Below are 117,874 nucleotides of genomic sequence, written 5' to 3'. Positions count from 1 at the left end.
GTGAAAGGAGGAAGATCGTAATGGAAATAATAATGTAACAAGGATAGGTTGCTGGATGGGAGACTCTGCTCAGACAAACGTACGGCCACTACTTCCTTCACGGTTCATCGAGATTTTTCGATTTCGCCGCATCACGACAAATTTACGAAGCGCACTTTCAGCCGGAAGAGACTGCGGCAAAAAGACCTCCCTCCGCGTGCAATTGCTTGTCTTCATCCATCTTTTAGCCGACTGCTACTACCTATAAAAGCTCGTTCCTCACGGTTCCTTTTTGCAACCAAGCCCTGCGGTATCAGCCCCGAAGAGAAGCGCCGCGCCACTAATTAAAGAAGCCGCTGTTATCGTCTGCCAGCTTGAGACCAGTCGTCGTTTTGTCAGCTAGAAGAACGCTGCTCCGATTGATATAGTTGGTCTTTGCGAGCCCTCAAATTCATGTAATTTTTTCGCAGCTGTTGCACGCTGTAAAAGCCAACGACGATGAAGAATGATCGAACGAAACAGGCAAAGATTATACATGTCTAGAGCGGTGGTGTATGATTGCATCTCGCGGTCAATAATAATCGAGACTTGGAGCAACTTCTCGGATCTTATTCATCCTCTGACGCATAATGTCAAGCTATTACTCGAAAGAACCACAAAACCACAGACGCTCTATCCACCCTTGAAGCGCAGCTCTTACCCTTAAACGTACCGTAAACTATCAAACGTCTTTAATGGGAAACCGACGTGCTCGAATATACCAATTCCGATAAAATCGAAATGCGCGTGTAATTATAGAAAAAAACTGAACATCCAATGTACCTTCGTATTGCGCATACCTAATATGTAACGCGGTGCAACATTCTGCCTTCGCTAACCGATTATCAAACTCCATTTCGATATTTTTCAATGGCGGGCAAATTACCTCATACATGAGATGTATCGCTGCAATCGAACTGCGCCAACTTCCTATGTGTACATACGAGGAAATGCGAAGGCGAAGGTCTAGCTGTGATGAATCAGGCCCATTCACCTGCCCGTCTTCGATGCATCCGCGTCTACCGGTTGACCATAGAAAGCCAGGGTAACCAGTTTCGTGACGCGGCCGCACGAATTTTTTGGCATACTTGCTGCTTTCGATATCCGCGCTCGTGCTTTTCCGAACTTTCGACAAAAAGTCAGCGAGCCGATGTGCAAATAGCCATAACGATTTATCGATGAATAGAAACTGCTTGCTGTCTGGTTGTTCGTTTCTCTTATTTCGCCTTTTTTCTTTTTTATCTCTCTCTCTCTCTCTCTCTTTTTGTTTTTAATCCACGAGTTGCGCGATTCATCATCGGTCGATATCCGACAAATCGATGCTTCAACCGAGTATTTAAAAGATAACCCGCTTTCCGCTCTTGTTTTTCGCTTACTATTTTTTATTCCTCTGTTTCCCATCCTGTGTCGTCTCTAACGCAGAAGTTGCGATTTGGAGAAGCATTAGGCCACATTACGTCGCATCGATCGTGTGCGATCGTCGGCGAAAAAGTAATGGAAACGACGTTACACGCCGCGAAGTTTCGCGGTGGTGCTGCAACAAGATAAACTGAACAGGTTATCGGCTGCGGTTACCTGCGGTTGCTGTACGCGCATATGGCGCGCACCGGTCGATTAATGTCGCGGCCACGGCCGCTATACGATTTCCGTGCGCTTCAACGATTCCACCGATCCAGCAGTAGTTTCTCCAGCGAGGTATTTTGCTGGAATTACGTCTAAGCTATGATGTATGTATTTCGATCTCAAACGAATGGAGAACAGAGCGTAATTGTATCGTAATGCCAGTTGATTCATGCAATTGATACGTACAATTGTTAGAATAGTCGCAATAGCCAATAGCAATTATTTATGTAGCTTTGCAGTGGCTCGCGAAAGTATTCGAAATTTTTCGTTATACGAGACATTTTGAAATTTCATTAATGTTGTAATTAGCGTCGACTGTCACTAAAGTAACCAAGCAATTCGCGCTGTAAACTACTTTCTTATTGAATTTTCGCTGTATCTTGTAACATCTACGTAGATTTTCAGATTGCTTTCAAATTTGATCGATATAATCGTAACAGCCGTGCGCGTGTGACATTACATGCTAATGGAATTTCAAAATGTTTCGTGTAACACGCACAATTTGCACGCAAAAGTTTCCTATCGTAAGTGTTCAAATACCTTCACGAGCAACTGTATGTTACGGCAGAGAATGATTTCCGTACTCGGTTAATTAAGAAAGAGAATAAATACATTTACGAGTCGAACGATTATTATCAAACGTGTCTCAGACGAGGAGTTAACGTATACGTTAAGACGTATACATAGCATACCATACTATACTATCGTTCACATAAATACGATTACCACAATTTCATATTAATAAGCATACGAGTCTTAGCCGGAAAGAAGCTGCAATTTTCCATACGGCTGAGATCGGTTGCGCGGGATCGTCTGCGGCGGCAGAAGCGGCTCGTTTCATGGCCTAATTTAATGTTTCACCAATAATCGAATCGGTCGATAATAAATTTTAATACGAGCCACGGCCTATGATGCGCCTGATACAGTCATGTATAGTAATCAAGGTTTTCCTTCCCTATGGAAAGATCGATCGACATCCGATCCTATCGTGAACCCCGGTAATCGTGCGATTCGTTCATCGTGTATCCGTAATTACGTTCTATCGTGAGCGAGATTAAGGAATAATACGTTGTCGTTACTTAACCGATCCCTCGAGCTGGTGCGTTCGAGCCTGGCTCGAGGCTGTGTTTACTCGAGAGGCGTCGCCGTCGTGGCCATGCCCGAAGCAGAATCAGCCAGCCCGGATTTCCATGCAATTACAGGAACAGGGCTGTCAAGGTTGAGGATCGCTGAGGGTCTGCATCCATGGAGATGAAAGGGGGCCGACCGAGTCGAGACGCGGCATCCCCATGCAGCGCCTCTTATTTCGTTCGTTCGTTCGTCGTTGCTTTCTATTAGCTCCGATTTGAAATTCTCTTCAGCGATATTGCTGCCGTCCGGTGACCGGCGTTCTCGCGTTTTGTACCTCTTTCTCGCGTCACCGTCTTCTTATTCTTGCTTCTCGTGAGACTTCCTCCCACCCTCGTCACGACTACCGCTCCACCGATGTGACTCGAGTTGTTAAATAAAAGATTCTACGGTAGACACCGACTGCTCCCTGGACGCTCGTTTTTTCCGCGCTCGTAATCTCTTCCCTCCGTGATTATCGCAGCGAAATTGGAGCCAGCGTTCACCGACAGGTTGCTACGTTCTCGCGGACGACACCGTGCGGCAAACTTGTCTACGACCGGAAACTCACCGGCAACTTTGCAAGTTTCGGCGTTATCGAATCTTTGTGCGTTCGACGGCGAAACGTTGGATCGCGATCGTTTTAACCGCGCAACTCGCTTGTCCCGCTGGAAAAAGGAAAACGCGGAATAAATCTTGGGATCTCGAAGCAACGAGTTTCGAAATGCTCGAGATTGGAAATATTTTATCGTTCGTAGAGATCACGGGCGAGTCGAACGTGGCTCGCGTAAAGAAGACACGCTCGCTAACGAATTATACGGCAAATATCGCTTCTATCGAGACAGTCGCTCGAACGAAATCAATATTCCGGCGCAACTTCCGTGCAAACGTCGTGTTCCGCCGGCTGAAATATCAGAGAAAATCAACCGTAATCTAACGCGTTTGCCTTCGCGATCAGCTTTATTAAAAGAGACACGATTTTCCGTGGGATATCAACGAGACGACGAGGTAATGACACCGAGGAGGATCCGGCGATCGATGTCCGTTATCGGGGCTATGATCGATACCTAAAATTAACTTAATTCTAACGAGGCAATTAGACGGCCGAGTATGTAATAAAACTTAATAAGGAGATTAACTGGCAGATGAATCTTACAAGGCGACACGGTGCTTCGTTTAACTGCGATTAAACGTCAACCATATATCGATATGTCGGTTATATTTGTTCGTTTTCTCGTTTCTGGATATTTACGTATAGCCGAGCTACTCGTTTCCACGAACAGGCTCGATATCTTCTGTTATTTTTCTACTATTCCTTTTTCGTTAATATTCCGCACGCAATATAATGAATCATCTATCCTGCTACGTTCACGCTTGTCTTCGCTTCCCTGGCATTTTCTACATCACACGGATGCCCACGTGGCCCCAACGCCTACTTCGTGTTCTTCCACTCGATCCGTCCGCAAGATTTTCCCTCCTCGATGTTAATATCCGTTTTTAAAAATCCTCGCATAAAATTCCTTCCGATATATACGTTAGCCATCCTACGATCTCGCATAAATGTAAAATGTTACGTTCCATAAATTGAATGGAGTAACAATTGCATATCTACAAACGCTTAGTGTAACAAAGTAAGTGTACACGGTATTTCTTGCTATTTCTATGCTATCGATCAAAGCATAATCAAGTTTAATAAACGTAAAAAATGCTGAATCACTTTCTTAATCACTTTGACTGTTTTATTACTAGTTTGTGGACGTTTGTATACACTTATAAGGATAAAGAAGCCAAAGTACATAGAATATACACTATACTTTTATTTTTTTTCAAGACGTAAACAAAGATCAATGATTTCTTTTGCAAAAAAAAAAAGATATTTAATCAATGTTATTCTATCCGAGTACATTGCATATATTATATCTACCTTTCAGGTATGAGTCAACGACTTAGTTATGAGACAAGATACCTAGATATTTTCGGGTTAATCGACCATCCGATTCATCCGGACAATGGTTCGGTTCCGCAAGGACTGGTTAAGGATGAGTCCATCACGTTACTATAAAAAATCTTCTCATACTTTCTACAACGATATTCTTCCTGTTTTGCAACGTGCGCAAAAATGCAGCGTCGACAGACAACTTTATCAACACCTTCGACCTTTCTCCCCGCGAAAACCGCGTCGTTCGTTTCGCAATCGGCTTCGTCGGCTAGAAAAGATAAAAGTGGGCATGGCCGATGTTCGATCGCGATGCTACAGCGGGTGTGCAATTCCAAACTGTTGCGTTTGGTTAACGCGAAGCATCGGCCGGCGCGATACGGCGCTACACAGGTTATTAAAGACAATCGATCTAATTTTAATCTCATCTCTCGCCCACGCTGCCGCGTTCTCTGGGGGAAAGCGAGGCGTCTGGTCGCGCGACCTCGCAGGGGACACTGCTCCTGCTGTGCCTCCATTGGCTCGTCGCCGACGGCGCTAACGGAAAGTATCCTCGTCCGTCTCTATTCCGCACGGTCGTCGCTGTCTCTCCCCACTTTCAAATCGCCAGACGTACTGGTGGGGAACGCTGGACGACGAGTCGATGGAGGGGGAAGTTGGTTTGGCGAGAGAAAGACAGACATATGCGCGATACAGGCGAAAGGGAGATGCTCGATACTCTTGGTGCTGGGTGAAACGAAGGTGCAGCGTGATGAAGATTCTTGGTTGAAGAAGGATGAACTCCTGAAGAGAAAAGGAGAGAATCCTGGCCAACAGCGGAGAAATAGAGAAAGAGCAGTTTAGCGGTGCGTCGAGAGAGACGAGCGATAGAGTGCACTAGATTGACGCGAGAGAAAGAGAGAGAGAGAAAAAGAGAGAGGCTTAGGAGCGAGCGATGGGTTCGAGGAACGTCGAATTGGGTTCAACGTATGACAAGGGTTTAGACTCATTTGGAAAGAAATCGAAGGTAAAAGAGCGTCGAAGTATGATGATTTTATAGTATCTGATTCTGTATAAAAGTTTGCAAACCTAACGCGGTAAAGTTATTTAAAATAACACGGACGTTAATCGACGAACCTCGTAGATACCACCGATCATTTTTTAATCCGTTAAGAACTGGATCGAACCCTCCATAAAATTGTGCCATTGGAAAATTTACGACAGAGGTATTCAAATGCCCATCACTAGGGGTAACGTGGTGGGCGCATGCCGCGCGACAGAGTCGGACGATCCATAACCTATTCGCGTATGGGAGTGAGACAGAGATAAAAGGAGAGAAGGCATGTAGCTGGATTATGGTGGGAGGGAGACGGAGGCGCGTGGAAGGGGACAAAGAGGAGCGAGCGCGCAGCAGGAAAGCTGCCGGGCGCCATACTGCTTTCGTTGGTTCGGCACAGTACGCGCCCAGCGCCTACGCGGATCGTCGCGGTGCTCGTCGTCCTCGTTTGTCGTCGCTGGTGGTGTAGTTCTCTTTACATTTTTTCCGCTCTATTTTCTCCTCTGTAACGAATATTTCTGGTAACGGCGTGCGTGTCCGCGACAAGGCCGGTCGAACGGGACAGTCGAAAGTCAGAGAGAGAGAGAAAAAGGGAGCGTGGTTTCAGTTCGGCCGCAGCCGCCGCTGCTGTCGCTGTTCTTTTCTCGACCGGCTCGCGAGGAGCGTGCGTCTTTCTCGTCGGTGCGAATAGACACAGTGGTGGAAGAAGAAGCACACGGGGATTTTACACGCTCGCGAAGACTGGACGCTGCACGTCTCCCCGTCTGGCTTCCGGAGTTCTGGCCGGCCCTACGCGTCCCGCTAGGTGAGTGAGAACACTCAGAGAGAACAAAAACCGCGCGATAGGTTAAGGTTAGGCGACACGTTAGACGACTCTTTCGTACTTCTATTTCCGCGACCATAGGTAACCGTGATCTGGCCGCTGTGTGGACACGTAAAGATAGATTCCTATGTATAACCAACGCGATTGTAGCCGTGATCCGTCGCGCCGATACCGGTTACGGTTACACGCTTTTACTTTCGACCGAGGCCAACTCGGCCTCGAAACCAGTCCGCACTTTCGGAACAGCTGCTCGCCGCCCGGACCGCAGTATCCACCGACCGGACGAAGGTTAACGATGCACCTTCTGTTTCTTTGCTACCACCATTGTGTCTGGGTAGCGTTTTCTTTCCTTCTATGGGAATCCCTACTCCAATCGCTTACGCGGCTCTTTGTATTGGAAATTATTGGTTATCGCGTTTTTTGTACACACAGGAAGTTTAAGTTTTACAGCTACATATGATGTAACTGTCTGTCGTGATTACATATCAACATATGTTAACATACTCGTGTCTAATGATATTATTAGCTTAGCTTCGGCTATTCGTTATTGCAGCACCGTGTCGCATACAAAGTATCGAAACACGTTATATTACATGACGTGTAGCTTGTATTTGTTTTTAGTCGCACCTCCGTTTTTTCGAACGTTACGTTAATGCGGTTAAGGTACACGAACTCGAACTCTAAGGTCAATAATCTTGCGTCGACAACAGAAGCTTGGGTTATGTATTACAGCGGAATATCACGATTCGCAGTTGACGATCGTTTGCAATTTTGTCACCGCGTGTCGAGAGGCTATCGGTGACAATAAAACAAGACATCGACTGCCCCGAATCTACCGTTAACCGATTGATTCATACCCATCGATAGGGCAATAGCCGATCATTCGAAAGACTGCAGTTTATCATTTCGAACGGGACACGCTCGACTATATTTCACGGGTTCAACAAACATACGCCTCGTTATATATGTTTTTTCATTCTTTCTACGTGTTTCTTCCATGCATATCTTTTTCCACTTTTGCTTTCCTTCTTGTCGTATAAACGTACGTGAACTTGGTAAACAGATGGAGGAGCGGAACTGCATTGTACTGGAAATGATATCGAATCGTTCATTCAAGCGAAATTGCCGATATTTCAAAGGCTATCGATAGCGTGTATATGTATATTGTATATATAGAACTGCCATTCACTGAAAACCGGTACCTATTAAAGTATAGCTAGAGTTCCTTCAACTCGTACTTGGCAGATGAAGTATACTAATTAGTTCGATAACTACGGACAAGCCGATTCCATTCAGCTTTCAAACTTGTGAGAAAATTTACGATATTTTTATGGCCAATAAATATCGATCCTGCGTACAAGTCTTTCAGAAGCCAGAACGATCAACTCCGCTTCTCGTAAATTTTTTTAATTCCACTACCTAGCTACGTGACTGGTATTGATATTAAAAAAAAAAAAAAAAAAAAAAGACGAGAAATTGGATAATATAAGTCATCGTAAATTTCATAATAAATGTTAACAAGTATTTGTAACGTCATTGCGTTACCTTATTTTTTGCCTGATGAAATCGATCGGTTTGGCTTTTAAAATCTCATTGATTTTTAGAGAAACTTATTGTTACAAAACACGTAGCTTTTTCTTATTTCGTTAACCTTATTATAAAACTGTGTGGAAATTTATACCGAATATTATTGCTCGGGAAAATAATAGTTCCATTTATACATTTGCGATAAGAGGCCAAATATAAAATCCAGCTAAGTAAGATTACAGTGGTGAACGTTAAGAGCTTTTTTTATCGTCCAACTAATATTTGTCTTTCACGAAAAATACATGGAACGTTTCGAAGATGATTCTCAATGGAATTTCCTTATGAAACAGAGTCTGTTTTATGGTAACTCGTTATTCCGTCTGCGATGCGTCTCTTCACCCCTCTGTCACGGTCGTTACAGAACTTCCTGTTTACTTGGCACGAGTTTTTCTCTTCTCCGCGATGTTGCATCGATCTCGTTGCCACCGAAAGTGAAATCCGCCAGTGGCCCAGGCTTGCAAATCTGTTTTCGCCTCCACTCGTCCAACCCTCTTCGCTGCTGCTTCACTGTGATTTGCATTCTATGGCAGCTTTCTTGCAATTCTCAGCGTCTACAAGCTAACACGCTTGCTGAATTCCGTGGGAAATAATTACTCAGCAAATGAATCAAGCTACCTACGGTCGTTCATTAAGAAACACTGCAAAGGCAAGTGTCTATTTTATCGATTTTAAAATTAAAATTAACTTAAATAAAGAATAAAGTTCGGTAAAAGGCTGTATAATTACAATTTTTCTAAAAATTAGATCCATATTTATCTGAATTTTAGAGAAGTATTGGCTTGGCAACTAAGTGATTGCGGATTTTGTCAACACCACCTAATGGCAAAATCCGCAATCACCTAGTTGCCAAGCCAATACGTATAAAAATGTAAGTATTTTAACACGTGGAAGCATACGGGTTATAAGAAGCACGACGAAGTTAAAATTCTGACCACGTTGATTTTCAACTCTCCCTACAAATATATAATTACCAAGACAGAATTACGAATTAAGACAACACAGAATTAAGAGAATAATTATCGAATAATAATCGTAACAATAGTAGAATCGTTCCCAACACCCACGTTCCATTGTATTTCATTTTTCCCTACGTCTTGTACGTTTATCGCGGAAGAACGATGACGTTTATTGAAGATCGAGCTGCACACGGTCCGTGAAGCGTTAATCGTTTTTTAAAGTGACCGTGCAGCGAGTAGAAGGCCGGTCGGGATCCCTGAAAGTGTAGAAGCTGGTTCTCTCTATTCTTCGTTCGGTTACACGGCATACCTACCACGCCGGTGGCAGATGTTTCTTGCGAACAGAAGACACGAATCCTCCGCCATGAGTCCTCGTAACAACGGGCTTCTCGTCCTCGAAACATAAATTCCGAGTTCTAGGGCTGTGCATTATGCATGCAGCGCGATGTACGAAATATTACCATAAGTGGCGTTCTTGGTGTGCACCAAGACGAATAGCTTTTCGCCAGTTCAAACCGCACTTTGCTACTCTTCTTGGTCGACGTAGGCAACGTCGTAGACTCTAGTTTCTCAATTTCTGGACACGCGACGTTCTTCTGACATCAGTCGTTACACTGGTTAACAACGTTCTTTATGCAATTTCTCTTTGCTACCAGAATATGCGATTAGGTCTTCGTAACGCCAGATAACTATGCTTCTTAAATTTTAGCTCGTATCCGCTTGTCACTGGATTATTGTGTTTTATTGTCGTTTCATGGCAATTATTAGATACGAGTTTTCTGATTAAGCTTCTGGACCGTAACGAATTCTACTCTTTCTCGTACACAAGCGAGCAAAATTGTAATTTTAAGGGGTTCCTAGGTGTAATTTCGCAGAAGTAATCGTTTCGTTTGTTTATCGCCGGGTTATTGCGTTTTACTGATGCTCGCTTAATAGCAATTATAAGTTTCTAATCTAATTTACAGACGAAACCGAAAGTCTGGTGGAGTACGATAAGTTGATCAAATTCTAATTATAAAAGATTAGTGTTGAATTCATCTAACATAACAGGATGAACTTTCATAAAGTTAAAAAGACGATGTAAATTCTCTGTCTACAAGCGACATAAACTTTTCTTTCTATCGTAAAGAAATGAGCTAAAAGTCTGACGGATTGTGTATCTCTCTATTCCTCTCACTAGCTTCGACGTTCGCATAACCGAGGATGGGTCGATCCTTCGTAGTATCCAATTCTCTTGGATGTTGTTTGAATTGAAATTTTACCGTTGAAAAAATTTTTCATCCAGCATCTCGTCGCAATTTTCACCTTCGCGTGGATTTCGTCGAGTCTCTAGCGACAGCCGAGAATTTCATATATTCGCAACGTTGCGATGCAAGGCAATTCATTCGCGGTGTCTATACTTTCTCGCATTCGTTTTGCGTGGGTTTGGTAGGTGTGCGATCGTTAGCCGTGTGTTGGTTGCTGGCGAAAACGTGCAGGAGGTTCCCAGAAGTAGCAAACGGACAAGAAGAAGGTTGAATTTCGTAGAAGCTGGCTCGCGTAGCAAGAAAGGGGCGAAGAAGAAACGGGGGTTACGATGGTACGAAAGGGATCGCTGCCAAGCAGCTGATGTAATTTTCTTTTTCCTCGTCCCTCTTCTTCTTCTTCTTCTTTAAGTTGAGTCGGCTTCCTCCCTCTCCGCTTTCATCGCCTTTCCAGTTAGCCAGATCGAATGAAATCGAACTCTTTGTTTGACCGAGGAGAAAAATCCTTGGTCGCTTGTCAAACTTCCTTTAAATCGGATGGCTCGTGTCTGAGTGTCGACCTGTGGTGCCGATTCGCACGACGCAAGGGGATGGAAGAGAAAGAGCGAGCAAAGGGTCGTCGTGTTGCCATGGCGAATTTCGCGTGTCAATGGGATCCCTCGAACCGTGTTAACGAGAAAATGCCGGAAGCTGGTGAGATGGCTGCCACCCTTTTCTTTTCGTACAATTACTTTGACTTCTATCTGTTTTCAACCGTTTTCGTTTTCCAAAAGGACAATTTTGTGTAATGTCGTAGTGCACGTTGCATAGACAGGTCTATTTAGTCAGTTTTATCCCATTGTTGATCATCAACCATATTAAAGAAGAAAAAGTTTGCTATAAATCACGTGTTACGTATTATACACGTAAGAAAATTTGCAACACGTTAAATCTCGTTATCGAGCTTAGGAATAATGGAAATATCATGTTCTTATGACTCTAAATTCGAGAAGTTAAAGACAATCTTCGAACGTAATAAGCTATTTGATAAGAAACCGATAGAACTTAAATACATTCGTGGGAACTTGTACTGTGTAATAAATATCGCAAACAGTACGTCATTCTGAATATTTTACACATTTTTGCAAGTTGGAATTTTCCGCAAATATCAGTAATCAGCTGTCGTAATTATTTTGGCCTTCGAACGATTCCGATAACCTCATTTTTCCCTACTGCCCGTTTGTCCCATTAATCACGAAACTTTCGACGATAGATACGCCAAGAGAATGCAATTTATCTTCGTACTCTATCAAAAAAAAAAAAAAAAAAAGGCACTCGCACGCGAGTTGCAACCAGGCGCAAAAGGGTTTATGTCATCTCTTTCTTTCTCGAGAGAGCAAAAGCAATTACATTTTTTCGTAGAACGTCCAGTGTCGAGGGACTCGACTCACGGTAGACCAGATATTCAGCACTTCACTGATGTAATTAGGTTACGTGCAAGTTGTACCTCTAGTTAGACGACGAACTTACGTCTAACGAGCCGCCACTCCGACAGTATAACGTTTTAAAAGGTCCGACATTCCGTCAGACAATAAACTTTACATTTCATCCTTCTGTTGAATAAAATGTCTAGAACTTAGTATCTCTCCGATTAAGACCAGTCTTTGCTCGAAGGTTTCATCGTACGATAGAAACTCGCCATAAAATCGAACTTTCCCAACTACACGATAGTTACGTATCTATCCATCTGGATGGATATTCAGCGATCCTAACAGTTTACGTATAACCGAAACTAAGTTATATTACGAGAATCGGTGTCTTAGTTCAAGCGATTTCGCTCAGGAATAACCATTATAAATGAGAAACCAGTTTCTTTGTTACCGGTAACCATTGTTAACACTTTACCGACCGATAACCGATTAATCGGTTTTTGTCGCCGACGATCTTTCTCATTATCTAAGCAGTAATTTGTTATTTAGTACTAAAATACCTTGCTCAGTTGCGTCAATTGCGTTGCTTTGTAAGTTCCCATAGTTTTATACCAATTTGAAAAGAATGGTATTAGAGTCTAAACCGAAACAAAACCGGCGCCAAGGAGAATCTTCGCCTGAGCAGCCGGTTGGACGTGCGTATGCTGTTGAATCGGTTGGTAAAGTAAAGTTAACACTTTGACTGCCACGTCGAAATCACACGTTTCGCTCAGGACACCACGGGAGTATTTTTATTATTCAAAGTATATAATGGCAAAATGATAATAAATTGATAATGTAAGACAACATTCTTCCCCAATGGAACGTTTATCTTATTGGTGGTCACCGGTGACCACAGTTGCGCCTTGGTAACAGTTGATAGCGACGTATTATAACAAGGCTTCGTTTATTTCAACGAACCATTCGCATTCGTTATTTCGTCGAAAGCAAAACGTGCAGAATATATTGTTGAAGCGTGTAGAAGATATTAGTAAACGGTATTTGCTCATTCTAAATATAACAGTAAGGTATGTTCTCACTTCTAACTACAATTATACGATTATAAAGCAGCATTTACGATTATTTTCTAAGATGTGTTTATAATAATATTCGTAGATTAGCCCTCAAAGATGTGGATGCAAACACAGTGCACCGTTAGATGCAAGATTTGTTCTCATTTTTTTTTTTTTTTTATTGATGTTCTAATAGAAATGTTTAATCGTTCAATGGGGCACTTTTTATTTCAAAGTATCTTCTATTTATCGGATATATTCAAAATGCCCTAACTGTCAATTTTCATTCAATTATTACAATTGTAAGAAGTTCAAGTGCTCCGATCACCAATGACCAACGTGACAGTCAAAGTGTTAGAACTGCGTAAGAAATGGGTAAAGGAGCCTTCGATTTGGTCTCAAATACAGTGATTATCGCTTTATTCTCGATGTCCGGGATTCTTGTTTTCCATTAGAGCAACTTTATCGAGAACTTCATCGCGAGTCGACCGTACGTACAATTTTTACAATTGTGAAAAGTTCAAGCGTTCACAGGAGAAACTGTGGCTGGTCATCAATGACCAACGTAGCAATCAAAGTGTTAAATAGATGAAACAGAGACGAAGGATCCATTCTTAGCCTGCTATTTAAGAATTGGAAGATGTCTGACGACCATTGCATCGTCGGTGCCCTTTCAAATTTCACAAGAAACAAGAACCCTTCGACGAACCGCGTGTTCAGAGTGCCCTTATCTATCGCGGAATTAACATGGACGCCGTGGAGGGCATCGTGGCGTCGTCGTACGCTCTCACGCCCGTTCATTAAGACTCATTAGCAGCGCGGTGACCTCCGCAGATCCTCCGATTACACGGCGCGTATACGTCAAGTCCTCTGAACGCGCAGATGCTTCAGTCTGACACGTCCGCCGATATATCATTTCGTATATCGGAGGGTGAAACCCCTCTGGAGCATCGACAACCTCCTCTAATCACGATCTCTCGTGGTCAACATCGCTCTTTGTGAGCGTGACTCTCTCTCTCTTTCTCTCTCTCACTCTGCCCCTAGCTTCTGCTCTTTCGTTTGTTCGTGTCTCTCGATGTGTACATAAGTACACGTGTCGAAACGGTCTAGCAAGAGTCGTATGTGAATCCCGCGGGCCAATTAGCAATGAACGAGACTCGAGTCATTTCTATTCGACGTCCGTGCTATTCGATCAATGACGTTGTAGACAGAGCTTAGAATTCGAAGATAAACGATTTGCGGGTATTAGAAACGTTGTTTTTTTTTTTCGACGTTTTAGCGAGGATTTCAGCGTAGGAAAGGAAAAAGAAGGTGAAATTTCTCGAAGATTTTGATACATCGATATCTATATTTTAGTCATCGTGAAAGTTTAAATTTTGGAATATTCGAAAATAGTCCGAAAAAGCGATACGACGACGAGATATGATTCAGAGTTTGGACTACATTCTTTCTTCCGGGTGTGATGAAGAGCGAAGAATTTGAGGTAAGAATTGTGAAAGTATTTTAATGCAAAAGTATGTTTACGTGGAAAGTCTTCGAAGAGAATACAAACGCAAGATAACAACATCGACGAGGAAAGAATATTCTACGAAACGAAGTCGACAAATAGCAGCGACTCGAACAACGATACTTGGAGTTTTCCTTATAGATACCACGTATCTAGCCGGAAAGTTGGCGCCGCCTAGATTGTACCTCGTCGTTTTACGATGCCAACCTGTCGTAACAAGAGACTATTTGCCTAGGTCGACCGTACTCTTCGTCGCATTTTACGCGGCAATTTTAACGAAGTATCGTTTGATTAAGTGTCCTGTAACTTATGACCTACTCCGTACAATTCCAAGATATCTGCATTTCCAAAGCAATTATCCGCCATCCTAATCTGTTTAACTTCCACGCAGCTCTGATATCTCACTTCTGTTATATCACCTTCTATTACAAATTAAACCACACCTCCTGCACTAAAAGTCAAAGCTACACGGTAAAAGGTATCTTTCTTAAAAGCAAAAATCCAAGTCACGTTGTTGCACGAAACACCACACGACACGTAAGACGGGAGAGTAACAGCGACGGTGGTCTGTTTCTCGAGAAGCGTCGCGCCTGTAACGCCGGTTGTAACATAGCAACCTATCAAGGTGTATTAGAGCAGACAGGTTTTTTTCGAGACAGTAGGTCGACCGTTTAGACTTTTAGACGGCATCCACTTCAATTTTAACTTACACCGTGGCATCGTAAAAGCAGTCCCCTCGGCATACACCGAAGCTTTTATATACCGCGAGTTGCAGAAATGCTCCGGTGCTTTCGATGCGTCTTTGCGAGGACGATGGTACGCGGATTTGCGGGAGGTGGAACCGACCAGCGATGCGAAAGCTTCTGGTCGTGTCTGTAGCCAACACGATCCTTTGTATACCGCACCCTGCTACTACATATCTGGACGTGTACGTCGTCTACACGCGTTGCAATTAGCCGGCCAACATGGCTCGTGTGCTGGCACGCATGAACATCGCGATATTATGGTCACGTAATGGCGATGACAATGGAATTTGTCAGGAGTCCATGACGAATCGTCGATACGGATGGCATCCTGTTTCGAACGTGCCTTCGGGTTTGTATTTTAGTCGTCTTGTTAATTAAATCCAGCAACATTCCTTCCAATTTTCCTCGATCGTTCCCTCCGCCATTCCTATATTTATATCGTAATTTCCTATTTATATATTCTGCTTTTAAACTTGTCTATTTTATTCCATATGTATCTTTCTATTATTTTTATCTGTTCTATTATTATACAGTTCATCTTTAAATAGCGTTGATCTTATAGAATCTTATGGAAGACATTTCCTTATTTATAAAAGATTTATTTGTGATATTCCACTTTTTAAGTGAATTTATTTTCCCACCTGTGATCTTCAGTCTGCATCAACTTGATTAAACTCTAATTTTACCGGCTGGATTAAACATTCTTTTAATTAAAACCGGCTTTCAGGATTAATTAAATTTCGTTTGTTTATTGGCGGAAGGGTTCTGTTGTTCTTCTTTCATTTTGCTTACACGTACGTTTCTACGATTCTCAGCGTGTTTGTTGCTCCTGTAGCACACGGTTTTTCTTTGCTGGCAATAACTTGCAGCTCGAGGCAGTCGGTACGCGCATTGTCGTGGATCCGTCCAGCGTGCACGTCCCTGGTAAATGGACACAGGGGTCCGGGGCTTTGTCTCTGTCGCGCCACGTGTGTCAATGTAATTTACTGCCTTCAGCCTGTGTCCGCAAACATCCTCCACGCATATGCGTTCATCGGCGAAGAAACGTCGCCGCCCTTTAACCACCCCTGATTTACGCTCGAGAGGAGGCGAGTTCGCGACGGAAGCTCGCAATCTGCCGGGAAAACGACTTCCAACGAACACGTGTAATGTGCTTTCTTAATTTTCTCTTTCCTTTCCTACCAAGCTATTCCAATCGTTTTACCGAGATTTACGATCTATTTTCTGTTTCTTCTTTGCCCTACGTACACCAATTTTAAATATTCCTAAAACATTACGTTAGAGACATAAATACGCTTTTTGTACACACGTGTATATAGTATTAGGTTGTCCGAAAAGTTCCTTTCGTTTTATAAGAAAATAATACAGGCACTATGTTTTTGGTTTTATATTAGTCTATTGAATTATACACGAACATAATGATAGAAATAGAACGAAATGGATCATAGCTAATTCAATAAAATAATATAAAACAAATTGTTGTTCATCTATTATCACCTTATGAAACGAAAGAAACTTTTCGGACAACCGAATAGAATTTATCTGAATTTGATATCTTAAAACAGAAGTTTTATTCCTTACACGTTCGATACTGTGTATATGCAACGTTGTACTTGTAAATTGTTATTTAATTTAACGATATATGTATTTATTCGTAGTAAAATTGCCCCAGATTTTTGCACGTTAAGAAATTGTCCAGGAAAATGATCGACGAAAAGCAATTTTTACTCTCACAGGCTAAAAGGATCCGGTTTTGAAAGGCTTAGCAGCCGATTAAACGGACGTCTTCTATTGTCAATTCCATTTGTCAATACCACCTAATGACAAAATCCGCAAGTCACTTAGTTGCCAACTCATAGTAGAAAAATCACAGGTAGCTAGATATTTAGTGAATTTAATATGGCAGATGTACGTCAGCCGATAGATTTGCCCAAGTAGAATTCGACTGTGGTAGTCAGACGTTCCTTCGTTATATTGCACGCTTGAAAAAAGTGTGGTAACACGTAATGTTTGTTCAAGGGTACTTTTGTTGGAAATTGCTGCAAATACTGGAAACCGAAAGTTGAAAAGAAACGGGTTATCTTTATAAGCTTAGGAATTTATGACAAAATCCTTTGCACAATATTATCTGCAGCTGTACCACGTTTCAGGATAATTTTTTTTGCCGCAAGATAACTATAATATGGATCAAGGACCACGCGTAGAAAAGGAATCGAAGGCATTAGCGATTATTCGCATTTATTCAGCGGGCTCCACGAGAGCTAGAAAGTGCTCTTAAGCTAAGTTTCGCAATTAAAGCGTCCCCCGTGGACGTTTCTTTTCGAATTTATACAGCGCCGAGTCCTGCTCGGAAAACGAGTTCTTTTTTGTTTCTCGTCGTACTAATTACAGTACCGTCTACCACTCGCTATAATCTCAAACCGTTTCTGCTACCAGCAAGGATACATACTCGCGACATACTGAAATTGTTGCTTTCGTGTCATAAATATGCATCGTGTGTGATTCGATCTTGCGCGATTTTCAGATTCGTGATATTAACTTAAAAAAAAAGAAACAAAAAAATAAAAGAGCGCAGGAAGATTAGATTCCAACGTGAACATTATATGTTACTCGTTCGAAACGTAATATATGTAGTTTATTCGTGGAAGCTAATTCGTACGTCTGTAATACGTTAATGCAATCTTTGCTTCAATTACGAACGACTTTCAAACGCGTCGAATATTGCACGTTGCATCGACGATTCTTACGATAATCGTTACGATCGAAGACTACGGGACAAGATAAATACTTTTCACGAGAATGCAATTTTGTGCAAAATTCAGTATCACCAAAAGCGTTTTCCCGTTGTATACCGTGAAATAAATTTTATGCCAGTTGCCACACGTTTCTACAAAACGTACTAAATCAAATAAAATGAAAAACGTCGATCCGTGTCAGCCGTCAATCTCGCGTTAAAATCACGTATTTGTTAAATACATTTTTCTCCTGCGATTTATGATCATTTTGAAGCGTTGTAAAAGGTTAAGAAAGGTCGCGAATATATCGGATTTTCTTCAAAAAACTACGCTACGTGCCGATGAAAAAAGTAAATACGACTTGAAAGAAACTTGCAAATATAAAATCGGTTTCTTATCCCCTGCGGCAATCGACCGTCTGGGGAATTGTTGGCAGGAAACGCGCGAACGTTTGTGCAACGGCGTAAAAAGGCCAGGGGATCTCGGTTGAGCAGATTTATGCGGTTGAATCGCAGTTACGCGGACGCGCAAGAAGCGCACACTAGTTTCGCACAAGCGAGAGTAGCAGCGAATCGTAGGAATTAAGCGTTAGAACAAATCAACGCGTCCTCTGTGCACGTCCCTTGGAAATTCGTTGTATAAATATCATTTATACAGTCGTGCTCGTTCACGATCATATACGTCGTGCTTCTTGCACGAAATTGTCGGTTTAATTGCCATTTGTGGCTTAATACCGTGCTTACGTATATTTAGCAAAGTTGGTTAGAGATGAACTTCCATCTCACTTTACTCCACTGTCGTTATCTTTCAGTAAAGTAAACCATTTTGAACCGCGATGGTTCGTAAAGGGAATTTAGTAGCTCGATAGCTTAGAAAACGGAACTTAACGTTCGAAAATTTAGGTTTATTACCCTACGGAGCTCTCGCAGTTATTTTCCGTGGATTTTCCATAATTTGTTACAGCATCTATACACGCGAGAAACTTCAAACGAAGTAAAACAGGAGAAAAAGAAAGGTCAGGTAGAATTAATAACGCGAGTTAACACGACGTTTAATACGAAGTTTGAACAGCTCGGATCAAAAAGCTTGCCATTGGTTTGCGCGCTGCAACGAGATACGAGTCGCTTTAGCTCTTTTATTTCTCTTGTTTTATCTCAGTCGGACTTTTTGTCCCTGGCCGAGGTGAAATTAAGCGTTGAACGCGAAGACGAACGGTTACACAGGGCTCTGGACGGACATAGCGGGTTCATATTAAAAGGTAGAAAAATTGAAACTGTCTCGAGCAAAGATTACGCATCCTGGTGCGCCTTGTTGGACACGATTTCATGGGGCAGACACATTGTCGGCCAGGCTCACGGTGTAATTTCAGTTAAAAAGAGAGGGGACGGACCATTTAACGGTGTCGAGCGCACTGTCTCCTCCTCTGTTGCAGTGAGCGCGGCATTAAAAAGTTTCCACGGCGAGCAGCACACCGCCTCAGGTAAATCGTGGCTCGTTCGAGCTCCGCTGGCTTTGCCTGGGCTAGCTCCCAGCTCCGAACTTTCGATGGCTGTTCGCGTTAATGGTATTTTCGTGGCATTTTAACCCGGAACCGAGCGTGTTGCTCGACCAACGCCCGCCCTGGGGAACAGGCGCGGATTTATCTTCCTTCTGTTGACCCTTTTTCCTGGCGTTCTTATTGGTACGCTCTCGGATTTTTATGCATCCCTGGGAAATTTATTGCTGGTACTAGCGGCGCGGTTAAAGCGGTCTATTCATATTTTTTCACAGAAACTTTATGAATTTACATCGGCTGCGTTGTTGGACATCTGCATTTTTGGTCGATCCTTCCTTGAAAGCTTCGCGTTACGCGTATCTTTTCTATTTTCTTCTTTTTTTCTTTTTCCAGATAACTTTCGTTTCGATTTCTCTGGTATAGATCTTACATTTTAACCACTTGCGCTACCAATAAACTCACGGTTACGCGTGCCGTGCGCTACAATATAACACGTTGATAATGTCATACGCTCAAGAAGATCACCCGTTCAGAAACATCCTGCATACAACAGCCATCGAAACAATAACCAAATAGTAACGAAATAGGCGCCTCTGAAATGACACCAGGCGACAAACCCTCCAGAGTGACTGAAACCGCAGTATAAAAACCCTCTAAAATAAGCGGTCGGATCAGTCTCTTAAAACATTTTGACCCAGTCTCTTGTAACACTTCGAACCGTCACTCTGTTGAATTTGCATAATAAATTCTATTATCATATATAAAGTTCAATTTCTTCACCTTATTCGTGAAACGTTCGAACTGCGACGCGAGGAAATCACCGGATTTATTGTGTCCCCGACGTGACAGTAGCTCAGCGCGTTGGTAGAGTCTTTTTTTTATTTATTTATAAATAAAATTTATTAATAATCTACTACTGTATGGTAGATTATTACAAACGAAAGATCTGACTGCTGCCATTTTTATTTCTGCCACAAATTCCTATCGACGTCGCTGGCGATTTTGCAACAAAAGTACGTCTTTCTACCACAAGTGGTTAATAGTTTAGGTGTACGTAGAAATGTACGTACGCAATACTATTCTTCAGATATATTATACGCAATGGTAAAAGTATAATACCACGGTAGAACTCCATTTATTGGAACGAAATTTTAATTAGTATCTGATTAAATGAACTACCGGTTCAATCCACTTAATTCCTGTTATTCGAATGAGAAGCAAAGGTAGCCGGCATACTTGGTAAACTTTAATTACATAAACTTGTTGTTCCGTGAAAAGTTGATATATAATCGGAATTCTATCGTAGTTGTAATATGTAGAGGTCGATAGTCTCTTCTGCGATCCAGTTTCATCCTGAATCTGCATAAACACCCATAGTCTACTTATTAGATTGCCGACATCTCTCAATGAACGATTACGATGACTGGTCCTTTCTTTGCTTTTCCTCTTCCACTTTTTCTTTGATAAGATAGCAATGCTACTACCTTCATCGAACAGAATTTGCATTCATTCGAAGATGATATTTAGGGACGAAGCGAGGGATTGAAGTTCTCTCGAGGCTGTTCGTTTGATATTGAAATAAGGACGATGGAAGGATAAGACTTCGCTTTGGACAATTCCATCAGGAATTGTATGAATTGATATGCAGTCGAGGTCCCGTACACTTGCCTTTCAAATTTTCAACACACACGCGACCGTTCGAGATAAAAAAGTTGGCTGGAATATGCACGTTCCACTTTCGCGATACGATATAAAATCGAAGTGCAGGAAACACCTGTTGGGATACTTCGGTGCAGAAGCGAAGTTTCGCGTAACACTCGTCGGATATGGGGACCGTGTTGGGGGTCGGAGATGTTGTATTACTTCGGCACGAACACACGCCACTTTCCATCTTGTCTTTCGTCGTCTTTCATCAAAACTATCTCGACTGTTACACGAGCGACGACTGTCGTCCAGGACCAGCTATCGTTCGCTTAGATTTAACTTCATTCACAACTGCGAATAACTGTAGAGAATTTTACCTATCGATACGTTCTCTGATGATCAATTACTCTTCTTTACTTGTAGGTTCCCATGTTTTAATATAATAAAATTAATATTAACATTTTAAACATTTAACATAATTTTAATTTCGGTGTTCGTCATGCGTATGGACAATTGAAAATATGTTTTCATTCCTAGAATTTCTGTTCTTCTTAAACCTTCTATTTCTTTTTAAATAATTTTAAATACATTTACAATATAGACACCAGGTATGTAATATATCACACACGCTATATTTATTCGTAAGGGACGCTGAGAAAAGAATTTACGAAGAAGAATTGATTTTTTGCTAAATTCTCTTCTTTACATTTTCAGCTACTTGCAGGTTTCTTTTTTTTAATAATAATAAAATGAACATTAACATTTTAAACATTTAACATAATACAAACAAACAAATTTAACATAATAAAATATTAATTTCGGTGTTCGTCATGCGTATGGACAATTGGAAATATGTTTTCATTCCTAGAATTTCTGTTCTTCTTAAACCTTCTGTTCCTTTTTAAATAATTTCTTTACATACCTTAGCTTAATAATACATTTGCAATATAGACACCAGGTGTGTAATATATCACACACGCTGCGAAAAGAATTTACGAAGAAGAATTGATTTTCTGCTAAGTTAAACATTCGTCGAAAAACTAGAAACCATTCTATTATTTAACATTCTGTCTGATAAAATTGTCTCTGTGAAAGGGTTCAAACTTGCACCAACTTGTTCCTAATATTTTCTCATAGACGACACATTCTTCTTACAGCAATGGAAAACGTTTAGTTGCGTTTGCTTTTAATCACTGTGTACGGTATTGCCGCATTTTTAATCTTTTCAAACGACTTTATGAAAGGAATGGAACGCAAGAAGAGGCCGCAGGGGGAAAAAGAGCAAGGGGAGGGAGAGATATTTTTCGCACGATGCGCCACCCGCATCCCGGTCACGATTAATTAACCAGCAACCGAGCGTGTCCTATTTACGAAGTTAAATGGAAAATAGAACGGCGAGGATTGAACGGTGCCAGCAGGAAGGGACGAAAGTCGATGGCTCCTTCCGGTGAGTTCGCACGATCACGCGGAAAAAAGTGTCGATCGGACGTGCGGAAACTGGCGACGCGGCTCGACACCTTTTCGTCGAAAATTGCTTTTCCATGCTATTCCCTGACGTTCGTGTCGTTGATTTTACTATTTGCCGCGACTGGGTTATGAATTTTCCAACGGTTCGTAAAGATGGATAGATAGGTGTTCTCGCCGAGGTGCGCAAAAGTAATAAATATTTCAAAGCTTAGCTCGTTGCAGCTGCTAGCATACGTATCGCATTTTAATACACGTTATATTTAACCGTTTGCTGCCGTGAAACGCCTTAACGATTCTTTTTATCCGCTTAAACGAATCAACGTTTTTCCCACAACATCAACTAATTCAATCAATTCGAAGGTGTGAAATAAGCGAACAAGCAACCTGTTGAAGCGAACAAAACAAATAAATCAGCAGACGGTTATTAGCTAACACGGTGATAGCAAATGAACTTTTAAGAAACGTTATAATTAATCGCAAAGTAAAACTAGTGTCTGGCTTTGAAATAAACGTTAAAAGTTCACTGAAAATATCATTTTTGCAACAACGATTAATATTACCTCGACTTTAAAGATAACACGTTTTAAACGGTTTATCGTCGCTCGACTTCGTTTGTACGAGATTAGATTCGCCGAAATTCATCGAAGCAAAGTCGAAGGCCGAGTTTGAACGAAGAACGATAACAATTTAGCAAAGTAGAAGTGTTGGTTGGCTTGCAATAATCCATAGTAGCGTACTATGTTCAGTGTACGTCCTCCATCGCGAAGATAGGACGATGCCTCGAAAGGAAGCGGCTTTATGCTCCTTTCAACTTCCGGTCACACAAAGCGGACCTTGTCTTTCTTTCTCTCGAGCGGCCATCTCTCGACGAGCTGTGGAGAGATATTAAAAAAAAAAAAAAAAAAAAAAAAAGGAAAAAATGCACTCGCCCTTATAGTCGAGCGGAAAGTTCGAACCCCGCCTGCTTCATTCAAAGGGGACTTTGTCGAAAATTAAAAGCTGCCCGTTTCCGTTGATTCTCTCGCGTGGAACTCAAGCGAGCTACTGTTTGACCCGAACGGACTTAGTTTCTCACAGCAGTGGAAACTCAGCCTCGAAGCTTTTCGAAAATTTCGTGAAATGCTCTTGCTTCTGTTCATCATCGTAGTAAAGCTTCGGAGGTTTATTTTTTCGGAGCCTTGGAAATTTCTAAATACTTCTGCTTGTTTCCAATACGAACCTGCCTAGATGAAAGTTATGGATTTCGATTTGTCGTTCTCTATACTTCAAAGTTGTTAGAAAATATCGAGATATGGAAAGAACGCGTGACAAGATGAGTAAATTCAAATTCTCCGTCTTGTTCGCGTTTCAACGAGCAAATATAGCGACAAGAAAAATCGCCGTAAGATTAAAACGGGATATTTTCGCGAGCTTAACCGTTTGTGTGAAAAGCGTTAATTTATAAATATTATTAATTCATAAATATTTCAAGTTTTGTTTAATAAAGATTCCTAAGAAGATACTAATGAAATACAAAATACCATCAGTCTCCCGTAGCGTTCAAATGTTCTGGCACTTCTCCACACAAAATCTAAACAGCGCGATCGCTCTGCTTGCGACTCAAACGGTTAAGAAACTTTTCATCGGGAACGCGAAAAATGCAACAGTATAAAAAGAAAAGCGTGTAAGGAATGCAACAGACTTGGGAAATATATTCGCCGATAATTCCAACCTGACTTTCTTACCCAAACGAAAGCACAAGAATTGAAGATCTCGAGCCACCGAGTTTCTAATTCACCGGGCACCTTCGGTTTCGCGAAGAAAAGAAAAACAATCGAATATGTTCGCACTTAGAATTCCAAGCAGGAACAGAGAGAGGCTGCTGAACGGGAAAATCATCAATATTAACGAGGAAAGAGAGGACGTTTGTACATTAACGTACATCTTGTTCGAAGATAAGACGAGCTTAACCGACGAGTTCCTTGTCGTTCGTTTCCGTTCCGGCGAGTTGGTTCGTTCGTTTCGAAAATCAGTCACGTCGATCATTGCCCGTCCCGTATTTTCCATCAGCTGACGGGTCACACACGAAACCACTCGCAGCGAAACGTTATCGCGCGAATATTCGCGCAAATCTACATTTGGGACGGTGTGGTGAAATCGCAATCGCGTATTAAAAGATAGTCGCGTGGAAAGATTTGGTGACGCGAGATTTCCACGCGAAAGCTTTCCAGGTATACCGGTTAACGGTTTGCTGCCCATTTCCCAGGAATCTTCGGAAATGTTCGTCAAACGAACTTGCTACTCCCGCCGGAAATTACAATTTCTTTGTTTCCTTCCGTTAGCGTAAGTCGGATTCAACGAACTCGCTGGATTTCTTTTAGCTTCGCCGTCCTTTGCTTTTTATATCATTGAGATCATTGCAATACGCAAGTGACAGCTTAACAATAGAACTACCACACCAGTCAAATTCACTGGTTTTACAATTTTATTTTAAAATTCCTACTTAATCATTTCCTAATATAATGAATTTTATTTTGTTTTTTATGTATTCGAACTGAAAATAATTTTGTATCAAGGCTACTTATGCCAATACCAGTCAAAATGTAAAAAGGTTTTGCAATCTGTTCATCGAATCTCAATTAACCAGTTTCCTCGTTTTTGTACAACTTCCCACACGTTTTTACAATTTTCTCTGCATATCATTCAATACGACGATATCAGTTATCAGGAAAATTCCGGATCGATCGCTAGATCGCCTGATGCCAACACTAGAAATACCATAGCAACCAAAATGACTGGTTCTAGAATTTTATAAATATGTCAATCCTCGTTTAGGGATGATGGTACCAGATGGATTAATAATACCAAAAATGTACTACATAAAATGGAATTCCTTCTGTAAGGAAGCAATAAATCAATAAATATACAAATATTCTATTATTACGCATTTTTTAAAGACCAGTCATTTTCACTGGTTTTGGTAGAAATAACTATCGGTAGTTCTAGTATCAAGTGAATTTCTTGCTTCCTTTATTCATTTAAATGGTCTTATTTTTTAGTTAAAGTGAATTTCAAATAAAACACTTAAAAGCGTTGGGAGCTGCTGCTAACGAAATTGAAATAAAATTCCAAGTGCAAAGAGTTAATAATGCTATTATGAAATATCATGTAGCGGGGTAGGTAAAAATTGCAATAGCTTCAAAGAGACAGATGCTGAAGGGCGTCTACTTCATTTCATTTAAATTAATTCTAAATATTTCGTTCAAATAAAATTCTGAACACTAGTTCTAGTGTTAAGGTTGTAGCGTAATTTGTTATTTTTTAATCAGAAGAGTACGGCGCGTTCGATGTGTAACGATATTTTAAGTATCCTTTTCTCGAATGATAAATATTTTTTAAGTGAATTATAAAGTCTACAAAACATTAGAATTTTCGTACAATTACCTTCGTAAAAGTTATTATTAGGTCGTCCGAAAAGTTTCTTTCGTTTTATAAGGAAATAATAGACGTTCAATGTTTTTTGTTTTATATTAGTTTATTGAATTGTGCATGAACATAGTAATAGAAATATAACGAAATGATTATACTTAATTCAGTAAAGTAATATGAAACATAAATTCTTGTTCATCTATTATCACCTTATGAAACGAAAGAAACTTTTCGGACGACCTAATAAATGCGATCAGACGACTGCCTTTTACCAACAGTGAACTTTCTGTCGTTTAAATTGAACAGTTAACGTAATGGAAATGACGAGGTGAACGTTGATCGATGATCAACAAGACGATGTACTTGTGCGACGAAATTAAGAAATTGGCAAAAAGCGGAGTCGATCGGTTCGCTTTCTGAGAAGCAACAATTCAGCAGACTTTTTTGCAACTTGAGTTTTTCAAAGTTTCAAGCGAACATAATAGCAGTAACTGTTGCAAAACTTTTTAGCAGAGATACTCTCGATGTTCGAAGCTCGATGGATGGTAATGCGCTCCTTTTCGCGCTTCCTTCTTCGCCATCGTCGAACCGACGTAGTTCGTTTCGCGTCGCCGGACAGCTGATTAACAGAAAGTGTTTCTGTGTAAAAGGGAGCCGCGTGGCGCAAATGGAGAAACGGTATCCGACGTTAAAAACGCAAGGAAACGTGTGCACCAAGTTGCCCGGCAATGATGGCGTTGTAAGATAGATAGCTCGTTGCAACTGCTTTTTACAGGTTTTCAAGTATTTGGTTGGCAACTAAGTGACTGCGAATTTTGTCAATAGATGGTATTGAAAAATCCGCAATCACTTAGTTTCCAACCCAATACCTTAGAAATTTCACGGCAATTTCAGCTTCCCTATGAAACGGTAATTCTACTTGAAAAATGCGTGCAATTTGAGCTGCATAATTTACGTTAAGTAGCGAAGCCGTATTCAAGATAAACACTGTCGTAGCATATTTAAATACGAATACGAACGTGTGTACTTATAGCGGAGAAAGAAATAAGACGAGGACAGCTTCCGTCTTGCTATAGAGGAATCTGAGATGGAATCTTGCTCCGCGGATTAGATCTGATTAGGGTTGACCGAAGGAAGTGCACAGCCTTATTTCTTCGTGAAATGACCACCTTCGTGAAATGACCACCTTCGTCATTCCTCGATGTACAGGTAACCAGTCGCGATCTCTGGATCGTCCAAGCAAAAAACCGTGCGATCGTTCGAATAGAATATTACATGCGTTAATAAACATGAATTTTCAAGCTACGAGCAATTATCGTTGACTTGGAATTCTATTTTTCCGGTGACTCGGATATCACGTCGCCGATAATTCCCCGGAGAGTGGATCAATAAGGTCTCGCGACATCGCTATCTATATACCAACTATAAATCGCAAAGAATCGGTGCTGCAACAGCAGAATCTTTTGAGAATTTTATGGTTCGGACGTGCTGTGGATTATCTATGGCCAATTGGTTTCGAAGGTAAACGAGGATTATCGCTGGTTTTTTTTAAAAGTTGCAGCTGCTTCATTCTCTTTCTTTGCGCTACAGCGAGTACGAAAGATATTCGCGTAGCATTGTTCTCGTCGTAACATTTGCATAGCGATTAATTGGGACGTAACGTATGAAATTTCACATAGTAAGAGTTTCACGCGAGCAGAAAAATTGAATGCAAAGAAGATTAAGCGCGGTAACGGGACGCACTTTATTGGAAAATATTTGCAAACACAAATCTGTAGCTATGGTATATAGCGAGGTTAATTTGAAATAAGATTGAAGGTAAAGATTTATACAATTAAGAGTACGATAATACAGGGAATTAATAGAAAATGCCACAGCGAGATTGAGAACAGAATTGAAGATAAACGTTTACCAAGAGAACGATTTAAATCAGTAGAATAATTCGCTGGAAGAATAATTCACTCGTTGTTAATGGTAGATCAACAGTATGTGTAATATCTCGTTTAATATTTCACACGATCTTCGCTATTCGTTGTGCAGCGTTTAACACTTTGAATGCAACACCGAAATCATACGTTTCGCTTAGGATGCCACGAGAGTATTTTTATTATTTAAAGCATATAATGTGCAAAATAATAATAAATCGATGATGTAAGACAACATTCTTCCCCAATGGACCGTTTTTCTTATTGATGGTCACGGGTGATCATCGTGGTTACACGATTATGGGAAAGTCGAATTATCCTTCAACGCAGTCGATTTCACTGGGATATTCGATTGTTCCACAGTTGAAGCACGTTTTCTTTTCCATCTAAAGAAATACGATCGATTTCTATGTCATCCAATCGTTTAACACTTTGACTGCCACGCCGAAATCACACATTCCGCTTAGGACGGCACGGGAGTATTTTTATTATTCAAAGCATATAATGGCAAAATAATAATAAATTGATGATGTAAGACAACATTCTTCCCCAATCGACCGCTTATCTTATTGGTGGTCACGGGTGACCACCGTGGCGCCTTGGTAACAGTTGATAGCGACGTATTATAACGAGGCTTCGTTTATTTCAACAAACCATTCGCATTCGTTATTTCGTCGTAAGCAAAACGTGCAGAATATATTGTTGAAGCGTGTAGAAGATATTAGTAAACGGTATTTGCTCATTCTATATATAATAGTAAGGTATGTTCACACTTCTAACTTCGATTATACGATTATAAAGCAGCATTTACTATTATTTTCTAAGGTGTGTTTATAATAATATTCGTAGATTAGCCCTCAAAGATGTGGATGCAAACACAGTGCACCGTTAGATGCAAGATTTGTTCTCATTTTTTTTTTATCGATGTTCTAATAGAAATGTTTAATCGTTCAATGGGGCACTTTTTATTTCAAAGAATCTTCTATTTATCGGTTATATTCAAAATGCCCTAACTGTCAATTTTCATTCAATTTTTACAATTGCAAGAAGTTCAAGCTCTCCGGTCACCAATGACCAACGTGGCAGTCAAAGTGCTAGAACTGCATAAGAAGTGGGTAAAGGAGCCTCCGATTTGGTCTGAAATACAGTGGTTATCGCTTTATTCTCGATGTCCGGGATTTTTGTTTTCCATTAGAGCAACTTTATCGGGAACTTTATCGCCAGTCGACCGTTTCTTGGAAGTAAATTTTTCCCTCGTAAGCGGTACTATTATCTCTTTCGTTCTTGTTAAACTTGTGGGTCGAGAGAAACTGTTAGCGAAACTCAAACGTCGGGGAAGGGTCGACGAAAAAATCCCAAGTTCTTTAGACCGACTTCGAAAAGAAATTTTGTCGTGTTCTTCCCTTTTTTTCTCCCTTTCTTTTTTTTTTTTTTTTTTTTATCTTCTTCGATGGAATTTCCTACGACAAGTAGAACGTGAAAGTTGAATCGTTTCAAGAGCCCTACTCGACGTTCCCCTCGATCCAAGTAAGTCTTCCTTCGACAACGCTGGACATGTTGCGAGCTAAACTCCGAACATCACGCTTTACATTCGTGAAATCTTCTGACAATATCGAAGGGATTTGGTTCGGGGCGCTTGCCACGCTTGTTTAGGCCCCGTCCATACAGTATTTTTTTCCAACGTTACTCTTATTTTTCTGTCGATTTCCCTCGGTCAAAATGTTTCTCGAACTGAGAAATATCTTTCGGAGACACATCTGTGTTTGACAGATGTTACGCCCTTCGGTTGCAGCTCATATTTTACCAGTTACGAAATTCTCCCGGCCTTTTTAAATTTACGAGCGCAACGGACCCGCGCCATTCGAGTAGCTGTTCTCTTTCGTTTATCATACTGTTTCTACGGTTTGTGATATAATTAACGAAATTGGAGTAAAGGAGGAAGCAAGTGACAACATTTGTAACGTGGATTTCTGTGGTAGAACTTAAAGAAATTGGACAAAGCTCGTTCAAAACTCGCAAAAATCGTTCAGATTCTTAAAGACGCACGATTGTATTAAGTCGTACGGAAAGTGTCTTTCTTTCGCAAACGTGTTTTTTACAACAACGCTCCTTCGTACAAACGTAAAACCAAGTCTGTGAAATATCGCGGTGTTTATCTCAACAAAATGCACCGTACGTAATTCGACAAAATAATATAAAACAAAGAACGTTGTGCTTGCATTATTTCATATTCGAAATTATCATCATCGAACGTGGAAATGTATTTCCACCGGTGAGGGCGTAAAAATTCAGCAAAAGATGTCCCAAATAATTATTCAGAAAAAAAAAAGAAAAGAAAAACGCATTGTATTTATCCACGAAATCTTTATCGATGCTCTTTGCACCCAAATTTGCACCCAAAATGAAAAAAAGAATAAACGGTTTAAAATTGCCGAGTGTACAAACGTTTAAAGTTTATCCAAAAAAAAAAGGACACGAGGCAAAAGGAAAAGCGAGATGATTGATTAAGTGTTCAAAATTCCACGTCGATCAACGGTCGCATAAATAAAACGCGGTCTAAATAGCGGCGTTACCATTAAAGCGACATCAAATGTACATTAGAAAACGGCGCTATCAACGTCTCGTAAAAATCAGAAAAGTCGTTCACGACCAGCGCCATTAATATTCCCACTCGACGACGATAATACCAAGGGACGCGGCAGTCGACGTTGGAGCTACGGTAGAGGTGGTAAAGTCATTTCAAGGGAAGAAAATAATGCAAACGTTGATTCAGAGGGGGTTGGGGGGGGGGGAACAAAGGGTGGAGTGTATTGTACGCGTCGAACGTGGTGAATGGAGTTGGCGTTCGAGAAGTTATGAATGAGCTTAAGAACCAAGTGCGTGCGCATATGTATGCACACTTGCGACACACATGCGCCTGTGTGCGTATACACTGGGTGTTGAGAAACTAACGAACGATATTTCTGTATAGTGCGATCTTAGAACCATCAAGGCGACGAAGAAAGTTTGCGTAGAAAAATGTGGTCCGAGACTTATCTTTCGAGTCGTACACAATTTAATTTTACGATAGAAGTATACCATTAGCTGGCTTTAGTTTGACGAAACTTTATTTCTATTTCACTCACCTTTCGTGTTTCTTGCTTTTTTTTTCCTTTTTTTAACGGGAAGCAGTTTTAAAGTTGAACGTGTCAAGCGACGAAAATTGTCTTTTTATCTCGTTTTGCAGCGAAACGCGCGAACATTCATCAGCGTGAAACGACCCTATCGATCTATACAGATATCGATGTGTCTTTAACGTAAAACTAAATTGTCTATTCCTCGAGAAACAAGTGTAAAAGATATTTTCGTACAAGAACCATGTTCGTCGGTGCTGATGTCTAAAATAACAACATATTAATATCGTTAGTTTTCTTCTCACCCCGTATAAACTCGCTTATTCATCCGCTCGTCACCGCAAAACACCGCTGAAACCTGGAAGCAATAGCAGCTTGTTCTGAAATATAATCCCCTTACATGTCCTGTTTCACCCTTCCTTTTCAATCGGTTTATCCAAAACAGAGGGCACGCTTTTCTGTTTGCCTTCTCTCCTTCTTTCTTCCCCTTCCTCTTTCTTTACGCTTGTTCTTCTTTTCATGTTTTTGGAGGCCCGGTATTGTCGAAACGACGAGAGAAGCGAAAGAGGAAGGGAGGCGCGCCGCTCTCGTTTCTCGAATATCTTGGCAGACGTGATTGCGACACACCACCAGGGGAAAGTTGGAAACTCGAAGGAAGTAATTATTAATTGGAACAGGCACGGGAAACGAGGCTTATCGGTCCATGATAGCTGTCGCGTAATTAGGCAGCCAGATTATTTTTATCGGAACCGAGAACGCTGGAAACGAAATTTCCGTGAAACCAGATCGCGGCACCTGCTTCATTTTCTCCAACCACTTTCATACTTTTAGCGAGCTTCGCGTTAAATCGTATAACCATCCGTGCGAGAAACTTTTAATTGATATATTCTTGAAGCATTAAATAAAGCTGGTGATATATATATATATATTATGTTTTATATAATATATTTATTTATATATTAAATAAACGCATAATTATTTATATATTAATGTTTCCCAAGATATATATCTCAAGATTATAAATTATTATATTTAAATATTTAATTTTATATATTAATTAGTTTTTTTTTCAATTTACGCCTTAAATATACATATTTCAATATAAATTTTTATATTATTTAAATTAATATATATTTAGATTTATATATACATATATATAAAAAAATTATATACACTGGGTTAAAAATTAACGTGTGAATTAATATTTTCGCGATTTCAATTTAGTTACGTAGTTTTATTTTCAGTTTCCTAATTGAAAGTCACACGGGCAAAGTATGATAAATCAGAGTTTTCGTTAAAATGCTTGTCGATTAATTTCTGAATATTAGCAGTGTACGACGCTATCATTTCCGGTCCTCTATATTATATTAGTTCTTCTCTTTTTTCATTTTTTCTCATCGTGCAGGATACAAAGTCACGTTTCATTGACGGCGAAACGCGGCGATGCATGGGCCGGTTCATTAATCCTAAGATTCCACGGCGACAGGAAATTTGTCTTGGCTGAAATTATCGACCCCAGCGTCATCGACGTTTTCAAAGAACCGCCACGTTGATGAAGAAATTCCTGAGCCGGTGACATTCGCCTGGCTTCACGCTAAATGATGATAAAGTTGATGCACGAACGAACTTGATGCTGATGAAAGTGTGTAGAATATTCAAGCTCATGGACCTGCCGTGATTAATGGTCCACGTTATTTCGACTATCAAGCAGATATTTAATGTTCCCTGGTTTAATCTAGTAAAGGTTTGTCACAAGCTCTATAGGTAGAAAATCAGATAGCACGAGTCTTTTATACTCTAATATTTACTTTATTGCTAATTCTTCGAGTAATTAGTAATTCCAGGAGAAAACTCTACATCTTTTTCTTTTGTATATCCGTCACGTGGACACCGGCGTTACGAAGAAAATAGAATTTAACGAAGCAACAAATTAGAATAGCAGACGTCCATATTATTGTGCCCTTGAATACGAATGTTGTTTTTTGGTCACAAGGTCTAGAAACAAAAGAGCTATAAGCAGATCTTTATTGCTGTTTGTTGTAACCTTCAGCCAGAGTTACACACCAAGCTTCATCTTTTGGTAATGTCTTTTGCTATAAATGTAGTATCAACGTGCTCCCTGTCATATTTTGTTGTAACGTAACACTGAGAGAGTGTGATCAGCACACACTATACCTGTATTTGTACTTACTTCGATATAGATTTCTTCGATATATATATCAGATAATCTTAACACTAACTATTTAGACTATATGTGGTGGCAGAAGATCATCGATGATTCTTTTTACGTTCTCGGAAATGTGACACACGAATGCTAAAAAATTGTTACGATCTTCTCTTTGCTTCGTGTTTCATGTTGCATCGATCTATCTCTTTTGGAATCTCTGTTTAGAAATCTACCTCGCCTCGTCGATAAAGTCAGAATTTCGTGTTCGTTTCACATTTAGATCGTACGTTACGTTCATTTCTATTCCTAGAATCTTAATTTAGAAAGGAACCAAGAAAAGTATACCCTTTTTTTTTTACGAATAAAATTAATTTTCTTCTTGCGTTCCACATTTTTACATTGCAACCGCTTCTGTCTGTAGAATCTTAATCCGAAGATTAACCAAGAGAATATCCTTTCTTGCAAATAAAATTAATTCTCCTCCGTCGTTCCACGGTTTTAATTTACGTTCTGCCGACTTTTATTTCTAGGATCTCCGTTTGCAAATTGGCCGGAAAGGTATCCTCTGCAAGGGAAGTGTATCAAAGTAGAATTTCTTCCTTTTCCTTCTCTTCGATACCGAAAGGAACGAGAGCAATTGTGATTTATACGATCGGCATCGTAAAACCATGCTTCCTCCGTGACAGTCGATTCGTTGATTGGGATTAGAACAATTTACGATTCTCCATCAGCGTGACGTGTTAGTTTTCACCGGGACGACAAAGGGAAAAATGGCGTAGAACCGGCGGAGACAGATCGGCAGCGGCGAGAGAACAGGTGAAATGAGGTAGAGAGAAAAAGCTCGTTCGGTTGGCCTGGTTATTTGTCAGCCTGTGGAACTTGCCGTTTGCTTCACCGACGGCAAATAAATGTTGCAGGGTTACGTGACAAACACTTGTCGATTTTCAGACGCGCCGTTCTTCCGGTGCGTTATTATTTTTCAGTTAAATCAGCGCCACAAATTACAATATATACGCGATCCATTTACACCGTATACGTTCACTGTGGAAAAATAACCTTGTTTTTCCCATACTCCGTAAAATAACAACAGAGATCTAATCGATGAAAATTAAAAAGAGAACCCTTCGTTATTTGCAATTTAAATTCTACGACAATGCGAATTATATTTAATAGGAGTAACATTTTAGTTTCGATTATTCGCGTGCAAGCGTGGCGAATCGCAATGTCCTGCGAATATTATACCACGATATCCTCTCTTTCTTCTTGTTCTTTTTTCACGAACGTGAGAATTAATTGGCAATCCCGTTTCTGCGCGGTGAATCGAAGATGCACTCGAGCCGCAGCTTCGCGAACAGGTTTTCTTTTAAAGCACGAGCTAGGTCGACGGCTTCTGTAACGCGATCCCTCCACCGCGTAACCTATCGTCTAGCCCACCGCTCGTGGTTCTCAATTTCACGGCAGAAAACGTGGCCGGCTTTCTCAAAAATCACGGTTTCTCGCCTCATCGTCTTCGCTTTGTTCCCACTGCCGCCGTACTTGTTTTATTGCATTTCAAGAAAGTGTCTGCCTGACGTGCCCACTCGAACTCACCTTCCGATATTATGCCTGCCATTCTTCTCAAAAATTAATTTATGTTAGTGATATTTTCAAACGTCCGCGAGTCTGGGAATTTCTCGTAAAGCGTAAAACTGCTGATAAACATAAAAGTTGGAAATAACTACAAGGCTGGTTCTTCCATTCTTCGCAGTTCGTCTTAATACACTCGAGACTAGCGTACTTGGCCGAAACTGTCTTTATGACAATCTTTGAGTCTCTGCGGTTATGATTTGTATTTCGATGAATTAATTGCATAAAATTGTAAACTTGCATAAACATTTGTAGTCTACTAATAGCTGATAATAGCTTCTAACTCTGCTAAGAACCATCGAGTTCTCGGCCACTGAAAAGAGAGATCATCCGATTCAGCGTTTGAATCGGCAATCTCGAACGAGTTAGAAACTTGTATTAGGTCGTCCGAAAAGTGTCTTTCGTTTTATAAGGAAACAGTGGATGCACATTTTCCGTTTTATATTATTTTATCGAATTACGTATGGTCCATTTTGTTCTATCAAGATAAAAATCACAACGTTCGACAGAGTAGGTTTCATGTTTGTACAAAGATTCGTCGTTGTAAAAGACGTGTCTGTAAAGGAAAGACACTTTCTGGACGACCTAAGAAATATCCTAAAGCTTCTCCGAAAATCGTTACACATCGTGATTATTAATTACACTGATCTGATGATGATTACACTCATCTCGCGCCTATTTAACGAGTCAATTACCATACCGATGCGTTGGAAATATTTTCCTCTGCGTATCTGTAGCCAGCTGCAGCCTGTCTCTGACGAAACGAACCACGTGATTTCTATCAATACGCCTTCTATCTCCGGTCCAGTTTTCGTAAAAGTTTCACCGGGTAGCTGGTTGACGCGTGGCCGCGACCGATCGCGTCATATATGGCTGTGTTCTTGAAACGCGAACGATCGTGCCACTTTTACGGTGTTCTCTGGCGTGTGCACGCACCGCGTTCCTCGCCAGCTCTCGCCGCTTTTCCTTCCAGCATGTTCCTTCCTTACACGTTAATTCCCCTTGATTAATTGGCCAACAACACGGAAATAATCCGTGAGGCCCGTTACCGACCTTCGCAACAGCTTTTGCTTCTTCGCAGCGAACATAACCCGTTAACCCATCGAGATTACGCAACGCGTGTCCAAGAAAAATTTGCACAACGTCGATGTTCCCTCGCGAGAGACACCAGCCGCCGCTCGCTTCTCTCCAGTTGGAAAACGACTATGATTCTTCTTGGCAATTCTTCTCTTGTCGCGTTAAAAGCGCGTGAACTACATTCAGACATTTTCTCCGGAGAAGAAAAATCTGTTGGTCCCGAAACAGACGTGGCGTTTCAGGGATAACACAGCATCTTCAACCTGACAGCGACTACGTGGCTTTGTATTTTCGGAATTTTCAAAAATGTTTTCGTGCTGCAGTTTACGGTTTTCTGTCTCGCAAGCTGCAAGTTAAGCAACCTCTCGTATCGTATTGCGACGTGGGTGTTCGGAATATTTTTTGGAGAAATTCTAGCAGCAGAAATCGTAACTTTCTTTCCGTGTTTCTGCTCGTACATTATATTTGTATAATTTATGTTACGAAAATGATCCGTAACAGAGAATTCAAGTATTTTTGCGCTCGAGCGTGCAGCATTTCCGGGCGATGCAAGGCTTCAAGCATACGATTGTTCACTTTATTGCTCAAGCAGGACACAGTTTATCAAAACTGTTTCTACGTCTTGCAAGCGTGACGAATCACCTTAACGCGAGCTTACGACCAGCGGTCTTTATCTTGGACAGTATTTCTGCTTGCGCGAAGGAGATATTACACCAACACATAGCACGTTTACTTACCGTTGCCACACGAATCGTGAAGATTCAACCCTTGATTCGTATGTTTAAGCTAAGTTAATTATTAAGTCGTAATCGTAGGTGAGCTATAGAACTTAGAGTTAAGTTAGTTGGAATTAGAGTGTTTCATTCGTTCGCTGCGAAGCCGAAATCGCGTGGTGAAACTTTTACAATTTACCTTGCAATCTTGAAATAAAAATGAAACGAATGTCTCTTTAACTTCTCTTTCCTCGATCGTGTCGATAAAAATACAAATAAAAAATCCGCAATCTAAGCAGCATCGCACCGCCAGCAGATCTGGTTCGATACGACGACGAGTTTCATTAACATCGCTTATCTTAAAGTTGACACATTATAATAATCAACCTGTGGAATCTCCAAAATCCTCCTGAACATAGATTTAGTAACTTTTCTGTCTTAATTCTCAATTGTATACCTTATTTCCTTCTTCCTGGTCTTTGCTTCTTATTTCGTCTTATTATCTTATTAGTTTATTTATCTTTCATTATCTTCCCTGCATCGTATTTTTTTCTTTTTCGCCAAAATGATTCGTTAAAGATTTCACTAACATCGCCTATCCTAAAGTTGACACATTACAATAATCTTAGATTCAGCTAGAACCAAACGTACGATAATTATTTATTATTCATGTTATAGTACCACGCCAGAATAACTTATATAATTATAATTCTCAATGAGAATTGATTGTAAATTACTTCCAAATAAAAAAAAAAAATTACAATAATCCTGTGGAATCTCTAAGATCCTCCTGAACATAGATTTAGTAACTTTTCTGTCTTAATTCTCAATTGTATTTCTTATTTCCTTCTTCCTGTTCTTTGCTTCTTATTTCGCTTTATTATCTTATTAGTTTATTTATCTTTCACTATCTTCCCTGCATCGTATTTTTTTCTTTTTCGCCAAAATGATTCGTTAAAGATTTCACTAACATCGCCTATTCTAAAGTTGACACATTACAATAATCTTAGATTCAGCTAGAACCAAACGTACGATAATTATTTATTATTCATGTTATAGTACCACGCCAAAATAATTTACTTATAATTCTCAATGAGAATTGATTGTAAATTACTTCCAAATAAAAAAAAAAATTACAATAATCCTGTGGAATCTCCAAGATCCTCCTGAACATAGATTTAGTAACTTTTCTGTCTTAATTCTCAATTGTATTTCTTATTTCCTTCTTCCTGGTCTTTGCTTCTTATTTCGTTTCATTCCCACTACCTTATCTGTGATCTAAAATGATCTTTCTTTGCCGCGAAATTTATAATAAGCGAATTAAAGAAGTAAATGAATAATACGTCCGTTAAATATTTCTATTGGGTTGGCAACTAAGTGATTACGGATTGTGTCATTAGGTGGTATTGACAAAATCTGCAATCACTTAGTTGTCAAGCCAATACAAGCAAAGTATCGAATACTTTCGCGTGGCTTTGTATAAGTCGAGCTATCGTGGTTGCTTACAATTTCACGATATCGGTCGGGGGTTTGACTCGTCTTTATTTTGTCTTACGACATCGAGCCCTTCTACGAGGATCGCGAGATATATCAGATCGCGGTTACTCATAGTAGATGGAACGATGCTGGAGCGATTGCGCGGATGTCACGTACCGCTTTGCATTCATCCTGAACGTTTTCTATCTGGCTGCAAGAGCAATAAGCGCATTCTTGTCCGCGAGGCTTGCGTGCATCGCGAGATAAACTGCAGATGAACATAACCGCGTGGAAATTGCACGGTTCTCTAGTAATATCTGACCGTTAGTCTCGTGCCACGACACATGATTTTGATCGCGATTACGCCTCGCTCTGGGCGTGGCTGAAAATCGCTACGATTGAGAAACCTGCCCGTTCGATTGACCCTGTTACGTTGCGAGTTGTTGTGCCGGTAAACGAATTGTAGAATTTCCCAGTACGTAGGAACCTTTAAAGTACATTGATTAGTATAGTTTTGTTTTTGGCTTTTCTAGAAATTTAAACGCACAAGGTTTCGCGTACAACGTGGATGCAAATGGGTTTTTTGATCAGCTACACCAAGTTAGAGTGGATTGTGGAAAATGTTAAACCGCTGAACGCGTAGGAGTTTCTATGCCACAAGTCCGTACATTTGAAGTGTATTACGATACATCGCGCGATATCCTATGCTAAGATCTGAAGGTAAACTAAAGGTAGACAAATTGTAGAATTTCCGAGTACGTAGGAACCTTTAAAGTACGTTGATCAGTATAGTTCTGTTTTTGGCTATCGGAAAATTTCTCGAAATTTAAGCGCACGAGATTTCGCGTACAACGTGGATGCAAATGGGTTTTTTGATCAGCTACACCAAGTTAGAGTGGATTGTGGAAAATGTTAAACCGCTGAACGCGTAGGAGTTTCTATGCCACAAGTCCGTACATTTGAAGTGTATCACAATACATCACGCGGTATCTTATGCTAAGATCTATGTTCACGTACATATAACTTGTTATCTACGCTTTACATTACTTCGAATTACTTCATCCTAATTGAACGATAATTTACATATCGCGTAAAAGCAGCACCAAGTAAAATACGACATTGAGTAATCAGTTTCGTAATCTGGCTATCTTATCAAATAAACGAACGTGCATGATGCGAAAACAGATTAGCGGGAGCAAAATAGCGGAATGAATTTGCAGCGCTAATCGGAAGAAAATTATCCTATCACGCAGTTCCAACGTTTATATCGAAAAATCAGAAAATCGTCGCCTGTAGCATTGGCAAAATAAAGAACGATTCGATGAACCACAAGCATTTCCACGTGTTTCCAGCCGCAGCGGTTCCCTCTGTTCTTTCGCTGCGATCTGTTGGCGCGATTTAAAGAGATCCATCACGAGGTAACTGGATTCACCAGCGGAAAATGGACGAGAGTGGATTAACGGTGTGCCACGATAGCTCTCCTTTGGCTACGGATCGACAAATCGATCAATGGAAACGATAGTAGTCAACAGCCAGCAATAGCTATCCAGATACCTGTGCATGATAACGTCTGCGTGTCATTGACTGCTATTTTCTTTTTTCTTTTGTTTCTTTTTTTTTTTTTGGAAAGATTTACAGTTAGGAAGTCGAAAGCCACCGTTTTCTTTCGACGATCACTGAGCTCCGCTGTGTAAACTAATTTTACAGATACATTCACTTGCTATTTTCATCGATAAAATTACTATAGGATAAATTTAGTTAGAAAATCGGATAGCCAGCCGTTGGTCTGACGATAACCGAGAGTGTAAGTTAATTCCATGGAAAGACCTTCGTTAGCTATTTTTGGGGATAGATCTATCAGTTATTTTTATGGATACGTCTACGTTGGTTAGAAAATCGAAAACCACCCTCCGGCTTCAGTTTGACGATCACTGGACTCTGCTGTGTAATCTAACACCAGAGGCTCGTTACTTGGCTAGACCTTCCCTCGCTGAAGGTACATCGTGTTACACACTCGGACTTAGAGTGAATCTGGTAAGCGTGCGTATTATCGTGTCCAAGGCTCAGGGTGTTGACTGGAGAAGATACGTACACGGCCGACGTATCTTCTTTCTTGGTCGTTAAAAGAGGTTATAGGTTGATGCATGAGATTTGGGTGGTTTTCAGCTCATCGAGGTAGGTGTTCCCGAACTAAAGCCCTTCTCTTCTTCTTTTTTATTTCGCTACTTAAATTTCGCCTTCGTGACTCATCACCGGATCTGTAGTATTTTTGGTTTATTTCAATAGTGTTCAGAATTTTATTTGAACGAAATATTTAGAATTAATTTAAATGAAATGAAGTAGACGCTCTTCAGCATCTGTCTCTTTGAAGCTATTGCAATTTTTACCTACCCCGCTACATGATATTTCATAATAGCATTATTAACCCTTTGCACTTGGAATTTTATTTCAATTTCGTTAGCAGCAGCTCCCAACGCTTTTAAGTGTTTTATTTGAAATTCACTTTAACTAAAAAATAAGACCATTTAAATGAATAAAGGAAGAAAGAAATTCACTTGACACTAGAACTACCGATAGTTATTTCTAACAAAACCAGTGAAAATGACTGGTTTTTAAAAAATACGTAATAATAGAATATTTGTATATTTATTGATTTATTACTTTCTTACAGAAGGAATTCCATCTTATGTAGTAGATTTTTGCTATTATTAATTCATCTGGGATCCTTAAACAAGGATTGACACATTTATAAAATTATAGAACAAGTGTAAATGACTGGTCTTTAAAAAATGCGTAATAATAGAATATTTGTATATTTATTGATTTATTGCTTCCTTACAGAAGGAATTCCATTTTATGTAGTACATTTTTGGTATTATTAATCCATCTGGGACCATGATCCCTAAACGAGGATTGACATATTTATAAAATTCTAGAACCAGTCATTTTGGTAGCTGTGGTATTTCTAGTGTTGGCATCAGGCGATCTAGCGATCGATTTGGAATTTTCCTGATAACTTATATCATCTTATTGAATGACACTCAGTGAAAATTGTAAAAACGTGTGGGAAGTTGTAGAAAACGAGGGAACTGGTTAATTGAGGTTCGATAAACAAATTGCAGAACCCTTTTACACTTTGTCTGGTATTGGTATAAGTAGCCTTGATACAAAATTATTTTCAGTTTAAATACATAAAAACAAAATAAAATTCATTATATTAGGAATTGATTAAGTAGGAATTTTAAAATAAAATTGTAAAACCAGTCAATTTAACTGGTGTGGTAGTTCTAGTGTTAAATACCAGTTTTATTCGCATTATTGTTGTATTTTCTAATTTTTAAGTGTATGATATATCTTAAAACAATTTCCAGGATGCGATCCTGCTTTTTTTCGCACGTTTCACAAAAGAAATTGAACTCGATAAAGGAGCTCCTAAGCTCCAAATCACACTCGACATCAGAGTGCAAAGGGTTAAAATAGTCCGTCGAGGGAAATTACCGACAATTCTAAATCTCATTATTCTCCTCATCCATCGAACGAATCCATTTAATCCTCAATTCTCGCCATCATTTAGATAGTCGTATGGAGGATGGAATTTTAAGAAGAGGAATATTCCTAGTAAAATGTTTCTTAGATCACTCGGGAAACCAAGCTACAAAATGGAAGCAGAAGCTGGTCTGCGTCGTGGTACCTGAATTACATACGTCGTTGCAAATTGTCCGTGTTGTCCAGTCGTATCCGGACGATTCCGTGAGTTGCCAACGGGAACGCGGAAACTCGCGTCGCGGACGGACTAATCGCGTTAGAGATAATTTAATTATCCTTCGTACCGTACACTTATGAACGTGCCGCGAATTAAGCCGTTCTTTCCTGCCTCGTTTCACGGAGAATCGAAAGATCTGAAGTGTTTTGCCGGTATACCGAGCTTCGAGCGTAATCACTGGCTCGAGAAGCTTTTGTCTCTCGGACCGGTGTAGCCGCGTGGATGCACTCGTCGCACAAGTGCATTCCCTTCCCTTTCTAACCCAACCCACCATCCTTTGTTGCCGAATTCTCCGCGTGTCTCATCGTCAAACCGCGTCCTTTAACTCTCTTCTATCGGCGTGGAAATTCTTCCATCACAGAGATCCTTAGGCTGTCCACAAATCTCAACAATGTTTGATAGTCGTTAGGGTAAAGGCGGAGTTTCTCAAATTCGCGAATAAGTGGAATTGAAATTTGATAGAACGAAAATGCTGACAAATTGATGAAATTCGTAGTTTGCCAGAAGCTGGTTAGGAGTTGTATCTAATCGATGAAATCTGAATTGGTTTACGAGGATGTGGAAAATTGCGCGACGCGGTTCCCTTGGTTCTAACCTAAATTCCTCACGTTTTCGCTAGCAGAGAAAGCTTCCGTATTCGAGCGGAATACGCTGCGTGTTTTTACTCCCCTTTGACTGGCACGAGCACACAGCGCACTGCTACGTGGAACGTACAGCGTAGCAGGGCTGCTTTCAGGCCGTAATTCCATTTTGGTCTGGCTGTGGTGATCAACCGAGGCGAGCTCGTCCCTAGTTTGGCCGACGATCCACGCCGCTTGTTATATAGCTTCGTTCTGCTATCCTTTTAACGGGCCGCGCGTTATTTTTGGGGGTTGATGTAAACCGGCTGCGTGGCCGATGATGGCATCGTTTTTCTGCAAACCGCAACGACGGTGTTAGGAGTCATCGTTAAAAGCCGCATCCTCATCGAGAGGATAACCAGGGTCTTTTTGTTGCCTGCTTGTTGCACCGTGTTTCGCACGATCGCCAACAAATATTCTTTGTACAAGCGTAGAAACGTTTTGTTCGAAGGAACTGATCGAGGTAATAGAGCGACGTAATGGGAGTAACGTTTGATTTCTGTTCGGCTTCCGAAGCGACAATTGTTCCTTTACGAGGAACAAACTGTTCATACGCAAACGCGTTGCGAAATAGTCGACAAGCTGTACAAATTTGTTTTCGTCACCGTACGTTACCACTCAATTCCTACTTTTCTTTCATCTTTATCTCGCCGAATGGCGGCGGAAGCAATTTTTGTTACTGATAAAAGAAACGATAGGAGATACGAGGAAGATTGGGCAACAGCCAGCTACTTTCTCGTCGAACGTGGAATACAACGAGTAGAAACTTTTTCAACAAACACGGAGAAACCTTGGCCAACAACCAGCAGCGGTTTCGAGAAACATGCAGCGATATCGCACAGCAACCAGCATCTTTTTCAATACACACGGACGCATCTTGGGTAACAAGCAGCAGCGGTTTCAAGGAACACGGAACGATAGCAACCAGCATCTGTTGCAGGAAGAAGCCTCAGACAACAAGCGGTAACTCACTCGAGAAACACGGAGAAACACCAACGAACAAACAGCAGCACGAAGAAACAGCGGAGGAGAATCGGCGACATCTTCCAGCAACGTGGAATATAAAAGAATTTGGTCGTTGTTGCTTGGGCGAGGAGCGAGGACGGTGCTTTGGTATACCAGTGAGGTCATCGTCTGAACAGTGGATAAAAGAGGAGAAGAGTCGGCCGGATGTTTGACTAAGGTAGAACGACGGGTATATAATGCGGTTCGCGTGGAGAAACTGATGACTCACGGGCGACAGCGTGCCACAAACGATCGGTGGCGTCGAAAAGAAGTTTTTTTAGCAAGCCTGTTTTTCCAAGGAGCAGCTTGTACCTCGAAAAAGTTGACTTTAGATACTTGTTTGCTTCGTTCGATGCTCGCTTGTAGATTAGACTGCTGGCTGCTCGTGTAAGTACACGATACAACGAGATGCCTATGGCGTATCGCGTCTGCTATCTCGCCAGTAAGCGGTTTTGGTATTCTGGTTGAGTGGTTATTTCGATACTTAGTATCCGGGTGTTTGATGGGCTATCGGGCTATTGAATTTGAGTCCGTTTGATCGTGCTTTGGTAGAATGCAAGTACAGCTGGCGGAGGCTATATACGGCTGTGTGTTAGGTAGTAAATTCAAGAGTTGAGACGCAAGATGCAATCGAGATTGATGCAGCTGTAGGCTAACGTAGAATGCGTGTCTTATATGTATGAGCCTGTGTTCTCACAGGCCTGTCTCTCACACCTAACTGTGTTAGGTTTCTACCTAACCGATCAAGTTCACCTTTTTCTTTCTTTTTTTTCAATGATTCTTTTATCAATGAATACGATATATGAACATTGTACATGTACGACGACCACAACGACCACGACATGTAAGATGCTGTAATTATTTTGAACAATTTAGTAGAAGTAGCTTGAATAGCAGGTTCGTAGAACCTGTCTTTAAGATGATACGTTATGCAATAATTTTTTAAATATGCCACAGAGAAAGAAGCAATTTCAAGTTGACATCATACGACTCGAACGTCATCGTATGACATCACTTGCATGATGTCTCGAGTGACCATTTTTAATGCTCGAAGTATGTAACGTTCGACGCCTGATCGGTCCCACAACTTCATTACCATATATTGTCGAGAGTACGTAAATTCTCGATTCTTAAGTACCTGACTTCTAGTCAGGTCTTCGAGTACCAAAGTACTTATATGCGTTTGAACAGTGGATGTTAACCAAGGAATTGGAACTGTAGGAACAAGCTTCTGCCTCTTTATAGTTTCCTGCAGTATTTCTAAAAGCATTCGATTCTCCATAAACATACCAGCTACGCTTAAGTGCCTTAGATGCACGTTTCAGAGAAACTGCAACTCGCGTGACTCATTTAATATCCAATCATTCTAATATCTAACATCCAATTCTAATAATTCTAATAGCTTTAATATCCAAGTTTTATGATCATATCCAGATTACTACCGTCTAAATGGGAATATTTATCATAAATATCCCCGGTATTCCTCTTTTTTTCTATCATTCCTATCTCCTTAGGAAGTCGTAAACTGCAAACTAGCTTTTCTCGAATCGTCTGAGTCGTCCTAAGTCGACGATATAGTCGTGGAAGTATAGTTCACGCGCAGGATAATCGAACGATTGCAAGGCGAAAGACACGTCTCGTGGTGACGCAACAATGTTGCATTCCAGCCAACGCCGCGGTTGTATCGAAAGAGACGCGAGACGAGCCATTTTTGGTCGTCCGATCCCCCGCGAATCATTCTTAAATTATGCCATTCGTGATGAATAATTGATCAACGAGGACAGAAGATCGTAACTAGAATTGATAAGATCGTATGCATCTGCATGTCGTCGAAAGCGAACAAGTTAGAGCCAGTGTCTACTTTCGATGAATTAGACGGATGACTCATTGGCAGATTCATGAAGCGGTAGTGGCGAGTCTGAACTTGCACAAGAAAACAACCGCAGACGACATTCTTCCTCGTTGTTTCAGTCATCGATATTTTCAGAACTATTGAAATGAATTGAACCGTTAAACGCTGGTACAGATAGAGATACTCGCCCATCTTTTATATTTGCAGCGGATGAATCATCCGCCGATGTCCGCTGAATATGTAAAAGCCTTAACACTTTGAATGCCACGTTGGTCAAATATGACTCGCCACGGTTTCCCCTGTGACGCCACGGTGGTCATCGGTGAGCTTGAACTTCTTACAATTGTAAAAATTGTATGAAGATTGACAGTTAGGGCATTTTGAATATAACCGATAAATAGAAGATACTTTGAAATAAAAAGTGCCCCATTGAACGATTAAACATCTCTATTAGAACATCAATAAAAAAAAAAAGAGAACAAATCTTGCATCTAACGGTGCACTGTGTTTGCTTCCATATCTTTGAGGGCTAATCTACGAATATTATTATAAACACACCTTAGAAAATAATAGTAAATGCCGCTTTATAATTGTATAATTGAAGTTAGAAGTGTGAACATACCTTAATATTATATATAGAATGAGCAAATACTGTTTGCTAATATCTTCTACACGTTTTAACAATATATTCTGCACGTTTTGCTTACGACGAAATAACGAACGCGAATGGTTTGTTGAAATAAACGAAGCCTCGTTATAATACGTCGCTATCAACTGTTACCAAGGCGCCACGGTGGTCACCCGTGATCACCAATAAGATAAACGGTCCATTGGGGAAGAATGTTGTCTTACATCGTCAATTTATTATTATTTTGCCACTATATGCTTTGAATAATAAAAATACTCCCGTGGCGTCCTGAGCGAAACGTGTGATTTCGGCGTGGCAGTCAAAGTGTTAAACGATTGGATGACATAGAAATCGATCGTATTTTTTAGATGGAAAAGAAAACGTGCTTCAACTGTGGAACAATCGAATATCCCAGTGAAATCGACTGCGTTGAAGGATAATTCGACTTTCCCATAATCGTGTTACCACGGTGATCAGCCGTGACCACCAATAAGATAAACGGTCCATTGGGGAAGAATATTGTCTTACATCGTCAATTTATTATTATTTTGCTATTATATGCTCTGAATAATAAAAATACTCCCGTGGCGTCCCGAGCGAAACGTGTGATTGCGGCGTGGCAGTCAAAGTGTTAATGTGATTTACAGGATCTTCGTCGATATACATTTGCACGCGTGTCAACACTCTCTTTGTCTCACCATCTTCTATACCACACTAATAACGGAACAGTTGCATTCATCTATTTTTCGAGACGCTGTGCACACGCATTCTTTCATACATACATACGTGTGTCACTACTACACGGCTAATCTAGTCTAGCACACAAAATTACACATATCTCAATAATTTATTAAAGTTTATTTATATAGTTTTACTTCCACATCTAATTACGAAATAATAGCCGGTGACATGAGATAAATTCTCAGCACAATTGCTAGTCAACAATGTGTTAAATAAAACAAATTATCTAATACCAGAACTACCAGAGTAATCGAAATAATCAAGTCGTGTTTCTTATAGAAATTTTATGGAATTTGCAGCGGTGCATTTTTTGCTTATTCTAAGTTTGCTGCTCAATCGATGACCCTTCATTGCCCCGCGTCAATTCCACTGTCAGATACAAGTAATTATCGTAGTAGCGAACGCGTGAATAGAATTGTGTAAGTTGATAGTTGACAGGTGATGTGTGTCTTTCTGGCAAAAGGAAATTAGATGGATTTAGTTGAGTTTGGTTTCGGGTCAGTTACTCCATCAAAGTCAAAGTGTTAACGCGCCTACCGATGACGCCAGATCACCGTCACCCACTCAATGCTCTCCAGGTTGCGTTGAGAAATTGAGAATTTTTAAGGAAAAAGTATTCGGTCGCGTAGCCAGACCACGCAGCTTTGATCCAACAGTCAACGTTGAAATAGAAAATCGAAAAGAGGAAACCGAGAAGAGATACGAGGAATAGACGATGTACATAACTTCTACGATCTACGTCATCGGATTATCGTGGATCGCGGCACACGCCATAACGGTTGCTCTATTAATAGGTAGACGCACGGTCTATTACTCTTGATTAAGTCTATTAGCAGGCCAACGGTATTATGCGATAACGCACTCCACGTAACCGACTCACGCACGCTTTTATTATTACGCCAGTAAATGTTGTAATCGCGCGTTGCACTTTACGCCTGGCCGTTGAATTTTTATCCGGCGCGTGTCCAGCAAACGCGTTATCGGCTCGCGTGACCGGTTTGCACGAATTCGCGTCCAGCCACGCACACTCTACTCACAGTGGAAACGTTTTCGACTACTTTCACCGAGCGTTCGATCGCCGAAAAATTGTGCGCCGTGCGTTGCTCTTCTCGGATTTGCTCGAATATCTCGCCGATGTATAAAACGCCTATATAACGCGGCCGTGTTCACCAGCCAGATTACTATTTCGCGTGACCGCTTTGCATAAACTTGAATCACGATTCGCCAGCCTAACATATTCGATCCGCTTATCTACGACGAAATTTCGTTGTCCATCGTCTAAATATCCGAAAGCGCAACCGACTCGCGATCGAAGTAAAAACTAGCGAAAAGCACCACGTTACAAGTTCGTGCGATCTGATCGTGTGTATATGGTACGGTTTCACTTGAACAAAGTTTTACCTATTAATATAAGTTTGACGACCGATCAACACCGTGTCACGACTCGTTATCGAAGTGTTTTTAGAGACGGTGAAAAGTAGAGAGCGGCGTACGTTCCTTTCGTGACTGACACGTTCACCACGAATGGTCAACCAGCCAGCACGGTACCTGCTTTTACGTTATGCGCACATTGCGAATCTTTATACATCTATGGGAAGTTTAAAACGTAAGATTAAACGCTTTCTGTTTAAAAGTAAAGCGAAACGAAATAAAGTACTGATTATAGTAATTGATTTTATCTGTACAAATGTAATGTTTGCAAGTCGAATTAAAAACCGCGATTTTGTAAGAGACAAAATCGAAAGACCTAAAAAATGTATTTATCGCACGTTCTTCCTATTCGCAAGTATTAGGTTGTCTGGAAAGTTTCTTTCGTTTTATAAGGAAATAATGTTGCACAATGTTTTTTGTTTTATATTAATTTATTGAATTATGCACGAACATAATGATAGAAATAGAACGAAATGGGTCATACCTAAATCAATAAAATAATATAAAACAGAAATTGTTGTTCATCACCTTAACACGTTGACTGTCGTGTCACCCATATTCGGGTGACGCTTATTTGACTACTTGCGAAGGATCGTCGTGCAGGAAGCAATAAAACCATTGAATTGTTATAAAAGTAATACGAAAATGGTTTGTTAAGAAAATTATTTAGAACCGTAAAACTTTAAAGCATCCTATACAAAGCTGAGGTTGGTCGAACAATTTGGACAATAAGTTTCTTTAAATTCTCTCGTGTCTTATCGGTCCGTTCGACGTTTTTCATCTGCTTAACATAGTTTGCACGCGCGTCTAATGCTTCTTCAGAAATCATTTTTCCGAACGGTGATATTACGCTAACTCGGTCGAAGACAAGGATTTTTTGTATTTTCAGACAATTTCGCAAATCTTCTAACATTTACATCCTTGCTTGTTGCAAACCATCGAAGCGGTTACAACAGAAATTCCCAGAAGTAGTTGAACGCCAAGTTTTCCGTACCATTTGATTCCTTTGCTAATTGTGGTGGCATAAAAAAAAAACCATCAAATGGCCTGAAGGAGATTTCGTTGAAAACACGCGCGGCAGTCAACGTGTTGAGCTTTTCGGACAACCTAATATAAGGCACTGCTGTCATAAAAAACGATATTCCACTCGAATATACTGCACACGATTCTTCTGTGAAACCGTTCGATGGGAATTATTCGTCGGCATATTATAAACGAAAATCGAATGCATACGGCGAACGTGTTAAGCCACGTAACCAGAATGGATCCTGAAAAATCATCTTACCTTTACGACACAAAAGGATTACTATTACGGAGCCGCGTAAATCGTGGAACGAACAGCAGAAGAAGGAAGAGGGACGAGTTCCTTGGACGAGTTTCGATGGAGAATCACTGACGAGCCATAAAGGGACGACAAATGAGGAGGGACATCGGCCGGTAGTCCAGGATAATCCGTAGAGATGGAAGAGACGAGAACTTGTACGAAGGCTTGGTCCCCTCCTCGCCTATTGGACGCGAGTTTCCTGTCCCTCGCAGACCTTTAACACCGTGTAAAAAGAGAGAGAGAGAGAGAGAGAGAATTTTCTCTGTAGGCCGACTAGCCGGAAAGGTCGCTTACGTTTTACATTCTTGATGCCCCGTTGAATTTTAATGCTCCACATTCGAACGCTTCCTAGAAGCTGACGTTGCTGCGGCTGAGCGACGAAAATGCGGTTGGCTTGACGAATGAGGAGTTGGAATTCCTATTGTCGGATAGGATGAGCTTTTAAGCGCGCGACCACGCCACTCCAAACACTATGCAGCCTGTGTTTCGTGGGTTAATCGCACTTCGGGGAAAGTGGAAGACCATTAACGCTTCTGTGTCGAGAGAAAAAAAGGACTTGCCCCTGGGGAGATTATGTCGGAGTATGTTTAATTTAGGAATGTCAAAATTATGCAAAGTGCACCGTAGTTCCAACGACTCGATCGATATTTTATCTTTTTTCTTTGCTTTTCTCACCGCTTGCATCTTCCTGCGTTCGCACGTTTGGTGAAGTTCGTCGAATTTCTTTCTCTTATTAAATAAACGGGATTTTACGTTTATTATTTCTTGGAGCTGCGTGTTGGAGCCTCATACAACGCGAGATCTTGGATTTTCCAACGATGGACTGAGTGAAACTGTTCGATACGTAATACGATAGTCGGAAAGTTCCAAGTCTCTGAAGCAGAGCCAGATATGCGTGTGATACTAAAATTTATCCGATTTTTGAAATCATTCGCGACCGATGCAAGATTCCTCGATTAATTTCGTTTGATAGTACCGTAAGGATGGACTACAGTTGGTTTGTGTCTATCGGTGTACTGAATATGTAAATAATTGATCTCACCACACGCTATTTAGGCAGCCGCTTCAAAGTGACTTAAATTAGACCACTGATATCCAAACGCTTAATCTTGCGCAGCTGGATTGTTCCAATCGAATGTACTCGCACGAGCCGACCAATTCCACTGCATTGCGTCACTGCACGAATCGTTCGAAGTAAATTAACGTGACTCATCCTTATCAAAAACTTTCGCGTACGTTTTATCTCCAAACCCTGGGATTTCCACGACTATCACTAAACTGATTGCCAGGAAACTTACGTGTTTATTTATAGAGATTCTATAGCGATTCCAGTTATTCATGCACATAGTTATTCATAGTTATCTATAGACCAAGTTACACGCATTTCCGAGTCCATAGTTCACGTTGATTAATAGCTTTGGTATATGGCACATATACGTAGGGCTTAGTTCCTATAGCACGGATGAAAACCCTATATCTAGGCGATCGTTTCTAATAAAGTGGAATTTCTGAAGTACCGGCTGCGATATACCGTGGTTCGCGAAAATATTCCGACACCTGTAGAAACATTTTACGTATGCGCCTATTATGTGCTTTATGCGAAATCTTTTGAAATTTCGTCGGAATTTTAACAAGGCGTGACTATTACGATTGTACTGATAAGGTTTTACAACGAACCTGACAATGCTCACATAGAAGCTATTGGTATGCAAATATTTGTCGTCAAACGGCGATAATTACTAATTACTCAACTACTCGACACGTCGGAACAGATCCACAGGCTAAAAAGACATTACGCCTTAGACCTAAGCACTAGATTCAAACATACTATAAACGCTTATTAACCATGTCATAGTACCACGCCAGATAAATTTACTTAAAATTCTCTAACGAGAATTGATTGTAAAATAAACGGAAACAAAAAAAAAAAAAAAGGAAAAGGAAACGGCGATATATTTATCTTTAAATCTGTTGACAAAAGCGAAAGTTTCGTGCTATGGCAAATAACAGGGATTTAATTGCACAGCAAACTTTAATCCCCAAGTTTTCAAGTTTTTGGCTAATTTTTTATTTATTTATATTGCATATGGAAATTAAGCGAGTCGTATGATTTGGACGGTACATGGAATGGTAGCAGAGCAAACGTTCGTTCTTATCTTTGAAGTTATTGTTTAGCAGATCATTATTGTTGAAGTGGTCATCGCTTCTAAGAAAACTCTACATCCGGTCTTTTAGTTTTCTCAAGCACTGAAGTCATCGACACCGTATAGACAAAAGACTGGGTTGAAGGCAAACCATAAACTGTAGATAGCTCAATTATATTTCGATTTGTATTTACACTTAAGTATTTAAAATATATTTTCTACCTTACAATATATCCGCGCGTTCCTTTGTGTTCACATACATCTAATAACCTCAACACAAACATTCGAGTAACAAGGGAACAATGAAACTGTTTAGCTTTGCATGCACGTCATTCCATCGTTTTATGAAAATTCGATAGAACGATTATGACGATAGGAATGCTATCGTAATATCGAATAAAAAGAATTTTTATCTTCTTTTTCTAGGTCAAATACTCGAGGTACGTGGACACGAATTTAATTATACGGCAGACAAGGAAGAAGTTTCGGAGATGAGGTAATCGATTCTTTTGCAACACGCATTATCTTCTGTTTTCTCGTGGCCTTCTTCGAAGCTCTTCAACGCTTAACAAGACGAGGTCTTTAGAAAATACCGCTTTTGAGTAAACGTACTCTTTCAGATTGCCGTTTCACCAATCTTCGCTTTTGCAAAATCATCTCCGCGACTATTTTACATTTTGCAACGACGATTTTAATTAATCTCCGCATTTATACAGCTGGATTTTCCGATATTTAGCTGTCGTTCCGTGGTCTCGTTTATTCAATATATTTCACGAATGACAGTGGAATTTTTCCCTGAATTTTCCAACCGACTAACACTAGAACTACCGATAGTTAACACGAAGCTATTTCTACCAAAGCCAGTGAAAATGATTGACCTTTAAAAAATACGTAATAATAGAATATTTGTATATTTTTTGATTTATTATTTTCTTACAGGAGGAATTCCATGTTATGATTGGTATTATTAATTATTATTTAATTAATTTAAATAATTAATTATTTTTGGTATTATTAACCTATCTAGGACTATGATCCCTAAACGAGGGTTGACACATTTATAAAATTGTAGAACCAATCATTTTGACTGCTGTGGTATTTCTAGTGTTAGCATCTAGCGATCTAGCAATCGATCAAGAATTTTCCTGATAACTGATATCGTCGTATTGAATGATACGCAGTGAAAATTGTAAAGACGTGTGGGAAGTTGTAGAAAACGAGGGAACTGGTTAATTGGGGTTCGATGAACAGATTGCAAAACCTTTTACATTTTGACTGGTATTGGCATAAGTAGCCTCGATACAAAATTATTTTCAGTTTGAATACATAAAAAACAAAATAAAATTCATTATATTAGGAATTCATTAAGTAGGAATTTTAAAATAAAATTGTAAAGCCAGTCAATTTAACTGGTGTGGTAGTTGTAGTGTTAGCATCTAGCGATCTATCGATCGATCCGGATATCGTCATATTGAATGACACGCAGTGAAAATTGTAAGAACCTGCGGGAAGTTGTAGAAAACGAGGAAACTGGTTAATTGGAGTTCGATGAACAGATTGCAAAACCTTTTACATTTTGACTGGTATTGGCATAAGTAGCTTCGATACAAAATTATTTTCAGTTCGAATACATAAAAAACAAAATAAAATTCATTATATTAGGAATTCATTAAGTAGGAATTTTAAAATAAAATTGTAAAACCAGTCAATTTAACTGGTGTGGTAGTTGTAGTGTTAGCATCTAGCGATCTAGCGATCGATCCGGATATCGTCATATTGAATGACACGCAGTGAAAATTGTAAAAACGTGTGGGAAGTTGTAGAAAACGAGGGAACTGGTTAATTGGGGTTCGATGAACAGATTGCAAAACCTTTTACATTTTGACTGGTATTGGTATAAGTATCCTCGATACAAAATTATTTTCAGTTTGAATACATAAAAAACAAAATAAAATTCATTATATTATCCTTTTAGTTATCGTTGCGAAAGTCATTACATCATCGCGAAAGGAAAATATAATATGAGTAGGAATTTTAAAATAAAATTGTAAAACCAGTGAATTTGAGTGGTGTGGTTAGTCCCAGTGTTAACGTTGAAAGTGATGAATGTTGAAAACTGTCAAAGCTCAGACGTTTACTTTGCAAGATTCTCAATATGTACAATCTCTGTACACCATAAACAAATAGGCGAATAAATAATATCCATGGTGCACGGTGTATGGAAGCTTTCGTAGAACAATTAGCAACAGGGTTGAGTTGCAAACTGTTCGGATGAGAAAAAGTCGCGGTTGCAGATGTCGAAGCGTACAGGCTGCGCCCGGATTCAGGCGTTCTTTGTTGCAAGTTTTGCTGCTGAATGCTCGCATCTGCTCGAAACGCTTGTTAAAAGTTCACGCTAATGACTATTCGTCGACGCTAATTCGTGCAACGCGCGTGACCCGAATGAACGTTTGCCTCGGGCGCTTTTCGTTTTTCACGTTCGATATAGCCATCTTTTTATTTTATCGAACTGCTAATTTCAGAGAAATTTGCGATAATTCGATGTAGTTAAATACATTTTTATCTGATGTTTCACAAGAGTCGGCATTTGTCGTTGCAAACGCCGTTTTCATGGAGCCATTGGATCGAACCAATGCAGATAAAATCCCTCCTCTCGATATTTCATCGCGTTGGAAGTTCGTTTGTCTTGTATCGTGTGAATTTTCAAACCGACGCGATTATGGTCGACGATAAGGATGAAATATGTCTCTGATTGAGGGACGATCGGAGGAAATAACAGGTAATAGCGTGCCTCTGAGTCATTGCATCCACGGTTTTTCAAGTAACGTTTCGAAGCTTTCGAGTATTCGAGCAGCAGAAGCGTGCTTTTTTCAGCTGTAAGACTCGTAATGGTATCAGATTTTGAACGAAGAGGCGCAGATCTTATGGAAAATTCTACAGCATTTTCTTCTTTTACTTTTACTGTAAATTTACTGGCATCTCTTCCAACAAGAAATTCACATTAACCCACTGTAAAAGGATCTTTTCTTGTCCGTAAGAAGATAAGGAAATTACAGTTTAGAAGATAAAGTAATTGCGGTTAATCGCTGTGTACATATTTTTGAGTCTGATAAGAGGAACAGGAACTGGTAACTGGTACAAAGAAATTGCTTATTAGCGACGCGATAATGTAATATCAAAGCAATGTGTTACAGAATAAGAAATAAGGAAGCAGTACTTAAAAGCATAGACATAGAAGATTTTATAGAACAGAGAAAAATACAAAAAAACGTATATGAATTTTTAAAAATTTTCAATCAAACTGCACTCTCTTTCTCTTGGCGTAATAATCAAAGCGAATCCATACCGATTCGCTACGAAAGTTACATTGCTCATCGACGAACGAACGAGAGAGGCGAAAGGGGACAAAAAGGAATATGCAAAAGAAGGATGAAAAAAGCAGCAAGTGTTAATTGACTGTGCAGGCTGAAGCCAGAGGGACTGGCAATCTCGTCGTTTCCTCCGGCTGATGCAACTGGTCGCCGAGAAAGCCGAGTTAACACGTAACACATGTCTCGCTGTGCTGGCCTGGACTCGGGCCTGGCCGGTTCTTCTTTTTTGCCACTGTGACCTGTATTAAAGCGAGCTGAAGCCATGGAAAACGGACTTCTTCGTTCCATCAAAAAATCAAACACGAACTACACTGTTACATCGTGTAAATTCTTTCCAATTTAATCTACTCGCCTTCTTCGAACTACAGTATTTTGTCACTTTGTAAACATAGATAATTTTGAAGCAAGTATCCTCGTGTACTATAAAACAGGCCTATCTTTCATAAATTCGTTTCTATTTGCTAAATTCTTAAGGGTCTGCACCGTCATCGTAATTTCAGAATACCGAATTCTGTAAAGAAATATTTCTTAAAGCTTCTACAGTCGTTAATTGGCTTGAAAAATTCTACGGTACGTTTCACACAGATTCTATATTTTACTGATCAGAGAGAAATTGTTCATTTTAAGAGATCTAGCCAAGATGGCTACGCGATATTTCAGCGGAAAAGCTTTTGCATGTAGCGCGTATCGTCGCTGTTGTGTAAAAGCTTTCCTTCGAACAACGTCGAGATAAAGTCAACAGCTACGTTAATATCGCCTCGAACTACCTCGTCTTTCCATTTCCTATTCGCTTGTTAAACAAATTCTAAACTTTGTCAATTTTTACACGCCACTCGTAATCCTCGCGCTTTTGCCTGCGTTTCAATCTCTCTTTTCTCTCCTTCCTCTCTACAATTTCCATATCGTTATCCAGAGTCAGTAACGTTGCACTCTATTACCTGGAAATAAAAGCAGCTGTCGAAACTTCTTGCTTCTGTTACACACACAGAAGCTTTGTACTTCGAAGTTTTCCATCTCGATCGAACGATAATTAAGCTGACCGGTAATTACGTTAATTACGCGGTACTAGCGCGGACTGACCACGGTATTTTCAAGGGAGCACGACGTTCAGCCAGGGAACAACGTTGATAATGATAGCGGCAGGGAGCTACAACGACGACCGAAATTAATAGGATTCAATCGGCCGCCGACTGTGCAATTATGAGCCATTATGGGTTTGAACACCACCCTATAGAAACTAAACGTCGGTGTGTTTGATATCACGCTGGGATATCCGCCTCTCTCTCTCTCTCTCTCTCTCTCTCTCTCTCTCTCTCTCTCTGCAGCAATCTAACCTGATTTATTTCGTATTTCGGTCTATGATGATTCTAAAGGGGATAGTCCAAGTTTGAACGTGGATCGCGGCTCAACGTTGGTTAATTAGAAATTATTGCGACAATGAAGGGGACGCAGCGTGTATCGGTGAGGTACAATGTTACAGAGATTGTAAACGTGACTAGAGGTGCACGATGCGTGTGGTCGAGCCGTGCAACGTACATGTTGAACGAGATTGATGGAACTCGTGCAATACTAGCTAATTACGCGAGTGTATCGATAGGACTGGATCGTCGGATTATCGAGCAACCGCCATGAATTTTCAGCATCGGTGTGTATAAATCGAATCAGAGGGGATAATGTCTTCTTCTATTCGCGTTCATTTTGTATTCTTCTCTTCCTCGGTGAATTACGTACTTTGGCTCGCAGACAATAACCTCGTATCGAAGCATACTGAATCCGAATCGTTCGCTTCCTCGATGTAAAATGGGATTATGCGCAACGTTTTACGAATAATGACTTTGCAATTACGTATAAGCGATATTCAATTCGTAATCATTGAACCTGACAGACTATCTGCTCTTCAGAACAGACGCCACGTCTCAAAGATCGTTGTATTAACACTTTGACTGCCACGCTGGGTCATATATGACCGGCCACGGTTTCTCCTGTGACGTCACAGTGGGTCATTGGTGACCGGAGCGCTTGAACTACTTGTAAAAATTGAATGAAAATTGAGTTAGAGCATTTTGAATATAACCGATAAATAGAAGATACTTTGAAATAAAAAGTGCCCCATTGAACGATTAAACATTTCTATTAGAATATCGATAAAAGAAAAAGAGAACAAATATTGCATCCAGCTGGGCACTGTGTTTGCATCCATATCTTTGAAGACTAATCTACGAACATTATTATAAACACACCTTAGAGAATAATAGTAAATGCTGCTTTATAATCGTATAATCGAAGTTAGAAGTGTGAACATACCTTACTATTATATATAAAATGAGCAAATACCGTTTACTAATATCTTCTACACGTTTCAACAATATATTCTGCACGTTTTGCTTACGACGAAATTACGAATGCGAATGGTTCGTTGAAATAAACGAAGCCTCGTTATAATACGTCGCTATCAACTGTTACCAAGGCGCCACGGTGGTCACCCGTGACCATCAATAAGAAAAACGGTCCATTGGGGAAGAATATTGTCTTACATCATCAATTTATTATTATTTTGCCATTATATGCTTTGAATAATAAAAATACTCCCGTGGCGTCCTGAGCGAAACGTATGATTTCGGCGTGGCAGTCAAAGTGTTAAACGATTGGATGACATAGAAATCGATCGTATTTCTTTAGATGGAAAAGAAAACGTGCTTCAACTGTGGAACAATCGAATACCCCAGTGAAATCGACTGCGTTGAAGGATAATTCGACTTTCCCATAATCGTGTTGCCACGATGATCACCCGTGACCATCAATAAGAAAAACGGTCGATTGGGGAAGAATATTGTCTTACATCATCAATTTATTATTATTTTACCATTATATGCTTTGAATAATAAAAATACTCCCGTGGCGTCCAGAGCGAAACGTGTGATTTCAGCATGGCAGTCAAAGTGTTAATACCCATAAAGGCTTCTTTTACTCTGTTTTTTTTATATCTTTCCGATATAGAAGGCGTAGCTCGTATTTTATATATACTAAGCACCTTTAAATGTCACATAGACCAGACTATTCCGATTATGACTCGTGGCAATTGCAATAGCGAAATTCCTGATTCACGTACGTTGTTTCACTCGCTTGATATTATTACGATTTGTCTCCACCTGGATACGTCCACTTACCTTTATGCAGTTTCATATCCTCGTGGACACGACCGAACAAACGAGACCTGAAATTTATTCCACCCGTTAAATAGCAATGAGCAAGAATGATCGTTTTATGTTGTCCGAAAAGTTCCTTTCGTTTTATGAGGAAATAATAGAAGCACAACATTTTTTGTTTTATATACGTACGATCCATTTTGTTCTGTTGAGATAAACACCGCGACATTTCACAGACTTGGTTTCACGTTTTTATGAAGCTGCACTGTTGTAAAAGACACGTTTGCGAAAGAAAGACACTTTTCGGACAAACCTTCCTCAAATCAGTTCTCGACATTCTCTCTGTTCTAACACTCTGAACCGTCACTCTGTTGGATTCGTGCAATAAATTTGATCACTATGTGTAAAGTTCAATTCTTTATCTTATTTGTGAAACGTTTGAACTGTGACGCAAGGATCACCGGTGATCTGTCAATTTCGCGATTTCTTGTGTCTCCTACGTGACACGATCAACGACAAAAAGAAACTTAATTTCCACAAGATTTATCACGCGTCCGTAAATTGTAGCATAACTTCGACGTGCCGATTGATTGGAAACGGTAATTATCTAGTTTCACCGGTACGAAGACGACGTTGGAAAGAAATGTTTGTCGCGACATTCGGAAAAACGTGAAGGAATTCTTGGAAAGTCGTAGATTAAGTTCATATCCATTTTCCATACTTTACGTGTCCTCCGAATTCTGTACATTTTTACTCTAAAATTGCCCATAAACGCGTAGATAAAAATAAAAGCCAATGAATTTCCTAATGCGATCCACAAACGACACTTGCCTCTCGTCATCGACTTCGCTCTACCCGTGGCACGTCTATACGTCAGTCAAGTCCGACGTTGGGTGGAACACAGGGCACGAAGGTTCGCCGTATTGTGATAACGACGCTTAAACGATGCCGCGTAAACTTACTTGAATGGGTACCATTGTGCTCGTCCTACGTCGACCATCATTCTTTCAGCCAGTTTTATGTTTTACGTCGGTTGCATGGGTTATGTTTATGGGAACGCCGTCTGGTCGCGTCTATCCGCCGTCAGCATTTAACCTTTCCGATCAGTTTTTCTCTCGGCTTTTTATTGCGATGCTCTTCCCACCCTGTCCGCCTCCTTCAACCTTTCTCTCGATCGTCTTTCGTTCGATACTTATTGCCAGCCCTTTATCTCTCTTGTTTCCCGCTGGTTTTTTTTTTTCTTTTCCTCTTCTCTTTTATCACTTCTGCACGACCGCCTTTGGCTGCAAGCTGCGTCCTCGTGTTCCGCAGAAATCGTCGTAAATAGCTGCCTTCTCTTCGTGGTTAGTCGCTGTTCCAATCTTCGGAGACCATTGAAAATTTCTCAAAAAGGATTCGACACTCTGACACACTTTCTCCTGTCGAACGATTCGCTGTGAGCTTAATCGGCCGTCTTTAATTCTTCTCTCGATCGTATCGGCAATTGACCGATAAAGAAGCGACATGACTATGCATAGATTTAGTCGGCAGTGTTTAAAACATAGAAATTCTGCGACATTGTAACGTTCCCAACGTTTAAGAAAAATGTTTACTTTGATGCGATATTTTAATTAGAAACGTAGTATGTATCAATGAATCTTTCGCACTTGCATTGGTCAGTTTGTTTAAAAAGTTATTGGCGATTTGAAAGGACGGTGCTTGAAAATCACGAGATGAATTATTTTTCAATTATCTTTTCAAAAGGACGACGGACACTTCAGGCTAACAATTTTCAATAATAATGTTAAAATAACTCCACCGTAATTTCCATTTAATTGCCAATGAGCAGACGGAGAGCACAGACAAAATACTTTAGAGCGTAATTAATCGATGAATCATTAGAGGAACGTCCCTCGTTCCATTCCGGAGATACTTCAATCTCTTCGGTTGAATTTTTATATTTCTGCTAGCCAGTATGAACAGCGCTGGAAAAACCGTAAAATATAGGCAATAAAGTTACTTTCCCACAGATCGATAGCCATATCAAAGTAATAATTACCATATTTTCGATAATAATAATAAAGTAACTTTAATCTTCATTTAATTACCAATCAAATTTCTAATAACATTTTTTAGAAAACAGAGAAAATCCATCAATGCCAACGCTCGATGAATCATTAAAAGAAAAATTTTCTCTCTCTTTCTCTCCATCGTCATACCAGAGATGCTTTAATCTCTTTGGCAACATCATCGATGCCCCGATCACGCAGGACACGGTTAATTAACACAGATTGCTCGTCCCATATAGACCTTCATTAGGAACCGGAAAGATGGTTGGAACAAACGGTTCTACAGGTTCAACGTAGATGAGGAGCTGACCTGTCTTTCTCAGAGTTTATACAACGACGTGTACATCGTACGAAATTTCGCGTTTGAATTTTATCGGTTCGAAACGTTTCGTTTCGGTGATAGCGTGGAACGAAAAGCCAGACCGATTAGAGTTGGCCATGGTTAATTATAGAACAAGCCCAATTAGTCGGGGCTGCATGGCATTGCGAGTTAATTAGCGCTCGTCAGCCAGTTTGAGCGGGTTTCGCGAGACTCGCGACGTCAAGATGAAAAAGGAAAAAAGAAAAAAAAACGTGAAATGGCCGCGCGAACGACGCTTCCCGGAATCGAATTTTCATTTCGTAAAGCTGTCCCTGCTGAAGTGAATTATCTCGTGAAAGCGAATTTTCCTTTGCCTCGTGGACATTTGCTCGTAGCAAACGTTCCGATGTTTGCCGCGATACGCTTCGCTACTTGCCCAAAATTCGGCAAATTTTTCTCTTTCAGTTCCGACGCATGATTATTCATAATTACAATTTCTCATTTTCTGTGCTTCAAAGTATTTCACAATTTTCAGGGACTTTTTTGCGAGCTTCAAACGTTTCGAAAGTTTCGATGAAATATTCAATAGCAGAACTATCAAACTCGTTGAAGCGAGTTTCAATCTTTTGTTCCTACGATTCTCCGGAAAATATACAGATGCTTCTCACGAAATTCAAACTTCATCTGCCATGCCAGCTTCCTTCAGTTCCAAATACGAATAAGTTACATTGCTGTAAATTCAGTGCATCCCAGTGTATTTCAAGCTATTGTAATCCCTATATATATGTGTGTGTGTGTGTGTGTGTGTGTGTGTGTGTAAATTGTACTTTCTCAAAACGTACTGCTACGATGTTAAATTATTATGTATTACACATTGCGGTAACCTGCAACAGTAAGATCGATGCGTAAGACCTTAACTAAGACTTCGAAGAAAGGAAATGATATCAGAATACGTGGAATGTTTGCCTCTGTTTATACAGCAAAATTTTATTCTAGCGAAACCGCTTAATCTTCTGGATCCTAGACCGCAGGTCGATGATACCGCGATCGAGATGCACGTGTCACGTGCGATGTCACCGCACTGATTCAACAGAGGATCGTGAATCACGATCGCCTTTCGATCGAGCGTGACATTTTTACAAAGAGGCACACCTTGTTGATTCACAGGTCGTCGCAGAGATTAATCCGTGAAATAAAATTCCTCGCGACTCACGATAAAAGCATCGATCGGATCAGCCCTTTGAAGGATCGTCGAACTTAACCTAAGGCTCAAGAAGACTTGATATCGCGTTCGAGAAAGTGTTGATCGACTTTAATCCGACTATCGTCGATCGAGTCACGATATCAAAGCATCATTACGTTATTGCCATTTATTGTATGTGACGGGACTATTGTTTGGAATTGATTCAGAAATGTAAGTACTTATAACATGGTTAGATAACACGAAAGGCTGACTAAGAATTTCCTAAGAGCAGACTTATTGACAATATTTGTCAATAAGTAAGCTGAGGTAATATTTATAGCGAAGTTAATGGAAGATCAAAGCTGCTAAAGTCTGTCAAAAGGTAGAAGAGAATAGAAAATTAGACCACCCTGAAACGGTAAATATTCTTCTGGTATTCCCAGAATGGTACCCAGCCTCCCGGAAGCTAAAACGATCAGATCCTCCTCCTATTTGTTGCACAACTATAATACGATTAACACTTTGACTGCCACGGTGGTCATTGATGATCGGAGCGCTTGAACTTCTTATAATTGTAAAAATTGAATGAAAATTGAGTTAGAGCATTTTGAATATAACCGATAAATAGAAGATTCTTTGAAATAAAAAGTGCCCCATTGAACGATTAAACATTTCTATTAGAACATCAATAAAAAAAAGAGAATAAATCTTGCATCTAAAGGTGCACTGTGTTTGCTTCCATATCTTTGAAAACTAATCTACGAACATTATTATAAACACACCTTAGAAAATAATCGTAAATGCTGCTTTATAATCGTATAATCGAAGTTAGAAGTGTGAACATACCTTACTATTATATATAGAATGAGCAAATACCGTTTACTAATATTTTCTACACGCTTCAACAATATATTCTACACGTTTTGCTTACGACGAAACAACGAACGCGAATGGTTTGTTGAAATAAACGAAGTCTTGATTTAATATGTCGCTATCAACTGTTACCAAGGCGCCACGGTGGTCACCCGTGATCACCAATAAGATAAACGGTCCATTGGGGAAGAATATTGTTTTACATCATCAATTTATTATTATTTTGCCATTATATACTTTGAATAATAAAAATACTCCCGTGGCGTCCTGAGCGAAACGTGTGATTTCGGCGTGGCAGTCAAAGTGTTAAACGATTGGATGACATAGAAATCGATCGTATTTCTTTAGATGGAAAAGAAAACGTGCTTCAACTGTGTTACAATCGAATATCCCAGTGAAATCGACTGCGTTGAAGGATAATTCGACTTTCCCATAATCGTGCTACCACGGTGGTCACCCGTGACCATCAATAAGAAAAACGGTCGATTGGGGAAGAATATTGTCTATCATCAATTTATTATTATTTTGCCATTATATGCTTTGAATAATAAAAACACTCCCGTGGCGTCCTGAGCGAAACGTGTGATTTCGGCGTGGCAGTCAAAGTGTTAACACTTCACCAATCGATTCAACAGCATACGCACATCCGACCGGTATCTCAGGCGCAGATTCTCCCTGGCGCCGGCTCTGTTTAGACTCTCCAATACCATTCTTTTTATTCATCACGTACGATACGTTTCTCAAATTGGTATAAAACTGTGGGAGCTTACAAAGCAACGCAACTGACGCAACTGAGCAAGGTATCTTAGTACTAAATAACAAATTACTGCTCAAATAATGAGAAAGATTGTCGGCGACAAAAAGCCGATTAATAGGCTATCAGTCAGTAAGCGTTGGGAACAAAAAGCCGATTAATCGGCTATCGATCGGTAAAATGTTAAGAATTTCCTAAGAGCGGACTTAGTCCACTAAGATTTGTGTTTGATGGTAAATTGGGTAATATTTATCAACAAGTAAGCTTAGGTAATATTTATAGCGAAGTTAATGGAAGATTAAAGCTGCTTATGTCTGTCAAAATATAGAAGAGAATAGAAAATTAGACCATCCTGAAATATTAAATATTCCTCGGATGTTAGCTGGCAACATCACATCCCATCCTCCCGGAAGCTAAGACAATCACTTCCTCCTTTTATGTGTTAATCAACTATACGTTTAATATTCAACTCTATGCATTAAAAAAGACATAAAAGTTTCCTACGTACGCAAGTGTCGGAATACTTTCGCAAACCAATGCAAATCTAAAAAGCTGCAAATGTGTCAACCACCATCAGCCAACGTCCATAGAACCAATTCCAATTCTGAATCAATTTATAATCTACTTTGCAGCTCCATCGTCGTTACGCTACTGTTACATCCCTCACAATAACTCGTACATTCGAAATCAGACACATTGGAATTGACAGCGGCGCGTACGGTGTATAGTCAGCTGTTAGACAGACCGGAAATCGCGTTCCATCTTCGATAGCGTCCGTCAAGGGACAGTTAAGTGTCAGTGACCTCGACGCGTCCTATAATGAGCCACGAACACCGACGTTAATCATGCTCTTTTCTAACCCGACAGCTAAGTAGCTTGATCGCGCTGCTCGTGATGCGATTTCACGTGAAGGATGCAAAAGTGTGTTTCGTCGTGGAGTTAGTGCGACGATTCGAATCGCGATAGCCGGCCAGATTATTCCGTGCACGTACAACTACTCTTATTCGGAGGAAGGAGGAGTGAAATTACGTAGTTGTTGGTAATTCGACGAATTTCTGAAGTTACCAACGTCGGCTGAAACTCCCGGATTTGGCGGAAAGGATGGAACCTGGGTACGACGCCGGGTTTAGCTTCTCCGGTACTCGGCTAACTACGTGAACGTTAACGATCGGAAACGTATTTGGTTACTAATACACTGAGAAATGGGAGTTTTCATGCAAATCCGGCATAATAATAAGTCCAGCGATCGACTTATTGCCATTTTGCAGTTTCATCTGCATAATTTCGTGCTTTATGCGATTAATGGGAAAAGTGGAAGTTTCAAAGTAGTTCGATGATTGTTATAAACAAGCGAGGTGTTTGGATTAATAAATCCGGCCCGTATCGGGCGTTTTCGCAGTTTCATCTGATAATTCCCCGTTTCGTGTAATTAGCAGATAAAGAGAGAGTTTTAAAAGCTTGAATATTCGTGAATAAGCGACATGGATTGAATTAGGTTCAAAGTAAATCCGGCTCCTAGCGAACTCCCAGTTTCGTAATATTATCTTTATTATTTATCTTATCTGAGAAAGAAGTATCAACACACGAATAACGGTTTTAAGATGTTTCAGTAATTCTTATAAATAAACGAGATTAGATGTATCGAGCTACTTTGAGAATGATCCTAAACAATCTAAAACTAAGACTTTCAAAGAAAATTTCAAAGAATCTATAGGTTGTCCGAAAAGTTACTTTCGTTTTATAAGAAGATAATAGATGAACAACAATTTCTGTTTTATATTATTTTATTGAATTAGGTATGATCCAATTATTACGTTCGCGCATAATTCAATAAACTAATATAAAACAAAAAACATTGTACGTCTATCATTTCATTAAAGAAAACTTTTCGGACAACCTAATAATTGATGGAGCAAAATTTCCAGTTAACTGTCTTTTGAAATTTAAGAGGATCGGTGTTAAAAGAGAGGAGCGACGACTAGTCAGCAGGAATCCGTCGAAAGTCAATTAACACTGGTGTGAAAACTAAGGAAGAGTCGTCGTGGGGCCGCGTGCAGAACTGCGGCGAGGCCCTTTGACAAGTCGCAGTTCGCGGCGTCAAAGAGCATTGTTTTAGCGTACGAACGAAAGGGAAACGTCTACGAATAACACCCTGGAGGCTTGTGACTCATCGTTGACTGCCTCTAAATGCCGAATTCCTCCGCTATTTATAATCCCGCATCGCTGGCACACGCTTATGCAAACAATTTGCAAAGATTTTGCACACGCGAGTAAAATTGCCCGTGTTTGATAAACGCTATTGTTCAAATCGTCGTCGTCATTCGTTGTTATGAAATATCGATCGATAATTCGATTTTATCTGTTATTCCGAAGGAAAATTAAATGTAAACGCTCTTACCGTCGGTATTTTTAGCGTAGATCGTTTGTCAAATTCACTGCAGTCGCGAATTTACCTGAAACGTAAGGAAAAGCTAAATGGTGGGACAGTGGATGCCAAAATATCTGTCCTCGCGTCGAGTGCCAAGAACTTGTTGATTGAACACGCGAGTGAGAAATGTATTACACGTTCTAACGAATCGCTGTTGCCACGAATTTACGCTACCTCACATCGCGTACCGAGAAAACAATTAGAAATAGAATCCACGTTTCCGATTCTCTGAATTCTAAGGAATAACACAGGTTTTCCGTTTTATATCTTCTTGGACCAAATTCAAATTAGTCCACGGTGGAAAAAATAATCGGACCGAATGTCTCTCTGTTCATTCCCATGGCGTGTTTCACGATTAGCGGTTATAGCGAAGCGTATTATGCGGGTAAATGTAATTTTTCCGGTAGAACGAACATCAAGTTACATAATATCTGGTCATAATAAAGGGCAGAGGTGCGTGGCATTGCCCATTTTTCCGGTGATTCGTTTCGTTCCTCCGGTCGATTCCACTTTTCCCTTTTCCCTCTTTTATCTTCTGCTGCGCTCGCGCGGAACGCGAATTCCCAATGGTCAGTCGAATCAGGGGAAAATATCGCACCAACCTTTCGCTGCCTCCTTTTTTCTTTTTCCTATTTTCTTGCCTTAAATATATACAGGTACGCGATAAACCTTGGCAATATCCGCGAGAAAATGTCGCTAGTTTTATGGAGCCCGCGTTGCAAATGGCACTTTTGATGCTACATTTGCTAATTTTCACACTCAGCTGGGAAAATAATGAACGTTACAAAGGATGGTTGCCGGGGAAACGTAAAATTTGCAGTTTCGATCTGTGCAAGACGCGAATTCGCATCCCCAAAGTGTTAACTCTCTGCTCTCCACTGACATCGCGTTTGTAAATCAACGATATTCAAATGATTTCTCCTATTAATTCTCACACGAAAAAAAAAAAAAGAAAAGTGAAAGGAAAAATACCGCCGCATGAAAGTACAAACGAGTGTACAAACATTTACAATTTCGTCTCTTCTCGTCAAAGTTTTGCTATAAAAGTAGATCGCTGAAGTTTCTAGTCCGATCGTGTCGTAAAAGTTTTGCTATGCAAAGGGTCCATCAAAACCGATCGATCTTTACACCCAGCCATTTTTATTACGATCGAGAATCGATCACTTACCATATAATATACGCATTTCTCATCTTCCTTCGTAGAGACGAAGGACGAACACCCCCCCTCCCAGTTTTTATTGTTTTCAGCCTCTCGAAATTGCAATTTCATATATATGAAAAAAAAAATCGACTGTACGCCGACTTCATATGCACCGGCGTGTTTACTCAGAAAGCGTCGCGAAGAAATTCATCGATAGGACCCTTTCATCTCGTCGTGTACCTATATACTTGGTGTGCGTTCAGCAAACGTGTCGGGAATGTTCGCCAAGCTGGACATCGCACGCTGTAACATTCAATGCTCCGAGATCAATTTTTATGGACACTTCGCAGCCGCCGGTGCATCCGACCAGCAAGCTGATGGAAACTGTTATTCCGCTTCCGTAACGACGATTTATCCTCCGGCCTGATCGCCGACGATTCAACAATGAAAAACGGGGATGGTTGCGGTATCGGCCATTGATGGGGTTGTTGATCTTTTCAGTATGGGAAAGCGCCAGTAGATTTTGTATAACTTTCCTTTGCTTTCTTTTCATTTGCTGCAGGCCTTTGTATTCTATCGTTAATATTTAAGAGCAAATTTGTAGCACATGAGAATTTTATTTCGAGCGATGAAACGAGACTAGGTTGAATAAGAGGTTGAAAATAGTTCAGTTATTAAGTTTCCGTGATCTCTTACTATTGGCTTGGCAACTAAATGATTGCGGATTTTCTCATTAGGTCGTAATGACACGCTTCCTGTTGACCTTCGCAATAATATTAAATAATAGCTTATCGCAAGCAAGCGAATCTTTTAGCAAGTTTCATAGCAAATATTTACGCAGGAAATCGATCTCAGAACTATTTTTAATTCAACTTTCTCCGTCTCGAAACCCTCGTTGAAATCAAACGTTTGTCTACCACGAAATGTTGGCTTGGCAACTATACATTGCTACCTAATGACAAAATCCGCAATCACTTAGTTACCAACCCAATAAAATAGAATTTTGTCATTAGGTCGTAATGACAAAATCCCCAGTCACTTAGTTGCCAAATCAATAGAATAGAATTTTGTCATTAGGTCGTAATGACAAAATCCGCAATCACTTAGTTGCCAACCAAATATCTCAAAGTGACATCAAGATACAAAATTAACAGAATACTCGTTCGCTTTACTTCTTCATAATTCTTCATCGTTCAGACTATTCTATGGTATTGGCTTGGCAACTAAGTGATTGCGGATTTTGTCATTAGTTAGCAATGTATAGTTGCCAAGCCAAAATTTCGTGGTAGACAAACGTTTGATTTCAACGAGGGTTTCGAAACGGGGAAAGTTGAATAAAAAATAGTTCTGAGATCGATCTCTTGCGTACATATTTGCTATGAAACTTGTTAAAAGATTCGCTTGCTTGCGGTAACCTTGCACTAATTAGGAATATTATTCCCAAGGTCAACAGGAAGCCTGTCTTGAACTGTTATACGGTAGTTTGGTTTGAAAAGTATTTTACCTTGTAATTTATAGATGATTTTGGCACGGAGAATCAGCTCTGTCTTTATTCTCGCAGACCGTAGTTACTTCGTGTTTCGCATGTTACAGTCATAACAGATGACACGATATGGCGACTGATTGTTTTAGTTTGCGCGGTTTAGCGTAAGCGATGCACACGTAACGAAGGATATCATCAGTTGGAAAGCGAGATGCAAAGCAGAGTTAGCTAGTTAGATCGTGTCGTTGTCGCGTTGATGCACCGTGAACACACAGCAAACCATTGATAATTGCGATGAACGTACGAGCTTTGCGACGAGCGAATAACTTTTCACGCGATTCGACAGCTCGTGAAATGTGTTTCGCCTCGTCGATCAACTTTCCAGCAACAAAATCCTCTGATTACGTGTCATATCGTATCGATAATTGTCCTTTCGTATTTTCTTCGAACTTAATCAATTTTCTAACGACGCAAAAAATAGAGTTCGAGGAAGTAATAATCCAAAGATCGCACGAGACTTGAAAGCTTTTTTCTTCCCCATCAGCAAACGTCATCTTTGATATCGCGCGAATATATCAGGATCCATGATATCGCACGAATAATCTGTGATATCGCAGGAATATTTCGTACGTATATTTTAATTTATGATATCGCGAAAGACCGAGCCCAGGCTCCTAATTTAAACGACAAACGGTGTCCACGTGTCTACAAACCGGACGTATACTACTTTGCTGGACATTGTATCGCGACACGCGACGTTTTTATTAGAAGATGAAACGGCAAAGCTGAAAGCTCGTTCAGGCTTACGTGTTCCGGTTTCGATTCATTTGCACGAACAATCCCGCGACAAATCCTATCGTAGAAACGTAACGACCGGTGTCGATAACGACGTCGCGAACGCGTGACGGAAATTTTGGAAACTTGGAAAGTTTCGAGGATCGTTCGAGGTCGAGGAATTTCGTAGAATCGCGCCATCTCCGATAATCCTAGATGGCTAGAACTCGGCGAACTCTACAACTTTCGCAGACACTGAAACTCGATAGAAGCGATCTCCAATAATCCTAGAATCCAGCGAACGATCATCACGAGCAATGGCGACGTTTCTTGGGAGAGAAACTTGGCCTTAGTTCGCGTTCACGCTGGCGTTCGCGAATAGATCGCGAAACGCCTTCGTAATATGCCCGTTGTTGCGTAGAACGAGCAAGGAACTTGTCGGGGAACAGCGAAGATCGTTCCACCCTGTTACTTGTAAATAACTCGCCAACGATTCTACGTTCGTCTACGGGACAGAAGACAGTTTTAGTAGCAAAAAAATAAAAGATCGTTCCATGTTCATCGGCAGGATTGATATTTTTACAAGCAGAAAGTAGTTTCATGTTCACTAGCAGGATGGACACTTTACAGGCAGCGAGTAGTTCCATGCTCATCGATGGAGTAGACAGTTTTATAAGCAGCGTATAGTTTCAAGTCTATCGACGGGATGGACATTTTTACAAGCAGCGTGTAGTTCCATGTTCATCGGCAAAACAGACATTTTTACGAGCAGCGAGCAGTTTTATTTTCGCTCATAGGATAGACGCTTTTGCAAACGGCCAGTAGTCGTACGTTTATTGTCGCGATAGACATTTTTACAAGCAGCTTGTGCTTATATACGTATAAGAAATTTGTCAACGAACAGTGAACATTATTCGTTTAGAAGGCAATATGTTAATCAGAAAGAATTCGCGACAGATCTGCTTTCCTTTGCGAAAAAGCTACCGACCCATTTCAATAGATACGTGGCTTGGACTACTCGATAGAGAAAGTGCAAGAGAATAAATTCTTGCGGCCAGAAAATTCCCGTGTTGAATTGTAATACCTGCTGGTGCACGATACGATGAAAATTTGATACTGCAGCCACCTGTACCCTATTTTGTTTATTCGCAATCTCTTAATAACGAAGAAGCTAGTGATTTATATAACAGTCATAGAGGGTAGCCACGGTTTACATTCCGGCAAACTGCTATTTTACAGTGCCGGTTAACGTGCACGTTGCGTTATCAAGACACTTGTCTGGCTGCAGCAGTTGTTCATTAACGGAGATGGTTACTCGTTAATGAAAAATTCCATGAACGCGATCGAAACACGGTCGATCGCGTTTAACGAGAAAACTTCGTCCTAATTGCAGATTTTAATATCGCGTAGAGAGCTTCCGTTGTATTCTCTTCAACTAAGAGCTAGAGAATATTCAACTGAAGAAGAAAAACGAAAATGCAGGAAGAGTTTGCAACGTGAAGCGGTGCAATCCTGACTGGTCATCTTACGCCTTTCGAATAAGGAAACGAGGAATCAAGAACAAGCAAATTGAAAGGAGAAAGAGAAGTATAGAAAAACGGAGAAAAGAACGGCAGAGAAAAAAAAATTATATTGCGTCTCGAGGTCCTCCTGGCCATGCTTTTTTCGTCACGGTGTCTTCTCTTCTGATAACTCAATGTCGCCGCACTGTCTCGGAACTTTATGCTAAGCGAGTTGACGAGGGCATTATCTTCCCAAGAGGCGACACGCTAACTTCACCGCGTACAGGCTAAACACGAGCCGAGCTTTATTAAATCCAGTTGTGATTCAATTTGCTCAGCGGTCCTGGGAGAGCCGAGGAAGAGGCTCGGTACGGACGTAATGAAAGCCACCACGAAAGGATATATTTTTTTTTCTTCCTCTAAATTCCTCTATCGTCTCTTTCTTCTTCCATCCTCGCCAGTTTCACCGCTGTGCCGTGGATAACGCGAGAACATGCGAATGATGATTCGATTAGGAGCCTTTAAAAGCCGCTTAATTGCACTGAGACCGGCGAAGGCCGTGTTGCGCTTCCAACGTTAGCTGGTGGTGGCTGAAAGCAACGTAAATGCGTCGTTGAAAAAGCTGCGAGGTTGGGTAAATGAGTTGCTGGCCTCCAACCGAGGAGTAGATTACGTTGAGGAGAATTTCTACGCCCGTACAAGATGCTGGTTAAGCTGCTGCATGATTTCAGGTACAGTTCGCGATATTTCCTGCTTGCGACAGGATCTACGGCTGGTTTTACGTAGAAACGTTTCCGTGTAACATTTTAGTGGATGCTACTGTTAAATTCATGGTCCTATTTCTTTCTCTAATCTCTTTGCTTGCTCTATGTTTGCAAAAGACAGATTTAGGACACGCGTCTTCCTTGCTCTTCGCATTTTACGTCACTTCGTTCCTGCGAAGCTTCTTCATTTTCATTTGAACCATCTTAACGAGACTGCGACAAGCACCTGTTTGTTAGGTCAATTGAATTATCGCTGCGAACCATTCGAACTCTATCTTCGCTGATTTTCGTGTCTACTTTCGTGACGATATCTGGAACGTAGTATCAGAATGTAATTCGGAATGAAACTTACATTCCCTTAAGAGTAGATATCAGAGACGTGATTAAGCGAAGGAGCAACAGTAGCGGGGTTTTAATCTGAGAATCGCAAAGAACCAAATCATCTCGATCTCGTCAAACTTACGTATTCACGATCCTGGAAAAACCAGCGGTACGAAACTGTATTTTCAATCCCATCGGACAAAATGGTCGTTCGACCAGGGTTCTCTTATCGCCATCTCTTTTAGCTGAGCGAGAAACTCCGTGGGATGGCAACCGGGTCAACATTTTCACCGACACAGAACCTTCGACCGGATTCGCGCACGTTCGTTGCCTTTATCCGCGAGTTTTCTTCGGCCACGTCCAGAAACAGGTCTTTCTTCTTCGCTACGGCACCGCCCACATCGATGAAAAGAGACGATCTCGCGGCCATCCTCGTAACACATCTCGAGCAAACTTTTCCTCGATGCTGTTTCCCTTTTGTCGACCGCCCCCGGGGATATTTCGTTTAGCTTAAGTTCGTCGCTCCTCCGGGACCTTAACCGCCACTTTCTTCGCTGTTTCTTTCGCCCGGAGGCACGGCGCCCGCCACGTAGCTGTAATCGACGAGCCTACCACCACCCGTATATCTGTCCTCGTTGCCTAATGCACCACGTTGTTCGACCTTACTGAATCTTTCACCAGAATGTTGGCTGCCCGACGAATTTCGTCCGTAATTTGTTGTCAAGAGATTTCTTCGATACGACACTGGTGGGGCTCGTTTCTGGGGTTGAAACGAAGCGACAGTGGATACTTTTCGCCAGTTATTTACAGGAGTTCAGGGAGAGTTGGAACGATTAAGAAGCGGGTTTTATGTGGCGAAAGGTGATGTTATGGTAGAGGAGAGCGAGTAATGTAGACAGTAATTGTATTTAAATGTTTTTCCGAGGAAATGCGAGGGATATTAGGTTATTATTAATACTTAGTTAGGGTAGGTACCCTTACAGGGTTATAGGTAACTCGGTCGTTGATTTTCTTAGATGAAAATTTAGATGGAAATAAGAAATTAGTTGTTGGCTGGATTTCAGCGGTGAATTTTCTCGTGTCCTTTTATTATTTTCTGCTTTGTTCTATTAAGTTGTCTAGAAATTTCGACGGTAACAACGGCCATTGTTTGAAATTTAATTCTCGAAAAAATCGCGTTACTTATTTGATAACCAAATAGAAGAAGAGTACAGAGTGAAAAGGGGAGAAAGGGAAGATGGGAAGGGATAAAAGAAGAAAATAAGTAATAAACAATAAAATAAGATAAACAGAGATCTGACGAAAAGATCTGCTTGTTTATTATATTTGCACGCGCGTTACACCTGCGAAGAATTAATCATCCGAGCGTCATTAACCAAACATTTTCCTAAGCACTTTTTCCACGACTCGCGTAGAAAATTCAATTACATTAAATTAACAAGACGTTTCGAGATCTCGTTAACGTCTGCAAGCTGGCTTTTTATATCGCAACAACAAAACTAGCCTGACAAGATTCTACGAAATCCTTCCTCCCTGATAGTCGCTGTATTTCTCCGACGTTGTCCATTTATCCTCATAACCGAGAGAAAGTTCCAAATTATCCCTATGATTTATTATATAAACCGACAAATTCGTTCCACTCGTTACACCAAGGGATTTATCAAAGCCCCATAACGATGTCAGATTTTTCCAGGAGAACGATTACATTTTACAACATGGTGTTTTTATTCGCGAAGAAAAGATCGCGACTAATCGTCGACAATTACCGAGTAAGTATTACGACATGCTTCACTGTTCCTTTATTGTTCCAAGTTATTTAAAGTGGTCAGCGATAACGTTTCCTGTTGCGCCTGCAAGGCAGATTCGAATGACCACTCGTAACGCAAATACTCGGTCACAAATTCGCCTTTATCAGCGCTGGATTAGCGCATTTTTCTTTACACGCATCCACTTCTTCGTCGTAGTTTACTTCGAACGAACTCGTATCCGAGCGTCTTAAAATCAAACGGGCGAAGTCGATTTTTCATTAATTTCGCAACTTTTTAAATGGCACATGTTTCGCTCAGGACGCCACGGGAGTATTTTTATTATTCAAAGCATATAATGGCAAAATAATAATAAATTTAAATAGCATTACCACCTAATCATAAAATCTGCAATCACTTAGTTACCAACCCAATATATATCCAGCGTCTCTCATGCCGGTTGCTCTGAATGGAAACTCGTACAAGAAAATCAGGAAAATATATCGGTCATTCGCGAAAAACGAGTTTCAATATTTTTATTGTAAACCTTAACATTCAATGCGTGCGTTCTATGACAAATTTCTCCCTCCTCAATGTAAAGTAGCGAACGGGGAAAAGTTCGAAATCGAAACTTACGTATGCGAGAACAAATAAGCATTAACACTTTTACTGCCACGGTGGTCATTGGTGATCTTACAATTGTAAAAATTACAGAAAGGTAGATAAGACGAAAGGCTGACTAAGAATTTCCTAAGAGCGGACTTAGTCCACTAATGTTTGTGTTTAATGGTAAATTGAGCAATATTTGTCAATAAGTAAGCTAAGGTAATATTTATAGCGAAGTTAATGGAAGATCGAAGCTGCTAAAGTCTGTCAAAAGGTAGAAGAGAATAGAAAATTAGACCACCCTGAAACGGTAAATATTCTTCTGGTATTCCCAGAATGGTACCCAGCCGCCTGGAAGCTAAAACGATCAAATCCTCCTCCTATTTGTTGTACAACTATAATACGATTAACACTTTGACTGCCACGGTGGTCATTGGTGACCGGAGCGCGTGAACTTCTTATAATTGTAAAAATTGAATGAAAATTGACAGTTAGGTCATTTTGAATATAACCGATAAATAGAAGATACCTTGAAATAAAAAGTGCCCCATTGAACGATTAAACATTTTTATTAGAACATCAATAAAAAAAAGAGAACAAATCTTGCATTTAACGGTGCACTGTGTTTGCATCCACATCTTTGAGGGCTAATCTACGAACATTATTATAAACACACCTTAGAAAATAATCGTAAATGCTGCTTTATAATCATATAATCGAAGTTAGAAGTGTGAACATACCTTAATATTATATATAGAATGAGCAAATACTGTTTACTAATATCTTCTACACATTTTAACAATATATTCTGCTTACGACGAAATTACGAATGCGAATGGTTTGTTGAAATAAACGAAGCCTTGTTATAATACGTCGCTATCAACTGTTACCAAGACGCAACTGTGGTCACCGGTGACCACCAATAAGATAAACGTTCCATTGGGGAAGAATATTGTCTTACATTGTCAATTTATTATTATTTTACCATTATATGCTTTGAATAATAAAAATATTCCCGTGGCGTCCTGAGCGAAACGTGTGATTTCGGCGTGGCAGTCAAAGTGTTAAACGATTGGATGACATAGAAATCGATCGTATTTCTTTAGATGGAAAAGAAAACGTGCTTCAACTGTGGAACAATCGAATATCCCAGTGAAATCGACTGCGTTGAAGGATAATTCGACTTTCCCATAATCGTGTTACCACGGTGGTCACCCGTGACCATCAATAAGAAAAACGGTCGATTGGGGAAGAATATTGTCTATCATCAATTTATTATTATTTTACCATTATATGCTTTGAATAATAAAAATATTCCCGTGACGTCCTGAGTGAAACGTGTGATTTCGGCGTGGCAGTCAAAGTGTTAACGTCTTCTCTGTACTAAACACTCATCAAGTAGAACGATATCGTACATTCGTTCATCTTGCCAATTATAATTCGCATTGAAAAGCGAATATATTATCCGATTATACATTCTTTCGACCATCGTTGCAGTTGGTAATAATTAAGAAAAAGTTGCGGACCGAATTGAAATTTTTCTCGACGGAAGCAGACGTCGAAACGAATAAAATTGGAGGGCGGAGCGTGGCTCTTTCGTCTGTCTGCAGAAGGATAAGAGTTAAGAGCTGGAATCGGTGCTACCGTATCCAATTAATCGGCTGAAAGGCGACAGCAAGGCGCGAGCAAATCGACAAATGACCGGAGATCGATGCAATTAAACGCGGTCCGGTCTATCGGTTGGCGATAAGCGCTCTAATATTAGTATCGATATCGGGTGGTGGCGTCCCGTTTCTCGTCGTGCCATCGTGCACGCCATCGACTCGGTGATCTCTGCCGTCGTCGCTATGAGCCAACCTGCGACCAGCTCGGTGATATTTCATCGAAAGTATTCGACGGTGAATTTTTCATCGAGCGAACGAAACTGGCGGCAGCCAACCACGAGCGACGTGGCTTTCACATTTTCAACGAACGCCATAACGCGAGCTAACACGTGACGGCGTTGCATCCATAATCCATTCGAAGCTTTCTGTATGCGCGTATATACACACGGGATAGGATCGTACGTTTACACAGCTTTTATTCCTCCAGATGCCACGGCGACTTGGAAAACAGAAGCCGCGTCTTTTTTCAGCCGGCCGAAACGAACCTTCCACGACCACGGTTCCAACGTAATTGCATTCCGTCCGATGAATGCACGTTAGACCAGCGAAATTTTGTAGGCGTACGTGTGTTTTCTCTTCGTCTTTTTGTTCCCCGATGTTTGGCTACACCCCGAGGGAAGGTTGCTGTATACTTGTTCGAGCCTTGAATTTCTACGCGGGGTAGATGAACACGCGCTGTCTGTTTTATTAGGCTCGTTTACGAGTGTTTCGGGAATTTTTTTTAGATTATTCGAAAGCCTAAACTTACGGACACACAGTAGCGGGAGTTTCCGTAACACCCGTTATATTGCAATACGTCTTTCAAGATTTTGTTTCCTTAAGAAAAATCGAAACGAGGATTTCTACTTTTTATACTTTTCTTCAAATTATCAACCTTCCTTTCAACCATTCGATTGCCGCTGACCCGAGAATCGCGAGAATAATGTTTACCTTGTACTAAACTTCTTTTCACGTTTTATCGTCACGTTTCTTTCGACGCTTGCCCCTGATTTTTCTTCTTTTGTGTCAAGTATTTTAATTATATTTAATAGTACTCGCTTCACAAATACAGAGAATAAAGTGGATCGTATTAACAATGAATGACCCCGGTTCAAGGAGTTAACGGAAGAGGTGAAAGGACGTTCGAGAACCGTAATAGGGTTAAGAATGCAGAATTCGAGGATTATTTCGATGTTTCAGATTGTTATAAACGCATCATTTATTTCGCAGCAAAGTCAAGTGCTTTTGTAGTATTTGATCTTTAGTTTGACATTTGCCATTTAATTTCGGAGTACTAATACAATAAATCTTCGGTTAAAGAAGACTTGAAAGAAATTGCACGTGCTTCTTTGCTTGTAGTTGTTTCTCCAAGTTGCAGTCGGAAGGAGAGACATTAGGGAAATTATATGTGATTAGATGATTGCTTGTTTCTCCAGGCAGCGATCATTAAGACGTATCCTAGACGTATGATTTATGGAGATGCAGCCAACAAACGTGTTAAAGTGTCCGCCCATGTAAATAAGTCGCGTTTTATGATCCACCTCGATGAGTAATACGACGAAACGGCTGCGTTTCCCGAAACCTTTCGCTTTAATTTAAAAGCGGAACGATGGGGAATAAATAGAAAGTCGAGTAAAGACGACGTCATCTCGAAGACCAGCGATGCAGCGGATGAAATCATTCATTCACGTCTCCTTTATACCTCCGTTTGTTCCATAAATTATTTTTTCTACTTTTTATTATAACATTATTAGAAAGTAGTGTTACAAAGCAATTAAATTTAACATAAAAGATGAGACGTTCCATCGTCGGAATCATTGCCGCGGAAGACAAAAATATTTTGCAAAAAGGAAATAGTGGAACAACAGACGGTTATGTAACAATTTTTGTTTGCCGTCCTGTTGGAAGGAATTATTTTCAGCACGCATACGTGTGGGATGAAAAATCGATTTGCACGAACGAGTAGCCAATCGATCAAAATGAACGAGATTGATTAAAAGAGAAGCAAAAAAAAAAAAAAAGAAAGGAAGAAAACAAATTCGTAACACCGTGTTACGTTTTTCTGTTTATTTTTTAAAATAGCCCACGTTTGTTTGTCATCTGTTACGTGATAACGAGAAACAAACATTTTAGCGTCGATTACGATGACGAGTATTTTATCGTATTTTAATCGAGTCCGTCGAAAGTCAAGCTAATCAACCCCTTTGATAACTTCGACTATTTCGTTACTTTGGTAAGCTTATTCGCTATTCATTAGCTTTCGTAAGCTTATTACCACAAAATCATATCATAAATATTCACAAGTCACAGGGTATTATCATAAAAATACTATTTATAATTAACATCGTCACTTTTCTCTGCTTTGGAATTTACGAAATTCATAAATTTCGAATTCCGATTTACGAAACAATTTATTTACATTCCAATTAACGAGACACATGAAATTTTCGATCTTGTCGGATACTGTTTCTATCGTATTGTATCTACTTCAGTTTGATGGCTTAAAAATTCAACAGTTTTACATATGTAGCTTATAAACATTAAGACTAACACTGAACTTACAAATAACTACAGTAGCATAATAAATATATCTCTCGTTATCCCTTTTATTTATCTCCAAATACTGCGCCACATACCATTTTTCGTTGCCTAAAAGCTACAACAAATACAATAGCATGCCACTGACTACCGTTTCGACCTGTTTCGTAATTACTGTAAATATTTCTTTAGTGCATTATTAATACCTTGGTTACGAACCATGGCGTATTCGCTATTATTCCCAGTTTTTGTTTAACGAGACAAAAAATTGGCTTTCTTCCTCTTGCTCTCGTTACGAAGAGGACGATGAATTTAACTAATTTCGGTGCGCCTCGCTCGGAGGGAAGTTGCTGCGAGTTTCAGACGACGATCAATAGCCAAACGGCGTCAGGTTGCCCGAAAATACGCATATCGAGACCTGGATATTCCTTTGAATCGTTTCGTAAGCGTACGTGTTAGTTATGGTTTTCCAATCTGACGGTCGCAAAATTTTTTTCTTTCTCTTTTGTATTTTTTTGGGCGAACAGATAGCTAATAGCTAAAAACTTCCGTACTGTTTCATACACAGTGTGTAGTGGTGAAGCTGTATACGTATTCCGTGGAACTCGTACAACGATGACACTATAAAATATTTTCGAGTCTCTGCGAGCTTTTACAATTTTCAAATATGGCCTCGTCATTCTTTTTCCTTTTTTTATTTATCGTTAAATTGTCGTAAAGCTTCGAAAAAGCTGGTATCACTGGAAATCGTTGTTTTGCTTCTGTAACGGTTGAAAAATCGTCGATACAGTCGTACGTTTGCCCGCCGACATAATATTCCAGTGAACCGGAACGCGATGGTTCCTTTGCCGATTCGGAGTATCCGGAAGCAATTCGTTCGAGTGGATCTGCAGCAAAGTCGGTTCAGGGAGTGGCTTTAAATTTAGACCGCGAGATCGCCGACTCTTTTAAAGATTTCGGTCGAGGCCGTGGCTTGAAAATTTCAAAAATAATTCTCGCCCCAACGGTCATAAATATTCTCATCAAATCTCATTTCACCTTTTGCGATTCTTTCGCGCAGTATTTTAAGTTTCATTGTACAATCGTCGACGAAAGTATTCGAGCACCGATAGAAAGCTTTCACGAATTTATTACGTAAATTTGCAATTTCCTATAACAAGGCGCGACTGTCGCGATTACATTGCACAGATTTGAAACGAATCCGAAAATCTGTATAAATGTTACACAATTTGCTGCAAGCATATTCTTCGTAGATGCTTTAGTAGTAAATATCATATTATAAATAGTTCAGTAGTAAATATTTAAACGATCAATTATTCATTATTCAACGAGATCTCGTAACTTCCCTACACGTATCGAAATTGCATTTAAATTTTACCAACACAATCGCGATAGTCGCGTCTCGTTACAGGCTTAATGAAATTTCAATGTATTTTACATAATGCATACGATACACACATTTGCAGATCGGTTCGAAATTTCACTGACGTAATACAAATAATTTGTATAACACATGCAATAATATTGGCTTGGCAACTAGGTGATTGCGGATTTTGTCAATACCACCTAATGACAAAATCCGCAGTCACTTAGTTGCCAACCCAATAGGTTCGAAAGAATTTTCCGCGGTAAATGTGTTCACGTGCTCTCATGAACCACACGCATGAATGCCCACTGTTGAGAATTATAATGCGTGGTTAGTGCGTGACATTTGGAAAGATCGCAAGTGTGACTTTTTGCCAGCTTCAGCGACAAAGCGAGTGTATTCGTCACGCGCGAGATAAATCAAGTTGAATCAGCGTTGATCAGCGGAGTAAGTCGCTGCTGAATCCGGAATAAGGTTAACGACAGTATTTATCGGGTCGTTACGTGGCATTCACGCAGTCGTTGGCGGAGCACCTGCGGCGTTTCCTTAGACAGGTACAATGTCAACGTTTTTCACTGCGATTACGCTTGAATCAACACGGCCAGACGCTTATCGCGCCCTCGAGATTAGAACGCGAAAGTCAAACAGATAATTGAAACGTCTGATATAATGTTTCTCGCAGCGTAAATTGCGCTTCAACTCGCCGAGGAATTTAATACGCCCCCGCGACATAGAGGCGGAAACCGTGGTCGATAGTTGGCAACGTGAGATACGACAGGGTTAAGCTCGGATCAATGAGACTCCGTGGAGACCATCGTGGATCTTTTGGGTCTGCTGGCGAGAATTCGATATTGAAGGAATCTAATATAGAAAATCTTCTACAGAATGAAAACGCGAGCTTTGAGAAAGATCAATGAATTTTGAAGCTCGATATATTATAATACAAGTTGTTTTCAAACGTAAGGTGTTGTTGGCTGAGTGATTAGCACACCTGATTTCAAGTCTGAGGTGGCCAGTTCGATCTCTACTTGGTGTGGAAAAATTTTCTTTGTATTTCTCCCGATATTTTCAACTTCTAATTACTCGTATAAGCGCAAACTCAATTTGCAGTAATCTCGCTTTTTTAAGACTCGAAGAAATTCCAAAGGAATTGCTAGAATTATCGTGTTCCACCTAATAGACGTTTCAGAAGAATAAATTTCGATAAAAGTGAGGGAGTTTCACATCGGGCAAAGAGCCTCGGTCGTTTGAAATTCACATAGCAAGAAAGTTCAACTAGAAACAGGGAAGATAGAAAAACGAATATTCGTTGAAAATCTCGAAAAATGTATACTACCGACAATGAGGAAGAGATAAAACAAGAATCAAAAGGGGGGTGTGTATATATTCGAATGAATAAAAATAATGCGAGATACAGCAACGAGAAACCAGAGTACAAAAAAGCCTAATTTTTAACAGAGAAACGAAAAAGAATGAAACAGAGGAGACCATCGAGAATTTCAAAAACGTCGAATTAAAACGCATCCTAAAATGATACGAACTAATGAGAAAAATCTCTGTTACAAAAATCCATCGATCAACAAGAGAAAGTCGAAGAAGCCAAGTACTACCGTGCAGCACAAACGAGTACACATCGACATCCCAAGGTTATTTATTAACGAAGTAAAAGCGATTTGTATCAAAATGCTATCGTATGTATCGTTGTCGTAACGCGATTTGTACAAGTTTATCGCGTAGGCGAGCAAACGTCGCGATTGATCACGTAATAGAAGGTTTAAACGGCATTCGAGAAATGCTGAAAAACGACATGCAGCTCGTTTTTATCGAGTCCTTCCGTGCAATAATTATATGTGCATGGATCGTACGCTCCGTTTGACGTTGACGGGACTCTCTGAGCTTACAACTGACACAACTGCAGCGACTAATTTCGTAATACGAGACTACTACGCGCGTCTGGTGTGAATAGGCGAAGTTATTGCTTGTCCGAACAATCGATGGCCTGTTCCTGCTCATACGATTTTCCTGTCTTCATTCTCTTCGCTAAAGCGCGATTTAGATCTTTCATCTGTATGCTCGCGCTTGTTTGCTTTCAAGAACATCTCTGTTCCCTGCTTTTTCTTCTCCCCTTTTCCTCGTCCAAGTAATTTATAGCCGGGGTATATACACAAGGTCGATGTTTCTCCGGGATTTCTTGTTCAGGGACAAAATTGATCGCGTCGACTATTTAAATATCCCGAGCAGAATTTATTTTTAACTCTGGATGAAGAAGCAATGGTATTTTTTGGGCTTCTGTTCGTTGTACGTTCGTATTTCTTTTTCAATACGCTGTCAGTGTCATATTTGTGATAAAAGGATAAGAGGATCGGAGATGTACCAGCTATGAACGATCTTCCTGACACATCGCGGAGAAGAATCGCAGGATCGTGAACCAATCAGAGGCAGATCATTCCCGCCGAGATACGATAGCGAGCAAAAGAAAGTTCGTAAGATACGAGAGTAAAACGCCGTCAGAACTTTACAAAGTGAATTTACGTTTCATAGCGACAATGAATAAATGTAATATACAACGCAGAATAGTTACCAATATGCTAAGAAATTCGTACGCTGACATTCGTAGCGTATTAATTTATTCGTCTCCGTATAATCTTAATTCGACACAATCTGTACGATGGAATTTAAATTTGAAAAATTAGCCCGCTCAAGCGATCTTCCTCTTTGCACGACTGCGTTAAAACAAGCCGAAAGCAGCGTTATAAAGTTATAACGGAAAACTTGATAAAAGAGGAAGTAGCGAAACTTGGTTCGAGTAGCAATTACGGGCGAAGTTAGGTTTAAAGTTCATTCACCCTGTGCTTGGGAGTTCAGCTCTCGGCAGGAAACACAAAGCTCGACACCGGGCGACGAAAATCGTAATTCGAGCGTGTTGAGGCGCACGAGTCCGCCGTCTGATGCGAGCATAGATGGCCGAGCACACAAGCTCCGGATTCCCAGCGAGATTATATCAAGCGACCTATTCTAATTCGTGGCCTCGTGATCACAGGAAGAGCCGGTCGATCTCTGTGAACGGTCAAGAACGTCCCAACTAATCCCTTCTTTATGCTGCTCTTTGTAAAGATAGGCTTTGTAAATTAAGGTAAAGGTAAGCGGGGTCTGCACGAATATCTCGCCAGAAAATTTCAATTGCCTATGTATTATGCTGTACATGTTCGTTCATAAGCGTTAGAATATATTTTGGTTTCATAGAAAACGCGTAACTGTTGTTATATATATACCACCTATTGACAAAATTCGCAATCACTTAGTTTCCAACACAATAGTTCAAATTATCGGGCATCCAATCGATCCATCGGTATTTTATTTTTATCCTTCGCAAATAATACATTTATTTACGAAACAGCGGCGCAGTCATGCAGCATTATGGTTCTGACTGTGGCTAAAAAGCATACGGATTTTCCTTTCGAAATTTAATTTTTGCTCCGGTTTTCTTAAATCAAAGAGATCTCGTCGTTCTTCTTCTAAATTCTCCACAAATTAATTCACGGAAATCGTTCTGCATATACAAACGTCAAGTTCTTTGCGATTACAGACAAATCTTAAATCAAAGATTTAAGCGCCACTCCTCTTCCAAATTCCCCGCATGATATTTCGTACAAATCATTCTGTATATAAGTATCAAGATTCTCGAATTTTGGTCGTTAATCGCAGTCATTATTTAGAGTTTCAGCGTTAATCACAGTCACGAAAAAAATGCTCGACAACCAGTGGCTACGGTTATCGCTAAGGAAAGGTGAAAGGGTTAATAACGCGAGAGCAGGAAGAGAGAACGCGCGTTTAATATCGATTCGATCGGAGAGTGTACGGGTCGCGCGGAGTGCGTCGCGACGCGTCGCGTCGCGCCGTCCGGCAATCGCTTTTTGCCTCTTTTAATCGGTCCCGTACGCCGACACACCGCCTCCAATCGATACTATCTCGCGTGTAACACGATTGGGAGGAAAACGTGTGCGTTCGGCCCCGCTGTCTGCGTGACCCGGCCAAGATTTTCATAAATTTTTCGACAAATATTTGCCAGTCGGCTGGACCGCGTGTAGCCAGATTTTCGTAGAAATGGACACGGCGTTGTGTAGTTTTTATCTTCTCTTTCGTTTTGCCGCTTCTCAGCGGTTCTCATTGCTGCAGGAATTTACCGTAACTCGATGCTCGGCCGGCAAACGCGTTCACAGTAAATTCTCGTTACGATGCGATGATCAGGCGATCCCCTATTTCGATTAAAATAATAAGGGTGGTTGAACTGATTTTACAACTTAAATATGTTGAGAACTTTGGACCTTAATAGCTGAAATAATAGTATAGGAACATTAAATTTACACTTAGAATTTATACTAGAATAGTTATATATTTATTTGATAAATGATTTCAAAGATATTCATCGATACACATTTGCACGCGTCTCAGCACTTTCTTTGTCTCACCTTCTTCCATACCAGACTGTCAACCGAACAGTTTACATTCCTTTGTTTTCGAGACTCTGCGCACACACATTCTTCTACATACTGATATTCACACACAAGTATCACTACTACGCAGCTAGCCTAGTCTCTAGCAGGTAAAATTATACATATCTCAATAAAATATACTCTTTATTGCAACAACTTTTTCTCGAAGAATATAAGATGAAGAGCGACTAATAAGTTGAGATGTTTTTATGTTCGATGGGATGATAGCAAGTGAATTATGTTCTGTGACGGCGGTATTTATGGGGAACTAGTGATAGGCGCTGATCGTTCCTTCTTCTTGGTCCAACTTCTCAATTTGAAAGATGTTTTGTAGCAATTAAGGACCTTGACGATAAAGTAAAACTGCTTAATTTTGTATCAGTTGCTTAGGATCATTACTGTCCGACTATTTCTACAGCTGATGGTTGTCTTGACCGAGAGATGGATTTTATCAACAACTACTCTTGCCAATTTCGACTTCTGTCAATTTCTCACTTTTGATACATAAGTGGACAATAAGAATCGATTTTAAATCCTGCCAAGACAAATTACTTGTCAGTATATTTACCGTAAGATGATATAAATAATAACAAAGGCCAAATTTAAAAAATAGCACTCGCAACATCGTCAATTTTGTCCAGTCGTCAATTAGCGCAGTTTGTCGATAGTTCGTATCGTGAATCGCTATGGTCAATGCTTATCTCAGAAAATGTGTGTTCGCGTAAGGTGTTTGTGTTTTTATTCGATCTCTATCCGTACATAATCAAACATCTGATATAAAGAATATACAGACGTCTATAAAAATCTTTGTACATTCCATGGCGTAGAAAGGCTACTTTTATCCCAGCAACGTGTTACAAATTTTCGTTGTAGAGTTAGCGTATTTTATACCAATAATATACGCTAAAACCCCTTTTATCGCTGCTTCACGCTTATCACTACGTATATACGTTATTGCGCTGGACCTTATTTCATTAAGAAGATATCACGTTCGTAAGACTTTCTGAGTAACTGTAAATATAACAAACCAGAAATTTCTTAAACGAGTCACTATTTTCGTGATGCTACCAGTGTGCAAGCGCGCTACGCGCAAGTGGCTGCTCGGTTCTTCCGAGAATCTTCGTGCAACGAGCAACTCCATCCAAACGTAATCAAACTCCAGTGACCACTTGAAGACTGGCGTTTCCTCGCGACGTTTGTTCAAGACTCTGAGTTTTCCATTTAAACCTGGCAACGTTCTCGGTGGTATTCGTTCTACTTCTCTCAAAAGCCAAGCAATTTTTCTCTACTGAAATTACATTCTCTGTTCGACGTTCATAAACTTTCTTCCCCGTCTTCCTTTTCGTCGTCATTACGCTAATACAGGTCGCGCTAATCATGTTCCATTCTACGAAACCAATGTTCGGGTGTGTTTCGAATACGCGTCTGAAACGGCGGACGAAAAGCGACGCGAACGACAGAAATGCCTTCGCGTTTAATTGGAATTTCGACGGGGCACGATCACGCGGCCGCAATTTGGAGGCGGCTCGCGGCGGAAATGCAATTTCCCCCAAGTGATCTCCCTTCGTGTCTTTATTATCACGGTGTGCCCTACATATCGTTCGATAATTGCAATGCAAATGAGGCATTTGCATGCAGGCATAATACGCCGTAGGTGATTTGCATACGCAGGGAAAACCATTCGTATGCGCCGCGTAAAAAAATCTGCTAACTTTTTTAGCCGGCAGAAGCGTCCTCGTAATGATTAACTATGAATCGACGCCTTGCTCTCTCACTTTTGTCTTAACTTTCGTAAAATGGCCAGAAATTTGACATCGCTTCTCAGCCGTACGTACAGCGAATCTTCCGTTGAATTTGTTATAGTAAGAAAATGATGATAATGTGTTTTATTTCGATAGATTCTCCAGGTAATAGAATATTAAGCAGATTTTTCTAACAAATTTTTCCTTCCTTTATAGAACAGTGGTAATTCCAGTTTTCATCAACGATACATATTTTTGCATATATTTACGAACAAGTAGCTTTCTTTGTTTCGAGTGGTTCGCGAAGAATTTAGTTTTTTAACGCGATAGAATGGTAAGTTAATTTTGTAACTTCTTGCTTCCTATAAAATGTCCGCTGATAAATCGATGGTAAAAGAATGGACATCCAGTGGGTATGGAACAACGCGAAGAGCGCTGGAAAAATCGGAAATGTAATAAAGTTATCTTGCAATTGTCCTTTTGAAAGAACGATAGCCATATCCGAGTTAAGGCTTTGAAAGAATCGAGTTACGGTTGTCATTAATATTTCACACGAAGAATGGACAGAGTTTGAAATTCCGCCCTTCTACGGGGACCGATTTATCGCTTTATCTGGAACAAAAGAAGGAGAGAAATGAGGAAAAAATGGCGAGAACGAAAGATTTCCATCGATATATTCACTGTTTCATTATTTTATTACCTTCATCGAGGATTTTATCACATAATTTATCCGAGAACGTTTCCTTCTCGCGATTAACATTAGGTTGGCAACTAAGTGGATTTTCACAAAATCCGCAACCACTTAGTTACCATGCCAATATTTCTACCGAAAATTTCATTCTGATAAGAAGAAGGATATGTTGGAGCGTGCAGCTGATTTCCATTTGTTAATTAGTGTTAAGAATTGTGCAACTTACTTGCCGAAATCAAAGTAAAGGAACACTAAGGTTACACTTAGAATTCATATTAAAATAGTTTTAGATTTATTTAATAAACGATTTCCAGCATCTTCGTTGATATACATTTGCACGCGTCACAGTACTCTCTTTGTCTCACCATCTTCCATACTCTAGAATCAAACAATTATTATCCAAGTTACAGTACCATGCCAGAATAATTTACTTGTAATTCTCAATGAGAATTGATTGTAAAATTCTCCCAAATAAAAAAAAAGAAATAGAATCTTCCATACCACACTTTTTTTATTTTTTTTTTTTTTAATTTGCGTTTATTTTACAATCAATTTTGGTTAGAGAATTTTCAGTAAATTTATCTGACGTGGTACTATGACATGATTAATAAGTGTTTATGGTATGTTTGATTCTATTTGAATCTAGTGCTGACGTCTAAGGTGTAATGTCTTTTTAGCCTGCGGATCTGTTCCGACGTGTCGAGTAGTTGAGTAATTAGAGGGTTTTGGTGGTTGTTAACTCTTGTGCTGTGTCTATTGCTGAATTTGGATATTTCTTCTTTGACTGTGGGTATCTTGAGGTCGTGATGTATCGTTTCGTTGGTGACGTACCAAGGTGCATCTATTAGGGATCTTAAGGTTTTCGATTGGAATCGTTGGAGAATTTCTATGTTGGAATTACTTGCTGTTCCCCATAGTTCGATTCCGTAGGTCCAAACAGGTTTTAATATGGCTTTGTATGGTGTAATTTTACTTTGCGTGTTTAAGTTGGAATGTCGACCGATGAGCCAGTAGAATGTTTTAAATTTTGCTTTCAGTTGTTTGGTTTTATCTAAGATATGTTGTTTCCATGTCAATCTTCTGTCCAGAGTCATGCCCAGATATCTGACTGACTCTTTATCTGGAATAGGTATTCCATACCACACTGCCAACGGAACAATTACATTCATCTGTTTTTCGAGACGCACAGGACGATTCACATACGTGTGTCACTACTACACCGTCAATCTAGTTTAGCACACAAAATTATACATATCTCAATAATTAGTATTTGACAAACGTTTTTTCAACCACCGCGAACGAAGTGAAACGTTAACAACAGCATTGACGTGTCGAAGGTTGAAAAATCTCCTTACACCTTTAGACTTACTGTTAGTCTAGCGAAGGTTAGTCACACCTGCGTAATCTCATTGTGGACACCGAAAAACAGGCTGACTCAAGTTTACCGCAGGTATTAAAGTGACACGACCGTCGAGTAAATCGTTAGTCTTTTTGCAACCGTCGATAGACTGAAGTTGAAATCTTCCATTTCCCTTTGAGCATTGCCTATCGAAGAGGAACAAAGTGGCTGAGTTGTGAGAGTTTGGTATCAAGCGCAATAAAGTTCATTTAAGAAGTACACAGGTAAATGAATAAAGGATAAACTAAAATATTAGCGGAGATTCGAAAACTAAAGTCAAAGCGATTACAGATTTTGCCAGATTCTAATATCCAATGAGCTTAGCCAAAAAGAAAATTTAACACCAACTAATAGTTGTAATCATTCTCGGAATTAAACGAGCGATTATTATCACTGAACATTTTCTATATCCATTGCACGAAGGAATTACGTTTCAGAAAATTACATTTGCAAACTTACGCATATATTTGTACTTGCTTCGCATCGATGAAAAAAGTCACTTAAGAAAACCGACAAAAAGAAACCTGCAATCTGGAAACCTTTCGATCTTCTCCACTTTCTATCATCAGTCTTATTTCAATCTGCCCGCAAAATATCACGTTTCGTCGAAAAACTCAAACGTTTAATAACCGATCAAACCTTAATAACATTTTAGCAAATCGTCTCTCGTTTTCGACTCGACTCGAGAGAAAAGCAAAGGAACATGGTCGATTATTGTAGAATTACACATATGCTCACATGTTGCTTGTATCGTAAAAGACTGGGAATCGCGACTAGGAATCGCGACTAGGGCATCGACTGCAGTCAGCCTTGGCGCACTTCCGCTCGGCGCCCTCGCTCTCTGTCGGACGTCTGACTGTTGTTGGCCGATTTTGCACGCGTGCACCGGCACGGCTGCACCTGGCGCGGCGCAAACACGCGTCGATAAAGCTCTTGTTTGCGAAACGGCAACGCGAGGTGCTTGACACGCGAGCTATGCGAGTCCGATCGACGATACGAGGTCTCTATTCCTTTCTGACTATGTACCGCGACCTTTCTTTCTTTTTTTTTTTTTTTTTTTCTCTTCACGGTGGAACGAACCGGTATTCAACTAGCTACGAAACTGCGGGGGAACTGTGAGTGACTTTAGATCGTGGCTCGAGCATATTAAAACGTTGACATGTTCGCGAGACTGCAGAGAAAGGTCGAGGACTCTTATAAATAAAATATCTATGCGCTCTTTACGTAATATCTTTTATTTATAATTGTGAAATCCAGGAAAATCGAAGTTTTGTCGTTTTCTTTGCGTGTAATACTTGAAAGATAAAGAACACGGGGAATTTTAAATATTTTTACGAATTTTCAATAACGAAATGACCCTAGAAGCTAAATAACGACTTGTTCCGTTCGATAAATGTTATAATAAGTTTCCTATAATTGCATATATCAATGATCCGGTATCCGATACTACGGTCACGAAGTTGTCGATTCCCCTAGGCTACGATGTAGTATAATACCATGAAGAGCCTAATTTATGGTACCCTCAAGTGTTATCCCTCATTATAATACTATCCTGTGGCACGCACGAGCATCCTCAAGTATTTACGAGTTTCTAACCGTTTCTAACATTTTTTTTTTTTTTTTTTATTTGGAAGAATTTTACAATCAATTTTCATTGAGAATTATAAGTAAATTATTCTGGCGTGGCACTATAACGTGAATAATTAGATTTAAACATTAGATTTAGCTAGAGTCTAACATACGATAATCACTTATTTATTATTCGAGTTATAGTGCCACGCCAGAATAATTTACTTATAGTTCTCAATGGGAATTAATTGTAAAATTCTTCCAAGTAAAAAAAAAATGTTAGAAACGGTTAGAAACTCGTAAATACTTGAGGATGCTCGTGCGTGCCACAGGGTAATGGCACTTTTTAGCCTGCGGATCTGATCTGTCGTATCAAGTAATTGAGTAACTAATGGGTTTTGGTGGTTGTTAGCTCTTACGTTATATCTATTACTGAATTTGGATATTTCTTCTTTAACTGTAGGTATCTTAAGGTCGCGATGTATTGTTTCCTTGGTAACATACCATGGTACATCTATTAAGGATTTTAGAGCTTTTGATTGGAATCGTTGAAGAGTTTCTATGCTGGAATTACTCGCTGTTCCCCATAGTTGGATCCCATAGGTCCAAACAGGTTTTAATATGGCTTTATTTTACGCTTAAGTTGGAACATCTGCCAGTGAGCCAGTAGAATTTTTTAAATTTTGATATAAGTTGTTTGGATTTATCTACAATGTGTCGTTTCTTCTGTCCAGAATCATGCCCAGATATCTGACTGAATCTTTGTTTGGAATTGGAATATTATTTATAGTCACCTGTGGGCAGGATTGTCTTCGCAGCGTGAAGGTTATATGACTGGATGTATTTTCATTTATTTTGCAGCGCCATTTGTGGAACCACTTGAGGCTCATAGCGCTAGAAATTTTGAACGATCGTCATTTCCCATATCTTTTCTCATTCACACGCTGCAATGTGTTCAACTCCGAATCAAATTGAGTTGAAGTTAATTTACGCGCTGTAACGTATAAATCGGTGATATTTCGTGGAATATTCTTCTCTCTAGTTACACAACGATACCTCGAGATATCTGTAATTGAATTGGCTATAAATTTGCAAATTGCTTTCGTTAAATTCCCAACGAAAGAGGATTATGCGAATGTTTACACAATACACGAAGGGATATAGATTTCTGGTTTGGAAGTAGAAGATAGAATTCTCCAATACGTGTTAATTATCGGAATTACCCCCAATCACGTTTGCCAGTTTTCCTCTAGCGAGTCTCGTACGACTCATTTCCCATTGGTTTGCTTGCTTTACACAGCAACCAGCCGCGTTGTTCGATCAATCCGCGTAACCTTTGAGCCAGAACAATGGCGCATTCAATGGCATCATACTCCACGACGTTCTTGTCGTCGGTGAATCAAAGTGAATCGCGTTCTGAAATAAGCAGCTCGCTGACAATACCTCGAATCCTGTGCACAACGTTCTTCGCCTCGGATACAACTGGCTACGCTTCCACTTTTCTCGTTCGAGTGGCACGAATTAACTTCATAAATATTTCCCTTTGGTCTGGTAATATCCTTCCTTGATTAACCACCGCCACTTTTGTGCCACACTTTGTATTTAATTAATAATTACAACGAAGCCCGTGTCTCCGCTATAGATAGGAATTATAGCATTATTTTTACATCGGTACACTGTTGCAGTATTTTTAGAAAAAGTCAGCTTATGTGCGTACGAGAGGGAGAGAGAGAGTTTTAATATTGGATAAAAATATAATTATTTAACCGTTTGAGTCCCAGGGATCTTTGAAAAAACAGGGTCGAAAAATCGCGAACAGCGCGATAGTCTTAATGGATTGCGAAGAGAAACAAGCAACACAATATTTCATATTCGCTCTTCGTATTTGTTATTTTTACGAAATACATCTATATTATTATATATACGTACTATTAGTTTATAAATATTTCAAGTTTTATTGAATAAAAATTATTGAGAAGATAACAGTGAAATACAAAATACCATCAGTCGTCCGTAGCGTTCAAATGTACTGGCACTTTTCCACACAAAATCTAAACTTGCTACTCAAACGGATATGTATTATAGTATCGTAGGCAGATTGTCTAAAATATATCGGGTGAACCATAAACAATGTTGCGAGAAATGCTAAGTGCCGGCAGGTCTAAAGGGTCGGGAAACTTCAATGGGCCAAACGGCCCATCAATGTGTCGTCGGTCCTTCAGTCGAATATTTGCGCGAAAGAAGGTGCACGTTATCGGTTACGGAATACGTACGTGGTGGGGGTATGAGAAAAGACAAAGAGATGCTTAAGGGACAGAGACGAATTAATCGGCAGTCGTTAACTAAGAGTCGAGTTGTGAGGAGTCGTTAGTTGAGAGTCGAGTTGCGAGGAGTCGAGAGTTGAATGGAGAGAGAGTTGCCGAGTTGTTATGAGTTGTAAACTATTAGTTGTGAGTTGTGAATTATCCATTTAATTGTCTTAGTTATAGCACATTACGTATTTAGTTCACGTTAAATAACCATCGTTTCCTGTTTAATCCACTGTAAATAGATCCATCTATCAATTAATTTATCATATTGGATAGAAATCATTGGAAATCTTAATTTCTAATTTTTCTGAATAAATAATTCTATATATATGTCGGAGATGAAAGGACAACGGGACCCCCGTTAGAATCACTCGGAAAAGCCCGAATACTGTAGCGATTATGAAATAACACAAACACAGTTATTCGAAACTTGAGACAATGAGCTTGGGTTCGAGGCGACGACCGGTCGCCGAGCGTAGCCACGGTCACAGGATGAATGTTCCACCTAACGGAGACGTGGAATTGCATAGCCCGCCGTTAATGAATCGACCGATATTTGGCAATAAACGACCTAACGGTCCCTTAGTTAGCGACATACGGATGGTCGCCAGAGTGTGTGACGCATCGTACACAATTGGCAGGTGGCCTTTGTTCCATCAGCCCGTATACCTGTCGCCCGTTATGGGATTGTCTCCGAATAATCCGATGACCTGGTGCCGTGAGGACACCTTATATAGCTTTGCTCGATAGCGAGGGGTGACTCTTGCTTGGAGTCTTACTAGCCAGAGACCTAGTGTGTGAGCAGTACAGAGTAAATCGAGGGACAGGTGTCACGAGGAGTAAGTGAAGTGCGAGTGAGATCTTGAAGCGAAGTAGATCAGTTACCCCGTGGGCCGTGGATTCGCTATTATACCGACCCCATGATCATTGTCATTATCGTTCGAGTGTTGAGTCCAGTAGTTGATCCTGTATTTGTGACAATAAACGATATCATCGATTGTACAACGACGATGAGCGACCCAAGCGCAGATTCTTTACACGCCCCAAACCAAAGTGCCAACGCCAACCCGACATATATATATATATATAAGGTTGTCCGAGAAGTATCTTTCTTTTACAGACGCGTCTTTTCTAATCTGTCTAACGTTGTGATCTTTATTTTGATAGAACAAAATGCATCATACGTAATTCGATAAAATAATATAAAACGGAAAATGTGCGTCCATTATTTTCTTACAAAACGAAAGAAACTTTTCGGACGACCTAATCTTAAACCTTATACATTACAATATATAAAGGGTTGTTTTTCATTCTGTTAATTTTATTTACAGTGGTTGTTTAATTTAAGCAATAATTAATAATTTAAGCAATAAGTGGGCCGATTTTTTCAGTACATCCACTCATCGCAGGATTTTAGAATGTTCATGACCCCAGTGTCTTGTATTTAAAAGTTCTTATATAATGTGTATCCTGATTTATAAATCTAAGCTTCAGTAGAACAAGTCAGCACAATATGAAACTTCTCACGTTCTTCGAGTGTTTCAAACTGTCGTTCGTAGCTCGACGTAGATAAAATTTACTCAAAAACTAGCTTCACAGCCATCGTCCAACCAGTTTGCACACGCGCTCTTCTCTATATAAAATTTCTTCCTTCAAGATCGAAGTATTAGGTCGTCCGAAAAGTTTCTTTCGTTTTATAATACAGAACATTTTCCGTTTTATATTATTTTATCGAATTACATATGATCGATTTTGTCCTATCAAAATAAAGATCACAACGTTCGACAGATTAGGTTTCATGTTTGTACAAAGATACATCATTGTAAACGACATGTTTGTAAAAGAAAGATACTTTTCCGACAACCTAATATCTGGCACGATCATACTCTCTTCTTGTATCATATTATAGTATTTCAAAGGTTCTCTTCTTGTACTATTATATAATTTCAAATACTCGACCACTTCAGCCATCGAACTCGAACATTGACGAACAATAAAAGCTCGTCAAAGATATCAAGGTGAAAGATGAACGTTTTCCAAGACATCGTTTCTTTCAGATTCCTCCAAAGTCGAACACTGTAGCGTTACGCTACTCTCAATACGCGTTGGTCGCTTATAGACTGCACAGTTGTTGCAGACACTACAACCACAGCGTTACAAAAGTTCCCGGCGACGTATGTAAATCCGGACGCAAACTCGATTGTCTCCACCTACGACACAGTCTTCTGATACTGTTGGCCGTCTTCGATGTTTCCTAGAAGCAGCCAGTAAAACGCGTCGCCCTCCTTTCGATTAACGCGACGAACTCGATTTATACGGTCGTTTAAAAGCGAAATCCTATTCGGGATTCTAGCGCGCGCCGGTAAAGACGTGTAATTTATGCCAGTCGATACAACCGTTTTTGTCTGTTTCGATGGATCGTTAGCGCGTTTCCGACCTGCTGATACGAATGAACGCTGTTTCCGAATTTGGAAAACGAAATGGACGATTTGTACGCGATTAATCTCGCAATTTCCCCATAGACGCTCGCCACAGGTGTGCCATGTTTTATTTATCACGCGAAGTCGCTAAATCGGTGGTCTATCGATTCTGGTCGCGTTTTCTGATCACTTTTAAATATCGACATTATCATTCCGTCAGGATCTATTGGGTTGGCAACTAAGTGATGAGATACGACAAGAAGATTTGTAATTTATTTAGAAAGTGGAAAAATTGCATACAATGTGCATAAGCTGCAGAAATATCAAGTATCTTTTAGAATATTTAACGGACGAGCAAATCTTCGCTTAAGCCGTATTTATTTTTCTTATTATATTCACAAAAATAAAACGGATCTTCAAATACGAATATAACGATGGAGTAAACGTTTGAACCTAATTTGTCGAAGCTAATTGGTTCGATAACGATTAGCAATTAAGGGTACTTGATTTATGCGCTCGTTAAATGGGATGTGGGTTATCGATGTCGTATGATTTATTTTTTAAGTCGTTGAATGACAATGATACGGCTTATCCGGAAGGCGGCCGGGTCATGGCTGTTTCACAATGCTTCATTGTTGGAAACCGGCATGAATCGCGCTATCGCCTTTACTACAATAAAGTAACGAGGGTCAGAAGTGCATCGCAAACGGGTCAGGGTATCAGTTACGGAAAGTGCAACGTGTGTCACAGTTCTACGTGCCTTTGGTATCAGGAGGATCACATTTGGCTGCGAAGTGTATCGAGATATTGTTCAATTTCATTTCGTGTTCATATCATGACAGACTATATATCGATCGTGAATCATTAAAAATATTAATCTCGTGTTAGAAAGGATATACGTATAGACTCTAAAACATCAAGTAATCATTCGCTAAGAGCATTACATCTTCTATAAATAATTCTGTGACTTTCTTCTGAACGTAAGTTTTTCCAGTTGCACGAAATCTTCAATTCCGGAGAATGTAGCGGAAGAGTTAAATTTTAATAGTATCCCATGCTAGCGTCAGTTGCATCGTAGTTTATGGTTCCAAAAAACTTGCGGGAAAATGTTACACAATGTAATTTCATTGGCGAAAGTCTACCAACGGATCGTGATATTAAATTTTAATATTAAATAATATTAAAAATTTAGAAAACATTAGCGTAAATTAATAAAACTATCATCGAAAGTTCGGTTCAATCTAATTTGCAATTTATGTTAGAACCAGTGACGCTTTATCAACGAATCCAATATACCTCGTTTGCATCCATCGAGTTAACAGACCGATCAATCGTTCGCAACGCAGCATTCGTGAGAAATTTTCTACGTGGTAGAAATTGTTGAGAATTTGTGGGAATAAAAAGGATCACAGCGATGGCAGACGGCGTGTATTTACCGCTGAAAACATGGAGCAGCGTCGACTTAACTGTGAGGTCCTCATTGTCCGGCTCGGCCAATTAATGGCACGGTCCTCGACAGACCGAGCAATAAGAGGAAATAAAAATGCAATGAAAGCCTTTATTGACTATCATTGGTCGGCTACTGAATGCATTCGGTCTCGTTCACGAAAACGTTCCATTGTTCCTTTCGTTAAATACCCATGGAACGAGCGACGAAACTGGACCAATGAAAAAGAGAGAAGCCAGCGACTTACGAGCTGAGAAATACAGGCTTCGATCGTTGATGGTTAATTTTCATCGATCCTCAGACGATTAGCGCGTGAAATGGCGATCGATCGAACGTGCATTGTTTCGTGCTTCTTATCGGCGTTGGAAATTTCCTTAGCTGGATTAATTTCAAACCTTTCGCAGCATCGAAGCATCAAATTCCTTTAATTTCAAACCTGAATCTTATATCACTGTATCATTTATAGATTTGGTGGGTTTTTCGACTATCTGAATTGAGTGGTTCATAGTTCTAACGGAGTAAATGTGGACAGTTTGTATGTTTCAAAAATACTTTTTACCGGAAATATCACAAAACTGGCCCGAATCTTCATTCTCTAAGATGTTGACGAAGGTACAACAAAAGTTAACATTAGAGCTGCGAAAATATTTCTTATACCAGATTTTATAATAATTTTGTTCCATTCGATCGCGCTTCGATTTATAGTTTGTCTCTTTATAATTTCTGACCCCCTTTCAATGCCTGGCCTTTACCACAACGAGTTCGCCTGTATAATAAAATAGATAAATAGATGAATAATTCTAGTAGTATGGTGGTATAAATTTTTGCTAGATGAATATATGACTGATTGTTTCTGAATATATGACTGATTGTTTCCGATAAGGCACGTTGCGTGATGAACACGAATCTGTTTCTCTATGATCTAACAACGCGTGACAGTATTTAATGAGCAATCGAACGTGGAACGTGCCGTCACATAGTTCGTACGTGATTCTAAACATCATATGAAGCCGCTGTTATCATAACTATTTTTACTTCATTATAGTGGGGGTGTTCATTGAACGAGCTCAGCTATTCCCGTTGATTTCGCCTTTTTATCAGTTTCCAGTTAGCTTTCTGTGTACTCGCTAGTCTACGCGAGTCAGTGAGATAAAGAGCAAAATGTCAATAGTGATTACGCAATAATGTAAACGCTCAATTATCGAAAAGCAATTCGATATCTTCTATATATATATATATATAAAAGTTGTTGAAAGATTATCCAAGTTTATTAGATAATCTTAGTCATTTTAAATCGTCCTTGTTTCTCATCACACGCTTTCTCTTCATCTTGTCGTGTCGGACATTTGAACGCTATTTTATGCTGTAAAATTCGCTGTAAAAAATTCTAATTTATAATAACAATGCTCTTCTATCTGATTGCAGGTACTTCAGCATGATATGATAGCAACGATCGAGGAGATCTGCCCCGCAAGATGAAGAATCCTTACGTCCTCGCGTGTTTCCTTCTGCTGCCCGCGGTGCTGGGCCTCACCCTGCAGGAGGATGACCTGGTGTTCGACGACGTCGGCGAAGAGACGACCAGCACCGCAGCCGCGGTTATCAATCGTCGATTAGACGAGCACAGGACTAGCTGGTACGAGCCAAAGTACTTCCATGACGCAAAAAGGCATCAATTTGACAAGGTGCACAACGTTCCTCACGTTGTCGTGCCAGTTGGACATGTGCTCAAGCTTAAAGTCCACAAGGAAGCTTTCAGCGGCCCTGAAGACTACTACGAGGTGAGAAATCTCGATTTATATCTGCTTTAAATTTCAATATTTCGATAGTTGGGACACCAGCTGCTGTCCTTATTAATTACGTTGGTAATTCTAATCGTTGTTATCTATGGGAAACACCAGATGCGAAATAATCACGTTGAAGTATTCAACAGAAGTAGAGTTTCAAATTGGTAATTTCGTACGCATACGAGTGTTAATAACTTTTGTATCGTCAAGTTCTATTTTCATTTATTTATTTGTTTATTATAACTTTGCAATTTGTCCAATCGAGATTAGGAAAATTCTTAGGCGCCAGGTTGATCTACGTAACCCAGGGGTTGCCGTCTTTAAGAGTCTTAAGGGGGTGTCCTGAATTAGAATGTTCTAAAACAGCATCTTTTTGTGATTTTTTTTTAGAAAGGTAAGAAAGAAATGAAGTTATTGAATTTTGAGGTATGGTTTTTTATATATTTAATGAATACAAAAAAAATTGTTTTAATGTAAAAAAAAACAATTCTTGACCGAAACAAAAAACCAAAAAAGGATTAAATTATTATATATTTTTCTTCTCGATGAACTAAAAAAGTTCGTCAAAAAGTTTATTAAAATAATTGTTATAGCACCTCAAAGTTTATTTTTTCTTTTTATAAAACACATTTTTCTCTAAAGCCGCCAAAATTTTTTATTTCACACTATTTTCTGCCCTTTTTTAGTTCATCGAGAAGAAAACCGATTGAAAACTGCAACCCATGAAATAGGCTTAGAAACCTGTTATAATTTCTTTTTTACTTTAAACAAATTTTTGTTGTATTCGTTAAATATATATAAAACCATACCTCAAAATTCAATAACTTCATTTCTTTCTTTCCCTTCTGAAAAAAAATCACAAAAAGACGCTATTTCAGTACTTTCTAATTGAGGACACCCCCTTAAAATGGATTTTGCTTTTTTCTTTTTAGGCTGACAAATCGCTAGCATGTTCCTTTTTCAGCTTTCTTGCAGTGGAGAGTGTGTACGATTCCGCCGCTAACTCGTTAAAAAATGTTAGGAGTTTTTCTTCGTGCTTTCTTTCCATATCTACTTGTTTCCTCTTAGACCGTTGGAATTTTTACATGTTTGCGTCAGTGCGAGTTTCTCAGATAACACGAGACAGAACGACTGCTCTCAGTACTTGTGACTAAAGTGATTAAAGTGACTCCAGTTTCTTTATGCGATTCATTGCAACCAATATTTCTCATATTGGTTTTACAATTGTCCTCAGTTCATTTTCCGCGTTGAGTTTAAATCTGCGACTAGTTAGCCAGTACGTTTGTCTTTTTGCTATACCTTTTACCATTAATGTTGTCAGTATTTTATTTATTTTGCTTGCAAGATAGTCGTGTCATTTGTGCTGGGGTTTGCCTTTGTTTCTTTGCCGACGACCAATTTCTTCATTGTTGCGATACACGATTAAATCGTACGCGGTGAAAAATACTTTCCACCACGTTGGAAATATTCATTTACCTCGAGATGTGCATCATCTGTTCCTTACTTTCGTCAGATATAATTTCCACGAAATGCAGTAAAAGCGATACTTTTCAAACTTTCTTTCCTTCGCCAACGTTATATTTACAAACGTTAAAAATACTCTGACCTTTACCAATAGACACATAAATCTAATGCACCATAGGAATTACCACAGCGACGTATTTAATCTTTGTTATTTACGAGTCATTTTGCGTTTAGCGAAAAGTACCCCGCCGACAAAGTGTCTTAATTCTGGCTGTTTGCCAATGATCGTGAACTGATTCTTTCTTTTTCCAATCTCTTTACTCGTATTTAAAATACTTTTCTCGTACGTGACTTTGGTCACCAGAGAGGAGTTTTGTCTTGGAGTAGGTCACGTTGATTTTCCTGGTAGCATAAATTCGCCCGGATTTGTCTGTCGAAAAGTTGAAAGTATATTGTTTGTTGTTTTACTTAGAAGCCACGGTTAAAAAGTTTGCGCACTATCTTCGGTTTATTGTGGTTGGTATCGTGGTTTAATTTATCGTGACCCATTTCAAGCGAAGTGCACTATTAAACGAGGATATCAAACAGTGACATCATGCCCGGTGATGCTGCAACAGATGTGGGTGGCGTGTAATGCTTGTGTTTCTTCAGTGTTGTTTTCGCAAATCAGAAGCACACGTGGGCAGCAAACTATATTCTACGAAACACAGGTTCAAGTAATAAGCCCCTGTCACGAGCATGATTTACGAGAATTTTTGATGCAGATCCAGGAAAATTTTCTCTTACCTTCTTGTAGATAAACATCTACGTAACAAGTAGGTAAAAAAAAGAAGAAAATGGTAAAAGAAATTATTCAACGAAAGATAGTAACGATGAAAGAGAAATAATTATCAACAAAACACTTGCAATTACTTTTCTAATTATACTCGAATTTATTATTAACTTGAAATTAATGTTACAGCCATAACCATAGTAATTTAACTTTATTTTGGAAATTTCTTTACAAAATTGTTTTTCAAGCTAATGAAATAATAATGTCGTTCTTTCAATATTCTCGGATCGTTAACTAAAATTCAAGATATTACGTGGATATCGATGATAATAAATTTCGCCTTGAGAAATTTTTCACGGCTACGTTTCCTGAAACAGTGGAATTTTAACCGAATTTTTCGCAACTTTTGGATTCTATAGAATCATAGCGATCTCATCACGTTAACGTAACTTCAAGTATTTCTTAGTTTGACCCACAACGTTGGTGCAACAAATAGTCGAACGCGTCTTAATTTGTCAAACGGGAAGGAGCCAGGAATTCCAGGGTTCCGTTTCGGGCAAATTCTGGATTGTCGCCAAATTTCATACCGTCATCCTGCCGTACGTAGCTTCCCGTGTCTTTCCTTCGCTTCCTTTTGTCGGCCATGCTAACGCCCCTAGGTATCTATATTCCTGATTCAATTTGCCGATAACACGGTTAGAAATTCGCAAGGTACGGCATTCATCGCCAGGAAACCAGATCCTACATTAGCATTTTATGTTCTTGAACGAGGGTCGAACCGCCACTCGAGTACATTCTACGCAATTCTAACTGAATTTTCGAAGCGTTTTAGACTTGCAACAAATTTATTCGACCAAATGCTTACAGATTTATCGCCTATGGAATCGGTCAGAAGAATTTATCACTATTTTTTTGTTTTTAAAAAAACATAAAATAATCGAGAACAAATTTATTAAGCAGCAATCGATATGCGGTTTTGCTGCACGAACTATTCGTGTTTCGAAACGATAGCGACGATAGTGAAATGAAAATTCGATAATCCAAATGTAATCGCCAGCACCGCACGTCAGCCATATCTTCTCTTTCGTTTAGTAGGCCGTCGATAGGCATTTTATTCGTGCGATAAAATCGAACGAGCAACGACCCTCGACCGATGAACATACCCACGCGTTTCAAAGAAAGAATATCCAATGGCATCGACGAAAATAAAAACCACATCTGCGACTCCTCTTTGTTTTTGTTCGCACGTTATTTGCGGCGACGACGATGAAATTTCGCGAGACTACAGTCACAGCCGATATAAATTCGCCAATTTTTTATGTTCGTGCGATTTATTTCATTTGATTGAGAAATCTAAATGCGTATTTTTCATCGTACGGATTTTCGTCCTCCGGATTTTCTCTTCTGACTGGTTCTTTCGCCAGCGATTTTCACTCGCCGACCCCTGGAATTTGCATACGTTACGCAATTATATTTCTTTTGCTTGCTTTACACACAATTACGAAAGCAATATGTGAGTTGCTTTTAGCGCGAGAGGTAGAAAGATAGAATCATTTACTCTGTTCTCGAGTCTGTTAATCGACGTTTACTATAATTATCACGCAAGCAAAAATCTGACCAGATGTTAAATGCCTGTGAAACGCTTAAGTGAAATTGGACATTCGGATACGGACGATGGAGTGACTGACCTGAAACCAAACTCAACTAAACACATCTAATTTTCTTTTGCCAGAGAGACACAGATTACCAACTATCAACTTACACAATTCTATTCACGCGTTCGCTACTACGATAATTACTTGTATCTGACAGTGGAATTGACGCGGGGCCATGAAAGGTCATCGATTGGGCAACAAACTTACAATAAGCAAAAAAATGCACCTCTGCAAATCCATAAAATTTCTATAAAAAACCACGACTTGATCATTTCGATTACTCTGGTAGTTTTGGTATTAAATAACATGTTTTATTTATCACATTGTCGATCGGCAATTTTACTGAGAATTTATCTCACGTCACCGGCTATTATTTCGTAATTGGATATGGAAGTAAAACAATATAAATAAACTTTAATAAATTATTGAGATATGTGTAATCTTGTGTGCTAGACTAGATTAGCCGCATAGTAGTGACACACGTATGTGAGTATGAGTGTATGGAAGAATGCGTGTGCACAGCGTCTCGAAAAATAGATAAATGCAACTGTTCCGTTATTAGTGTGGTATAGAAGATGGTGAGACAAAGAGAGTGTTGAGACGCGTGCAAATGTATATCGACGAAGATCCTGTAAATCACATTAACACTTTGACTGCCACGCCGCAATCACACGTTTCACTCGGGACGCCACGGGAATATTTTTATTATTCAAAGCATATAATGGTAAAATAATAATAAATTGATGATAGACAATATTCTTCCCCAATCGACCGTTTTTCTTATTGGTGATCACGGGTGACCACCGTGGTAACACGATTATGGGAAAATCGAATTATCCTTCAACGCAGTCGATTTCACTGGGATATTCGATTGTTTCACAGTTGAAGCACGTTTTCTTATCCATCTAAAGAAATACGATCGATTTCTATGTCATCCAATCGTTTAACACTTTGACTGCCACGCCGAAATCACACGTTTCGCTCGGGACGCCACGGGAGTATTTTTATTATTCAAAGCATATAATGGCAAAATAATAATAAATTGACGATGTAAAACAACATTCTTCCCCAATGGACCGTTTATCTTATTGGTGATCACCACCGTAGCGCCTTGGTAACAGTTGATAGCGACGTATTATAACGAGGCTTCGTTTATTTCAACAAACCATTCGCATTTGTTATTTCGTCGTAAGCAAAACGTGCAGAATATATTGTTGAAGCGTGTAGAAAATATTAGCAAACGGTATTTGCTCATTCTATATATAATAGTAAGGTATGTTCACATTTCTAACTTCGATTATACGATTATAAAGCAGCATTTACGATTATTTTCTAAGGTGTGTTTATAATAATATTCGTAGATTAGCCCTCAAAGATATGGATGCAAACACAGTGCACCGTTAAATGCAAGATTTGTTCTCTTTTTTTTTTAATTGATGTTCTAATAAAAATGTTTAATCGTTCAATGGTGCACTTTTTGTTTCAAAGTATCTTTTATTTATCGGTTATATTCAAAATGCCCTAACTGTCAATTTTCATACAATTTTTACAATTGTAAGAAGTTCACGCGCTCCGGTCACGAATGACCCACGTGGCAGTCAAAGTGTTAAATAAATCTGAAACTATTTTGATAGAAATTCTAAGGATAATCAAACTGTTCCTTTACTTTTAATCCCGCGATTAAGATCCACAATTCTCAACATAAATTTTATTTATTATTCAACTTTTAATATTTCACTCGGACAATTAGATAAAATTCATTGAAAGATTCTTCATTAGTACGTTCCATCATCGTTGAAATTTTGTTTACGACAAAGGACGCAACTTGGCAGGTTTTATAAGCAAATTACACAGCTTGAGATATGCTGACCAACAATTGCACTGTATGATCTCTGAGAAAACGATACTGATGCGAAAAAAGAAGCGCATCACGAGTTTACTCGTGGTTGGTCAGCAACGTTTGGCCATGAAAACACGAGTTAACTCGTGACCGGTCAACAATATGTTAATATCAAATGATTAAAAAAGAATCAAATGTATTAAACAATTTTTATATGTTGTAAAAACAGTTGTTCGACCCTAACGGAAAGCTGCTACGATGGTTGTATTGGGACGACGCGGCGTCGACTCTGATGGGCGTCCCAACGAAGAAGGATGTGGGCAGACGCGTTTTAAGCGTGAAAGTGGTGCCAAAGCACGATGTAAGTGAAACGAAGGACCTGTTCGTCGTGCAAGTGGTACCGGAGAAGCACGAGGAATTGAAGCACAGAGACGGAAAGGTGAGTTCCTTATATTCGAGCAAAAGTTCCCGAGCACCGTTGCCAGGCCCTATCGTTAACGATGAAAGCGTTCTATTGGCAACGATTCAACTAGCTCCTGGCCGAACAACAGGTACCACTAGCCTGCCACTATCAGAATTAATCGTAGGATCTCGCAACCTGTTGGCCAACTTGCTAACTTTTTCCACTAACCGTGCGAATCGTTTCGTTTCGAACAGTAATTGTTCTTCTTTTTTCAAATACGAAAGATCTCGTTGAAAACCGATCGAACGGAATTACGTCTGAGTCGTAGTTACATTTTTTTTCTTTTTTAATTTGCGTTTATTTTACAATCAATTCTCGTTAGAGGATTTTAAGTAAATTTATCTGACGTGGTACTATGACATGATTAATAAGTGTTTATGGTATGTTTGATTCTATTTGAATCTAGTGCTGAGGTCTAAGGTGTAATGTCTTTTTAGCTTGCGGATCTGTTCCGACGTGTCGAGTAGTTGAGTAATTAGAGGGTTTTGGTGGTTGTTAACTCTTGTGCTGTGTCTATTGCTGAATTTGGATATTTCTTCTTTGACTGTGGGTATCTTGAGGTCGTGATGTATCGTTTCGTTGGTGACGTACCAAGGTGCATCTATTAGGGATCTTAAGGTTTTCGATTGGAATCGTTGGAGAATTTCTATGTTGGAATTACTTGCTGTTCCCCATAGTTCGATTCCGTAGGTTCAAACAGGTTTTAATATGGCTTTGTATGGTGTAATTTTACTTTGCGTGTTTAAGTTGGAACGTCGACCGATGAGCCAGTAGAATTTTTTAAATTTTGCTTTCAGTTGTTTGGTTTTATCTAAGATATGTTGTTTCCATGTCAATCTTCTGTCCAGAATCATGCCCAGATATCTGACTGACTCTTTATCTGGAATAGGTATATTGTTTATCGTCACCTGTGGGCAAGTTATGTGGCTGGATTTGTTTTCGTTAACTTGTAATTACATTAGCGAAGGGAAATAAAATTGTGGAAACAAATGAAACTTTTAGGATCCAACGATATCGATCTAACAGTATATCAAACTATAACTGGAAATTATCCTAACAGGTAAATATTCGCTGCTTCGGAAAACTTGTATTACCTTGTCCGAAAAGTGTCTTTCGTTTTATGAGGAAATAATAGACGCACAAGGTTTTTTGTTTTATATTATTTTGTCGAATTACGATGCATTTTGTTCAATTGAGATAAACACCGCGACATTTCACAGACTTGGTTTCACGTTTGTATGAAGCTTCACTATTGTAAAAAACAAGTTTGCGAAAGGAAGACTTTTCGGACAACCTAATACAATCGTGCGTTTCTAAACGATTCTTACGAATTCTGAACGATGTATCGTTAATCTTTTATACAGCTTTCTTCAATTTCTTTATGTTGTACCACAGAAATCCACATTACAGATGTTGTCACTTGCTTCCTTCTTTACTGCGAAGAAAAACACTTTTCGGACAACCTAATATCTTCAAATCTCATTGTATATAACTATATTTTGTAAAAATGTTGGGTGCTTCTTCGTTTCACCCTAGAACGATCAATCGGGTCATCTTCGCATGAATCCGTAAAAATTCCTATTTTCTAAACATCATTTTCCAATGTCTTGTCTAAAATAGTAATAAATCGTTCTTAAGTTTAGTCGAGTAGAAGAAAAATATGTCTGCAAGAACGAACGAAGGAAAAGAGACTCTGATATTTCCAATGTTAAAAAACTCACGTTTCTTTAAACCTATTATCCATTTGAGTGAACGAGCAGATCATTCAGGTTGGCCAGAGCACGCTCGTTTGTTGCTAAACTCGGTGCGTCCAGCCGAAGCTGTTAATGAAGCGGTAAATCAATTAGCACGTTAATCGGTTTCGTCGGCCGATCGAGCAACAAGCATATCGGGGTTTGACTTTTGCGCGACGCGTCGATCGTTTTAATCGGATCCAGCCGATTTTCGGTATCTAGATAATTAATTGGTCGCAATGCCGTGCTCGTTAAATCGTTCAACGAAATTATCACGTTTATCCTTCGCTACGAAACTGTGGCCGCTTACCTGGATCACTCACGTCCACGGAAACATCGCCATTTTTGAACCGTTTAGCGTCGATTAATTAAACGGGTAAACTGGATTTCACCCCTCGACGCACGCGTACGTGCGCGATCTCTCGACCCTGGCCGCTTGCAAATGGGAAATTCCATTTGCTATCGTTCGCCTGCCGTTTCCAATTATTCGATTTTTACCAGAGAAACAGCAACCTTCTGCGACGTGCTCGGCAAATTATATTATATATTTTATTTATAACACTAAGCGGTTGAAACACGCAAATCTTTGCCTTGGTTTCTATTTTCTCTCTCTTTTTTTATCGTGTTCGTAAAAACGCGAATTTGCGTGAAAATCCGCAGTCCATTCGTTACGTTATCTCGCACAAACACAATCCATTCTGCTCTAAATTAATTCTCTGCTACTTGATAAGAATTATCAACCCTTATCAATTATACCTCACCCTTGACTCTGCGTTTTGCCATATAACACGCCCCACGAAGAACATCGTGAAATCTAATAAAACTCCTACAAGACGATAAGAAAAATCGAACCGATCTTCTGGACAAATTTCCTGAATCGAAAGAACCCGGGATAGAAGGGTGGAATTTGTTCTACTCGTGTGCAGTGGTGGAGCGAAAGATCGCCGCACGACGTGCGATTGCATCGGTACGCCACGTTTAAATCTCGCCGAGAAATTAGTCTGCTAGACGTTGTTGATTGATGCCAATTGATAGTCCTGCGTATTGTGCGTCATTGCGGCTGAGTATCGTTCGGATGGTCGGCCTTAATTCCTCGCGTTTCGCACACTGACACCGTTCGCTTCTGCCTCCAGTCAGCCAACTGAAATGGGACGTCTCTCTGATTTTAGACACACTGTAACGAAGGGGAGGAACAGACGCTGCTGACGATACTGTTGGATGCCAGGTTCGACAACCTCTCGCCGGTCACGCGAGTCAACACCATCGAGAACCTCGCAGGATTTCTGGGACTTCACGTGGTACGATAGCGTTATATGCACAATCCTCGTAGCTTTAGTCGAGAAGAAGAAGACCGAGGAAAAATTGAAACTCGATTTCCACGCGATCGACGAACCGAAATTTCTCACCAGATTTCTAGAAATTCCAACGCATTTCGTCGAGCGCGCGTCTCTGCTGACGTTTCGTACGATTAAAAAGGTCGAGGCAACTTGCAATAAAAAGGCCAAAGGGCCACCACTTTTCAGTAATTCGGGCGAACCGACAGAAAGAAACTCAGAATCCATCAAAATCAAGCTGCTTGGTAAATCGCGCTATAAATTGATAATACATCCGTAGCGTGATGGATTCTTTAATTTTTGGATACATAGGATTTAAGCATTGCCTTTCTATCGCTGCAAACGATAAACGTTGGATTATCAAAAATTCCAAACTTCTTGCTTCCTGTAAATTGAGCTAATCCTCGTCTTGCGAATCGGCGAAAGCGATCTATAGATCTTTCTGATTCATTAACAAACCGGAATTAGATAGAAATTTTTATCGGGCAAATATGAGAAATCTCAGGGCTATCATAATGCGCGAAGTAACTCTTGTGGCGAAGAATATTTGATAAAGTTTGCCAGGAGAAGCTTCTTTATGAGAAGGGAACTTTATGACGTTACACCAGCCAGTGCAACGTTGTGAAATAGAAGATGCATCGCGAGGTCGACATAATACAGAAAATATTCAAGTTTTAAAGCATCCCCGGCGAAGAGGTTCCGTCGAGCATAAATTGGACGCCTTTGAGCAGGCCGCCATTTTTTTCTCACCGCGCGTCTCGGGAATTCTTAATTAATTTAATCACCGCGAAAAACAAAGAAACACATTATTCTTTATATACGTAGAGCTGCGTTCGTTGCGCATGTTGCTGGGCGCGTCAGACTGTTCCCTCCTCACTTCCGCCCTGCTATTATCTCTACAATATATTTTTACTGCTGTTGGAGACAACGACGTCCAATTTTTTTCTCCGTTATTTTACATTGCCTGGTATCGCTTGAACGAATGAGATTTGCAGCTTTTATGACTGCGCGCTGAGAAACTGCAATTAGGTGCAATATGAAGAATGCAGATAGTATTTTCCACGAGGCAAAAACAGGTAGAGCCGCAGAGTGTGCGATAGTCCACGCGCTAGAGATTAGATCGTATTTAGTTTTTTCGTACATTTTACAATCTCCGCGGTTGTTCCCATTTTGTAGATGAATCTTGTTATCTTAACAAGTATCATAATATTTATATAAAATTTTTCTGCGGTAACTGTTCAAATATTTCCCTCGGCCACTGTATTTTTCTCTGTACATAATACGGTGCACTCGACTGTGTACACTTTCGTTGTTTAATTCTACCAATCGAAGAAATCGAATAATCGCGATTAATCATGTTTGTAGAATGCTAGCTTTCTGCATATAGAAGTGGAAATATTTCGGAAAGGTCGCAAGAGATCTCGAAACGAGTCGCGCCGCTTAAATCACGGGAAATTGCATCGTCGAAGAAATTCATTTCATCGGAATAATCAAATCGATTACGTGAATTCAATCTTCAGCCATTGAGGATGATTTAATTGCATCCCGTGGAATTTTTGCCCTAGCTCGCGACGAACAAAAATCTATTTTCCGTGCGATTAGAGTGCTCGACGTAATCGAAATCGGGATGCGCGCACATCTCCCTCGTTATTTGCGTTGTCTACTATCGGCAAAAAATTCGGCTCTTTTATTCATTTGTGACATTGCCTTCATCCTCGATTCGAATTTCAGAGTGCATTTTCGATGCATCCGCAAAACGCCAAGGAAAGTTTCAACGATGATTCTACCGTGATCCTCAGCGGGTCAGGAAACGTGAAACACCGGAAAGAGAAACACCTCACGGCGGTCCAGTGGCAGGTGAGATCTTTTGATTGAAATTTTTACTTCCCTCGTAGTCTTCTTACTTTTGCCAGCTTGCAACGGTCTGCATTCGAATCTTATTCAAAGACTATTATTTCTTTTTTTCTGTGTCGTTAGCTATACCACTTCACAATTCTTTAGAGAAAGAATATCAAAGGATATTGACAACGATTAAAGCTAACATTCCACGTTCGAATTTTATTAAAAGGTCGGTTGCGACGGTCATTTATGGAGGCACCAGACAGATTTGGTGAAACATCTGCGGGAACAAGCGAAGGATGGTACCCTGGCGGAAGTGATGCAACTTCCGGTCCTGCTATGGCGCGTGAAGACGGAGTCAAGCTTGTTATTGAGAAGCAGAAGGGAAAGCGGTTCTGGGCATTACGGTAACGCGGACTATGAAAGTTACGATGATTATGACATCGAATACGATAGCGAGGATGACGAAGACGGTGAAGATGGCGAAGACGGTGAGGATGGCGATGACTCGCAAGTATCGCCAACTTTCATGCCGGACACGAATTCTCCTAGAGGAAATTCGCCCGAACATCCACACAGGCATCACCATGGAGAAGAACCTATCGATTGGAATGTAAGTTTTATTCATACGACGAAAAATAATTAGAGATATTTTAGTTTTGTGGAAAATTAACGGAACTTATGCGTGTCTTAGACCGAAGAGGATATCGATGAGGAGGAGATTCCAGTCGTGAATCAACCAAATGTAGTGGAGAGTGCATTGAACAGAACCACTACGGACACCACGTCGACCGTAAGTATCAGATTGAAGCCAATCGAATCGTGTGATAAATTTGATGAAATTTGTCACCGATTCTTCTCTCAAATTAGAAGAAACGTTAAAAAAGAAGATAGCAAAAGAACATCGCTATATAACTGGCTTTCGTTAAAAATTCTTATGTCTCTGTCCTTCATTCGCCACGCCAATCGCTTAAGGGAATCGTTGCGCTTAAAATATTTTAGTCTAGCTGTGGGTACTGCGTGTTCAATGCCGACTTATGCCATTTTCTATGCCGTTTAGGCGGTATCGATCGATGTATAGGAAACGCTATAATGCGAAGTAACTCTGTTGAAATGGATACGAAAGCCTGAATATGTGTGTGTGTGTGAGAGAGAGAAGAGCATATATATATATATTATTTTTTCTTTCTTATAGTTCTTTTTTTTTTGTATACATCTTCTTCGCTCCCTTCGTAATGTAACTAACCAAGTTTTTCGTGCCGTACATCGCATCTACTAACGATTTCGCAGACAACAACCACTGAACTTACATCACCACCATCAACAACTCCAACAACCACCACCACGACGACCACCTCAACTACTTCGACAACAACAACAACCACCCAACAACCACCCTCGTCAACGGCCAATACAACAAATAGCACAACAACGAGTACAACAATAGCAGATACAACAACAGCAAGCATCATGCCGACCATCATTGTCCCATCGACCGAGACACCGGAGAAATCGGAGAGCACCGAAGAGACAACGAAGAACACCAGATACACGGAGACCGAATCTCTAAACGTCTCATCTGTCACTATACCAGAACTCACCACCATCCCTCCTTCGGTAATCGTTCCTCATTCTAGTACCACAACCATGGGAACCACACCTACCACCGTTGTTGTTGAAAGGACGGAAGCGGACGTCACCAATGGTACCGTTAATGTTACTACGGAAGAGGTAATGCTTCAATGCTTCAAGCTTTCGTTTGTACGATAGTTCATGCTACACGTAGAGTCCGTTCACGTTAGTCTGTCGCTTTAGTATGCCAAACGATAGGTCGTTGTGTATCACATAGCCCACCTAAAGCCATCTTCTGCCTTATAAACGATGCGCGACGAGGATCGTAGCGTGGATATCCTTCGCTCATTGTCGTTTGTCACAAAGCTGCATAGATGCTGGCGGGAAAGTTAAGCGCAGCTTAGAAGTGTAATTTAATACAGCGTCATGCACAGGCGTGTCACTTTAGAGTAAGCTGCGCCGAGTAATAATTCATACGAGTAAAGCAAGCGTGCCAACTCCACGGGAAGAGAGCATTGTTCATGAGAAACTGGCCAAAACCAAGGGTTTCTTGTTTTCATTTGCATTTCGAAACTGTGGTCGAAAAGATAATTCGCACGATCTCCTCGCAGCATTCATTAATTACCATAATTAAGTTGTCCCCCCTTTTTTTTTATTATTCACGATGTCTTCATACATCGAGATTCGACGATTTGACTACTTGTTCCCCAATATTAAAGCATCCTTTTTCTGCCTTTAGCCGACGGAACAATCGTCAATGTCTTCGACGAAACAGCCCATTACTCTGTTACCAATACCTGCAAACACCACCACCACAACCACAACCACCGCACTGGTCACAAATATCACTACGACACCTACAACAACAACGACACAGATGAGAACCACACCAATCACTACAACTACAACCACCACCACTACCACCACTATTACTACCATGGCTCCAACCACTGCTAGTACAACCACTACCACGACCACTACCACTCCAGCACCGACCAGCGCTGCCACGGAACCACCTAGGGTTACCACGGAAACCATAGTGTACGGAGTTCGTAACTTCCCGCCCAAACAAGATAGGAGACTGAAGAAGATACCGGTTACGGCTGGAAAACCGTTGAACTATGTTATACCCGCTAATACGTTCAGCGATCTGGAGGACGGAGATACCAGAAACCTGAAGCTGAGTTTGTATCTGCAGGGTGCACCGTTGAAACCCAGCCACTGGCTACAATTCAATCAAAGGACGCAGGAGGTTTATGGATTGTAAGCATTAGTTGTCAAGAAATGATTACAAAGTGGTTTATTATATATGAACTGTGTTCAATAGTGAAATATCCTGTATATAAAGAATTTATTTTTTAATTAATCATTATCGCGCAGGCCACTGGAGAACGATATTTCTACCTGGACCTACGAATTGGTAGCTGGCGATAGCGAGGGATTAAACGTGACAGATCGACTCGACATTCACGTGCAGCAGCACAAGCTCAGTCGCAGTGTGAACCATGAATTCAGTATTTATTTAAGGATCGATAAGCGCACTGAGTTTCCTACAGACGTTGACTGGGAGCTAAAGGTATTTCATCTGTTATAATAGAGCCTATACTAGTGCGTTTAATTGTTGTCGGTTTATAGGTAATTCGAGGAATAGCCGAATTGTATGGAGATAGCGATACCAGGCATATCACCGTTAGAGCTGTTGATATCGATCGCGACCAAGCAATCTTCACTTGGACCAATGATAGTTTACCTAGAAGCAGCGAATGCCCTAAAGAATATATCGACGATCTGATGCATGTAATTATGGTTTTAATGTCTCATTATTTTTTCAGATCCGCCTTAAAGAAAATCTTATTAAATATCTATGATTTAGGTCCTGATTGATAAAAACGGTGAGCCCAGTCCTTCATTGAGGGATGTTCTCCTCCCTGAAATTAGAGTCAAACGAGTGGTCTACCAGGGTATTGGACAGTGTGAGGATATATCCCGTCCAGAAATACCAAAAGTGTCTACGCAAGAGCCTAAATCAAACTTCCCACCTGTACCAAGGAACCAGGTGGATCTTGTTAATGCCACTGTTGGCCAGTTGCTTGTATTTAAAGTACCAGAGGTACGTTATGTCATAACAGAAGAAACGCACTGTTTCATTTAAATATAAATCTAATACAAATTATTATTCTAGGATACCTTCTACGATGCAGAAGATGGTTCTGCAAGAAATATGCAAATGTCTCTACTGACCATCGAACGCAAACCTATTCCCTCACAGGAATGGCTGCAATTTGACAGCAAGAATCAAGAATTTTATGGAGTACCAATGCGTAGTGACGTTGGACGTAAGGAATATCAATTAGTAGTTACTGACAAAGAAGGTAAGCAAAATTATCACTTCCACGATGTAGACACTGGATATTTTTATAAAACTTTTGTCAATTCCTTATAGGCGCAAGTGCCACCGACGGCCTAGTGGTTGTTGTTCATTCTGCACCCTTCATGCACCATACGGTGGAGTTCTCCATGACCCTGGACATCCCGTACAAGTCGTTTGCACACTCTGCCCTTCAAAAGCGTAATTTCATCGAAAAGCTCCGTGATCTGTATCAAGATAAAGATACTAGTGCGATCTCTTTACATAGTATATCGAATGGTAGCACGGTAATCACGTGGCACAACAGAACCTTGCCTACCTCATATTGTGCCCACGAAGAAGTCAGTAGATTGCGTTCGGTACTCGTAAAGAGTGACAACGATCGTCGATCTGTCACGGACGAGGTTCTGGACGTCATGGGCCCGAAATTCCCTGTGAAACAAATCACTGTGGTCCCCATGGGCATCTGCCTTGGCGAATTAACAGACGTTCATTCGCCTGACAGTCATGTTCCACCAGTGGACGATTCCACCTCAGTCGGGGCATTCCACGATGATTATCTTATCACGTTCGTCCTGCCGGCTATAATAATCGCTATAATGCTCATCCTAGCGGGTATCATTGCCTGCGTGTTGTACAGACGAAGACGTAGTGGTAAGATGAGCGTCAGCGAACAGGACGACGAGAGACAGAGTTTCCGCAGCAAGGGTATACCCGTCATTTTCCAGGACGAGTTGGATGAAAAGCCAGATCCAGGTATAAATTTTTCATTTATTTAAATACCTACATTTGCCACTATTCTTGTGTTAACTAAATTATATATTTTTATCGTTTATTGCAGGTAACAAGTCTCCCGTCATTCTGAAGGAAGAAAAACCTCCACTACCACCTCCCGAATATCAAAAGGCTGAAGATGGCGCGGACGTGCCGATGTTGCCAAAGGAGAATTCCGAGGAACCGTACCAACCACCTCCACCATTCGCAACGAACCGTGACACCAATCGTCAGAATCGCCCTAAACCCACCCCAACGTACAGGAAACCACCCCCATACGTACCACCCTAACAAAATACGGTTCACTCGCCCACGCGCAAATATATGTTAGCGATGCTCGGAGACTCCCCAATACACGCGCAAAACCAAACCAACTATCAGAAGAAACCTCAGCTTGCCGGTAAAATGGACAACTGCGGTAAACTGAACATATACAGCAATCTTAAGTAAAAAACGAAAAAGAAAAAAAAAAAGGAAAACACAAAGCTTTCGTTCGTCCCGGCATTCGAACAATATATATATGTATATGTATATCGGTATCACGAAACGAAAGAAGACGAAAGATCTGTTCAGGAGAACTCACGCCAAAAGTCACGCCCACTTTTACTTACTTTGTAATATTATCTATGTACATGTATACTCATTCGTCGCTATTTATCCGCGGTATATAACGTATTTAAGGGAAGAGAAAGACGAGGGAACGAGGGATGAGAAAGTCGTCCCCGAGTTTCCTTCCTTTTTCTTCTCCTCTTTTTACTTTTATTTTGTAACAAAACAGATGCACTTTTTGTCATCGATCGTCTTGTAATTTCACGGGATACATTTTTCTAGGGAGTGTATGGGATTACAAATCACGCGTTGCCTTTCGTAACGAATTCAAACTGTAGAAAGAGAGAAAGAAAGAGGGAGAATGATTCTACTACTCCGACCGGGTAAGCGGATATTTTAGGTTTTAGGTTTACGAATCTTGTAGAACCAGCCAGTCGTTTAGGGCGAGATGTATTTTACTCGATAATATGAGGTAGCAAAGAGAGTCGGTGTATATGCAGCAACGATACTCGTTAAATATTTCAGTAATATCAGTGCCATTTTTTAAGCAATAAGGGTATCCTGCTGTGAACGAAGAAAACACTTACTATAAATGGTTCTACGACTTAACGCAATTTACTGTTAAAAAATGAAAAAAAGAAGCAAACGGTCTCCAAGTATCAAAGACTATCGACTTAACGAATCTTACAATGTACCTACAACGCGTAACGCTGCCAGATGAGAAAAAAAAGAGATACATGATAATTATTCGTCGGATGAGACAGTTTTATCGCCAGTTATTCAAGCCTCTTTTTTTATACTGTCCATAAGTTTTTGCAAGAGGAAGGAATATCGAAACAGGAACGAAGAAGATTTTGTATATTCTGCGATTTTATTGAACTGACCCATCCGACGATCGGTTATGCCAGACTTAAACGATTAACTTAGTGAGAAGTGAGGATTTTTTTAAAGAAGAAAAAAATGGAACATAACTTAACCGTGTGTATCTGTTTGCGCGATATGCCATTGCAGAGTGACAGCAAAATGCTTCCATTGGCGCTGTAGGCCACGCAGAATAAAAGAAAAAAAAAACTAATGATAATATATATAAATATATATATATATATAAAAACTATGTATATTACCTATTTGTCGTTCGATAGACAGTCTGCTGCATTACTTATTATTAGATTGATGTCGTTCGAAAAACACTGCCAAGACCTACTGTCTAGGGTTTACATTGTCTTGCACTTTTTATTTCTTTATTTCTTTTTTTTCTTTGCACTGTACAGGAGGAAGCTTCCCATTCGTTTCACGCACAATCAGACAAGGAATTCGCTCTTTTTTTAAACAGCTCTGTTACTATTATCTAAGGTCTTTTGTTTCTTTTTTTTTTTTTTTTTTATCGTTTGAAAGAAAAAGGAAGCTCTAGTTTTAACGATTCCAAACCCGTCGATGGCTTAATTTAATTTAGAATTTACATAGTTACCAAGCCAAAAAAAAGTACTAACTATTTAAAGCAGAGAAGAAAAAATGGAATTAAAAATAAGAAGGAACAAAGGACACGGAGGAGAATAAAGTAATAAGACCTACTTTTTAACATATACAGACGTGCGTAAACACCCGTACACCTTATGAACAGGGCGCGCATACGTTTTTTATATGAATGATTTTATACAATCTAACCAGCTGCTCTGTTACAAACAAATTTTCGACTGATTTTCGTGAACGAATAAATAAAAGGAAAAAGGAACGAGAATGAACCACAATTTTTTTGGGATACGGGTATGTACGCGCTGCCGTTTCTTCAATACCTCGATAGTTTCCTGATATTTTTTCAAAGAGGAAGGAAATAATGCGAGAAATCGAAAGAAAAGAACGAAGGACAAGGGAAGGAGGAAACAGAAAGAGAAATAACAAAACAAAATTAAAAAAGAAGCGATATCTTTTGCGCACCTCGAATTTGGAGGCTCTGTTCATCCACTTCTTCGCAACAGAAACAGGTAGTTGACGAATCTACAAATTTGGGGTCACTCCTATTAAAACTTAGTGTGAATGATGATGATGATAATGATGATGATGATGATAATGATGATAATGATGATATTTGTGTATGTAGAATGATAAAAAAAAAAAAACGGATGTTTGGTATGCAAGCTAAATTACGATATAATATATATTAATTCACGTCTTTATAATGTAGAAGATTTAAGTATATTAACACGCGACTATCTCTTTTCAATCCTTCTTCATCGCGCCTTGTTTATCGCAGAATAAAAATCAGGCAGATCATTCTATTCCACAATGCAAAACGATTGCGTTCCAATGAAACGAACAACATGTACGATTCGTCGCGATAATCGCACGAATTAGAAAACCTCGGGAGTATTTTCTATTTTTGTATCACGTTTTAGCGTATCCGCTGTTCAAGGAAATTGATGCGTCACGGATCGTCTTGTCGCGTCCACGCTCGAGCTACCTTAAAAAAAAAAAAAAAAAATAAAAAAGAGAAGAAAAGAGACACAGAAAGGTTTTTTTACGAGAGAAAAAAAAATATATATAAAATAAGAATAAAAGAAGCTCGGATCGTGGATGAGGCCATATCGATCGTGCGTGGCCGATCGCAGTATATGTACACGCTACTCAAAGACTACTTTCGAATCTCCGGTCTGTGACCTGCGATAGACAAGAGCAGAACTCATATCATGCTTCTAATCATATCATCGCTATACGCGTAACTCTCATGCGCTGCAATTGTGTTATTGTGACGGAAACGACGATTATGTATAATAAACGTGTACGATATTTATAAGATACGGTGTCAGAAGTGGAAAAATGTAAAGAAGAGATCGGAATTGGCGAACATTCAACCGATCATCGTGTTTAAGAACAAGCTTTTAGATGGAGCTTACTTTCTTTTTTTTTGGCCTGCGAAACGAAGAGAAGAAGAGAGAGAGAGAGAGAATGTGTGTGTTGTTCGAAAGTATTTTGTATAGAAGAGAACAAAAGCTAGGGAAACAAGAATGAAACGACGAAAGAATTACAGAAGAAATACGAAGGAAAAATCGTAGAATTCGGTCGAGTCCAGAAGGACAACCGAAAAAGTTCCGCTTCGAGGGGAGAGACGAAGGAGGAGAAACGATTATCACGTCGCGTATAAGGAATTTCTTGTACACATAATGATATATACATAAAAGTAATACTCGTCGATTGGGAATTCGCAAATTATTTTTGTCCGCTATGGCGCCTCGACGGAACCCCGGATGGAAGGAATCGGGCCAGGTAATAAAATATCGTCCTTCCTTCGATCTGCACGATCGAAAAGGCATCGTATCTCGTTAACGATCATCCTATCGGGTGGTGTGGTCGACGACTAATGAAAGAAGCGTGAAATAATACAGACACAGACACACAGATACACGCGTATACAGATATCTCTGACAAGTACTGCATATTAAACACGTGTAAAGTTAAGAGTTAATAAAGCCATTTTAGGATACCAGGCTTCTCGTTCGTTCCTATTACGTGTACATTAAAGAAATCAAATAGATTATTAAAGATATCGTAATAGAGTGGGTATACCTTGCCAGCAGCAAGGTGAGTCGCTCAAGGATCTACCTTGAACTTCCACTTCCGGAAAGTAAATCACGCTGTCATTTCCTATTTTAACCTTTGTCGATTTTTTCGCTATTTATCTCGATCTATTTATCCTCCATTTATTTAGACTGTGACTGTGTTTCCCTTTCATATTCGAATCCTTCAAGGACCTCCAGTAATGTGTAAAAGTGTCCAGCCAAGCAGATCGTTCGCTTCATATCCTAAAAGCGATATTTTAAAGAACTCTAACTATGTAACATTTTGTTGCGGCTTCAGTGACGCGAGTCCCTATTTAGGTCCCATTTCCTTAATTATGTACGTGAAAACGTGAAATTGCACAAAGGTGTACAGTCTGCATATCGGTTTTGAAATACAAAATAAGAAATTCGTCTGGCCAGAAACATCGCACGCTACTCTATCCTCAACTCCTGCTGACTTCTTATTTTATTATTCCTTTAGCTCGTTCATCGTACGTTTCTGTTTGCATTCCATTTAACCTACGCAGAAGATACGCGTGCAAATATTTTTTTAACTTCGTACTGAACGTAAAACAAAGTGTATTCGTATGTTCTCATAGACGAAACTTTTCGTGAGACCGTCCTCGATTTCACCTACGTATCACCTGTTCTTTTTAACGTCTATTCTCGAGCTTCGCGTTACGTCTCTCTTCGGTTAAATTATACTTACAAGCAA

General features: G+C 40.0%; 1 protein-coding gene and 1 long non-coding RNA gene across 7 annotated transcripts; one reads left to right on the top strand and one right to left on the bottom strand.

Moving 5' to 3' along the window:
• Nucleotides 1-6,094: 6,094 nt before the first annotated feature.
• On the top strand, nt 6,095-117,083 carry LOC139992385 (uncharacterized). Of its 6 annotated transcripts, XM_072013172.1 has the most exons (16): nt 6,095-6,525; nt 51,825-51,838; nt 96,881-97,236; nt 103,203-103,412; nt 106,339-106,467; nt 108,235-108,360; nt 108,572-108,955; nt 109,037-109,135; nt 109,633-110,073; nt 110,654-111,177; nt 111,295-111,490; nt 111,550-111,711; nt 111,788-112,024; nt 112,097-112,286; nt 112,358-113,038; nt 113,124-117,083. In XM_072013172.1, exons 3-16 carry the CDS (start codon nt 96,931-96,933, stop codon nt 113,345-113,347), a joined length of 3,909 nt encoding a protein of 1,302 aa, XP_071869273.1. In that variant the 5' UTR covers nt 6,095-6,525; nt 51,825-51,838; nt 96,881-96,930; the 3' UTR covers nt 113,348-117,083. The 6 variants fall into 6 exon arrangements, with proteins under 6 accessions (XP_071869273.1, XP_071869275.1, XP_071869279.1 ...); XM_072013174.1 differs by lacking the exon at nt 51,825-51,838; XM_072013178.1 differs by lacking the exon at nt 109,633-110,073 and having other exon boundaries at nt 6,096-6,525.
• LOC139992387 (uncharacterized) lies at nt 9,190-9,822 on the bottom strand. Its single transcript, XR_011801098.1, has 3 exons — nt 9,548-9,822; nt 9,401-9,480; nt 9,190-9,343 (listed from the first exon to the last, which is right to left on the bottom strand). It is a non-coding gene; the product is annotated as an uncharacterized lncRNA (long non-coding RNA).
• Nucleotides 117,084-117,874: the final 791 nt, after the last annotated feature.

The sequence above is a fragment of the Bombus fervidus genome, chromosome 11 (genome assembly GCF_041682495.2).
Source record: "Bombus fervidus isolate BK054 chromosome 11, iyBomFerv1, whole genome shotgun sequence".
NCBI lineage: Eukaryota > Metazoa > Arthropoda > Insecta > Hymenoptera > Apidae > Bombus > Bombus fervidus.
This window is presented reverse-complemented; position numbering and strand designations above follow the sequence as displayed.

Bases quoted from the DNA above. Each gene is read 5' to 3' on its own strand.
- LOC139992385 (XM_072013174.1), top strand. From the start codon at position 96,931: ATGAAGAATCCTTACGTCCTCGCGTGTTTCCTTCTGCTGCCCGCGGTG. The intron at 97,237-103,202 runs GTGAGAAATCTC...TTGTAAAAACAG, and splicing joins GCCCTGAAGACTACTACGAG to TTGTTCGACCCTAACGGAAA. The intron at 112,287-112,357 runs GTAAGCAAAATT...AATTCCTTATAG, and splicing joins AGTAGTTACTGACAAAGAAG to GCGCAAGTGCCACCGACGGC.